We start from the raw sequence: 144,179 nt of genomic DNA, 5'->3' as shown, positions 1-144,179 counted from the left end.
CCTGCTTTCCCTTGTATTAAATCTCTAGACAAAAGAGTAAAGTGTCCGTCCTGCAAGTTGCTGCTAGTGCAGGCAGGTCAGGGAATCTGCTGCCGCTGGTAGGGAAGACAAGCTTGCAGCTTTCCACACCCATTCCTGAATTGTGAGAAAGGATACTTACCTAGAAGCTGGAAGGAATCCAGAAAACATGAGCAAACCCACAGCTTCTTCCTTGATAGAAAGGCGTGTCCACTCATTTCTTAGGTCTACTGAAGCCTTGAGAAGATTAATTGAGGGTTTGCCTGCCTCGGAGGCATTTCACCTGGGCAGGCTGTGTCCTGATCAGCAATGTTCTAGGCTGTCAGGACAGACGCACACTTAGGCGCTCTGTGTGTGAAATCCCAAAACCACAGCTGCTGACCCAGGATTTTGTAGACCCTCTCCCCTCTTTAGGGCCAGAGAGCCCCAGCAGTGAAAAGCCCAAGGAAGGTCTTGTTTTCCTTGTCATGTCTTTCAAATAAATTAGGGAGAATGAGCACAGCTAAATTTGAGAAATTATTGGCACAGCCGTCAATTAAATCCTCCAAATAGAAACACATTTTTCTTTCTTTCTTTCTTTCTTTTTGCTGTGTTTATTTTCCATACAATTTTATTGAAATGTGCCAAGAGTACATGGGCAGCACAAATGTATGAACAGGAAAAAAAGAATCACATATACAATAATTTTTTTTTTTGGGACAGAGTCTTGCTCTGTCGCCCAGGCTGGAGTGCAGTGGCACGATCTCGGCTCACTGCAACCTCTGTCTCCCGGGTTCAAGTGATTCTCCTGTCTCAGCCTCCCAAGTAGCTGGGATTACAGGCGCCCGCCACCACGTCCGGCTAATTTTTGTACTTTTAGTAGAGACGGGGTTTCGCCATGGCTGGTCTCGAACTCCTGGCCTCAGGTGATCCGCCCACCTTGGCCTCCCAAAATGCTGGGCTTACAGGCGTGAGCCACCGCTCCTGGCCTTGCGCAATAATTTTTTAAAAGTGAAGAAGTGAAGGTTAATCTTGGGAGATATCAGGTCCCCTCTGGCTCCCCTTGCAGACTTCCAGTGTTCCAGTGTTTCCATTAAGGTTAAGCCTCTACAAACCTAGCATTCCAAAAAAAAAAAAAAAAAAAAAAAAGCATAAAGGAAAGAGAAACGTCTTCCCGCTCAGATGGGACTCTTCCTAGGCACCTAATTAGGAGGCAAGCTGAGCGGTGGAGAAACACAGCTTCAGAGTGTGAGGGTATGGACCATCTGGGTTTTTCATCTGGCAGTGGTGCCCGGAGTCGCCAGGGCATCGCTCTGGGATTCCCGTTCCGGCAGCCCAGAGCCGCTGCGCTCACTTTTGCCTGAGAATACTTTCCCAGAGGATGGCCGCTTCACGCCCAGCACATCGCACATCTCAGCCACCTCCCGCGGGGCGTTGAAGAACTGCAGCACGTTGCTGGGGTGCTGGATGCGGTTCTTGTGTCCGCTCCGGGGTGGGGAACCGATTGTTCGGGATTCACTGAAGTCTCTGTAACTGCAAGACCTGACTTCCAACCCGCATGACTGACCGGGCATGATGCCTGGCTGCTTGGAGACAGACATTCAGCTTCTGTCCAAACATGAAATTGTTGTTGAGGTAGGTAGTGGCCCGGTCCACAGCGTAGCCATCTCCACGACGGCGGCCCCCGGCTTGCTTTTCATGAATTTCACCTTCTCCGCATTGCTATACAAGCAGAAAACACTGAACATTTGGTCACAGTTCATCTTAGATTGATCCAAGCCATAGGCCATGAGCACAGGGCTGTCGGCGTGAGGGCCATGCTCGGGTGGTGGGGGAAGGGTGGGGGTGCCCATACTGGGGGCCGTAGCGACTTGGGCCCCGACGGTGACTCCCCCCACTGGTGGACCCATCCCTCTCCCTTCTTAGTGAGGTGGGGGGCTGGGGGGCCGTAGCCCTCATCATGGTAATGACTGTGATACTCACCGTAGGGACCTCCATATTCTGTGGGGTGATCTCCCAGGAGAGGGGGCTGCCTCTGGCGTTTGTTTGAGTTGCTGCCAGGGTCACCTTGCCACTGAGATTGCGGTTTGTGTAGTCCCAAGTATCCTGATCATTCTTGAACACATTCAAGCGTGTAGGCTTCGCGTATTCGATCTTGGCAGAGTGCAGCTGTCAGCATAGATTTCAGCCGCATGGAGCGAGGCCTTGGCCCACCGGGCACTTTGAACACAGTCAGATTCCACCATGGCCTGAACTCCATTCTTCCGGAAAATGACAATTCTCTGGACAGGGCCACAAGGATTAGAGATAGTGTAAAGAACATCCGTGGTGATCTGGGGTTCAGGATGGTAAAGAGAAAGAAGCACACGGTTCACGCTCCGGGAGTTACCGAGTTCGGGGCGGGGGGAGATCTTCTGGCGGGTAGAGTAGTTGACAAAAGCTGGGTGACCGGCAATGTATATTTGGTTGTCGGCTGTGTAGTTCCCTGTGTTGCAAGCCCCTAGCACATCTTCAAATTCCACCAGTGCTTGTCTCTTTTTAGGCATTACCATCACATAGCTGATGGGTCCAAATTCCTGCAAGGCCTCCACAAGGTCAGCTTCCACTACACCGCCAATTAGGCCCCTGATGTGGACAACTGGGGAGGCAGGGGTTTTGTGTGGGTCATAACAGTTCTCCTTAGCGATTAAGCTTCCATCGGATGGAATTCCCCACTCTAGAGGACAAGGCCGCTGCCCATCCGTTCCGCTCCCTCAACCTCCCACGAGGCAGGGCGGGAGACACATTTTTCTTTTATAAAATAAAATCTGAGTTGAGAGCCCATCTGAGATTTTTCAGTACCTTTTGGAGTCAATTTAAAAATGCCAGGGCAGGCCAGGCGCGGTGGCTCATGCCTGTAATCCCAGCACTTTGGGGGACAAGGCGGGCAGATCACCTGAGGCCAGGAGTTCAAGACCAGCCTGGCCAATAGGCCTTGACCAGCTATGGCAAACCCTGTCTCTGCTGAAAAATACAAAAAATTAGCCAGACGCAGTGGTGCGTGCCTGTAATCCCAGTTTCTAGGGAGGCTGAGGCAGGAGAATTGCTTGAACCCGGGAGATGCAGGTTGCGGTGAGCTGAGATCGTGCCACTACACTCCAGCGTGGGCAACAGAGCATGACTTCAACTCAAAAAAAAAAAAAGTCCGACTGCAGGTGTCTATCAGGGTAATATAGTGGAGTTTCTTCCAAGCGACTCAGAGCTTGACAAATCCGGTCACAGTGAGAAAAACATTGGTAAAGTTGTCCAAAAGAGCAGACAAGGTCATTCAAGGTATTTGACCCACTTTTAGGAGTTAAAGCAAAGAGCTAATTATTCAGGATTAAAAAAAAAAGATTTTTAGCATTATTGTACATACCCTTTTGTGTAAAGTGTAAGGTAAGGACCACACTTTTTTTTTTTTTTGGCATGGTGTCTTTGTTGAGTATCGATTGATCATCAATGGAAGGGCTTATTTCTGGATGTTCTATTCTATTCCACTGGTCCATAAGTCTATGCTTAGGCCAATACAAAATTGTCTTGATTACAGTAGCTTTACTCATATAGTAAGTTTTAAAATCAGGTAGTTTAAGGCCAACATTATTTTTCAAAATTGTTTGACTTAAGTTTTTTTGCATTTCTATATAACTTTTAGGGTCACCTTGTCAAATTCTATTTTTTTTTTTTTTTTTTTGAGGCGGAGTCTCGCTCTGTCGCCCAGGCTGGAGTGCAGTGGCGCGATCTCGGCTCACTGCAACCTCCGCCTCCCGGGTTCCCGCCATTCTCCTGCCTCAGCCTCCCGAGTAGCTGGGACTACAGGCGCCGCCACCACGCCCGGCTAATTTTTTTGTATTTTTAGTGGAGACGGGGTTTCATTGTGTTAGCCAGGAAGGTCTCGATCTCCTGACCTCGTGATCTGCCCGTCTCGGCCTCCCAAAGTGCTGGGATTACAGGCTTGAGCCACCGCGCCCGGCCTCAAATTCTATTTTTAAAGCCTGATGAGATTTGATAGGGATACATAGAATCTATAGATCAATTTAGGAAAAATTGCCCTCTATAATATTGAGTCTTCTGATCAATGTACATGGTATGTCTCTCCATTTACTCAGCTCTTCAGATAAATATCTTAGCAATGTTTTGTGTTTTTTAGTGTATAACTATTGTACTTTCTTTGCTAAATTTATTCTCAAGTATTTATTCTCTTTGATACTGTTGTGAATAAAATTATTTTTTAATTTCATCTTACTATATTGAAATACAATTAATTTGCGTGTACTGAGCTTGAGTCCTGTGACCTTGCTGATCTCATTGATTAATGCCAGTAATTTTATTTTTGTAGATTCCTTGGGGTTGTCTACATACAGAATCATGTTGCCTTTGAATAAATATACCAACCTTTATACCTCCTTCCCAATCTATATATATTTTATTTGTTTTTCTTGCATTATTTCATTGGCCAGAGCCCTAAGAACAATAAGTCCTCCCTTAAGACCATTGATAGGTTCTTAGAAACTGTGACTTTAAGCAAAAAGACATTTTGTTCAATCAAAGTCTTTTTTTTTTTTTTGTAGCTGGGACTATATGTGCATGCCACCATGACTGGCTATTTTTATTTTTTGTAGTGACAGGGTCTTGCTATGTTGCCCAGTCTGGTCTTGAACTTCTAGGCTCAAGTGATCCTCCCGCCCACTACTTCTCAAAGTGCCTGGATTACAGGCATGAGCCACTGTGCCCGGCCTCAATGTAATTTATTTATAACATTGACGAGAAAAAAAAATGGTTATGTTGTAAGTCATTTTGCTTAAAGTCACAGTTTTCAAAAACCTGTTGGCATTACATGAGGACTTACCGTACAATGTTGAATAAAAGGGCTGAGAGCAGATTCCCTTGCCTCGTTCCTAATCTTAGAGGAAAACCATTTGATCTTTTGCTATCTTATTATTTAAAAAATTGTAGTAAAATATACATAACAAAATGTACTCTTTCAACTATTTTGAAGTGTACAGTTCTCGGCATTATGCCCATTTACATTGTGTAATCATCATCAGCATCCATTTCTAGAACTTTTTCATCTCCCCAAACTGAAACTCCGTACCTATTAAACATGAACTCCCCATTCCCCCAGCTCCCCGCAAACACCATTCTACTTTCTGTCTCTATGGATTCCATTATCCCAGGTACTTCATATTAGTGGAATGACAATATTTATCCTTTTGTGTCTGTCTGGTTTCACTTAGCACAGTGTCTTCAAGGTTCATTCATGTTGTAGCACGTCTTGGAATTTTCTTTCTTCTTAAGGCTGAATGATATTTCATTATATATTTATTCTTTTAAGTATAATGTTAGCTGTGGGGTTTTCATAAATGTCTTTCATCAAATTGAGGAACTTTTCTTTTATTCCTAGTTTATTGAGAGATTATATCCTGAATGTAAATGGGATTTTGAGAAATGGTTTTTCAGCAGCTATTGAGATGACCACGTGGTTTTTGTCTTTTATGGTAACTATAGAGTATAATTACATTAATCAAATATTAACTGTTAAACCAATCTTGCATTCCTGGCGTGAGTCCCACTCAGTCATGGTGCATAATCCTATGCTTTTTTCTCAGAGTTATATAGCTTTATAATAGCTCTTACATTTAGATTTATGATTGATTTTGAGTTATCTTTTGTATATTATGTAAAGAAGCGGTCTAAAATCATTCCTTTGCATACGGATACCCAGTTATCCCATTTGTTGAAAAGCCTATTCTTTCCCCACTGAATGATCTTGGCACTCTTGTGAAAATCAATTGACTATAAACGTAAGGGCTTATTTCTGGAACTTCAGTTCTGTTCCATTGATCTTTGTATCTTCCTTATGCTGTACCACACTGTCTTGTTTACTGTAATAACTGTAGTAAATTTTGAAATCAGGAAGTATGAGTCCTTCAACTTTGTTCTTTTTCGAGACTATTTCGATGAATTTGGGTCTCGTATTTCTTAGAGTCCTTTTTAACTTTACCTCATCTGGGAAGAATTGCCTTCACTGAGTTGTGGTTTAAGATTATACACTACAGCAACGCTTCTTAATTTGGCAGTACATAAGAATTACCTGGGGGGATTTCTATCTTTTATTTTTATTTTTGGAGACCAAGTCTGACTCTGTCGCCCGGGCTGACAATGGCATGACAAGTGCAATGGCATGAGCTCAGCTCACTGCAACCTCTGCCTCCCAGGTTCAAGCGATTCTCCTGCCTCAGCCTCCCGAGTAGTTGGGACTACAGGCATGTGCCACCATGCTTGACTAATTTTTGTATTTTTAGTAGAGGCGGGGTTTTACCATGTTGACCAGGCTGGTCTTGAACTCCTGACCTCAAGTGATCTGCCTGCCTCAGCCTCCCAAAGCACTGAGACTACAGGGATAAGCCACTGTGCCTGGCCTATATAAATTCTTATAGCCTACACGTTTATTGTATTTTTCCCCTCTTCTATTATTAGCTTTTATTTTACTTTAACTGCTTATGTTTATGGCATCCATGGTGCTATTATTCTCTTTTTTTTGAGACAGAGTCTCACTCTGTTGCCCAGGCTGGAGTGCAGAGGTATGATCTTGGCTCACTGCAACCTCTGGCTCCTGGGTTCAAGCGATTCTTCTGTCTTGGAATTACAGGCACACACCACCACACCTGGCTCATTTTTGTATTTTTAATAGAGATGGGGTTTCACCATGTTGGACCAGGCTGGTTTTGAACTCCTGACCTCAGGTGATCCGCCTGCCTTGGCCTCCCAAAGTGCTGGGATTACAGGCGTGAGCCACCGCACCTGGCCTGTTTTATTCTTTTTTATATTTAATCTTTTTTTTTTTTCTTTTTTTTTAATGGAGTCTCACTTTGTTGCCCAGGCTGGAGTGCAGTGGTGCGACCTTTGCTCACTGCAACCTCCACTTCCTGAGTTCAAGCACTTCTTTTGCCTCAGCCTCCTGAATAGCTGGGACTACAGGCACACGCCACCATGCCCAGCTAATTTTTGTATTCGTTTTTACTTTTAGTAGAGACAGGGTTTCACCACGTTGGCCAGGCTGCTCTTGGACTCTTGACCTCAAGTGATCCACTTGTGTCAGCCTCCCAAAGTGCAGGTATTACAGGCGTGAGCCACTACGCGGAGCCTAGTCATGTTATTATAGGTGTCTTTGTGATAAATCACTCCAAATCCCTTGCAGGAGAAAGTGGGGTGTAAATAAAAACTTTTAAGGCTTGACTTTCCCTTTCAAGAGCCTAATGTTGTGCACGGAACTTCCTGCTCTCCATAAAATATGTTTTGAGTGCTAAAAAGGAATAACTGGCTGAGGGCGGGAGGTCAGAAAAAACTAGGTAAACCATTATCAAATTGATTAGGACAAGGATCCAGCCAACCCCATTCATCATTTATCAAATACCTGCAGTGCTACATGTTTGCCCAGACGATTGTGCTCAAATTGGGCAGGGCAAGGATGTCTGCTGGAGATCTCAGTGCCATGGACTTGGTGATGATATCCGCATCTGTAAAATGGGTTAACAGTACCTACCTCACAGGCCTGTTGAGGGAATGAGGTGAGATGATATATTCAGAGCACTCACCCCAGAGTCTAGCACTTGGTGAGTTTGTCAATATTATCTTTCCTCCTCGTCTCCTTCCTCAATTAGATGCTAATACATCTAATTACAATACATCTAATTAGCAATTAGATGCTAAATACAATTTAGACTACGTACTAAAATTGTATTTACTTTACACAAAGACATAATTTGTCAAATGTGCAAATGAACTTTGTCATGTTTTGATCCAAGGGAGTTTCTAATCTTTTTGGGGGAGGTGGGAAGGGGGAGTAAGAAATGAGAGGCTGAGCTCCCCATGCGGCCCATGATAAACACCAGGCAGCTTTGTGTGGAATCGTCACTTGAGGGCTTGAGTAGCAGAAACACGATGCTGGAAGACATTAGAAGAGAACGATCCATGGGCCACAGGTGTGGAATGAGAATTGCCGGCAGCAGCCATCCTTAGAGAAGAGGTGAACTCTCCCCTCTGCAGGGGGCCTGACTCTATGGCCTCAAAAACTGTCAGCTCTCCAGACAACTTCTTCCTTGTGCATCATATCCAACCGCTGTAGCCCTTCCTCTGCCTCTGCGCTTTTCAGTCTGGACCCAGGACACCAACAGCAAGGCCCTGGTGACACCCAAAGCCCATCAGGGAATGGTCCCTATAGTATCTACTTTTTTTTTTTCCTTTGAGACAGAGTCTTGCTCTGTCACCCAGGCTGGAATGCAGTGGTGTGATCTTGGCTCACTGCGACCTGGTTCATTCCTGGGTTCAAGCGATTCTCCTGCCTCAGCCTCCAGAGTAGCTGGGACTACAGCGCCCACTACCATGCCCATCTAATTTTTGTATTTTTAGTAGAGACAGGGTTTCACCATGTTGGACAGGCTGGTCTCAGACTCCTGACCTCAGGTGATCCAGTCGCCTTGGTCTCCCAAAGTGCTGGGATTACAGGCGTGAGCCACCGTGTCTGGCAAAATGACAATTTTTTAAAAAATGAGAACCTGGCACAGTGGCTTATTCCTGTAATCTCAGCAGTTTGGAAGGCCGAGGCAGGCGGATCACGAGGTCAGGAGTTCAAGACTAGCCTTGCCCACATGTTGAAATCCCATCTCTACTCAAAAAATGCAAAATTAGCTGGGTGTGGTGGTACACACCTATAATCCCAGGTACTCAGGAGGCTGAGGCAGGAGAAGCACTTGAACCCAGGAGGTGGAGGTTGCAGTGAGCCGAGATCGTGCCATTGCACTCCAGCCTGGGCAATAGAGTGAGACTTCATCTCAAAAAAAAAAAAAAATTGAGGATGGCTGGTGGCAAAGGAGACTCTCGGGCTACTGATTTTCTGGAGTCTAGAGTTGAACTTTAAGAGTCTTGGTTCAGGGATGGGCCTGGTGGCTCATGCCTGTAATCCCAGCACTTTGGGAGGCCGAGATGGGGAGAGTCACTTGAGGTCAGGAGTTCAAGACCAGCCTGGGCAACATGGTGAAACCCTATCTCTACCAAAATTACCAAAAAATTAACTGGGCTGCACACCTGTAGTCCCAGCTACTTGGGAGGCTGAGGAGGAAGAATAGTTTGAGCCCAGAAGGTTGAGGTTGCAGTGAGCTGAGATGGCACCACTACACTCCAGCCTGGGTGACAGAGTGAGACTCTGTCTCAAAAAAAAAAAAAAATATTATTGGTTTGGTGTTCCTAGGACCACTCCTTCTCCTTCTATCTCAGTCCTATTTTATAATTCGATAACGCAATTTAGGTTGTGCATTTTAAGGTGAAGATTAATGAACTGTGCAATGGTTTCCTTTATTAACATTAAATTTTTTTGAGAGACAGGGTCTTGCTCTGTCACCCAGGCTAGAATGCAGGATCATGATCATAGCTCACTGCAACTGTGACATCCTAGGCTCAAGTAATCCTCCTGTCTCAGCCTCCTGAGTAGCTGGGACTACAGGTGTGTGCCAGCACGTTTGGCTATTTTTTTTTTTTTAGATACAGAGTCTTGCTATGTTGTCCAGGCTGGTCTCGGACTCCTAGCCTCAAGCCATCCCCCCATATCAGCCTTCCAAAGCACTGGGATTACAGGTGTGAGCCACTGTTCCTGGTTCCTTTATTATTTACTGAGGAAGATAAATATAGAGATTTCATGCCTTATTCCATGTTCAGCTCCTACATTTTCAGTGTCACTTCCTACTAACTTACTCTCCAGTCACAGTGATATAGATATATAAGGCGTTGTCCCAAATCCACCATGCTGTACCTTTGCACATGCTGTTCACTCTTCTTCGAATGTCTTCCCAACTTTTGTATGCCTTGAAAATGTCTATTCATTCTTCAATATCTACCTTAGACTTTAGCTTTCTCCATGAAGTCTTCCTGGGGGAGGTCTTCCACCCTCAAACCCCTACTCATTTTTTTTTTTGTGCCTTTTTTAGACTCTATTTTCATTTTTACATATCAGTCTCCCTTACTACACTGTGAGTTCCTTCAATACAAAATCTCCATATTCTTTATATTTGTATTTCCAACACTATGACTATCCCTTTTATGTGTGGCTATAATGAATGTTTCTGCAATTTTACATAAAAGAAAAAAATTCATGAAGGGAATTCCTGAACTTATTGTATGCCAACAGGTTGGCAATCTACTTGTAGAATTATCCCCATCTTAGTTATTGGTTAGAATGAAAATTACACCCTTATGGGGACACTCCCAGAAAAGCTTGTAAATTTTCTCAAGTCTTTGTTTATCTATAAGATGGCATTAAGCCATAAAATAAGTAATTATACATGTGAAGTATATAATATACTGTGTAATTACAGATGTGATGCTAATTGAACCCACTTCTCTGCAAGGGCTGTCTCTAAAAAAATTAGTATTTAGGGCCAGCTCTGTGGTATGTTTGATTAACACAATTTAAACAGAATAAAGCAACCAGAGTAAAACCAAGCAAACTAGCTGTTATATCAAATCCATCCAGTACACATCTATTTTAAGGTCTTCTTTCACATTTTAACCAGTATGATGTATTAGTTATGCCTTTTGGTTTGTGCTTCTCAGGAGGCCCATTTCATGTAGGACGCTAAAGGATTTGAGGACACATTTGATTTGGAGGCAGCTCACCCTTCAGTTTAATAGTGGATATCCCTGAAAATCAATTCCTGATCAAACTGAAGGTTTAACATCACCCAAATGAAATTGCAGGCTGGGCACCGTGGCTCTTGCCTCTAATCCCAACACTTTGGGAGGCAAAGGTGGGAGGATCACTTGAGCCCAGGAGTTTGAGACCAGCCGGGCCAACATAGTGAGACCTCATCTCTACTAAAAATAGAAAGGGGGCCGGGCGCGGTGGCTCACACCTGTAATCCCAGCACTTTGGGAGGCTGAGGCGGGCAGATCACAAGGTCAGGAGTTCGAGACCATCCTGCCGAATATGGTGAAGCCCCATCTCTACTAAAAATACAAAAAAATTAGCCAGGCATGGTGGTGGGCGCCTGTAGTCCTAGCTACTCGGGAGGCTGAGGCAGAAGAATGGCGTGAGCTCAGGAGGCGGAACTTGCAGTGAGCCGAGATCACGCCACCGCACTCCAGCCTGGGCGACAGAGCAAGACTCCGTCTCAAAAAATAAATAAATAAAATAAAATAAAATAAAATAAAATAAAAAGGATCAGCTGGGCGTGATGGTGCGTGCCTGTAGTCCCAGCTATTCAGGAAGCTCACAGGGGCAGGATCGCTTAAGCTCGGAAGGCTGAGGTTGCAGTGAGCCATGATCGTGCCACTGCACTCCAGCCAGGACGACAGAGTGAGACCCTCTCTAAATAAATATAAGAAAAAGAACAACAAAGTTGCAGAGGTACTTGAAGAGGCTGGAAATAAATAAGGACCATATGCTCTCTCTTTTAAACATGCACCTGTCTAAAGCTTCAACTTAAGCTTCATTAGTATTCCATGGATGTGATTTTTTTCCTCCTTAAGTTACCTGCTTATGCTCCTTTATCCATCTCATAGAGAAGTGAGATTTTCTATAGTTCAACAAGCATAGTTTGAATATCTACTATGTGCCAAGCACTAAGAGGCATAGGATCTCAATGCTCATGCCATTCTGGGTCCTAAATCCTGTAGCACTCTGGAGCCAGTGCCCTGGGGGTGCAAAGGCTGCAGGATTCTGGTACAGCTATAAATGCCTGAACATTCCAGGAGGAGAGTTTTAGGTTGAATCTCTGTGTGCAGATAACATGACTGTCTGGAGCCTTCTCTTAAGATAACATAATTCATAATGCCACAAACTAGGAAACAGACATATTTTATCCAGAAAAGTAAATTAAAAGGGCTATCTATGCAAGGCATAATGTCTTCCCCCTACCCGCCTTTTTTTTCTGCAGAAGAGAGGCTGGAAGATTGACAATTTTCTAGCCAAGCAAGCTTCAGACATTTGTCAGCTGAGATCATTCTTTATATTCCCATATTTGATATAAGACTTCAACATGGCAAAGTAAGTGCCACCAGGATTTTAAAACTTTGGCATAGAAAGTGACATTGGAGAGCATTAGCTCGGCATCTTGAGGTGGCCCAGAGAGCCTCGGGGTTAGCTTCCTCATTCCACGGGTGAATCTTGCGACTCCTGTATTCACTGGAGCGAATCTCTCCCACCTTTGATTTTTGTGTATTTACATATATTTTGATGTCTAACACAAAACATCCTCTGAATAAAAGGCTTGTCATTACCATTCACTTTCTGAATAAGTATCCCATTCCAAAGAGTACCATAACCATGTTGCACCTTGCAGTCATCTCTTCCTCATATCTGTCAACTCTCCTTTTATTTTATCTTTTGGAATTTTTTTATTGTAGTAAAATACATATATACAATAAAAATTTCCATTTTAACCAAAGCATACAATTAAGTGCTACTAAGTACATTCACAATGTTGTACAACTATCAACACTATTTCTAAAAGTTTTTCACTACCCAAAACAGAAACTCTGTAAGCATTAAGCAATAACTCCCCATTCTCCCCTTTCCCCAGCCCCTGATAATCTATATTACACTTTCTGTGTCTATAAACTTTCCTATTATAGGTATTTCATATAAATGGAACCACACAATATTTGTCTTTTTGTGTTGAGCTTATTTTAGTTGGTATAATGTTTTTAAGTTTCATCCACATTGTAGCATGGATCAGAACTTCGTTCTTTTGTATGGCTGAATAATATTTCGTTGTATGGATATACCACATTTTGTTAATTCATTCATGTGCTGATAGACATCGGTTGTTTCCAGCTTTTGGCTATTGTGATTAATGCCATAATGAACATTGACATAGACATATCTGTTTCAGTCCCTGTTTTCAATTCTTTAGGAGGGGAATTGCTGGGTCATATGGTAATTCAGTGTTAGATGTTTGGAAAAATGTCAAACTGTTTTCCACAGTGGTTGCATCATTTTACGTTCCCACTAGCAATGTACCACATTCCAATTTCTCCATATCATCACCAACACTTGTAATTCTCTGTGTGTTTGTATATATATATGATAAACATCCTAATAGATGTGAAGTGGTATCTCATTGTGATTTTGGTTTGCATTTGCTTAATGGCTACTGATGTTGAACATCTTTTTATGTGCTTGGTGCCATTTGTCTATCTTCTCTGGGGAAATGTCTACTCCATTCTTTTGCCAATTTCTTAAATTGGGTTGTTTGTCTTATTGTTGTTAGGAGTTCTTTATACATTCTGGATATTAAACCTTTATCACATATATGGTCTGCAAATATTTTCTATTCCATTGGTTGTCTTTTCACTTTGACAATGTCCTTTGGTGCACGAAAGTTTTTAATTTTTTAAGTGCAATTTATGTTTTCTTTTGTTGCTTATGGTTTGGTGTCATATCTAAGAATTCATTGCTAATAAATCCAAGGTAATGATTGATTAGTGTTTTCTTCTAAGAGTTTTATGGATTTAGCTCTTATTTTTAGGTCATTGATCCATCTGAATTAATTTTTGCTTATGGTGTAAGATAGGGATTCAACTTCATTCTTTTGCATATGAAAGTCCAATTTTCCTGGCACCATTTGTTGAAAAGACTTTTCTTTCCCCATTGAATGGACTTGGCACCCTCACTGAAAATCATTTGACCAGAGACACACAGGTTTATTTCTATGCTCTCAATTCTATTCCATTGGTCCATAAGTTTATCCTTAGGCCAGTGCCACACTGTTTTGATTATTATATCTTTGTAGCAAGTTTTGGAATTGGGATGTGTGAGTCTCCCAACTTTGTTCTTCTGTCTCAAGATTCTTCTGGCCCTTTGGGTACTCTTGCAATTCCATATGAATTTGAGGACCACCATTTACATTTCTGCAAAAAATACCTCCAGTTGTTCTTTGTCCTCTTCCCATAAAGAGCATTCAAACAACTGCCTACTTCCCCAAAGGCCACTCTGGCGCCAGCTCCTCGGGCTGTCTGTGTGATTCTTATCACTGGTGTTGGTCCTATCTGCCTCCCAGGACAGAGTAATCATCTCCTTGGCTGCAGACTTCCAAAAGCCTGACCTGCTCAACTCCTTTATCAACAAGCTCCTTTTGGAGGCCTAAGAACACTTTCTGATACGGGGCTAATAGTTTTTTGAGCTGCATTAAGAGAATAAGGGGAGAGGTAGTTGGGTTGGGACTTAAGGACTATTTCTATGGAGAGGAATAAATATGATTGCATTCTATCTCTGACCTTTTTGCCAACCTACCCCATTCCCTGAGCCAAGGGAAGAATCCTACATGGAGTTATGGGGTGTTAGCTATCATCTTAGCATGAATTTGTTGAGCCTCTAATATGTACTTGGTTGGGCAGTGTAACCATCAGTACACAAGAAACCCTAAATTCATAACCTCAAGGAGTTTACCATCTCCTGGGGGATTTTTCTAGACATATGAGTGTTCCAAATATCTAAAGCATGTGCGTGATGCATTATTCAATATCATGATGCATTTTCTGGCATAGACAATGCATGTGATTGAGGTTCAACTAAGGGAGAGTGCCATGTGAGCCGCAGTCATCAGAGGGCTGCATGGAGAAGGCAGTATACAAACAGGGATGGATTTCCAGAGGTAAGGAACAGAGGACATTCTAATAGGTGCAAGAAGTGTGATGAGAGGAGATGACAACAAAATCCAAGACGTAGTGGAGATTTAATGCCTCTGTGAACCAGTAAGAATCTCAGTTTGAGTGTAACCTACTCATATGGGAGAAGAGAAAGGACCCACTTGCAGAGCCAGGGTGGAGCTAAATTGAGAAGTCCTTGAGTCAAGAGGAGTTGTCTGGAATTGTGGTGTTCTGGGACTTAGGAGCTCATCCTATGCAGCTCTGGCAGCCACTGCCTTTCCAGTTTCTATAGGACTCATTGTTCTCAAGGTGAACGTGAAATGTGGCTCTCACGGACACATCAGCAGGTGCAGGAGTTTGGAACAACTGCCAGGCACACCCATCTGTATCCAGCTTTTATCCAGGCCACCACCCTGGTCAAGGCCCTTGTCACTTCATAACCTGGAATGACTGACTAGTCTCTCATCTGATCTCCCTGCCCTCAGGCTCAACTGTCTCCAAACCCTGGGACAAATGAACACCAGTTAAATGTGCCTGCAACAATGTCAATGCCATGTTATTCCTTTGCTCAAGAGCATCCTACAGCTAGGATCTGGACTTCTCTCTCTGGAGCTCAAGGCTCTCCATGATCTTATCTGCTTTTAGTGTCCCACCAACCTCCCACTGTACCTGCAAACAAAGTAATCCCATTTACTTCATTCATTCAGCTTTTCAACTATTTCCTGGCTATCTACTGCGTCTCAGGCATAGGAACTGTTGTGGGCTGAACGGTGTCTCCCTTTAATTCGTATGTTGAAGTCGTAACCCCTAGTATCTCAGAATGTGACTATATTTGCAGAGAGAGTCTTTAAAGAGGTTATTAAGTTAAAAATGAGGTCACATGGGTGGGCCCTAATCCAATATGACTGGTGTCCTTCTAAGAGGAGGAGATGAGGACACAGACACAGACACACAGAGAAGACTACATGAAGACAGAGGGAGGAAACAATGTCTACAAGCCAAGGACAGAGGCCTCAAGAGAAACTAACCCTTCTGACACCTTGCTCTTGGACTTCCAGCCTCCAGAACTATAAGGAAATAACCTCTGTTGTTTAAGCCCCCCACGCTCTGGTACTTTGCTATGGCAGCTCTGGCTGACGGAGACAGATCACTTTGCCAGGCCACCTCAATAGCAGCATCTATGTGCAGTGCACACGCCATTTCCTTACAGAAAAAAATGAGATGATACTGTACATATTCTGCAACTAAATTTTTCAGTGTAGCAATATTCATAAGCATCTTCCATGTCAGTACTTATAAATCTGCATTCTTTTTAGTATGTGCACAGTATTCCGTGTTCTTCCCTCGGTCTTTTTTTTTTTTTTTTTTTTTTGAGACAGAGTCTTCCTCTGTCACCTAGGCTGGACTCTGTCACCTAGGCTGGAGTGCAATGGCATGATCCTGGCTCACTGCAGCCTCCACCTCCCAGGTTCAAACGATTCTCCTGCCTCAGCCTCCTGAGTAGCTGGGATTACAGGCACACACCACCATGCCCGGCTAGTTTTTGTATTTTTAGTAAAGACAGTGTTTTACCATGTTAGCCAGGCTGGTCTCGAACTCCTGACCTCAAGTGATCCACCTGCCTCAGCCTCCCAAGGTGCTGGGATTATAGGCATGAGCCACCATGCCTGGCCCCCTATGTCTTTTTAATAGCAAAATTCCCATGACATCAATTTTATTAAAACTCCTAGAACCTATATAGCATGAGTGAATCTTTTTGATTCAAAGCTCTATGTTGCCTTCAGAATGTGAAGCTGGATTAGAATGCCAACTTTCTATGAAAAGGATCATAGACGCCCCCTTCTAGAACTCCCGTATTTTAGAGATGCAAAGACAAAGGGCCAAATAATTTCATTACTTTCTCAAGGTCATTTCAATGGTAAATACTGAATCCAGGGGAAGAGGTCACACCTCCAGGGTTATTTCCACTGTATCACAGTGCCACTGAGATGGAGAGACCATGAGTACCTTTCCTGGGATTGCTATGCCAGGTTCTATTCCTTAGCCCATTTAACCATTGTTTTTTATTAACATGGAACAAAAAAACCCAGAGAATTACACGTGACCCTAGAGTCAGCTGGTCTACCCTCATCTTATAAATAAGAACACTGAGGACTGGAGTTCCCTAGGGAGGGTTCAGAGGTTGATCAATATTTCCTATAACTGAAATCATACAATACGAGTCTGGCTTTTAAAATAACTTAAATCTGATTTTGTTCATTTTAGATTTCAGTCCCTCCAAGAGTTGCCTGTTAAACTTACAATGAAGCACATAGTCCTCCAGGCTCCAGGCCTGATCTGGGCCCCGAAGCTCAGCCTGTTGTCTCCTCTGCCTACCACACTTTTTCATACTGTCCTCCTTGCTGTTCTTTAAACCACAAAATATTTATTGAGAAGCTATTTCATGTAAGACCCACTGGCAGATATTAGAGGAAATACGAGTCAGATTTAACCCTGGTCTTTTTAAATATTTTTATTTAAAAAAATGCTTAATTAAAAAAAATTGTAGTAGAGACGGGGTCTCACTTTGTTGTCCAGGCTGGTCTCAAACTCCTGGGCTCAAGTGATCCTCCTTCCTTGGCCTCCCAAAGTGCTGGGATTACAGGTGTGAGAGCCACTATGCCCAGCAAACCCTGGTCTTAAATTAGCTTTATATGTATTTCTCTAGGTGGATAGACAGATAGAAAGATAGAATGGGCTGGGGTTCACTCTTTCCTTCAATTCCTTAATACAAAATTATTATCTGTCTATACGTTCTAAGTCCAGAGCTAAGCACAGTGGACACAAAACCCAGCAAGGCAAGAGCCCGGAGTCCAGCAGGGAGGACAGCCTGGCACATCACTCATAAGAACAGCATGCACTGAGTGCTGGGAATGATTGGAACAGTGAAGAGGGCTCTCTCCTCAGCCTAGGAGGGTCGGGGGACCTCTCAGAGGAGGTGATAGTTGAGTTGTGTCTTGGAATGACAGGGAGTTAGTAAATGTGGGAAGTAGGGAGTAAGGTGGAGGTGGGCCGGGGAGGAGGGGAGGCAGTGAGAACTGCCTGTGTGAGACTCGAGTGCGTGGAAGGACATGTGGAAGGGCGTGCTGCACGGGAGAACTGTTCATACTTCTGTCTTGGTAAAGGGGGCACGTCAGAGTAGTGGGCAGAGCAACCGGGGCAGCTGGGCTGCTGCGTGAACAGCCTTACAGGCTAAGCTAAAAAACCATCCCCACTGCACTTTTATTCTAAACACATTCTATTTTATTTGATTAGCATTAAAAGAAAAGTTATGTATAGAATTTTATGTCTTTTATAGAGTTCATTGGTAGTGTAGTGGGCACGGGATTTTATTTGTGTGTTGTGGCAGCCAGGGGCTAGTTAGGAAGTTATTTTATTAACTCAAGCAAAAAGAGTCATAAATTGATAATTTTATTAGTACTTATTATACATGGTAATTTCTCTCTCTCTCTCTCCCTCTCTGGATCAGGATATATATATATGTGTGTGTGTGTGTGTGTATATATAATAATCACTGATTATTATGTGTGTGTGTATATATATATATATAATAATCACATAATAATATATATATAAAATAATCACTGATCCAAAAATCTGAAACCTTAAATGCTCCAAAATTCAAAACGTATTGAGCACCCAAGACATCACAGGTAGAAAATTCCACAACAAACTTATGAAACAGGTCATACTCAAAACTTTGTTTCATGCACAAAATTAAAAATATTGTACAAAGTTGCCTTCAGGCTATGTATATAAGGTGTGTATGAAACATAAATGAATTTCCTGTTTTGGCTTGGGTCTGATTCCCAACATTATCTTATTATATGCAGGCATACCTCGAAGACATTGTGGGTTTAGTTCCAGACCACCCCACAATAAAGTAAATGTAGCAATTAAAGTGAGGTACAAATGTTTTGGTTTCCCAGTTCATATAGAAGTTATGTCTATACTATATTGTCATCTATTAAGTGTGCAATAGCATTATGCCTAAAAAAGGTATATACCTTAATTTTAAAATTGTTTATTGCTAAAAATGCTAAAAATCATCTGAGCCTTCAGGGAGTCATAATCTTTTGGCTGGTGCAGGGTCTTTTGTGAATGTTGGTGGCTGCGGTAGGTTGCGGTGACTGTGGCAATTTCTTAAAATGAGACAACAATGAAATTTGCCACACCAATGGACTCTTCTTTTTAACCTCTCCTGACTTCAAACTTATCTTTTGCAGCTTCCTCATCTTTCTCAGCCTTCACAGAATTGAAGAGAGTTGGAGCCTTGCTCTGGAAAAACAAAAGATTTCTGTAGCAGGTGATGCTGTTCGATAGCATTTTACCCACAGTAGAACTCCTTTCAAAATTGGAGTCGAGCCTCTTAAACCCTGCCACTGCTTTATCAACTAAGTTTATGTAATGGTCTAAATCCTGTGTTCTCATCTCTACAGCGTTCATGGTATCTTCACCAGAAGCAGATTCCATCTCAAGAAACCACTTTCTTTGCTCATCTTTAAAAAGCAGCTCCTCATCTGTTCAAGTTTTCCCATGAAATTGCAGCAATTCAATCACACCTTCAGGTTTCACTTCTATTCTAGCTCTCTTGCTATTTCCACTACATCTGCAGTGACTTCCTCCACTGAAGTCTTGAACCCCTCAAAGTCATCCATGACGGTTGGAATCAATTTCTTCCAAACTGCTGTTAATGTTATATTTTGACCTCCTCCCATGAATTACAAATGTTCTTAATGGCATCTAGAACAGTGAATCCTTTTCAGAAGGTTTTTAATTTGCTATGCCCTCATCTAACCAAGGAATCATTGTCTATGGAAACTATAGCTTTATGAAATGTATTTCTTAAATATTAAGACTTGAAAGTTGAAATTACTCCTTGATCCATGAGCTGCAGAATGAATGTTGTGTTAGCAGGCATAAAAACTACATTCATCTCCTTGTACATCTCCGTCAGGGTTGTTGGGTGACTAGGTGCATTGTCACTGAGCAGTCATATTTTGAAAAGAATCTTTTGTTCTGAACAATGGGTCTCAAGAGTGGGCTTAATATATTTAGTAAACCATGCTATGCTGTAAATGGATGTGCTGTCACCTAGGCTTTGTTGTTCCATTTATAGAGTACAGGCAAAGTAGATTTAGCATCATTCTTAACAGCCCTAGGATTATTGAAATGGTAAGTCAGCATTGGCTTCAACTTAAAGTCACCAGGTGCGTTAGTCCCTAACAAGAGAGGCAGGCTGTTCTTTGACGCTTTGAAACCAGGCATTGACTTCCTCTCTTCTAGGATGAAAGTCCTAGATGGCGTCTTCTTCCCCAGAAGCCTGTTTTGTCTAAATTGAAAATCCATTATTTAGTGCAACCACCTTCATCAATGCTTTTATAGCTGGATCTTCTGGATAACTTGCTGCAGCTTCTCCATCAGCACTTGCTGCTTCACCTTGCATTTCTATGTTATGGAAATGACTGTGCTCCTTAAGCCTCATGAACCAACCTCTCCTAACTTCAAACTTATCTTCTGCAGCTTCCTTATCTTTCTCAGCCTTCACAGAATTGAAGCAAGTTAGAGCCTTCTCTGGATTAGTTTTGGCTTAAGGGAATGTTGTGGCTGGTTTGATCTTCTATCCACACCACTCAGACCTTCTCCGTATCAGCAAAAGGCTGTTCTGCTTTCTTATCATTCATGTGCTCACTGGAGTAGCACTTTTAATTTTCTTCAAGAACTTTTCCTTTGCATTCACAACTTGGCTAACTCTCTGGTGCAAGAGCCCACCTTAGCTTTTGACATGCCTTCCTCACCAAGCTGTACCATTCCCAGCCTCTGCTTTAAGGTGACAGACTTGCAACACTTCCTTTCCCTTGAACACTTAGAGGCCATTGTAGGTTATTAACTGGCCTAATTTCAATATTGTTGTATCTCAGGGAATAGGGAGGCCTGAGGAGAGGGAGAAAGATGTGGGAAAGGCCAAGTGGTGGAGCACAGAACCCATGCAACATTTATCAATGAAGTTCACTGTCTTATATGGGCGTGGCTTGTGTTACCTCAAAACAATCACAATAGTGACATCAAAGATCACTGGTCTCAGCTCACCATAGCAGATATAATAATAATGAAAAACTTTGAAATATTGCAAAAACTACTAACATGTGACACAGGAATGAAGTGAGCACATGCTGTTGGAAAAATGGCGCTGAGAGACTTGCTTGACACAGAGTTGGCCACAAACCTTCAATTTGTAAGACATGCAATATCTGCAAAGCATAATGAAGCAAATTGCAATAAAATGAGGTATGCCTGTATATATACAAATATTCCAAAATCTGAAAAAATCCAAAGTTCAAAATATATCAAGTCCCAGGCATTTCAGATAAGGGATACTCAATCTGTGTGTGTATGAATTTTGAGGGTGTTGTTTATTTTTATTTTGTAAAGACAAGGTCTTGCTCTGTCACCCAGGCTGGAGATCAGTAACACGATCATAGTTCACTGCTGCCTTGAACTCCGACTCAAGGAATCCTCCCTCCTACCTCAGCGTCCCAAGTAGGTAGGACTCCCAAGTAGGTGGCGTATACCACCATGCCTGGCTAATTTATTTTATTTTTTCTAAAGACTAGGACTCTCTGTGTTGCCAAGGTTGATCTCGAACTTCTGGCGTCAAGTGATCCTCCCTTCTCAGCTCCCCAAGTGTGTGTGGTTTTTTAAAATCCCCTTTTGCAGGTGAGGCAACTGAGGAAAGGCTGAGGACACACAGGTCGTGAGTGAGCAGGGAGGAGGTGGGGGGCTGCCTACCTCAGGGACACATAGAAAGTCCTGCCCCAGCTCCCTAGATGAGTGTGGCCTGAGCCAAGGGAGGGAAAGGAAGGCTGAACAGAAGGGGGTAAAAGGAGGGAGGTTTCAGGGGCAGACTTGGGAGCACTGAAGTACGGGGGGGGAGAGGAAGGAATCTAGAACAATTTCTAAGTTTCTGGTGTGGACAACTGAGAGATCATGGCATTCCCGGAGGTGGGCGGGGGGAAAGGAAGAAGGCGCAGGTGAAAGAAAACAAGCCCAGGCATTGCTGTGGGACACGGCAGAAGAGGACGCATGCCCCAGACCAGGAGCATGGTGCCATGAGCGGGTACCAGGAAAGGCCCCGAGGGTGCCGTGTGTTTTAAAATGGGCCTTGCAGTCGGGCGCAGTGGCTTACACCTGTAATCCCAGCACTTTGGGAGGCCGAGGCATGTGGATCACCTGAGGTCAGGAGTTCGAGACCAGCCTGGCCAACATGGTGAAACCCTGTCTCTACTGAAATACAAAATTTAGCCGGGCTTGGTGGTGTGCACCTGTCATGCCAGCTATTCGGGGGGGCGGGGATGCAGGAGGAGGGCTGTGGCAGGGGTCTGAGGCAGGGATCTGAGGCAGGAGAATCGCTTGAACTCAGGAGGCAGAGGTTGCAGTGAGCCGAGATTGCACCACTGTACTCCAGCCTAGGCAACAGAGCCAGACTCCATCTCAAAAAAAAAAAAAAGAAAAAGAAAAAGAAAAAAAACGAAACAAGGGGCCTTGGATTAGGTTCAAAGGTCTTTCCGCAGGTGAGGTTGCAATGGAGAGTGTTCTGTAGAGAAGAAACAGTAGGGAAACATGAGATTGTGTGTAGGGAGTAGTGACTGTATATTTTGGTCAAGGCACTCCATCTGTGGCTGGAAAGGTGTTTCAGGTGGCGGCATAGAAATCCTGGGCTGGGCTTCCTGATGGAAGGCTGTCAGGGTGGATCTAGGTTGATTTAGAATGGGGAGATATTGCAAGTGGGGAGACCAGTTTGCAGGGTTTTGCAATGATGCAGGGAAGTGGTAAGGCACCCTTGGATTGGGTGGTGATGCCGGTATTGGAAAGAGGAGGGTGTAAAGGGACCAGGGACATAGAGTCAACAGGCTTTGATAACTAGAAATAGGGCTAAGTGGGTAGGGAGATAGTCCAAGGCCATCCTGAAATTGTTGAGCTTGGGGTGAAAGAAATAAATTCCTTTTGGGGAATACTGTGGTAAGACGACCATTGCCTATCCAGGCAGTGCAGCCCAGAAGGTTGACAATGTGTCTGGAGAAAGTCAGTGCTAGATTTGGGATTGTCCTCCCAAGGTTACAACTGAAGTCTTGAACAGCAGATGATACTGTGGAGAAAAGAGTGAAGAGACAGGAAGGCAGCAGAGGACGCAGCCTCGCCAAACAGCCCGTTTACGGGGCAGGAGAAGAAGGAGGCATCAAAGGTGACTGAGGCGATGTAGGAGGAGAATGAGGGCAGTGCCGAGATTCAGAAGTCTGGAGAGGGATTACAAAGAGGAGGTGGCATAAATCAAAAATCACCTCAAAACCCAGGACCCGGCAGGGCGCGGTGGCTCAAGCCTGTAATCCCAGCACTTTGGGAGGCTGAGGTGGGTGGATCACCTGAGGTCAGGAGTTCAAGACCACGCTGGCCAACATGGTGAAACCCCATCTCTACTAAAAATACAAAAATTAGCTGGGTGTGGTGGCACGTTCCTGTAATTCCAGCTACTCAGGAGGCTGAGGCAGGAGAATTGCTTGAACCTGGGAGGCGGAGGTTGCAGTGAGCTGAGATCGCGCCACTGCACTCCAGCCTGGGTGACACAGTGAAACTCCAACTCAAAAAGACAAAACAGCCAGGCGCAGTGGCTCACACTTGTAATCCCAGCACTTCGGGAGGCCGAGGCAGGCAGATCACCTGAAGTTAGGAGTTCGAGACCAGCCTGACCAACATGGAGAAACCCTGTTTCTACTAAAAATACAAAATTAGCTGGGCATGGTGGCACATGCCTGTAATCCCAACTACTCAGGAGGCTGAGGCAGGAAAATCACTTGAACCTGGGAGGCGAAGGTTGCAGTGAACCAAGATCATACCATTTCACACTCCAGCCTGGGCAAAAAGAGTGAAACTCCGTCTCAAAAAAAAAAAAAAAAAAAAAAAAAGCAACAACCACCACCACCAAAACCCGTAACTAGCAAGCTACTGCTGCTTTAGTATTTTGGCCAAGAGTAGATACAACCCTTTCCTTCTTTTTCCCCTCTTACTGTTAGATGCTGGGACTTTCAAAGACTTTTCTAAGTATTGCCAACAGAGAGCGGAAGAGAATGGAGTAAGTAAACATCAGATCTGCAGGGTATACGGTTCTCATGCCAGCACAGCCCTGGTGCCCTATGGGGCTCGTGGGTCTCCCTCCAAAAAGGAGCGGAGTTCCTCACACCCCAGCCCGAAGTTGGTAAGGCCCCTTGGAGTTCTTGGCTGGGCCCCCTGCTTCAGTGGGTGGTTGCCACCCGCTGGCCTTTTCCTGCTCCCCCCACATAGGGGCCCCTGCTCTGACAACTGGCATTTGCATCTGGGCAAGATGGCAGCCTGTCCAGGCCTGACCTCCCTCTTCCTTTGCCCAGCATGAGTGACCCCTTGTCCTGGTCAGGGACACCAGGAATCCTGTCACCCTTCCCCAGAGACAGTGACTATAAGCAGGGCCAAGAGCACAGTGATAGGCTAAGAGCTACCAGCACCGCAGTGTGTAAAGTACAGGGACATGGGGTGCAGCTGGGGCGGCTGGGAAAGGAGGCAGTGCTCTCCCTCGGAACCAGGTGTAGCAAACACTGCTGTGGCGGAGGAGGCTGGGACTGAGATGAGCCTCTAGGAAAGGACAAGAAGGATGCTGGTGGCTTTTGGCAGAGCTCACTCATCGTGGGACAGGTCGGACCAGACAAACTGCAGACGGCTACAGCGTGAGTGTGGAGGCTGTGGTGTGGACAGCCCTGCTGGAGGGATCTGGCCAATTCCTCCCTTCTCCTGCATCCCGTGCAACCTAGCCGCTCCAGTTCCTGTTCAGGTCTCACTGGTCCGGGTGGTTCAACCACACAGAAGCAAGGGCCCCATCATTCCCCGCAGGCTCACTGCCCTCTGTGGGGTGGGGTTGTCCCTTTACCTCTCTGAGAGTCAGCTCTTGAGGCTGCACCCTCTAACTTAGGTTTGGGGCGTATCCTGGCAATTTAAAGAATCACCCAGTGTTGCAGTCATAGAATTGTGGCATTTTAGGGCTGAAACGGATTTCACATATACAATGTCATAGAACTTCAGAATTTAAGTAACATGTGGTATTGATCCTGTCTGTTGTTGTCCCGTAACTGGTTCATCCTGGCTCCCCAGAGTCACCCTAAGAAGGTGGAATGCACCCTCTAACTACAGTTTCCATCTCTTCCATCCATCCTTTCCTTGCCTTGCCTGTCTTATACTTTATTATTATTATTTTTTCTTTTGGTGACAGTCTTGCTCTGTTGCCCAGGCTGGAGTGCTATGGCTCAATCAGGGCTCCAGTGATCCTCCAACCTCAGCCTCCCGAGTAGCTGAGACTACAGGCTTGAGCCACCACACCTGGCTAGCTTTCAAGATTTTTGTAGAGATGGGGTCTTACTATGGTGCCCAGGCTGGCCCTCAAACTCCTGACCTTAAGTGATTCTCCTGCCTTGGCCTCCCAAAGTGCTGGGATTCCAGGCGTGAGCCGCCATGCCTGCTGCTCTGGTTTATAAGTGTCCATGCTTTCTTGACTTTTATCCTCCTGTAAAAGTCCTAACCAGAACTTTGAGCTCAGCTGTGCAAGTACAGAAAAATCACACTGTGGGGAAAAAATGCAAACCTCAAAGTTAATTTGCTTTTGTGTTGGAGTCACATTTATCACAAAGACAATAAAGCAAGTCCAAGAAACCATCCTAAATGACATATTGCCAGTCTAGTTTGTTTCTTCTTACTTGTGGTCATGCTGTTGACCCCAGCCTACAGGGCATGCCACTTTCCCCCTCAAGGGCAACGAAGCCTCTCATTGTTGAGGATATTACAAATACACGATTGTGTCTGCATCTCCCTGTTGCATTCTATGTAAGTATAATAAGAACATTGCCCCATATTCAGCTTAAACTATGACAGGGAATTCCAGAAGGGTTTAATAGTAGTCAGTCTCTTTCCCCTGAGAACCTATTTTCAGAGGAATTATTTATCCCTCACTCCCTATTGATAGTGCAGTAACATCCTCCTGCTTCTATTTTTTTGGCAGGATTCTAGGCTGGGGTGACAGGACTATGCTTTCGGTATCCACTCATTGAAATAAAATGCAAAAGGCCAGGCACGGTGGCTCACGTCTAGGACTTTAGGAGGCCGAGGCAGGTGGATCACTTGAGGTCAGGAGTTCAAGACTGGCCAACATGGTGAAACCCTGTCTTTACAAAAAATACAAAAATTAGCCGGGTGTGGTGGCGAGTGCCTGTAATCTCAGCTACTCAGGAGGCTGAGGCAGGAGAATCACTTGAACCCAAGAGGTAGAGGTTGCAGTGAGCTGAGATTGTGCCACTGCACTCCAGCCTGGGCAACAGAGTGAGACTGTGCCTCAAAAAAAAAAAAAAAAATAGAACACAAAAGATTTGGATTCTAAATTCTGCTGCTAATTAATAGCGTGATCCTGGGTAAGTCGTTTCCTGTCTCTAGGCCGAGGTTTTCTCATCTATAAGTGAAGGATTTGCACAAGGTCAATGATGGGCTAGTACATTTTTTTTAGCAATCAGCTCTTAGTGGAGTGGGAGGAGACAGAAGCCTGATTTGTAGTGTTTGTCAGTTTCTGTGGTGTAAATAATCCCACTAAAGGCCCATTTCAAACTACCAATTTGAAGTAAACCGGCTTGAAAGTATCCTGAAAATTAAGCCATTGGCTCTGGTGAGCCAGTTATTTAAATTCTGAAGTTCTATGACATTGTATATGTAAAATCCGTTTCAGCCCTAAAATGCCACAATTCTATGATTGCAACACTGGGTGATTCTTTAAATTGCCAGGATACACCCCAGACCTAATTAACAGCACTCGCTTGCTGCGTCAGTGCACCGGCATCCTGATGAAAGCTGGCTCTGGTCCAGATCCGGAGCCAGACGCCGTGGAAGCAGAAGCTGCTCTGATGCTGTCGTGGCTGTGAGTTGGGGAACTCAGGCCTTGAAACTCAGTCAATCAAGAGCTGCTCCTGCCTTCCCTTCTTTTGGTCAGATGGGATGATTCATCCCTGTGTTATTTCAGCCACTGTTTCCCAGGGTGCCTGGAAGCAGGGAAGGTCTGAGAGCTTGAAGCAGACAGAGGAAAACAGGGAGGAGGAGGAGAAAGGGATCCGCCTTGGGTAGGGCCCCTGCTGAGTCGTGAGCAGGTGTGAGTCATTCCTCTCTGCTTCAGCAGCCACACCTTTTGTCAAGTTCTGAATGCCAGGTGGAGAATCTGCCTAGACCAAGCGCCCTTGATCAAGTCAGAACAGGTTTCCTGAAAGCTCATTCCCATTAAAATTAATGGAATCAGAATAGGCTGATCTTTTCTGTAACGCAACGTGTTTCTTTTCAACGTGTTTCCTAAATGCTTAGAGAGACCCCAAAAAGTATAGAAGTGGGAGAAAAGAGGAAGAAATGTGCTTTCACATCGCCAGGACTTGGGACTAGACAGAGAAGGTGGTTTTATATTATCCATTCCGGCCCTCCCAACCAGCCACCTAACCAACTTGCCAAAGAACTGACCAGTGAGGGCAGTGAGGAGTGTAATGAGCATGAATTCTCATGGGCTGCCGTGTTATGATCAAGATCTTTCCACTGAGTGTGTGTGTTGCTATTGAATTAGGAAGAAAAGGTCTAGAAGGGAAAGACTTGGCATATAACTAATTTCAAAGTCTTAGGGACACACTTCACAACCATAAGGACGGCTACTATTGAAAACAGAAACAGCTCCTCTCTCCGGTCCATGTCTTCAGGGTGACAAAGAAAAGAAGGACCAATAGTCGCGCCAAAAAGGGCCGCAGCCACGTACAGCCTATTCGCTGTAACTGTGCCCTGTGCCCGATGTGCGCCCAGCAACAAACCCATTAGGAAATTCACCTTTTGAAACGTAGTGGAGACCGCAGCAGTCAGGGACGTTTCTGAAGCGAGCATCTATGTGGTTCCCAAGCTGTATGTGAAGCTACAATACTGCATGAGTTGTGCATTTCACAGCAAAGTAGTCAGAAATCAATCTCATGAAGCCCGCAAGGACCAAACACCCCCACCCCGTTTAGACCTGTGGGTGCTGCCCCGCAACCACCAGCAAAGCCCGTGTAAAGAGCTGAGTCCTTAAAGACTGAAGACGAACTATTATCTGGAAAAAAATTAAATGGAAATTGTACTAAAAAAAAAAAAAAAGAAAACAGAAACAAACAGAAAATAACAATGGTGGGTGAGGGTGTAGAGAAATTGGAGCCCTTGTGCATTGTTGGTGGAATGTAAAATGGTGCCGCCAGTGTGGAAAGCAGTATGGCAGTCCCTCAAAAAACCTACAGACAATTACCATATGATCCAGCAATCTCACCACTGGGTATACCTCCAGGAGAATTGAAAACAGAGTCTTGGCTGGGCACAATGGCTCACGCTTGTAACTCTAGCACTTTGGGAGGCCGAGGCAGGCAGATCACTTGAGGTCAGGGGTTCAAGACCAGCCTGGCTAACATGGTGAAACCCCGTCTATACTAAAAATGCAAAAATGAGCCGGGCGGCCAGGTGAAGTGGCTCATGCCTGTAATCCCAGCACTTTGGGAGGCCGAGGTGAGTGAATCACTTGAGGTCAGGAGTTTGAGACTAGCCTGGCCAACATGGTGAAACCCCATCTTTACTAAAAATACAAAATTAGCTGGATGTGGTGGCGCATGCCCGTAATCCCAGCTACCAGGGAGGCTGAGGCAGAAGAATCGCTTGAACCCGGGAGGTGGAGGTTGCGGTGAGCCCAGATCATGCCATTGCACTCCAGCCTGGGCAACAAGAGTGAAACTCTGTCTCAAAAATAAATTAGCCAGATGTGGTGCCACGCGCCTATAATCCCAGCACTTTGGGAGGCTGAGGCTGAGGCAGGTGGATCACCTGAGGTCAGGAGTTCAAGACCAGCCTGGCTAAATGGTGAAACCCAATCTTTACTAAAAATACAAAAATTAGCCAGGCGTGGTGGCGGGCGCTTGTAATCCTAGCTACTCAGGAGGCTGAGGTAGGAGAATCACTTGAACCCAGGAGGGGGAGTTTGCAGTGAGCTGAGATCACGCCACTGTACTCAAGCCTGGGTGACAGAGCAAGACTCTGTCGAAAGGAAAAGAAAAGAAAAGAAAAGAAAACAGGGTCTTGAAGGTATATTTGTACACCAGTGTTCATGGCAATATTATTCGTGGTAACCAAAAGGTGGAAGCAAGCGAGTAACCACTGATGATGGATGAATGGATAAACACAATGTGGCCTATCCATACAATGGAATATTATTCAGCCTTATATAGGCAAGAAATGCTGGCACATGGGACAACAAGGATGAACCTCGAGGACATCACGCTTAGTAAAAGTAAGCCAGACACCGAAAAACAAATACTGGATAGTTCCATTTATTTGAGATACCTAGAGGACTCAGATTCATAGAGTGAGAGGGGATGGGAGTTATTGTTTAATGGGTACAGAGCTTCAGTTTGGAAAGATGAAAATGTTCTGGAAATGGGTGGTGGTGACGGTGCACAGCGTGTGAATGTGCTTAACGTCAGTGAACTGTACACTTAAAAACAGTTCAGATTTCTGTAACGTGTATTTTACCACAATCTGGAAAAGATTCTACACATACACATAAGGATGACAATAACCAAAAACATTGGAGACAAACTCCCTGGGAAAAAAAACTATCTTTTTTATTTATTTATTTATTTTTTTGAGACAAGGTCTCACTGTGTCACCCAGGCTGTTGTGCACTGGCATGATCAGGGCTCACTGTGGCCTCAACCTCCTGGGCTCAAGGGATCCTCCCACCTCAGCCTCCCAAGTCGCTAGGAGTATAGGCACATGCCACCGCACCCAGCTAATTTTTAAAATTTTTTTTATAGAGACAGAGTTTCGTTATGTTGCCCAGGCTGGTCTCGAACTCCTGGCCTCAGGCAATTCTCCTGCCTCAGCCTCCGAAAATGCTGGAATTACAGGCGTGAGCCACCGTGCTGGGCCTTGAATCTCTATTTTGTGTCTTTATAAGAAATACGAGCTCGAGCCGGGCTCGTGTGGTTATAGATGTGGTTACAGATGTAGTGGCTCACATCTATAATCCCAGCACTTTGGAAGGCCAAGGCAGGTGGATTGCTTGAGGCCGGGAATTCAAGACCAGCCTGGCCAACATGGTGAAACCCCCTCTTTATTAAAAATACAAAAATTAGTTGGGCATGGTGGTACATGCCTGTGATCCCAGCTACTCGGGAGGCTGAGACACAAGAATTGTTTGAACCTGGGAGGCAGAGGTTGCAGTGAGCCAAGATCGTGCTATTGTACTCCAGCCTGGGCAATAAAGCAAGATTCTGTCTCAAAAAAAAAAAAAGGAAAGAAAGAAAGAAAAAGAGAAAGAAAAAAACAGAAATATAAGCTCAGACAAGTAACTTGATCAATATGAGTGTGTTTGGTTATCTGTAAAATGGAGATGATAATGACATGTACTTCTTAAACCTGCCGTCAGGTTAAAGCGAGACAGTCAAGTAAAGCCCTTGGTACAGTTTTGGCACATAGTATGTGTTCAATAAGTGTTAGTGGCTGGGCGTGGTGGCTTATACCTATAATCCCAGTACTTTGGGAGGCTGAGGAGGGAGGATCGCTTGAGCCCAGGAGTTCAACACCAGCCTGGACAATATAGCAAGATCTCATCTCTTAAAAACAAAAAGGTGTTAGCCATTGCTGTTATTGAATCATCGGACATCATGGTTGAAAGTCAATTAGAAGCTGTCCACGGGCAGTCTTATCTAATTTATCGTTTTAAACTGGATCCAAAAAATGCAAACAATTTTCTGCCACATATTCACATCCATCAATACATGCATCATTGAGACCTACATGTAAGTGGAGCAAAAGCAAGCTACCCTCTCTAGTCAGCACTCTTAACCCCTCTTCGTTGCTTATTCTGTGTATCAAAGTCCTGCCTTTGTCCTTAGGCAAACTGCACTTAGAGCACAGGTGTCTTATGTTTATCAACACCATCAAAGAGGAGACATTTGTTTTCTATAAGAAACTACCAGAATAATGTCTGTGGTGCTATGGTGTCCACATAAACTTAAGAGGAAGGCCCGCAGGAGCAAGCCAGCTCTGCAGATGAGGCAGTGGTGATGGTAGAGCATGCCTGCATCCCCCAGGGTCCCACCCTGGGATACATGGATCCTCCAAAGCCGTCTCCGTGCTCCCAGCTGCAGCAGCCAGCGTGTCACCTTCAGGATATTTCCTGGAGAGTTCATCCAATGAGGGCTCAAAAGGCAAGGACAGGGAGAAAAACAGAGAAACAATACTAGGAACACCTAATACGTCACCTTGAAATCTTTGAGACAATAGTTAAGGATGCAATATGGCAAAATGTGAACGTGTGGGGTTGCAATGCCACTGAATATTTCCAAAACAGTGGTTCTCAACCTGGGGTGATTTGCCCCTCCCTCTCTACTCCACAGGGGACATGAGGCAAGACATTTTTGGTTGTCACACTGAAATGAGGTGCTGCTGTGTCTACTGGGTAGAGGTCAGGGATCCTGCAGAAAATCCTACAATTTACAGGACAGCCCTCCATAACAAAGAATTATCCCATCCAAAATGTCAGTAGCGCTCAGGTAGAGAAGTTCTGCTCTAGAACAACCAGAAGGGATGAAAGGAAATTATTTCCTCCTCAGTGAGAGAAGGATGAAAGAAAAGAGCTATTACTATGGATGATTACAGACGAGGCCTAAAGAAAAAGAATCTAAAGAAAAAGACTGCCCTGCCAGGTGTGGTGGTTCACACCTGTAATCCCAGCACTTTGGGAGGCCGAGGTGCATGGATCACCTGAGGTCAGGAGTTCAAGACCAGCCTGGCCAAAATGGTGAAAAGCCGTCTCTACTAAAAATACAAAAATCAATCGAGTGTGGTGGCACATGCCTGTAATCTCAGCTACTTGGGAGGCTGAGGCAGGAGGATCACTCGGGAGGCAGAGGTTGCAGTGAGCTGAGATTGCACCACTGCATTCCAGCCTGGGCAACAGAGCGAGGCTCCGTCTCAAAAAAAAAAACAAGCAATAATTTTAAAAATGCCCTTTGCCTTTTTTAGTTTATTTCTTTCATTTCTTTTTTTTTTTTAAGAGATAGGGTCTTGCTATTTTGCCCAGGGCTGGCCTTGAACTCCTGGGCCCAAGGAATCCTCCCACCTTAGCCTCTCAAAGTGCTGGGATTACAGGTGTGAGCCACCACGCCCAGCCCAAGAATGCCCTTTGTATACTATTGGACATTTCTTAACTTTCTTACCTTTATATTCACACCCATACATCCACTACTGAGCAAAGGATACATTATTTATCATCTTTTTGCAACAGAGATATCAACATTTAAAACTGGATCTGGCGAGGAGGGGAAAATTCCTTTAAAAAAATAAGACTTCTTCATTCAGACCTTCATCTGTATTAGTCAGAACTTGTTTCCTATGTAGCTTAACATTCAGTAGGAATGTGTCCAAACATGAAATCATTGTAAACTTCACAGTGGGTTATACCTGTGGGAATGGTTTTACGGACCACAGATTAAAGTGGGGAAAAGGTTTAGAAAACTGTACTCAATGATCTGTTGAGAACTAAGAAAGAAGCAGCAGCTCCCCCAGGTCCTGGAATCCTAATCCGCATCTCTGTGTTCCTGGAGCACCGTCCCCCATAGAACAAGTGGCCCAATAGTGACCAGCATGTTCTATGACTGCCTGGGTTTGGATCCCATCTTCAGGAAGACAAGTTGTGTGGGCTTAGGCCAGTTACTGAACTTCTTTGTGCTGCTGTTTTTTCATCCAAAAACTAGAGATAACAATAGAATGTACCTCATAGCAATGTCGGGTCGATCAAGTGAGATAATAGAGGTAAAACACTTAGCACCTGTCAGGGCATTGCAAGCCCTCTGGAAGTCTTAGCTGTTACAGTTTGGATGAGAAACTGAAACATAATATATTGATCAAAGTTAAAGAACTAGGTCTGTTTGCTTTTAAATATAATCAACTTTTGTATCTCTGTGGCTTAAAATAATCTGTAGGTTGTTTTAAAACTAGACAAAATAAATTTAATTTTCTGGAACTGACAAGCCAAAATTATACCGGTACCAAAGAATGCTTATAAAATTAGAAAACAGCGTTAGTGGAGAAAGAGCCCAAGAAAGGTAATTTAGATAATTTACTGTGAAAGGAAGCTTAAGAATGGGTTTTGTGTTTGTGCAAATCCTAGGTGCTCAATGAATGTCTACTGAGAAATAAAACTGAGTGATATTTTTATGGAAGATGAGAAGTAATACAATCTTAAGGAAAAGTTGCGTGGGGAAAAAAAAAGGAAATCACTATAGAGGCGACACACTGGACTCACAAAATATTGTAGGAGATGTGGGGAGTTCCCATGAAGACACTCACAGTGGTTCTCTTCCCTGGCAGCTCACTGGGGCTCTAAGAATCCTATTGTTGGCCAGGGTGTGGTGGCTCACACCTGTAATCTCAGTAGTTTGGGAGACTGAGGTGGGCGGATCGCTTGAGCCCAGGAGTTCAAGACCAGCCTGGGCAACAAAAAATATAAAAATTAGCTGGGCGTGGTGGTGTGTATCTGTAGTCCCAGCTACTTGGGAGGATGAGGTAGGAGGATGGCCTGAGCCTGGGGAGACCGAGGCTGCAACGCCACTGCACGCCAGCCTGGGCAACAGAGCGAGACCCTGTCCCCAAAAAAGAAGAATCCTATTGCTCAGGGGGGATTGCTTAAATCAGGATGGGCAGAAGAGGGCTGGAGCTCAGGCATCTGTATTTTTAGAGTTTTTTATATTATTCCAATGCGCAGCCAAGGTTGAGAGCCAAGGCTCTAGTCTACACCAATGGTTCTCAACCTTGAATGCCAAAGGAATGGCCTGGGATTTTATTAAAACTCAGATTCCAGTTCCGTCGGTGTGTATAAGGGAAGTGGGGAGCAGAAGGGAGCAGGAGGCCAAGATATCTGTTTCCTAAGTAACTCCAAGAAGATATTAATTTTGCAGTTCTATGGATTCCATTTGCAGCTGCAAGGCTCATATGCTTTGAAAATGGCTCTATATAAACAAATGTATGATATCATTATAAAGTGCTACTACTGTTCTTTCAGAGGAAACTCATTTGTTCTACAAATTTATAGGAGCCTACGTGCTTTTGGAGGGATACAAAGATTGATAAATAGATGACTTCCCTCAAGTTATTTACAATTCAATTTATAATAGATGACATTTAAGTTAAGCAGAAAATAAAACTTCCTGATTGTAAGGCTTTCTGATGGTGGTGAGATGGGATGGGTGTTCGAGGACACTGGAGGGGTATTGATGGGTATTGAGGTTGAGGATATTAAGGGAAACTTTTGCTTCAGGAAAGTAATGAAGGAAGAATATCTGTATCACGCAACAGAGGAAAAGTGGAAAATTCAGGAAAGAGGTGGAAGAAGTTCATAGGAAAAAGAGATTGAGCATCAGGGTTTGGGTTTGTTTTTTTGAGACAGGGTCTCACCCTGTTGCCCAGGCTAAGTGTAGTGCTGCAATCATAGCTCACTGCATCCTTGACCTCCCAGGCTCAAGCAATCCTCCCATCTCAGCCTCCTGAGTAGCTGGGACTGCAGGCATTCACCAGCACACCTGGCTAATTTTTGTATTTTTTGTAGAGACAGGGTTTGGCTAATGCCACCCAGGCTAGTCTTGAACTCCTGGATGCAAGCAATCCTCCCACCTCGGCCTCCCAAAATGCTGGGATCACAGGCATGAGCCACTGCACCAGACCATGAAAGTTTGAAAGAAGTAGTCTTATAGATGGTTATGAAGAGTTGGAAGTTTCTGAGGAAAGAGAGCCTTGTTTCTGAAGGTAAGAGGACATTGCTACTGGATTTGAGGTTTTATCTGGGAGCTCCTACTGGTCTATGATACTCACTGGGCTTCTCACGTAAGCCAAGCACCTAAGTTCAGCTAAATTTTCTCTAAAAGATTCGTCCATATGCCATTTGCATCTGACTTCCAAACCAAATAGATTTATAAACATTGAGAGCAGCTTTAGTCAAGTATTGGAACCTGGTGGTTTATACCATGAATCTTTCTGAATAGTTTCTCCTGGTGTCTTCTCCATGTATTTAACATTATCAATCAACAGCAGTCTGACATCAAGAGTGTTCAAATCCATTCATTTGCATCAGGCTGGGCACCAAGTGGACAGAGGTTGCTGGAACTTCATCTTTACTGGTCACCTGGCTGATACCAACTTTGCTGAGGCTGGCAAGCTCCACACCAGGCTTGCAAAATCTCCACCTGCTGACGAAAGCGCTAATGGATCTGCTGAGCTTTCAAGCTGTCGGACAAACCTGCTCCTCCTTGTCTAAGTGCCAGCAGATTTAGAAATGCCTCTGAGAGTCATTCCCCAGACTCGAGCACCTTAAATTTTTTTTAACCCACCTTCTGTACACACACACATACACACACATCCACAATTTTTAAAGGGTAGTGGTTTTTTTCTTATTAAAGGTAATATCTGTACGAGGCAAAACATTCGGAAAACAGAAAAGTGTAAAGGAAAACATAAAAATCACCATAATCTCTCTATCCAAAGATAAACATGAGCTCTGTTCATATTTCGGTAAATTTCTTCCAGGTCACGTTTATTACAAATGTGGGATTATGCAGCAGACGTGCTTTGCTATTCTACTTTGTCAGTTAACATTCTTGTTAAATAAGTTGAAAGGGGGAATCATTTTTCTTTTCCTAGTCTGCTCATATCCGTGAAGGCAAATAGCTCTTCCACAGTGTCAATTCCCACTGGTGGGTCATGGCCTTCATTTATATACTGGAAACAGCGTTTGGTAAGAGAATTATCTGGTGTTCCAGATGCCATGTGCTGAGACTGCTGTTGGATTCAGTAAAGAATGGCTCTGTCCGAGGTAGGGATTAGTTAAGGTAGGTAGAATTTGCTGATTCTCTCTCTCACAATATTCTTGGGGATAAGGTGTTGTGCCAAACTCCTATTAATCTCAATAGGGAAGGTACCAGGTTCAAGAGGCCAAAGAAGAGACCAAGAGCTGGCAAATGAGACACGGGGTTTTATTAGGGGGTTACATACAGGGGAGAGAGTCCGGCAGTGGCAGGCTGGACAACACAACCACGTAGCCCAGTGGCAGTGGGTTGGGCAGGAAAACTGCAGCTGCCTGCAAACAGCATGAAGTTTTTATAGCATTTCCACTTAACACCCTCCCTGTGACGACCTCCACCTGGCAACCTTCGTTTAACCCAAAACTCAGGTCCTCGATGTACAGCCTGTGTTCCATGGAACGTGCCAGGGGTTCAGATGTTTATCATAGAAAAGGAACGAACTTCCGGGTTAGCTACTTGGGTTCCCTAGATTGGAACACACATTTAGATGCATCTGCCATCCAGGGTCATTCTCAGAGTATGCTTAAATAATTGCTACCAGGTGTGTTTACCCTACATAAGACTATCCCAGGTTTCGGATAGCAGCCTCAACTACTTAAGAAGGCCACCTTTGTGTTCGTAAGATAATCTGCATATTGTCATAATATTTGCTTAACTAACTACATAATCCCCCCTCAGGACATTTTCATATTAAATGCTCATTATTTCTTAAATTTGCCCTTTTCTTCTCACCTGTCAATAGACATTGATTCTCATGAGGCAATTCTTTCAACAAGCACTTACTGAACACTGACGGCGCTAGACTTTTCAGAATGCCGATGGTCAGGCCCTTCCCTGAGAGATGATTGTAGACTAAGGATGCATGGTTTGGGGAGCCTGTGAGCAATGGTTCTCATACCTGCCACACATTAGCATCACCTGGAAAGCTTTTGCAAAGGCCGGGGCCCAGGATACACCCAGACCAGGTGATTGACTGTTTCTGAGGATGGGTCTTAGGCCTGTAGTTTTCAAAGCTCCCCAAGTGATTTTAATGTGCAGCACGGGTTGAGAACCAGTGCCAGAAAACAATGATTCTCATCAAATTGGCTGCATATGAGAATCATCCAGGGACATTTTTTAAATAAATTAAACTACCTGGGCCGCACCCCAGAACAAATGAGTCAGAATCTTTGGAAGAGGGATCTGGGCAACTGTATGTTTTCCACAACTCCTTCATATAATCCGGTACATGGCAAGCATTGAGAATCATTGCCACAGGCAATCGAGCGAATGAGAAAATCTGGAGTTGAACCTGTTTCTGGCTCTTTGGCTTTGCAAGCCACGCATAGCTGTAGGATGAAGAGTTACCTCTGAGTGGCCGTGTTGGGTAATGGTAACAGCAGGGCTGAGAACCTGAAGGTGTGGGTCAAGTCTTGGCTTTGCCATGTAACATTTGCTCTGCAATGTCGCACAAATCACAGAACTTCTCTGGGTTAGGAGTCCTGTCTACCTGCCTAAAAATCCAGTGCTCTTTCTACCATACCTGTTTTTAGACTTTTTTTCTATCTTAATTGATATTTTACTGTTTTTTTGTTTGTTTGTTTGTTTGTCTTAGTGATCAGTACATAGACCTAATGATTCATATACATATACAACTATATACATATAATGTATATAGTTGTTTTATTTTTTTCCCACACCTCCAGGTAGTATTTATCCCAGATTCCAAACTCTCCTGTGGCCTGAAAAATACTTAGTCTATTGGAAACATTCAGCAAGCTCTTTACAAAAACGACTGCAGTATCTTCAACACATTTTAATTGTATTCATAGTTTGTTCCAGTCATGTGCAAGTTTAATGTACAGCTCTACGTCACGTAATGGGACATCTTTAACAACAAAACCTCCCCGTGCCCAAGGTCATGGACAGGAGGAGAAGGGTGTAAATTTCTACTTTATGCATATTCTAGGGAACAATACTGTGGCTATCATTGACCCTTTTGAGCACTCTTGATTTTGGTCATTTATAATAGAACATGAGAAACAGTGACAGTGAATACAAATGAGTACTAACCAAATTCCTAGGCTGCTACCAGAAAATAAAATGTAAAGTCCCTTGCCACATTCACAAAGGTGGCAATAACTATATATAAGAAAAAGACTATAAACTTATAGAAAAGATAAACTCTGGCTTCTAAACAAATTACAAAATAGATTTTGCCTTTAGCCTTGAGTGTGACACAGAAAAATGTAAACCTGTAGACCTAGTTGCCAAAAGATACTTCTCCTCCTCAGCCCAGGTATGAATTTCAAGTTTGGCCTGAGCCAGTTTGATCTTCAAGTTTTCTCCAAGTTTGTCCATGAACTCAAACATATTCAAGTAGTCAGAACATTGCACACTGGGTAAACCTTTAATGCTAGCAGCCAAGTCCTCGGTCATGAAACCAGCCTCAGTTGTCTCAATACAGACTTCTTCCAAAGCATTTGCAAAGAAGCCAAGCTCTTTATCGTTATCAATCTTTGCTCTGAGGGCCAACCCTCTGGTACAGGCAAAAATAGAAGCAATGGGATTGATGGACGTCTCCTGGCCTTTCTGGGACATGCGGTAGTGACAGGTTACAGTCCAGTGGGCAGCCACTGCTTCTACTGTCTTACCTTGCGGACACACCAGCACACTGGTCATCATGCCAAGAGAGACATACCCTTGAGCCACAGAGTCTGACTGCACGTCACCAGTATACTTTTTAGAGGCCCAGATGAAGCCTCCTTCTGATTTCATAGCTTGGACCACCATGTCATCGATGAGCCTATGCTCATACAAGATCTTTTGGGCTTCAAATTGGGACTTGTACTGCTTGTCATGTATCTCCTCAAAGATGTCTTTAAAACGTTCATCATATTTCTTCAAAATAGTGTTTTAGTGCTCAGATACAAAGGCCAACCCTTAGAGCCATTTGGAAGGAACTGTGTGCAAAATCTTTAATTGACTTATCTTGGTTATACATCCCCATGGCAACACTATCATCCTCTTCCAAGTTATGTACCAGGTATGTCACCTTTTGGGTGCTGTCACTTAGTGTGTAGGTTAGCTCTACTTTTCCAGGCCCAGGAACAATAAAATAAGTTGCTCTGTATTGATCCCCATAAGCATGACGACCTACGATGGTGGGTTTTACCCATCCACTCATAAGCTGGCGGATATTTTTGCAGATAATGGCTTTTCTGAAGACTGTGCCACCCAGAATAATATTTTGGATGGTGCCATTTAGTGATTTCCACATTTGTTTCAACTTGAACTCCTCAACCCTTTTCTCATCAGGGATGACGGTGGCACACTTGACACCAATGTTATACTTTTTTATAGCTTCTGCAGCATCCGTGGTGACCTGGTGGTTGGTGGTATCACGATTCTCTATGCCTAAATCATAGCTATGTAGATCCAGTTCCACATAGGGAAAAATGAGTTTCTCTTGAATCAATTCCCAAATGATTTGTGTCATTTCATCTCCTTGAATCTCTACCACAGAACTGCCACTGATTTTTAAATATATTTTGACTTTAATAAACCTTGAAAGTGAATCAATTTTTTAAAATTATTTTTTATTTTTTTTTGAGACGGAGTTTTGCTCTTGTTGCCCAGGCTGGAGTGCAATGGCATGATCTCGGCTCACTGCAAACCTCCACCTCCAGGGGTTCAAGTGATTCTCCTGCCTCAGCCTCCCAAGTAGCTGGGATTACAGGCATGCGCCACCACGCCTGGCTAATTTTGTGTTTTTAGTAGAGACGGGGTTTCTCCATGTTGGTCAGGCTGGTCTCAAACTCCTGACCTCAGGTGGTCTGCCCGCCTCAGCCTTCCAAAGTGCTGGGATTACAGGTGAGAGCCACCATGTCCCGCCAACAGTGAATCAATTTCTTATCACCCCAATTCCTTCCAGTCTTGCAGACTTAACTGAATGTAGTTTATCTCCTGCCGGGATGATATGCTGACGAGGACCTGGGGCGCCACAGCTGCTCACGTACTCAGACTCACACACGCAGGCTGGCAATCCCAAACGGGACTCCCGCTGCCTTGGTTTCTGTCACAGCCTCTGCAGAAACCCTGTATATAGTTCTTAACAGCGAGTACTGAAAATTTAAAAAGCTATGCAACTGTAATTCTTTTCCAGTTATTCTATTGACTTTTTAGCTTACAATTTGGAGACAAATTTTTTTTTTTTAGAAAGAGGTTTTCAAATGCCATTATCTTAAAACATTGAAAATTTGTTTGGTCTAAAATTTGACTAATTCACGATTTAATATAGATACTACATGCTCAAACCTGTCCAATCTTTCACAACACATTGATAAAATTATTAGGAAAAATTGGATTACCAGGAACAAAGGTGTCATGGAGGACACCCAAGGCCGTCAGGGAATCCAGATCAGGGAATAGTTTTATAAATAATTTTAGTAAAAGACAAGGGAACAAAGCTAAGCAGTATAAAATGCTTACAAGTTAATTGCATGATCACGACTTTAAATTGCCATTTGATTGTGCTACTTTTTTTTTTTTTTTTTTTTTTTTTTTTGAGACAGGGTTTCCCTCTGTGGCCCAGGCTGGAATGCAGCGACCTGGTGCATCTCAGCTCACTGCAACCTCTGCATCCTGGGCTTGGGTGATTCTCTCAAGTAGCTGGGACTATAGGCGTGCACCACCACGCCTGGTTAATTTTTCTATTTTTAGTAGAGACAGGGTTTCTCTTTGCTGCCCAGGCTGGTCCCAAACCCCTGGGCTCAAGTGATCCACCAGCCTCGGCCTCCCAAAGGTCTGGGATTAGAGACATGCACCACCACACCCGGCCTGATTGTGCTTCTGGTTATGGGATGTTGGAAACTGCCAGCTCAGCTTCCACCACCTCCCCTCCCCCATCCACAGACTATAGTCAATATCTCCCTTAATTTGATTTCCACTTATTCTATGAATAGCTAAATTGAAAAATGTATGATGTATATAGAAAAGTATACAACCAGGGTGGGGAAGGGGCATTAAATAAAAGAAAAAGAAATCTAACGCCAGGCCATGAGCTTATTTCTTTAAAAAAGTATTTACACTTATCAAAAACAATTTTTTTTTAAGGGATGGGGTAGGTTTCCTGCTTCTTACAAGTGTGTTTCTGGAACTACTAAAAACTTGCATTTACAAAATAGTTGGTAAAATGGCTCTTCTGGTGTCTGCAAGAAGGCAATGCTGAGATAATCGAGGGTACTCGGTTGAGGATACTCACCAGATTTGGCTGCTTTCTCTCCTGCTTCACCAGAGTCTGGCCTCTTCTGGTTTAGCATCTTCATTTTCTGCAGGTGAGTCTGATTTCATAGTTTTGCTCCTCCTTTCCCTTTTGTTTACAGTTTCTCACTTTCACTGTTTGCATATTTTAAAATCAGTTTCAGCATCTGCAGGAGCAGGTTTGGATACCATCCTGCTGATCTCTCCATGACTGTCTCTTGAACTGAACTGCTCCTTTTCCCCGGCTTCCTGGCAGAGGCCGTGTTCCAGGATGGCACTGCGAGGGCCTCTGCAGAGCTGCACTAGCTGCAATTCTTACCACCCCTAAGCTGCTGGGACCCTTAAAACTTCTTAAAAGCATCAAAACTCCTTTTTACTTGTGCAATCTTGCACAGAATCCTGATATTTCATAGGGATAGAGCTGTAACTGTCCCTGTTGAAGTGGGAGTAAGTACATTTCTGTGGAATGCTCATACCCTCGACCTAAAAATTCCACCCGTCATCATGATGCTGACAGATTTTTTACCTCTGAATATGAAAAATGATTAAGAATACTTTGGGGGATTTTCTTTTCATAAAGATAAATTACCAGTCACTTCTCCCAATTCTTTTTATTTTTTATTTTTATTAATTTTACAGAGATGGAGTCTCACTGCGTTGCCCAGGCTGGCCTCAAACTCCTGAGCTTGAGGAATCCTCCCACCTTGACCTCCCAAAGTGCTGAGATTACAGAAATGAGCCATCATGCCTGAGCTCCCAATTCTCAAAGTTGGAGAAAACAGGGGAAAAAGGCGACGTTGATGGTGAGGAGCTTGGGAATCAGTAGCCCTCATGTTCCTGCCTGCTCATGTCAATGAGGGAGAGGATCCTTGGTGGAATACCTCACATGAGAGGCAGGAGTCAAAATCTGACGGGGTAAGAATACAGGACCCCGGCAGGCCCACGTTGTATTGGCCTCCTTTATCCATAAAGGGTGAGGTGGAAAGTGAAAGGAATTCTAACAGCATATATCTCTCATTTCCTCCTGAGAGAATAGGGTTGTGACACAGCCATATTGGACCTGGTCATCCCTGGTGGTCCATTAGGTACTACATAAGACCAACAGAAACTACTCACTGAGCCATCCCTATTAGGTGACCCGTGACCTTGATTAATGACCACTAATCTGTGTTCATTGTTTACCAGCAGGTTAATAAGCCTTTAGTAATACCGGAGAAGAAAACAATTAGGAAAGTACAGGCTAGATGACTGTATGACCTGCAGAGAGCCTAGACTTTTATCTGGCCCATCAGTTTGGGCTCTGTGCTAAGTGGAGCCCAGTATTTCCTTTAATAATTACGTAGGACTAACGTCTCATCTCCCTTGGTAGCTCCAAACACTTGACTTATGAATAGGCTGTCTTTCTCTTCATTGCTAGAATTCTATCCATCACCACCCTTGTTAAAGAAAATATATATATATATATATATATAAGTTTTGCAATTGCTTATGTTTTTATAGAGATTCAATTGCCAATGAAATAATCTTGAAATTTCTAGATAGCACTGGGCGTGGTGGCTCATGCCTGTAATCCAAGCGCTTTGGGAGGCTGAGGTGGGAGGATCACTTGAGTCCAGGAGTCTGAGACCAGCCTGGGCAATATGGCAAAAGCCTATCTCTACAAACAATACAAAAATTAGCCAGATGTGCTGGCAGGCCCCTGTAGTCCCAGCTCCTTGGGAGGCTGAGGTAGGAGGGATCACCTGAGCCCAGAGAGGTTAAGGCTGCAGTGAGCTGTGATTGTGCCACTGCACTCCTTTGGGTGACAGAGTGAGACCCTATCTCAAAACAAAACAAAACAAAACAAATGTCTATGTAGGCATTTTGAGTGAACTAAAGTGCGATATTCATATAGAAATATATACAGATCATTAAGTACAGAGTGGGATGAATTTTCTCACTCATCAACACACCACGTCCCCGGGTCAAGAAACAAAACATTACTGGCATCCCAGAAGTCCCCTCTTTGGACCCTTTCGGTCACTCCCCACCCAATGTAACCATTATCCTAATTCTTCTTCTTCTTTTTTTTTTTTTTTTTTTTGAGGCAGAGTCTCACTCTGTCACCAGACTGGAGTGCAGTGGTTCGATCTTGGCTCACTGCAACCTCCGCCTCCCAGGTTCGAGTGATTCTTGTGCCTCAGTCTCTTGAGTAGCTGGAATTACGGGTGCATACCACCACACCTGGCTAATTTTTGTATTTTTAGTAGAGATGGGGTTTCACCATGTTGGGCAGGCTGGTCTCAAACTCCTGGCCTCAAGTAATCCGCCTGCCTCGGCCTCCCAAAATGCTGGGATTACAGGTGTCAGCCATTGTGCCTGGCCACCACTACCCTAATTCTAACACCATATATTAATATTATCTATTTTTGAATGTTTCCTTTTCAAGTTAACCAGTTTAACTTTGTTCCTGTGGACAGAAAACCTTCCTGTTAGTATTTTTATCTCATCAATTATAAGGATAAGGAATGCTATTTTTTTCATCTTTTCCCTTAGTGCCTTAGAGTGGTTGGACCAGCTTGATATAAAGCTGTAGAGCTCAAAGGCTAAAGCATCTTTCCCACAGATGCTGTCAGTCTATTTGTTTAATCGTTTGACTGAGAGGCGCTGTGAACATCTCTTTGGTAGCTGGTGCATTTTAGTGCTTATTTGTGGATCCGATTCAAGCCATATATATTTGCATATTTTACTTTTATGCACGTGTGAAATGTGCACATACACACACACAGAGCTCCTGTTTTTCCTGCATTGATTTCTCCTTTCCTATTTCTACCCTCAGTAGACGTCCTTCTCTACCCCATGCTATCCTTGCCTTGGGCTCCTCGTACAAACCTTCCTCAACAAATCCCATTCTCCAGAATCAGTCACCCCTGTACACACTGCCTTAAAACGATTGACTATTTATCATTCAAAAGGCGCACACAACCATGGAGAATCCCCTTTCACTTCTACTTTTGATGTAAAGACCATAAGAAATCCAGGTTTGGAAGGGGAAACCGTGTAGTTAAAGCAACTGGTAGAATGTGTGGCTTTTCATTATCTGCCTGAAGTTCCATTCTGAGTTTTTCCTGAATGAGGATGGAATGTCTGTGTTTATACATTTTTTTCTTTTTCAAATATATCTCAGGCTGGAGTGCAGTGGCTATTCACAAGTGCAATCATAGTGCACTATAGCCTCAAACTACTGGGCTCAGGCAATCCTCCCACTTCAGCCTCCCGAGTAGCTGGGCCTACAGGCAGACACCACTGCTTGTGGTTCTGTGTTGAGACATGTGTTTGCTGAAGTGACAGGCACCCTGTTTATGAGCTCATTCATTCATTCTTTCACTCACTCATTCATTCATTCATTCATTCAACACGTCTTTCCTGAGTCCTATAATGTGCCTGACATTGTTTGAGAGGCTGAACTTCTCGAGGGAGAGTTCTGTTCTTCAGACCAGAGGGAAATTGGGAAGCCCAAATAGAGAACAGTATTTATAGATCTGACCTTTAGACTACAAGAGGCACCTAATTCCTTAAAATAGAATATTGTTGCTTTTCATTATGCCATGCACATGATAAGAGCTCTGTATATATTTTGGGATGAGGGCAATAGTATTGTACATGTTTCTCTGAAATAAACTGGTAAAACTCTGGATTGTTTAGATTGAAATGAATACAGATCATTATTACTTTTTAAATTAAGTCTAATTTCTTAGTTAAGTCACCACAACGTATTTGCAGTTGTTTGTGTATGGGCCTGTTTCTTTCTTGGAATAATACTCACTCCTTTTTAAGCTGCCACCTTTCCTGTTAGTTCTACTATGATGGTGAGCATCATATTCTACCTTTGTATATTGCCTTTCATTTTAAAGGCTTATGGTAGAAGGATCTGAGGCATCCTTAAGGAAGCATTAGGTAGATGTATGAACAAAATACTACATATCCATTTTGTGTTATGCAATAAATCATATAGTGCTTGCTTCAGATGATTTCTTCCAGGTTCACTCAGCAACATTCTCTACCCAGACTATATAGCCTTGACTTTCAATAAAAAACAAATATGAGGCCAGGTGTGGTGGCTCACGTCTATAATCCCAGCACTTTGGGAGGCCGAGGTGGGAGAATCACCTGAGGCCAGGAGTTTGAGACCGGCCTGGCCAACACGGTGAAACCCCGTCTCTACTAAAAATACAAAAATTAGCTGGGTGTGGTGGCACATGCCTGTAATCTCAGCCACTTGGGTGGGTGAGGCACAAGAATCACTTGGACCCAGGAAGCAGAGGTTGCAGTGAGCCGAGACCACTCCAGGGTGGTGTGTGGGTGACAAAGTGAGACCCTGTTTAAAAAAAAAACCAAAGATGAGTTACCACAAAAGTTTTAACAAAGGGCACAGCGAGGAGAAAGTCCTCCTTTTCATGGCCAGCATTCTGTTTCCGGTTGATAGTTCGCACATAGCCAGGTTTGACTGAACTCACCCCTGTCAGTGCAAATTTCTCTGAGATCTGAACTGGGAAGAGGAAAGAGACATTAAAAATGAGCTCTCTGAGTTGTGTTTAAATTTGTCACACTGAACCCATGACTGTTAAGCCCATTCACAGCTGTAGTAATTATATTGCATAATCAGTGAGGGGAAACCCTCCCCCTTTTGTATTCTTATTAAATAGAGAAGACAGATAAATGTCAGAGCTCTGCCCTAAACTAAGATTACTTCCTACAAAAGAATTCTGGACTCAGAAGGGAAGCATGATCCTTTACAAGTGAGCTCACCTTGTCCACTCTCAGCTCAGGGATCGCAAACTCATAGATCAGTGATTCCTAGTCTGTAGGACATGGATGCCTGATGAGGCATTTAAAATCGTGGGATTGCATTGCAAGCATTATCTATAGACTGCATACACAATATTTTACACCTACATGTACTATTCAAAAACATGGGGATGTGTAATTCCAATTAATAAAATACAAATTTGCTCAAAGGCATCGCTAAATTCATGACAGTTTTAAAAATAATACTAATACATAGTGTTTCCTTCATTGGTTATTGTCAGAAGACTTTCTTTGCTTAGAAGAAAATTAGCAGTTTTGGGTAACAAGATGGTCCTCGTAATTTAGAAGTTTGGGGGTCACTGTTTGAGAGTGCTGGTGATTTATGTTTAACTCATGGATGACTTCCTCCTAGCTCTATAAAATATTGAGGTGTTGACATCCCAAACTTGTTAAAACTGGAACATACATATGAATCCTACTCTGCACAAGGCACAATATTCTTGATTTCATATTTTCCTAACTCCCTTTGTCTCATGGCATTTACAAATCTTTTTTCTTTTTCTTGTTTGAGATGGAGTCTTACTCTTATCACCAGGCTGGAGTGCAGTGGTGTGATCTCGGCTCACTGCACCCTCTGCTTCCTGGGTTCCAACGATTCTCCTCCCTCAGCCTCCCAAGTAGCTGGGACTACAGGTGCACACCACCATGCCCAGCTAAGTTTTTTGTATTTTTAGTAGAGATGGGGTTTCACCATGTTGGCCAGGATGGTCTTGATCTCTTGACCTTGTGATCTGCCCGCCTTGGCCTCCCAAAGTGCTGGGATTATAGGTGTGAGCCACCACGCCCGGCCCAGCATTTACAAATCTAACTGAAGAAACATGAAATAAGTGCACACAAAAGTTACATAACGAGTTAAGAAATGCAAGGAGAAAACATACAGTACACGGACAATTGCCGAATGCTGTGAACTCAGAGACAGCAGAGAGGGAAAGGTAGAGAGAGAGGGAGAGGAAGGTGAGTGGTATGGTGAGAGGAAGTGTGTTCCCAGGGCGCACATCAGAGCAGGTTTTTATAGACTCTCATTCCTGACTCTGCTGATTGCCACCCAAGTAACCATGGATAGACAACCTGACCCCACTAAGCCTCTGTTTTATCATCAATAAAATCAAGATTATAATAATAATACCTCTCATATTGTGTTATTGTGAAGATAATTTGTGACAAAATATATTAAATGCTTCGTACTATAGCTAGTGTATAATATGTGCAAACTAAATGGCAGCTGGTATTTATTCTATTAGACTGTAAATCCCTCCAGGATGGGAAGTATGACTAACTTATTTTTGCTTCCATAGAATCTAGCACAATGCTTGACTCATAAGTACTCAATTAAAGGAAAACATTTGCTAAATGTTTTGAATGTAATGAAGGGAAGGATAAATGGATAGATGGTGGGATGAAATTTTTTTTAAATGAACTATGGGCTTTGGTGACATGAAAGGGTGTCATGGAGAGCAAAAGGTGAATCTAACCATGCATGGAGAAGAGAGGAGGGCACTGCAGTGGGAGAGGGCAGGAACCAAAGCACAGAGGCAGGAAGGCACCTGGGATTGGGTACTGGGATTCGGCTGTGGAGGGAGTGGCCTGCCAGGCTGGGGAGTATGTATCTTACCTGTGAACAGTGGGAGCCCATGAAGATTTGTGAGGGGGAGAATGGCATGAGGAGGGAACTTTCCAGAGGGTTAGCCTGGTGCTGGTGTGGAAAGGAAAGGGGCAATCCATGCTAAGCAAGAGGTGTTTAAGTCCCTAACCAGACTGACAACTATGGAAATAGAGACAAAGGACTGATTGAGGAGAGGACAGAGGTCCCACATCTCAATTCTTTCGGAATTGGTAAGGTGGTCACTTAAGCCATCTACCAACACGCAGGCTGACTCTTGAAAGGGCACATTTTTCGCTGGGTGTGGTGGCTTAGGCCTGTAATCCCAGCACTTTGGGAGGCCAAGGCAGGCAGATCACCTGAGCTCAGGAGTTCGAGACCAGCCCGGCCAACATGGTGAAAACTTGTCTCTACTAAAAATACAAAAATTAGCTGGGCATGGTGGCACATGCCTGTAATCCCAGGAGGGATGTAGTTGGGAGGCTGAGTCAGGAGAATCGCTTGAACCTGGGAGTCGGAGGTTGCCGTGAGCCAAGATCATGTCATTGCACTCCAGCCTGGGCAACAAGAGCAAAACTCTGTTTCAGAAAGAAAGAAAGAAAGAACGAAAGCAAGCAAGCAAGAAAAGAAAGAAAGAAAGAAAGAAAGAAAGAAAGAAAGAAAGAAAGAAAGAAAGAAAGAAAGAAAGAAAGAAAGAAAGAAAGAAGAAAGAAAGGAAGGAGGGAGGGAGGGAAGGAGGGAGGGAAGGGAGGGAGGGAGGAAGGAAGGAAGGAAGGAGAAAGAAAGAGAGAAGGAAGGAAGGACCACATTTTTGAAAATCACTATGGGTGAGTACTGAGTTAGAGAAGAGACAATGGAGGGATGGATTGACAAGGAGTGCGGAGCCTGAGTCAAGGAAAGGTGATTTGAGTGGTAGGGTTTTTTTTTTTTTTTTTTTTTTTTTAAGAGAGATGGGAAGATCAACAGTGGTGAGTATTAGAATGGGCAGTGGAGAGGGAATAATCTATAAATGTGGAATTGAACTCGGGGCTAAACTGCCAATGACAGAGACTCACTTGCCTGAACAAAAGTGAACTGGAAGTCTAGCAACACGGGCAGAGCCCAACGGCTCTGCCTGTGGTGGGGCCGAGGGCACAGGTGAAGCCTGCTGGATGGAGCCAGACTGGGCCACTCCCCCTCCCCATGGAGGAAGCAGAGCTATGGTCACCTCCCTTCCCCCTCCACACTCCATGGAGATCTCCCCTCTCTCCTCCACGTCCCATGGATACTTCCCTTCCCCTCCACATCCCACGGAGACCTCCCCTGCCGCCTTCAATTTCACTTGGCTAGGAAGACACAGTGGAGCTAGCGCAGGTGGCCTGCTTCTTTTATGTTTTTGGGAAAGCAGTCTGTCTCTCTGGAAGAAGTTATTTTTTCTTAGATAAAGGGACTATCTCTGGGGGAAAAAATGATTCCAAAAAAAGAAATAAAGAATGAAGAAAAATAAGGACGCTCCTTTCTCCTACCCTTGGGGGGAATTCACTCATTCATTACCACATTTAATTGAATTGAAAAATAGCCACTTTCTTCTTCCAATAACTACTATTGCCGGTGACTACTTGATGTTGTCTTCTGTTAACCACATGACATCCTCTGTCTGTGAGTTTGTGGAGCACCAGGGAAGAGGTAAGAACACCCAACTCTACTGCTTTTCTGTGACACAGGAAGATGCTGTCAGGGCTAGGTATTCTCTGGGGTTCTTAAAAACTCTTTGGAGAATTAGATCAATCCAAGAAGACTGAGAAAAATCACATGTAGTGTTTCGCCAAAGAACTTTACAAAGGGTAAGATGCTCTAGCCTGAAACTAGAACTTTAGCATAAATCTGGTCTGAAACCTTGGTTAAGGATGTAACAGTTTATATTGGGGAATCTGTATGTGGATCTGAAAAGCAGGCAGCTTTCTAGATTTCTTATACACATCTGGTGCAGACATAAAGTGGTGCCACCATCTCAGATGACACTTTGACCTTTTTGTGTGTGAAAATTGACATACTCTACGTGAAAATTCATATATTCTATGGTCTAACCTTCCATCCTTGGGTATACCAACAAGAAAACCAGGAGACATATATAAAGATGTTCAGAGCAGACCTTTTTGTAATAGCAAAAATGTATAAATCAACCAACTGTCCATCAACAGCAGAAAAGATAAATCCAATGTAATACATTCATACAATGGAAAGTTATTAAATCATTAAACAGCAGATGGTCTTATAGCCATATGCAACAAAGTGGATGAATCTGAAAAATATAATAGTGAGAAAGTTAAAGCCGGGCACAGTGGCTCATGCCTGTAATCCACTTTGGGAGGCCGAGGCAGGCAGATCACTTGAGGTCAGGAGTTTGAGACCAGCCTGGCCAACGTAATTAAACCTGACTCTACTAAAAATACAGAAATTAGCTGAATGTGGTGGAGGGCACCTGTAATCCCAGCTACTCAGGAGGTTGAGGCATGAGAATCACTTGAACCCAGGAGGTAGAGGTTGCAGTGAGCTGAGATCGCACCACTGCACTCCAGCCTGGGTGACAGAGCAAGACCCTATTTCAAAAACAAACAAACAAACAAACAAAAAAGCAAGTTAAGTCCAAGAATTACACACATTAAACTCCGTTCACAATGTTAAAAACAACTAAAATGAAACCACAAAGTTTTCCAGAATAGGTATATTTATGATAAAACTAGAAAACACACATATACTTAACAGGAAGTGAATAGTAAGCCGAAAACTCAATATCCCGGAGAGTTCACTCAGCTGAGCAGATGGATGTAAATTACACTCATTTTGGGTGGTGAGCTGGTGGATGTTCTTTATCTTGTTTTACAAATAGGGTGATGGGGAATGCAGGGACAATGAGGAGTGTGTCATGAGCTGTGACGTATGATTAATCCAGTTCTGCACATCTGAGTGGAGTAGGGGTTGTGGGAAACCATCGCAGGTCTTGTGGGACACAGACAGATCTGATGACTTTTCAGATAGAATTGCAGGCTGAGTAGGCAGAGGAATGGAGTAGATATATTATTAGAGTTTGTCATCCAGGGCCTGGCAGGATAATCAGTGTCATGAAGGACAGCACTCCTGCCTGGAGGAATTTTCAGCTTATTCCAGACAAAACAACAATGGAGACATTGAGTCTGAGTTAAACATTACAGCCATGGAGTCTATTGTTTTTATTTTCTAATGATAAAGTTATTGTAACTCAAATGTCTTTATTTTTATTTTTTCTATCAAGAAAGTTATGGCAGAGATGAAAATTTGGAAAATAAAGAAAAGGATAAAAAAGAAAATATTATTCCAATACCCAGAGATCATCACTGTCAATCTTTTGGTGCGTTTGCCTCCTGCGGACTGGGATTAGATAAGAACCACTACTACCCACCCATTGTATATTTTCTGACCAAGGCAACCTAGCAAAACAGTTCAGAGCTTGGTTCTTTGGAGTGAGAAGAACTGAATTTGAATCCCAGCTTTGCACTAACCAGCTCATGGCAAGTCAATAGCCTTCCCTGAACCCCAGCTGGGTCATGGCACTAGTGGGGTTTGAGGATTAACCAAGATGAAACGTGGTGCAATTAGCATTTACAGCATCTGGCACACAGTCAACCTTCAATGAGAGTTGTGATTTATTATTAAGATGATGTGCCTGGCTTGGGGCAGTGAGGTTCATTTAGTTAAAAGATGGGGAACTCCAAAAAACACCCAAACAGCGGAAGGGATTCTAGGGTTGTGAAGGTAGAAAGATGTATGTTATGTTTGATTGGAAGACAACCTGATGGGTGACTTCCAATATGTGAAGAACGAAGGCTGTCTCAGAGGATTTGAGAGCTCAGAAGATAAGCTTAATCCTGCTCTTTCAGCATAATAGAAAGTTTATTTATCCTCCTCCAGTGAGAAAAAAAATACCTTCAACATGAGAAGAGGAAGGGGCAGTGGAGAAAATGATGGGGACAAGCAGTATCATCTTTTGAGCCTTTGTCTTGGCCACAGCAACTCTCTGAGAATAATAATATACTCTATTTCTCCTGCATTGGGCACTGAACAAGATGGGTATCTAGGTTGAACGCCTCCAAATTTACGTTCTAAAAGTGATGGATCATCCTCACGACTGAAGGTTTTATAAAAGGTACAAAGGACCAGAGTGGCTTTGGGCTTCTCAACAGCACCTCTGCAAACAGCAGATAATGGAGAAATGCTTCCAATAGTCTGAAGGGCCATTATTTCCAAACTTAAATTTGACATCTGGCCAGATGATCAGTGAAGTTTGTAATGGAATAAAGACACTTTCAAACACACAGGTTCTCAAAAACTTTACCTCCCATGTCAGTGGAAGTTGCGTGCCACCCCAGTGAAGGAGTAAACCAAGAAAGCAAGAGACACTGGACCCAGAAAAGAGAGGATCCAACCAACACGCAGCAGGCAGAGGGGATGATGGTGAAGGAGACCCCACCTCAGCAGCTGAGAAGCAGGTCAGGTCTGGAGAGCAACTGGTTCAGATTGGAGCCAGCCAGAAGGTGCCAGGAAAGATTGCTTCAAGCAATGAAATTAACAGAATAACTGATATGAATATATTGAGAAAATCTTTACTCAGCTAGGGGAGAGTGTAGGGATAAATTAATAATGGTAACAGACTACTAAGCAAAAGGGGAAAAAAAAGACAGTTCTTAACACTGGGTAATAGGGAAATTGTAATGAAAAGGAACATTAAGGCCGGGCACAGTCATTCACGCCTGTAATCCCAGCACTTTGGGAGGCCAAGGTGGGTGGATCACCTGAGGTTAGGAGTTCAAGACCAGCCTGGCCCACACAGTAAAACCCCGTCTCTACTAAAAATACCAAAAAAAAAAAAAAAAAATTAGCTTGGCATGTTGGCATGTGCCTGTAATCCCAGATACTCGGGAGGCTGAGGCAGAAGAGTCGCTTGAACCTGGGAGGTGGAGGTTGCAGTGAGCTGAGGTTGTGCCATTGCACTCCAGCCTGGGCAACAAGAGCGAGATTCTGTCTCAAAAAAAAGAAAAAAAAAAAAAAGGAAAAGTTTATAGTAATTTTACTACTTAAAAACAACACAGCAGTGTTATTTATAAAAGCTAAAAAGTGGAAGCAATCCAAATGTCCATCAACTGATGACTGGTAAACAAAATGTGGTGTATTCATACAGTGAAATGTTAGCCTTAAAAGAGGAGAAAAATTCTGACGCGTGATATAACAAGGATCAACCTTGAGGACGTTATGCTAAGTGAAACAAGCCAGACACAAAAGCACAAATACTATGTGATTCCACATTCATATGAGGTCCCTGGAGTAGTCAAATGTATTATAGAAACAGAAAGTAGAATGGCGGTTACCAGGGGCGGTTGGAGAATGGGGAGTTCGTGATTTTTGTTTCTGTTTTTTTGTTTTTGAGACACGGTCTCACTCTGTTACCCAGGCTGGAGTGTAGTCACGGCTCACTGCAACCGCCGCCTCCGGGGCTCAAGTGGTCCTCCCACCTCAGCCTCCCAAGTAGCTGGGACTACGGGTGCACACCTGTATTTCTGTAGAGACAGGGTTTTGCCGTGTCATCCAGGCTGGTCTCGAACTCCTGAGCTCAAGTGATCCACCCGCCTCAGCCTCCCAAAGTGCTGAGATTACAGGTGTGTGCCATCGCGTCTAGCTGGGAGTTAGTGTTTAATGGGGACAGCTTCTATTTGAGATGACAAAAAAGTTCTAGAAGTGGATAGTGGTGATGATTGCACAACAATGTGAATGTACTTAAGATCACTGAACTGTACACTTACAAATGATTAAAAAGATAAATTGTATGTTATTTATATTTTACTACAATAAAATATCTCTGAAGAAAAGCCCAAAACACCCTGTAAAGTGCTATTCAAATGAATTGAATTACTATTATTTTTCTCATAGTGATATCAGATTTTAAAGACCGAGATATTAGTGAGATCCCAATACCTCAATTTGGTAAGGAAAAAGAAATTACCTTTTCCCAACAAAATCACATGTCTTTATTTTTAAAATCTGTGATTAGAAAGGTATACCCTAACAAATAATCCTGTATATCCATCTTCCAGTGATAACCCCTATGCCTCAATGTCACTTTATCTGTCTCTTCTAACATATAATTTTCAGTGTAAAAAACGTCTGACCATACTACATATATGGTTTAAAAATTGCTTTTTAAATAACTTTACAATATATTTCGCCTTCTTTCCACATCTATGTTTATATAAACACATTCATTTTTGTAACATTTTTAATAATTCTGGGATCAAGATATATTTTATATTAATGTAAGTTCCTCTTCTAAGGACAAATCCCTCTGTAGTTAGAGGTTTTCAAAAGCCTCTTTTGTTATTTTCTATTGTCTCAGAGACATATGAAATATTGATTTTTGTTTTAAGAACACAGAAATTCCAATTTTAGATCATGAGATTATTTTTTCCTTATTCAGTAAAGCAAAATAAAAACTTGTTTAGAGATGACGGTGACGTTTCTTCTGTGTGCCTTGGTGGAAAAGGACTCGGAGTTGCTTTGTTCATTTCCACCTGAAGCCAAACTGCTAAGCAGTTAAAACTCAAGGAGCCGTCGGACAGGTTTAACGAGAGTGAAGTGTGCAGCTCCACACCCACCTTTGCAAGACAGAACTGCTTCACGGGTTTGTTGAAACTGCTGTGGAACTGTGCTATAACTTTTTTCCTATATCGGAAATGCTTCTGTCTCAAGCCAGCGTGGTTTAAATGTTTCAGATTAAAATTCTGCAAATTAGTAAAAAATGCACCAATTGAATCAGGTTAAATCTGCTGTCACGTATATTAACTTATTATTGGAGAAGAAACAATCTCTGGGGCTGTTCTGATTTGCGTGACTTTTTCCTGAATCCAGCTCTTGCTGAAGGGAAGCTTTCTCATTTGGAGGTCAATTTATTAAATTGCGAGGAGCTGGTTAAAGAAAGTAGAAGTATCCCAGTTTTCTTAGAGCTTCCTAAGTATGAATGGCTGTGAATTTCTCAAAGTTTCAGGGGGAAACTCTCCTGTTTCTGACATTTGCAGCCCGCCCTTCATTGAGGGCTAAGAAAGGATTGCTGAGAAGATTCTACAAGGAATTGTCTGCATCCCACAGGACTGGATTGTTTTCTTCCAACACCATTTGGTGGTGGTTGTAACTCCCGCCACTGAGTGATCGCCACTGCCTCACCCCTTCCTGTTTCCCATCTATAGTGAATGCTATTTGCCATTGATGTGAAAAGTTCTAGCACAAGGGTGGGTCACTCGCATGGAAAGCTCCAGGACTGGCTGGGTGTGGTGGCTCATGCCTGTAGTTCCAGCACGTAGGTGGCATCGCCTGAGCTCAGGAGTTTGAGACCAGTCAGGACAACATGGCAAAACCCTGTCTCAAAAAAGGAAAAAAAAAAAAAAAAGCTCCAGGATCTGTACCTTGTCACTTTCAGAGCCTTTTTAAAAAATCAAACGCCACCAGAAAATATTATGCACCTTTAAGAGCAATGCTAACAAGACATTTACACAAGGTTGGAAAATGCTCATGATATTATGTTCAATTAAGAAGGTGAGGCTGGGCGTGGTGGCTCACACCTGTAATCCTAGCACTTTGGGAGGCTGAGGCAGGTGGACCACCTGAGGTCAGGAGTTTGAGAGCAGCCTGGCCAACATAGTGAAACCCCGTCTCTACTAAAAATACAAAAATTAGCCGGGAGTGGTGGCGGGAGCCTATAGTCCCAGCCACCAGGGAGGCTGAGGCAGAAGAATCGCTGGAACCTGGGAGGCGGAGGTTGCAGTGAGCCGAGATCACACCACTGCACTCCAGCCATGGTGACAATGCGATACTCTGTCTAAAAAAAAAAAAAAAAAAAAGCTGAATAGAAACTTGTATACTTGTATATAACCTGACATTTGTTGGTTTGGTAAAAAGTTCATTAGGGGAAAAAACTGGAAGGAATCTTCCAAAAATATCTAGCACGATCACCTTGTCTGGTTGGTAATTTTCGTTGCTTCTCTCCATTCCCTTCTGCCTTTTCTGAGTATTTTACAGCAAATACATACACTTTTATAAGCAGGAGGAAAAAAAATCCTAACTCTGGGTACATCCTTCTAAACAAGCCTGTTAATTGATTTGCTGAGTGAGCTCTCAGCTCCAATCTGGGATTTCCCTTTACAGACTTGGGCCTTGGCAAGTAATGCAGGTTCTTTCTCATGGCCTGACTTTTCTTGGCCGGTGTAGGATAAGGTGAGGAGTTTGAATAGGGTTTCTTCCCTGTGATCTGTGATCTTACCAAGCTTCTGACAAAAAACAAAACAAAACAAAACAAAACTAACAAAAACAAAACAAACCAAAAAATCCCCAAACTTTTTTGGACCCTAGATAAGAGTCAGTTGAAACTAAAGATGATTTCCCTCAGCTCCTGCTCTATTTAAATTTCCACAAAGTTAAGTACCTTCCCCCAGCAAAAACAAAAAATCACTGCAAACAGAGAAACTCCCCCGTTCCTGAAGGACACTTAAACCAAGTAAACCAAAGATAGTTTGGGGTTGGTGTACATATTTTACAAACATTTTCCTATTTTTGAAATGGGCTTTGTCAAACAGCTTTCTTCAATGACAGCTTTAAATCATTTCAACAATTTTAATTAGGAGAGATTAATCTTATTTTTGTGATAATTCAGATCCTAGATTCATTATTTCTGGAGGATTCTAATTTATCCAGACAAATGGAAGAGAAAAGAAGGAGTAAAATATACATATACATTTTATTATTAAGATTTTGTCTGCCATTTTAATAGGCATTTTCTTTTCCTTCACATTATGGTTCCAATCCTAGCTTCTACCTGTAATTTTGATTTATTAATTATCTAGTTTTTATTAAAATACTACTCCTTGGCTGGACACTGTGGCTCATGCCTGTAATCCCAGCACTTTGGGAGGCCAAGGTTGGTGGATTGCTCGGCCCAGGAGTTCCAGACCAGCTTGGGCAACATGGTGAAACCCTGTATCTACAAAAAATACAAAAATTAGTCCAGTGTGGTGGTGTGCACCTATAGTCTCAGCTACTGGGGAGGCTGAGGCAGGAGGATCACTTGAGCTCAGAAGGCAGAGGTTGTAGCGAGCCAAGATCATGTCACTGCACTCCAGCCTGGGTGACAGAGTGAGACTGTCTCAAACAAAACAAAACAAAACAAAATAAAAACCCCAAAACTACTCCTCTGTAAGGCAGAACAGTTATTGTAACTCATGGGCTATAAATCTTCTTGTGCCAAAGAGATATCATTTACTAACACAAAGGTATAGAGAGTTCCCATGGGATTTTGAGCAAGTAAACGATTCTTCTTAATCTCACTGAAATCAAAGGGCCTGTTTTCTTTTAAAAATCTGCTCTGAATATGACTGATTCCTCTTTCCTAACTGCAAGGTCATTTCTAAGGTCAGCCGGAGAGAAAGTTGCCTGTCAGGGATCTGTTTCTATCAGCACAAGGGGAGCTATCTATGAGTGGCAGGCAAAAAATAGCTGACCTTAGGTCAGCCAGGGAAGACTCTGCCAGACTTTGAATTCTGATTTTTTAAACAAGTTGTAGGAAAACAAGCTACTTTTAAACCTCTTTGCTGTGCTTCCAAGAGTCTATAAATGTACCTTCATTACCGCATACTTAATGTTGTGTTGTAGTTATTTGTTTTACTACTGCAGACTTTGATATCCTGCAGAAAAGGAGTCATGCCTTATTCATCTTCACGTGTCTAGCATTGAATCTGTTGTGTAACGTCGTAGATGTTCAATAGCTGCTTTTTCAATGAATGCATGTTAAATGTCTCCAAGAGGGAGGTTTACTGATTTACACATGGGATAAAGACAGGAACATTAACAGTTAAAATTTCACATCCAGCAAAGAACTTTTGGCTTAACAGATAGTACCTTATGGAGCTTTATATGTTTCACAGTGTTCAAGAATGTGCAAGTATTTTATCTCATTTGACCTCACTGTGGATTTGGAAGGTTGGCAGAACAAGTGTTATTTCCATTATAACGCATGAAGAAATTGAGCTCTTGTCCAAGTAAATTGTAGCACTAAGATGATAACTATGGGCAAGTTACCCTAGCTCTTCATTGTGTGATGAGCCAGCCTATATAACTGATGTGTGTGCGTGCATGTGCATGTGTGTGTGTTGAGGTGGGGGGTTTCCATCTGTCGGGCATGTCAATCTATTTATTTTATCCTCTTATCTTTCTTTATCACCCTTAGAGAAAGATAAATGAGAGCAGGCAAGTTTGGTAGCTGGAAGCCATTCGTGTTCTTCGGGATGCCTGGAGAAGCCCAGGAAGCAGTAAGATGGGCGAGGAAGCAACGCAGCCAGAGGTGTGATTGGTGATGTGGGCTCTTCACCTCCTCCTCTGTTTTGCCTGCAAATTGAACAGTTTTATGAGTCTGGGTGGTGTTTGGGTCTGTGTGGATCCTGGTTCCTATGACCCAAAGGGGCCCCTTGGCTAAGAAGAGCTTTTGTTACCACGGGGGGGTGGTTTATAGATTTTTTTTTAAAGGATAATTCTACCATGCAATTGTGTGGCCTTTTTATTACACATTAGAGAAGAATAATCCCGGATTTTTTTTTTTTTTTACTTACATATATTTTATTGTTTCAAAGATAATTTACACTTTTAGCAAAACTATGCATATTGCTTGTCTCCCATAAACAAATGATATAAAGTTGTATGGCATTAATAATCAAGATCTGTACCAAGTAGTGCCAAAAAAAAGTGTACGCATTGAATAAAGCAAACGTATTTTTGTTGGAAGAAACAAAAACAAGTATTAAATTTTCAGGTTTTCAAGCAGTCATGAAACAAATAAAATAATTTTACAAAGTGTAGAAGTTATGAAATTATCCTTCCTTTTTTATTATTTTTTGCCTTGAGTATGTAATTGATACTTTATGACATATTAAACTACTTTTTTTTTTTTTTTTTTTTGAGATGGAGTCTTGATCTGTCACCCGGGCTGGAGTACAATGACACGATCTCTGCTGAATACAATCTCTACCTCCCGGATTCAAGCGATACTCGTGTCTCAGCCTCCCAAGTAGCTAGGATTGCAGGCGCCTGCCGCCACATCCAGCTAATTTTTGTATTTTTAGTAGAGATGGGGTTTCATCATGTTGGCCAGGCTGGTCTCGAACTCCTGACCTCAGGTGATCTGCCCGCCTTGGCCTCCCAAAGTGCTGGGATTACAGGTGTGAGCCACCGCATGGGCCCCTGAATTTCTTTTTTTTTTTTTTTGAGACGGAGTCTCACTCTGTCACCCAGGCTGGAGTGCAGTGGCGCGATCTCGGCTCACTGCAAGCTCCGCCTCCCGGGTTCCCGCCATTCTCCCGCCTCAGCCTCCGAGTAGCTGGGACTACAGGCGCCGCCACCGCGCCCGGCTAGTTTTTTGTATTTTTAGTAGAGACAGGGTTTCACCATGTTAGCCAGGATGGTCTCGATCTCCTGACCTCGTGATCCACCCGCCTCGGCCTCCCAAAGTGCTGGGATTACAGGCTTGAGCCACCGCGCCCGGCCCCCTGAATTTCTTAAATCAAAGTTTTACTATAACATGTTTAAGGGCAGTGACTGGACCCTATTTATCTTTGTATGTTGTAGAGTATTTCCATATCCTAGGTTATAATTATTTGCTGAACAAATGAGATGCACAGAGGGAAAGCATCCTAAATGAAATTTTGTACCTTATGCACTTCCCTCCATGCATGTACTTCTCTCCTCCACCAATGGATATCATGGGCTGTTTGTGCAGAGGCTGACTTCCAGCCATTGATTCTGTTTGAGAAAAACCACTGTCTTGTCTATACATCAGTGTTTGTACAGGTTGAGCATCCCTAATCTGAAAATCTGAAATCCAAAATGCTCCCAAATCCAAACTTTCTGAGCACTGACATGATGACCACAAGTGGTGAATTCCACACCTGACCTCATGTGATGCCTTGTAGTCAAAATGCAGACAAAACTTTGTTTCATGTACAAAATGATCTAAAATATTGTATAAAATTCCTTTCAGGCTATGTGTATAAGGTATATAGAAAACATTAATAACTTTCCTTTTTAGGCTTGAGTTCCATCCCCAAAGATCTTTCATTACGTCTATGCAAATATACCAAAAATCCGAGAAAATCCAGAATCCAAAATATTTCTGGTCCCAAGCATTTTGGATAAGGGGTACTCAATCTGCATAATCATTTAAACACTTGCCCACTTTGCTTTTATTAAAGATTCGAGGAAATTGAGACTACGATGCAAATTATTGGTTGTGCTAACAGTGATAAACTTTCATCTCATTATATGTGTTTACTCCTTGAATTTAAGACGTTCAGCTGTAAAAAGAAAAAGAACAAGACATTTTGTCAAAAATTATGCCTTAAAGGGTCAAGGTGTCATGAGAAATGGTATAATATGACACATTTTAGAAAGTCCCCCCCACTCTCTTTACAACATGAAAATGTAGTTTTTTATTTTTGTTTCCAGTTCATAAACATTTTGGAAACGCATTTTATCAGAAGGTAATTAGCGGCATTGTTTGGAAAGATGAAAAATTTATTAGAAAGATCTTTAAATGGCTTTTACTAAAGCGTCATTTAACAGTTTTCCATATTATAGAAACAGCTTTTCATGGATGGTGTGGCTGTGTCTGTATCCAAACCCGGTTCGGTTCGTGGAGCCTACGGTGTAGATAACACTCAGTCTCTTAACTGGGAGTGGCTCTGGAGCAAGTCCCTGGAATGTTCAAGCTCCGCGTCACTCATCGGTACCAAGCTGATCTCTGTCTAGGGTTCTTTGCCACCCTCAGGCTCAAGTCCCAGGAGGCCTCCGCCGCTGACTTGGGTGAACAGCTCTGAGTTCCGGAGAGGGTTGGGTCTGCGGAGAAGGGCGCGAGAGACAAGCATCCGCAAGGTTCTGGTACAAAATCTGGAAACTGGACCTGGAGTTGAAATCTTTACTCCTCGTTTAAAAAGAGCATCAAAAGGGAAAAGATAAAATAAATTGGAACCTATATTTTTATGTTATCCCATGAAAAGATAGCTGTAGTGTTTTCCTCTTTATGCCAAAGAGATTAATATTTACGGGGAAGACTTTTCCAGGAAGTCGTGGTTTTCTGTAAAAAAAGGTTTTACGCATCAGAAATCGGACTTCTGAGGCAATTTCCTGAATTCCTGGAATAAAACAAAACAGAACAAGCCCCCAAACAAAACTCTATCATCTAAAACGTTCCCTCCTCACTGTGGTTCTAGTCAATGCGTGGTAGGTAGCGTTTCCAGTGATGAACAAAAGTAAATATTTGACCAGTAACTCTCCAATCGAGAGGCCCCTCCATTCCAGCCATCTGCGCCCGGGGACCAAGGAAATCCTCAAAAGCCGAGCCAAGCATTCCCCGCCCGAGCGGCCCCAGCGCAGAGCGCAGCGGCCCCCGCAAGCGCAAGTCCTCCTCGCGGTGGCCGCGCCCAGGGCGCTCGGGTCGCGGGGACCCCGCCCCGCCCGGCGTTACTCAGGCCTCAGTGGCGCAGGGCGGAGCCGCGGGCGGCGGGCGCAGGTGGGGAGGGGCGGTCGGAGCGCGTCGGTGACACCCGCGGGGGGGCGGGGAAGGCGCGGCGGCCGCACCCCGCCCTGGGAAGAAACCGGCCAGGTGTGGCCTCGGCGCCCGGTGCCAGCGGGGAGGAGACTCGCGCCGCCGCCGACCAACACCAACACCCAGCCCCGACGCAGCTCCTCTGCGCCCTTGCAGCCCTTCGAGCCACAGCTCTTCCTCCCGCTCCTGCCCCCGGCCCGTCGCCGTCTCCGCGCTCGCAGCGGCCTCGGGAGGGCCCAGGTAGCGAGCGGCGACCTCGCGAGCCCCCCGCACTCCCGCCCGGTTCCCCGGCCGTCCGCCTGTCCTTTGCCCCCTCTGCCTTCTCCGCGCCGGCCCGCCTCGCTTATGCCTCGGCGCTGAGCCGCTCTCCCAATTGCCCGCCGACATGAGCTGCAACGGAGGCTCCCACCCGCGGATCAACACTCTGGGCCGCATGACCCGCGCCGAATCTGGCCCGGACCTGCGCTACGAGATGACCAGCGGCGGCGGGGGCACCAGCAGGATCTACTACTCGCGGCGCGGCGTGATCACCGACCAGAACTCGGACGGCTACTGGTGGGTACCTGCCCGGAGAGCGCGGGCTGCGGGGCGCGCGGGACGAGGAGGGAGCTTCCTCCTCTGGGCGACGGGGAGACTCGAGTCCCGAAGGTGGAAAGGTTTTTTGCCCCGGGTCCCGAAAGAGCTTCCCGGCCGCGCTGGGAGCAGGACCCGGGTGTCCTGACGCGTGCAGGGACAGGTTGGCCCTGTCCTGCGAGCGGGGACTCGGTCCTACCTTTCTCCCCTCCCGCGAGCCCGGGCGGGTGGTCAGAGGGGGCGTCGGGCCAGCGCGGGGCTGTCCTCTGCCTGCCGAACTCGGCTGCAGTCGCCTTTGTCCCAGCCCGCGAATGGGAGGTCAGGGGAGGTGGGCCTGCGACCACAAAACCCAACCTCTCCAACCGTAATCAATGTAAAAGAGGAAAGGAGCGGGGCCCCGGCACTATCTGGTGGCCGAGTGGTGCTCGGGGCTCCGCTCACCCCCAATCTCCGGTAACCCCGAGACCACAACTGCGGCGGTTCTTGGACTCCTCGGCCACCCGAGGACGTTTGTATGAAGGCTGCACGTCCGGGCGGCGCGGGATCCTGTCCCGAGGAGGCCCCGCTTCGGCTTCCCCTGTCCCGCAAACGAAACTTGCCCGCCGGGGTGGCTGCCGGGCCAGGCGCTCGAAGTTCGGCGGGGACTTGCCTGTTCCCCTCGGTCGTCCGCGCCGCAGCCCCGCGGGCGAGCGCACCTGTGGCCCTGCCTCTGAGCCTTTTGTTTCCTCCTTTTTAAAAACACCGGATGAAAGACCCCAGTGTGCCTTGGATCGCAGAGCGCCAGCCGCGCGTCTGCTTTGATCCAGAATGTGTGGGCAGGGGAGTGTGGGGGGGGAGGACGACGCTGGGGGCCCGCCCTGGCCCAGGTGCCCCGGGAAGACCCCCGGCTGAGAGGGTCAGCTTCTCCGGATCCTCGCGGAAACAGACCGAGGGCGTCGTTTGGGTGGGTGGGGAGAGACCCTGTCCCAGGTCTCGGGAGCTGGACTCTAGATGCCCACGTGAGCGGTGCGCGTTTTGCAGCTCCCCGCCCCCTGCTAGTTCTTCCCACATTGGGCTTTTGGGAAAGAGGCTGAGCGTCGGACGTTATTTACCAGGCGTTGTGGCCCTAGGCCTGGGAGGAGCAACCTGAATGCGCTCCAGGGCAGTTTTGTTTTGCAAGCGGTTTTGAAGGCAGGGACTACTCGAGTTGCAACCTGTTTGCTGCTTGGATTCATTTATTTCTGGAGCATCCTGAAAATCTATTTCACCTGTTTTTTTTTTTTTTTTTTTTTTTTGAGTTAGCAAAGAATTGTCTCAATCTTGGGAGTTCTTTGTTTCCTGAACAAAATGTGTCTGGGGATTTCCAGGGAAAATGTGCCAAGCAATAGCAGGAATGAAAAGTTGGGTTTTCATTACATTTGTTTTTAAATTTTGCCAGCCATTTAAATCTGAAATTTAAATTTTCTCTCGCAGTCCTCCAGGATTTGAGACGCACTTCTACCTTTAAATGTGCGGGTTACACATAGTTTAAATCCAAGTCAGAATGGAATGTGAAGGATTCTTTAGCAGCTCTTTTTGGCATTTTTATGAACCAAGTATTTATTTTGATTATTATTTGTAACTATGCTTTTGCTAGCCTGGATTTCTTATCTTTTAAATAGACAATAATCAGTATTATTAATCGAATATTTCACTCCCTTGGTTTCTTATACCTTTTGTAGAGAAGTAAAACTTTAATAAATTAATTGGTTAATGAACTGCATCAAGATACATGTTTTGTTAGGATTCCTCACTGAAACATTTAATTTTGGGCAGGCTCCATGTATTTTCATCGTGTAGTATCATTTCTTGTGTTCTGTTTTTCCAACTTAAAGCCTACTTATAAAACTTACCAAGTCTCCCATCTCTGGGAAGGGGAAAGAGACCCAAGTGAAAAATTACCTGACTTTGAGGAAGGATGTTTTCTCTCCTCATTAATGTTGCTCTGCCTGGCAGCAGGGCGTCAGGCTCAGGGCTTGAGTTGGGAGGCGGTCATTCTTTCTGGGGATCCTGGCAATGGAGTTTCCTCCCTAGCCTGTCCCAGCCTGCAATGGTGCTACTGACTACAAAATCGCCCACAAATGCTGACTGCTGCGTTTTCAAATAATAGCGACTGGCTGAAGACAGGGCATGTCGCAGTTTTTCTGGTGGCATTCTGGTTTTGTGTGGAGGGATATGTTTGGCCGTGCCATGCACTTTGTAGAAGCAGGGTGCCCTCTATGCCCAAGGGAGCCACTGCCCTCTGCTAAGTGAATGATGATTAAGAATTTCATAAGTATTTTTCTGACCCGAAGATTTTCTAAATAAAGGTTTTTGTGGTTTTCTTCTTTTCTTTCTTCCTTTTTTTTTAAGCTCCAAAACTAGTATAAAAACTATTGGTTGACTTTAAACTCATTTATTTCAAAAACTGCTATTTATGGCTGAATTATTAATAGATTGGTGATTTTCGAGCTGAGTGTTTTGTATTTAGCCCTTCCCTAAATAAAGTAATTTGAATGTGTAGAGGGCCCAACTATTAGTTTTCCTTTGAAAATGACTTTAAAACAGCTCTCTCCCTCTCTCTGTCCTTTCCACGAACAGCACTTACCCATTTTTAGGACAGTATTAGATCTCACTGTATCATAATCCCCTTTTTTTCCCCTACCACCTGCCTGTTCTTTGTGTCTTTATTTTAGATTGAATTGAATCTGCAGCTACTTAATTTTGTTAACATTTGGTAAATGTTACAACCTTGATAATGAAATAATAGACATGTACATGTCTTGAAATGTAAATTTTGGATTCTTCTTGGATAGGATGTTATATTAATATTGTTTTCAATTACAGCAGAATTACTCTAGTCTTATTCCTGTCATTAAAACAAATTACAAATCTGTAGTGAAATTTGTTATCAAAGTAACAAAGCCTCACAGTTAGATCTTTCACCCATCAAAGGGTGGATTTGTGGGAGGATTAAAAGCAGAAAATAGTCATTAAGCTTCAGAAATATGTGGTTATAATATTAATGCTTATTTTTCTTCAGATCTCATGATTTCAAAACTGAGATACATGTGATCATTATTTCATAAACATTTTAAAGTTAGTCTTAAATTAGGTTTTAAGAGAAGCTTATTTCTTACCATGAGACAAACAGGTCCATTTGCCTGAATTTTAGAGCAGGGGGCCCCTAAGGATCACTTAGCCTAGGCAGAAACCCCACATGCACACTTTAGAGACAGGAAGCTGAGGATGTGCCCAAGATCCCAGAATCCACTTATGGCTGGGTTGGCCTGAGGACCCAAGGATCCTCACCTTGGTTTTCCCTGTGCCTTCACAGCCTGACTTTTAGAATGGACAGGCCTGTAATTACACCATGAAAGTATCTCACATTCCATTAAGTCTTTCATTCAGCAAGTGTTTACTGAGCATCGGCTGCATTCTGTGTTGTGTCAGGGGAGATCGAGGTGGAAATCTATAGTCTTGAAAGGAGCGTAGGCCCTTCCAAGGATAAGTACACGAAGACTAGCACACAAAAGCGGAATGCCCAGGAGCGGTGTACATGACTTCAGAGACGTCACAAGGAGGTGAGAGAACATCTGTCGTGGGGGCACTGGGAAGACTTTATAAGGGAAGTGATGTCGAACTGGACTTTGGAGGATTTCAGCTGTGTCAAGATGGGTGGGCAGAGAGCCTTCCGGGGGAGAGAAGAGCTTGAGAAAAGTCTGCAAAGCCTGTGGAGTGATCTCTTTTTGAGCATTCGCTCTGAGCAGGGAGGCAGTCAGGTGAAAGGAGGAAGCATCCTCTTTGACCAAGGCATTCCAGACCTTGAATGCCCTGGAGAGGGATTTGGATAGGCAGAGGGAAGCTGGTGCAGGTTTTCACTGAAGCCATTGAAAGTCTCTTCCATGGGAGGAGCAGGGAAGTTAGACGATCATAACTGAGCTTCTGGACTGCTTAGGCATTGGCTTAAGGAAGCCATTGCACCAGTGAAGGAGGGAGGGAATGAAAGTCTGAACCAGGGTGAGGGCGGTGGATGGGAAAGTAGGTATTGCCGAGGTGGAGTGACAGCTTCAGCTAAGAATTGGATGCGACAGGCAAGGGAGAGTCTGAGAAAACAGGCGCAGAGCTCGAGTGACTCAGAGCGTAGATAGTCTAAACACTTTTCTGGGAAACGATTGCAAAGCAAGATCTAGTTTAGCTGAGTATATGGCAGGTAACATTTACATGATTATGAAATTTAACTTGTATATTTTATAAAAATATCAGGTCTGTGGTTAATAATAGTTACCGTTACCCAGCAAACACACGGTGATGTGCCTGGTATAGTACGTTTGTTATCTCAAGCCTCATAACAAACTTCCCAGTTTACAGATGGGAAACTGAGGTTAAAATATTTAAATGACTTGCCTACGGTCACACAGCTGGTTAAGTGGTTAAGCTAGATTTGAATCCAGTATACCGCAAGGACCCAAGAGAAGATTAAACCTGCAGTGTGAGAATTCACCTTTTCTACTTGTAAACCCTTTTCGATCTGAGTTATTGCTTATTTTGAATCTGTTGAATTCCTCAGCCTGCATTCCTGTGAAATATTTCATAATCATTGTATTCTTTCATTAATACTCCTGTAGAGTTTCTATCGGCTTAGGAAAAGAGAAACTCAAGTTGATTCTGCATTAAGCCAACTAATTGTTAGTCAGATCTATTTAATGGAACAATACAGCTTTCAACAGTCATTTTTTTCTCTAAATATGGGCATAATTTCATTGTTCAGGTAATGGAAATGTCTTGGAAAGGGGAAAACTGCTGATGCCCCTGATGCCTCATGCTGACTTCTCAGGGTGGAGCAAAGGAGGGCTTGGGTGTGAGACTTGGGGAGTGTGTCTTCACTCTCAGCTAACCAGTCTTTCCAGACCAGGAGGTTCTAGAAGGAGTGGTTTCAGTCTGGAGGCCTTGTTGCTGCAGCTGGGAGCAGTGCCACACCCCTTGGTTTTCTCCATCTCCCTCCTGCTGGGCTGGTCCCAGTGGCCCTGCCACTTGAAAACGTTCAGGTGTGGTTCTGAATTTGAAGCCATGGCCCCACAGATCCCAAGACTCAGACATGAGCTGCTCATTTGAGGTGACATCTTGTAAAATACTAGTGCAGTCCAATAATGTATGCCTCGCCACCGACACCTTGGGCTGGAAGGGCTCATGAATGTGAAATCTACATTTCATGAAAATGAAGACAGTTTAGTGAGAAGCTGCAGCAACCAGATCTAAGGTTCTGCTTGGAATTACATTTTGTTTGTTTGTTTTGAGATGGGGTCTTGCTCTGTGGCTCAGGCTGGAGTGCAGTGGCATGATCATAGCTCACTGCAGTCTTGACCACTCAGGTTCAAGTGACTCTCCCACCTCAGCCTCTCGAGTAGCTAGGACCACAGGCATGCGCCACCATACCCAACTAATTAAAAAAATTTTTTTTTGTAGAGACAAGATCTCACTATCTTGCCCAGGCTGGTCTTAAACTCCTGGGCTCAAGCAATCCTCCCACCTTGGCCTCCTAAAGTACTGGAATTACAGGCAAGAGCCAGTGCACCTGGCCTTTGAATTTTCTTACCCTCAATAAGTTTCTTTCGTGCTGTTAAAGTGTATCACTCTCTATGAATTGTCTCAGTTATATTTGAGTCTTGTAAGGAACCTTAGGAACTCCTGAAAATACCTCACACTTAATACCCAATCCATTACTTCCTTCTCCTCTTTCTCTTTTTTTTCTTTTCACCCCACCCCCATTTTGCTGTGGGACATCCTTAAAGTTGTGGACTGGGGCAAAGACAAAACACAAAAATGAAATTTCAGCTGGGTGTGGTGGCTCATGCCTGTAATCCAGCCCTTTGGGAGGCCGAGGCAGGTGGATCACAAGGTCAGGAGTTCCAGACCAGCCTGGCCAATATGGTGAAACCCCGTCTCTACTAAAAATACAAAAATTAGCCGGGCATGGTGGTGTGCTCCTGTAGTCCCAACTGCTCAGGGGGCTGAGGCAGGAGAATCGCTTGAACCCGGGAGGCGGAGGTTGCAGTGAGCTGAGATCGTGCCACTGCACTCCAGCCTGGGTGACAGAGTGAGACTCCATGAAAAAAAAAAAAAAGAAAGAAATTTCAGAACCATAACAACAGCAGCAGCCTCCGCAAGTAAAAGCTATCTCCGCCTCTGCAGTGCCCCTCTGAGCCTCACCTCAGCCCCAGGATGGGGGTGTTCTACCTGTCCTAGAGGCAGAAGCTCCAGGCACCGCCAGTGGATGTCACTTTAAGTTGCTCAAGGTCACAGGCTGTATAACTGGAAGTGGCTGAGCTGGGCGGGGACTCCAACTGTGCCCTACTTCAAAGCCCTTCTGAAGTTAATGATATGTGATCAGTTTTCCACTACCCCGCAAACACAATCTGCCAAGCACTCAGTGTGAAAATCAAGAAAACCGCTTGGAAAAGAAGCAGAACTTTTATTAGAGAACTGTTTCTGTAGCTCCTGGGCGAAGACAAAATGCAGGATCAAAGGAGGCTGCCTTTCTAAAATCTATAGAGAAAAACATCCACCATGTTTGTTCACTGCTGGAGTGGGAGTGGGGAGGGGACAGCTGTGCTCTCTGGTTGAGCTTTGAAATCAGGGTAATGCGATGAGCCAAAATATCTTCAGATCGGTCTTTTGTTTGCCTTGTTTTTTTTCCACTTTACTAAGCCAAACAAACATGCATTAAGTACCTTTTGTGTGCAGAACCTTATGTTGTTAGGTTAAGTGTTTGTAGGAGTCCAAGATGACTAAGATGTGGGACTTTGCTCTCCAGGAGTACGTAGCCAGGTGTGTATAAACTAATGCAAGAGAGGAGAGGATGCATAGGTGTGATATGGAAAGCTCCATGCAGAAGGCTGTAACTTTTGAAGTTTTGAACTTTTGAAGGATGGCTAACACGGCATTTCAGCTGATGTATATATAGGGTGTTTAATGAATTTTTTTTTCTTGAGACGGAGTTTCGCTCTTGTTGCCCAGGCTGGAGTGTAGTGGTGCAGTCTTGGCTCACTGCAACCTTTGTCTCCCAGGTAAAACCATCTCATCTCAACCTCCCATCTCAGCCTCCCAAGTAGCTGGGACTTACAGGCGTGCGTCATCACGTCCAGCTAAGTTTTATATTTTTTTTTTGTAGAGATGGGGTTTTGCCATGTTGCCCAGGCTGATCTTAAACTCCTGGGTTCAAGCAATCAGGCGGCCTCGGCCTCCCAAAGTGCTGGGATTACAGGCATGAGCCACGGCGCCCAACCTTGTCTTGTATTTTTAAAAATAATATTTTTGGGAACACATGTAAAGCTAATGCCTTAGGACAGCTAGTTTTGGAGTCCTATTTTTAAAGAAAATTTTTTTCGAAGGTAGTAAAATAAAACCTTGAAATCTTGGTAATACTGTTCACACATTCATGTGGCCCATCTTTGGATTAGAATGCAGAACTTGTTTTCTTTTAACCACCGGTGAAGGGCTCTCTATGCAAATATTTGGAACCCTTTCTTGTTTAAACAAGTTTTAGCATGAACTTTAAAAAAAATATGTGCAGGTAGGTTCTTTGTAGTATGACTCATTTATCTCTCAGAAGAGTTAAAAACTTTTAAGGATGAGTTTTTTTTTAAAGGGCACCTATTACTTTGGTTTAGAAGTCAATATTCTTTTGATAAATTTGACCCAAATGAGTTATTTTCTTTTTCTTTCTTTTTTTTCTTTTTTTAAAGGAAAGCACATGACATCTGCCATCTTCTGTGCCACCAAAATGGGATTTAAAAATTGAACTTCATGGCTTGTTACTTTAATTCGTAACATGATTTGAAAATCTCTTAACCCCTAACACCCATATGTAGCAGTATTAAAAATTTCTTTGAGGCTAGGGGTTAAAAAAAATTTTTATACACTTGTTAGTAAGTACATCATTTTAAAATTATTTATTTATACATAATAGAATTTTGCATTTTTCCAAACTGAACTATATGAATTAAATTTAATTCAATTACCATGAATATATTTATTTACCATGAACTTAACATAGACATTTGTATTATTTTCAGTAAGGAAGAATGACTTTGGTGGTTTCCTAAAATTGAGTTACAGAATGAATGAGGTAAAGAAATCTTACATACCATTTAGCCCAACAGATGGAGATAGAAATTTCTGAGATTAAAAAAAAATCTAAAATTATGTGGTCAATAAAAAAATACATATATATATATATAATCTGACTTAGAAGGGTTTGAATTACAGCTTTTAAAAACATGCTTTTCCTGGCCAGGTGCGGTGGCTCACATCTGTAATCCCAGCACTTTGGGAGGCCAAGGTGGGCAGATCACTTGAGGTCAGGAGTTTGAGACCAGTCTGGCCAAAATTTGGTGAAACCTTGTCTCTACTAAAACTACAAAAATTAGCTTTGCGCGGTGGCAGTGTGCCTGTAATCCTAGATATGTGGGACACTGAGGCAGAAGAATCACTTGAACCCAGGAGGTGGAGGTTGCAATGAACCGAGATTGTCCCACTGCACTCCAACCTGGGCGACAGAGTGAGACTCCTCAAAAAAAAAAAAAAAAAAAAAAAAATAGGCATGTTTCCTGAAGCAAGCTCTCCTGGCTCTTGTGCTGAAGAATCCATTGCTACACATACAGCTGGTGTCTGTCTGACATCAGCCTGACTCGATGGGTCGGAATCCTTTCCCCAGACTTCTTCCCTGATTAAGTACAGCGAGTTCTGTGTGGATTCTTCACTGGGCTAAAACAAGCAAACTGACCTGTCAAGGTGGATTCCCTATACCTTAGTTGGCCTGAGTCTCCCTCTGTCTTGTTTTGATGGGCTGAGTCATTCACGAGGTGTATACCTAGTTCCCTTTCTCGCCTCAGTCTGTTTCCTAAGGGAATTCTTGGCCACACCTAAGACTGAAGTTGGATTCTTACAGATGAAAGATAGAAATAGACCTTGTTTTAAGGATCAGATGCAGTCTTGAAAAGTTGTGTATATGATGAAATTTGGTTAAGCAGATCACACTTCCCAGTGGACAAATAGTGATATCAAAGATTCTTTATTTCATTGTTCCAACACTTTAGCTTTTTATTTTTTCAACCCTTTAAAGGATTAGATTTTTGTGCATTCCCCATTCCTATGCAGTTGTTAATTTATTTACTAACATGCCATGCAAAACATTTAAATGTTTTAGTGGATATCAGGAACATATGAGACAGGGTGCAGTGTCTCACGCCTGTAATCCTAACACTTTGGGAGGCCGAGGCGGGCAGATCATTTGAGGTCAGGAGTTTGAGACCAGCCTGACCAACATGGTGAAACCCTATCTCTACTAAAAATACAAAAAAAATAGCTGGGTGTGGTGGTGCATGCTTGTAGTCCCAGCTACTCGGGAGGCTGAGGCAGGATAATCACTTGAACCTGGGAAGTGGAGGTTGAAGTGAGCCGAGATCGCACCACTGCACTCCAGCCTGGGTGAGAGAGCAAGACTCCATCTCGAGGGGGAGGGGAAAAGAAGAACATATGGAAATCCTTTAGAAAAGCACGAAGAATTTATTTGGTATTATTAGCAGCATATGAAGTTACCTGTTTTTTTTGTTTGTTTTTTTTTAAGTTCAAATATGGGTAGGCAAGGGGAGGCAGGTAAGGTGTCTTCTCTTTATAGGATGCCAACTGATCTCTAGAGAAATAGGAATGTCTTCTAAAACTAGGGGGAGGGAATTAAAACATAGAGAAAACCCACCAATGTTTTAAGCCAATGTTTGGTTGCCTTACCTCCTTTATCCTGGATGTAATTCATTTCTAACTGTTGTATAACTAACTAGTCTAAGTTCTTGGGTAAAAAGAAGCTGGTGAGTTTTGTATTTTGTGGTCAAATGAATTTGGTCTCATAAATTCACTTTTAAAAAGGTGTATGTACACTTCGGTGCATTCATTCACAATTGTGTGAATAAAAACATTCACACAATTCGGTGCGTTCATTCACAATTGTGAATGAACAATTGTGTTTGTCCTCCCTGTCTCTGTTTTTTAATACATTTTAATTCTACAATAGTTTTAGATTTGCAGAAAAGTTACAGAATAGTACAAAGTTTGTGTGTACCCTCACCCAGTTTCCCCTGCCTCCATCATTTTGTTTTCTTAACAGCTGGGGTTTATGCTGTGTTGCCCAGGCTAGTCTTGAACTGCTGAGCTCAAGCGATCCGTTTACCTTGGCCTCCCAAAGTGCTGGGATTACAGGCGTGCCCCACCCTCATCCTATAGCTCAGTTTGTGATCCTTTTTACAGCAGCACACATTAAATCATTTAGGAAACTCTGACTTTCCATTGTGCTAAGAGACAGCTCTTTCATTTATCTGCTTGGAACTGGCATTCTTTGTGGGAATCACCCTTGGAGCCAAATTGCTGAACAGAATTTCTTAATGTTTCAGAATAAAGGTATTCCTATGTCCCTTCAATAAAGAAAATAAAAATAATTACACAGGACCTTCCTAATTTTTTAATTCATCCTAGGGTTCTAAGTGAGGTTGCCGGGTTTCTTAATGTTTTCCTTTGTCTCTCGAATTTCTTTCCTCTGTTTTATAACAGATATGTTTTGGAAGGTGATCTAAGTCAGTTGGAATTCTGTACAAGTTAGGACAACACATGTGATCTTGCTTATATCTCAGCAGTATGAGAAATGGACCTCATTTCCTGTATAATCTGGAGTGGAAGACAGAGACTGGTTGCGTTGGTGATGGGTGGGGGCAGTCCTGGTTTTGAGAGGTGGCTGACTCTGGCACCACCTCACCTTTACCTGCCTGGAGGAGCCTGTGTCTTCTCTGGGGAGTAGTTCCCAGGGAGGTCTGGGCTCCTCACCCACATTCATCTAGTCCTGGCTTGTTGGGGAGTCTTGCCTGCAGGGAGGAACCCCAAATGGGTGGCCAAAAAAGAAAGTGCTTTCCTATGGTGAGACAGTGCAGGCAGGTGCTGCGAAGAACTCCCACATTACTGTGGGCTTATCCCATCTATGCATAATGCAGCCATTGTTTGTCAAACTTTTTTTTTTAAACGGTGAAATTCTTTCTTTAAAACACACACACGCGCACACACACACACACACACACACACACACACACACAATATCCAGTTGGTTAGACAGGCATCAGATAAAAGCAGGCTCAGGCTGGCCCTGACTGAAGGACTGGGTAGGAAGAGCCAATTTCTTGTAGCACATCCGTGAGGACTTTTCACAGATGTTAAATAATCACTTGGTCTGCTTTAAACTTCTCTGAAACCAAACTACAGTGGGCTGTGCTGTGGCATAGTACATCTTGGTAGATTTAAAAGCCAGATTTCGGTTATGCCTTGCTTGAAGAGCAAATGAAACTCTGTCATCTCTTTCTTTAAGATACAGACCGTCTGCAACATTTTTCGTCAACACCACTGTTGTTTTAAGGTTTCTTCTAGGAGTCTTCCAGAAAAGTGCCTCATTTGGAATGTACATTGAATGAGCTTCATTGTAGAGAAAAATAGGTATTCTAGGAACATCTTGAAAGGAGAATGGGTTTGTTTTGCAATAAAGATAATGTATTTAAATTTTCCATCACTTTCTTCACACCATGATTTTTAAAAAACCATTATTGTCTTTTACAGGAATTACAGAATATATATATATGTGTGTGTGTGTGTGTGTGTATATATATATATATTTTTTTTTTTTTACAGACAGGGTCTCACTCTGTCACCTAGGCAAGAGTACAGTGGTGTGATCATAACTCATCGCAGCCTCCAACTTGTGGGCTCAAGTGATCCTCCCACCTCAGCTTCCTGAGTAGCTAGAGCTACAGGCACGCATCACCATGTTTGGCTAATTTAAAAATAATCTTTTTTTTTTTTTTTTTTTTTTTTTGTAAGACATGGTCTTGCTATGTTGCTCAGGCTGGTCTCCAACTTCTGGACTTAATCAGTCCTCCTGCCTTGGCCTCCCAAAGCACTGGGATTACAGGCGTGAACCACTGTGTCTGGTCAATACTTTTGTAGTGTAAGCTTTTTTCTCCTCTCCTGCCTTTCCTTCAGCCAGACTTGCCAGTGAAATCTTCATGCTCTGTGTCTGACACCGTGAGGTCTTCCTGCAGAGGGACTTGTGGTGTTGGGGACTGTCATTAGGGACCGCTGTGGAATGAAGCAGGAGTGAAGCTGAAATAGCTCTGTGTCATTGTCATTGCCGGAAGTGTGTTTTTATAACTCAAAGAGATAATGTCTGGATTGGATCCTGGACCTGGGAGGGGAAAACTTGCTATGAAGGACATTATTGGGCTAATTGGTGAAATCTGAACAAGTTCTATTAATTGGAAAATTGTTCGTGTCAATCGTAAATTTTCTGATTTTGATCATTGTTTTGTGGTTATATATAAGTGAATGTTTTTATCCTTAGGAATGATATGCTGAGATATTTGGAGGTTAAAAAGGCATGTTTATTCTCAAATGATTCAGAAAAAAATAATATGTATACAGAGATACATACATGCTGAAATATTTGGCGGTAGAAGGGCATGGTTATTCTCAAATGGTTCAGAAAAAAATAATATATACACATAGATAAATACACACACATCTATGGAGAGTGGAGAAGGGGGATGAAGGAAACATAAGAAAATGTTAACAATTGGGATTCCAGGTAAAGGGTCTCACAGGAGTGGTTTTGTCCCGTTTTTGCAACTTTTGCAAGTTTGAAATTATTTCAGAATTGAAGTAAGTTATTTTATGTCTGGTTTATTTGTGTTTGCCTCCTTAGTCAAACCGGCACGATGTCCAGGCACCAGAACCAGAACACCATCCAGGAGCTGCTGCAGAACTGCTCCGACTGCTTGATGCGAGCAGAGCTCATCGTGCAGCCTGTAAGCTTTCTCTGTTCCCATCGCTTCTCCCAAAGCCTTGGCCACACCCAACTGTGCTCCGGTTAGCTTCTGCTGCCCAGGGCCACCCTATTCACTGACCTCTGTCACGGAGTGTTTAGAGATGCTGTTTTTCAGACCAGACTACAGAGAGATGTGTGTCTTCTTAACCTATTTGTAATGTTGGTTTAACAATGGGAACCAGCTTTCAAACACTTCTCCGTCGTCCCCCAACAAATGTTTACATTACAGATTGCCACCTTTTTGGAAATAAAGCAATTTATGATTTACGTGACATTTTGATATTTGCCATTCTGAGAAATGCAGCCTGGCATGTTTCTGTGCCTGGGCTGGGATGGATCTTCATGTGCACCATCAATTTAGTATGATTTTTTTTTTTCAGGGAAAATGACTATATTGAGATAACAGTTCTATCCAGGAAACAGAAAAATGTGGAAAAATAGGCAGTTGAAAATTGAGGAGAAATGGTAACATTTGCGAGAACCTTGAGATGTTTCTTGAGATAACTGAGACATCCTAGGATCTCATCTAATCCAGATTAGAAATCATAGAGTTCGTGGTATTTGCTGTGTAAAGTCTTCATTTTAAAACATTAGCATTCACCTTTGCTCCGAGTGTGCTAAAAACAGAATAGAGAATGGTGGGGCCGTAGCCATCTTTTCTATCCCTTTCCTGAGTTACTGAATCTTTTCAGAGAAGTTTCCCTAATGCTGACATCGGTATCAAGGTTACATCTGGAATCTGCCTCATTACAAAGTACCCCTTTTAAATAACCTACATTTGAAACAGATTTTAACCAAATGAACTTTTTGTATTTTAATGTTCTAATTTCTTAATTTAGATACTGTGTGGGTTCTAGTTCTGAGTTTCTTTATCCAATTAAAAAAATAATGTCACTTTAGTCCATGTTTAGAGATATTTGGGGCTCAGCAAACTAGCTTGGCTCTAGTTCTAGTTGTTTCGAGTGTCTGATTTGAAACATACTCCTTGAAATGTTCCTCACAGTGGCCCAATTCCTTTACACAAAACAAAATAGTAGAACCAGTGACTTAATAATGAACACACACACACCAGTCGTGTGTAGTGACTATGGATACGTTTTACATGTAGCTCTGAAAATTTGCATGGCCTCATGTTCTCAGTTTATTTTTACTTATATGCATCAACGTGCAATAAAAACAGGTTAGGGAAATAGTGTCACATTTGCTAACATTTCTGTTTAGAGAAATGAGGTTCATTTGGCTAAAGCCAAGTAAAGGCAGCAGATAGGAAATTCCAGAGAATTTTGCTTCAGGTGGCACTGAAGCAGAGGAGGAAGCTTTCTGTTTTTGTTTTTATTTTTCTAAATACAAAACCCTTTCTAAATTTTGAAATAGTTATAGACTCATAAGAAGTTGCAAAAATAGTACAGAGGGGTCTCTACTCAGTACCCAGCTTCTCCCAGTGGTGACATCTTATATGATTATAGTCATCATCAAAACCAGGACATTGATTGGCCCAATACAGTTAACCAGGCAGAAGCCTTCTTTTTAAGAACTAAAACATTGGTCGGGCATGGTGGCTTATGCTTATAATCCCAGCACTTTGGGAGGCCGAGGCAGGTGGATCACTTGAGGTCAGGAGTTCGAGACCAGCCTGGCCAACATGGTGAAAACCCGTCTCTACTAAAAATACAAAAATTAGCCTGGCGTGGTGGCACATGCCTGTAGTCCCAGCTACTCAGGAGCCTGAGGCAGAAGAATCGCTTGAACCCTGGAGGCAGAGGTTGCAGTGAGCTGAGATCGCGCCACTGCATTCCAGCCTAGGCAACAGCAAGGCTTTGTCTCAAAAAAAAAAAAAAAAAAGAACTCAAATGTTATGTTCCCATAAGGTATAGGAAAAACCCAGTTTGTGCGTAAGAGGCCCCATCTGGCATAACCGTACGGTGTCCCTATCACAGTGAAATTCCCATTAGATGAGAGTTGTGTGTAAATATGAAAGATCAGCATGTAACATGTTGAAGCAAGGGGAAGGTTAGCATTCGGTAAATGTGCCTTTAAAAGCCAAGCAAATTTAAAAGATAGTCCACAAACTTTGGTTCATGAATCTCCCTCTGTTTACCTTCTTAACTCAATAAGATCATTTTCAGTGAGGAAACTTACAGTTTTTGTCAGGCTTACAGTGGAAGCTCTTGCTTCCATTAATGCACAGGAAGCTTTTCCTTGATGTGAATGCTTTCTTTCAGGAATTGAAGTATGGAGATGGAATGCAGCTGACTCGGAGTCGAGACTTGGATGAGTGTTTTGCCCAGGCCAATGACCAGATGGAAATCCTCGACGGCTTGATCAGAGAGATGCGGCAGATGGGCCAGCCCTGTGATGCTTACCAGAAAAGGTATTGTCCACAGAGCATGGATCGGGCAGTCCCCATGAAAAAGAACACCACATATCCAGTTACACTCAATTCCATGACCTAGGTCGTCCTTTGAAGGCAGCACAAATGTTCTCAAGGAAAGGCTTGCTTAGTTGGTATTTTGCAGCTTTATTATGTATCTCTAATACAATAAAGTGATTGGTTCATTATAGATGTTAACTGTACCTCCCTTCAGAGGACAGAAAGGCCTTTTTTTTTTTTTTTTTTTTTTTTTTGAGACAGGGTCTCTTTGTCACCCAAGTGGGACTGCAGTGGCACAAATGTGGCTCACCGCAGCCTCGACCTCCTGGGCTCAAGCAATCCTCCCACTTCAGCCTCTCAAGTAGCTGGGCTATAGGCATGTGCCACACCTGGCAAATTAAAAAATTTTTTTTGTGGAGACAGGATTTTGCCATGTTGCTCAAGCTGATCTGGAACTCCTAGGCTCAAGCAATCCTCCGTCTTGGGCTCCCCAAAGTGCTGGGATTACAGGTGTGAGTCACTTAAGGGTCTAAAATATCAAGTCAAGCTTAGTTGAATAAATACAAAAATGAGACCCTTAGAATTGGAAGCAGAGACTATAAGGCAGAAAAATGTAGTCTAAATTTGTTCTACTACTGCCTGGGGCTCAGGGTACTAGGAAAACTCCCAGGACAAAACTCATGAGAAAATGAAAGTTGCAGCTGGGCGCAGTGGCTCAGGCCTGTAATCCCAGCACTTTGGGAGGCTGAGGCAGATGGATCAGGAGGTCAGGAGATCGAGACTATCCTGGCTAACACGGTGAAACCCCATCTCTACTAAAAATACAAAAAAGTAGCCAGGCGTGGTGGCGGGCACCTGTAGTCCCTGCTACTTGGGAGGCTGAGGCAGGAGAATGGCATGAACCCGGGAGGCGGAGCTTGCAGTGAGCCGAGATCGCGCCACTGCACTCCAGCCTGGGTGACAGAGCCAGGCTCCGTCTCAAAAAAAAAAGAAAGTTACTCTCAGATTAGGCAAAGGCAGTGATGCTTTCTATGCTATTTCACGCTCTGAACCTCTTCCTAAGATTTAACTTGTATGCGATTAAGACCTAAGTCCTGGGGTAAAGAAAAAAAAATCTTCAAATACCATAAAACGTTTATAGCTTCTCTATTGACACGAAAGACTCAGAAAAGGGGAAATTGGCCCAGAATGGGTTTTCATAGGCTGTTTTCCTGCAGTGGTTTAAAGGTTTTTTTTTTTTCTTTTCAGACTTCTTCAGCTCCAAGAGCAAATGCGAGCCCTTTATAAAGCCATCAGTGTCCCTCGAGTCCGCAGGGCCAGCTCCAAGGGTGGTGGAGGCTACACTTGTCAGAGCGGCTCTGGCTGGGATGAGTTCACCAAGCACGTCACCAGTGAATGTTTGGGGTGGATGAGGCAGCAAAGGGTAAGTAGCTTCCTGAACAGCCCAAACCCGTGCAGGCCAGGCCCTCCAGCACGATGGGGTCAGCCCATGTGTTGGTGTGACGAAGAGTCTTCTAGACCTCAGGTGGCAGCAGCAGCTTGCTGTTGCAGGATTTTCCTCCTACACAATTTGAAAAGTGGTCTTCTATTTTGGAATGAATGAGATTTCAGTGTGGCTTGGGGACTCAACCTCATTGCTTTATAGTCATCCTTTATCACACAGGTCATATTTAACATGTGTAATTTAGTTAGTAGACTTTGAATATCCAGTTCTTATATTGACCCCCGGAAACATCTGTTGTGGGAGTTTATGTGCTAAATAACTTCATTGTTCTATGTGAGTGGCAACTGACCTCATCTGTTTTACTCATAGGTACTTGAAAACCAGCCCATTGTGGTGGTTCATTTAAAATGTTCACAGATTGCAGGAGCTGGAAACAGTGAAACTAGCCGTTCTGGTTTGGGCTCATTGGTTGCTTACCTTATACTTTTGAAGTCTCAGTTGTCTCATTGTGCAACCATCACGTCACCGGTGTGGGAGTGAAGTAAAATAATGTTGGAAGGATCTGCTGATCCTTTCCCTAGAACTGGAGTTTCTGCAAAGTATTTGTCAAGACTAATGATTGTTGTGTTGTTTCATGTAATCATTATGTCCCATAATGAACAGGTGGTGGTAGAAATATGCCACAATCATGTAGATGGGAATTTTATAATGAAAACCTACTCCTAACCCTTCCCTTGAGAATGTGGATGTGTTAGAGTGATAAGTTGTGGAGAGACTGTTACGCAATGTAGATGTGGTCGTAAGAAAGCTGGTTTGTTTAGTTGTTAGACTAATTCAGCAGTGGTTCTAAAACGTCTCAACTTTAAAATTTTTGTGTATTCTTTCCTAAGTAGTGAGGACTTCAGTGACTAAACATTCATTCATTCATTCATTCATTCAGTTAACTTTTTCTCCCATTTATTATAAAGAATATAAGCTATTACAGAAGGTAGGGCTTAGAGAGAACAAAAGTCAGTTAAAATATCAGAAACCTAAATACAAACCTATTTGTATTTTTTCAAATTTCCTTCTAATCTTTGAGCACGTTTCTTGAGGATTTTATATGTCTTGGCACCCGAGGGTTCAAAGATGATGGTCCCTAGTCCTGAAAATGAATATTATTGAAGAAAACAAGATGCATACCAAATGCCAAATTTCTGTCTAGATCAGTTATAATACATTCTTGCTTAGTTGGGAGTAGAGGGGAGGGTGGCCTGCTCCTGTGGAGTGGAGCAGTCAAAGGAAGACATGGCGGAGGTGATGGGGCTTAACTACGTCTTAAGGATCTGCAATGATGGGCAAAACAGCCTTCCAATCAAATTAGTTAATGAAACATTGTATCCCCTAAAGTTGTCTTAGTATGACAGTTATAAGAAGATGACAGCCTGTAATTTGTCATTTTTTTTTTGTATTTATGTTAAGTGTAGCTTTTTAAGAATATAGTAAATACTCAATGGTTTTAAATTTTGGAAAAGTATTACCACATGAATTCAGTTTTATGTCATTTTCTTTTTTTTTTTTGAGACAGAGTCTCACTCTGTTGCCTAGGCTGGAGTACAGTGGCATGATCTTGGCTCACTGCAACCTCCGCCTCCCGGGTTGAAGCGATTCTCCTGCCTCAGCCTCCCGAGTAGCTGGGACTACAGGCGCCTGCCACCATGCCTGGCTAATTTTTTGTATTTTTAGTAGAGACGGGGTTTCGCCATGTTGGTCAGGCTGATCTCGAACTCCTGACCTTGTGATCGGCCCACCTTGGCCTCCTAAAGTATTGGGATTACAGGTGTGAGCCACCGTGCCTGGCCAGTTTTATGTCATTTTCTAACAGAAGCAATTGATAAGCGATGCTTTCCAGATTAGGCAGGCAGCCCTCATGGTTGCAAACAAACTAAAAGTTGTTTGATTGCTTACTGCAGGTTTGCTCTGGGATTTGCTCTGCCTCCTTTTCCCTTATCCCTTGTTCCCCTGCATTCTTTACCTTGTTCCCAGGAGACTGAGCTGCAGAGCCCAGCTGATAAGGGAACTGTTGCCCCAGCAGCCAATCAGGAGGCAGGCACTCCTGAGCCTTTGTTTTGTTTCCCCGATTTGTGTTTGCCGATGGACAGGTCAGATACTATACACCTGGCTGGTAATGAGAGGCGTGAGCCGGAGCCTGGTCTCGTTGCTAATGTCCCACTGCACGCACCTGGCTGTCTCTGGTTTAAAGCCGAGACAGCTGTGGGAGAGAAGGGTCAAAGTCCTGGGTAACCTTCTGTTGTCTGACTCTGAAATGGCTCCCTTTTCTGAAGCCTTGCCAAGTGTATTAGAACATGGATGTGGCTTAGAACAATGTGTTTTATGTTCTTACTGCAATCCCCGATTGGAATGTTTGCCCTTGGCATGTCCAAGAGATGACACAGGTGATTTGGAAATTTATATGTACTCATGCAAAAGAAGGGTGAGATAATGGATCTGCCCTAGTGTGAAACTGGTGGAACAATGTGTGTGATTCTTATTGTGAAATATTTTTAAATTTGAGGCTCAAATAATAAATTTAGTCAGATTTAATTTTTTTAAAAAGGTAACTTAAGCCCACAATCCTAATATTGCCAACACTTATGGAAAGTGAATCTTTGAGTAGATATAGTAACTTCCCTTTAAAATGGGCCACAGGGAGTTTTACATCCTGAAAGGGAATGGTGTATGCTGGATTTTAAAAAGCCAATAATTACATCCATCAAGACAATATAAAGAAATAAACAATGAAAGATACTTTTAGGTCAACTATTTAGTTTGGGGAACAGTGTATGATTGCATTTACTCAGTGATTTTTGATGCACATTTAAGAATGATTAAATGAGTATTTTATAACATAGCGTACATACATATGCACACATATGTTCTGTGCACATGCTTGCTTGCCTGTGCACAGGTAGATTTGTTTTTCTTCAGAAGACATGATCTTGGTTTTAAGGTTCCCATTTCCAAATGTCCTCCTCTGCCCATCTTGAGCTGGGGTCAAACAAGTTGAGGGAAGTATTTGGCAACCCTGCATTAGCCATTTGGGAACCTTGAATCTTTAAAAAATATTCTGGCTTCAAAAATATTCCATATTTATAGGCCAGGCGTGGTGGCTCACGCCTGTGATCCCAGCACTCTGGGATGCCGGGGCGGGCGGATCAGGAGATGGAGAGCATCCTGGCTAACACAGTGAAACCCTGTGTCTACTAAAAATACAAAAAAATTAGCCGGGCGTGGTGACGGGCGCCTGTAGTCCCAGCTACTCAGGAGGCTGAGGCAGGAGAATGGCGTGAACCCGGGAGGTGGAGCTTGCAGTGAGCCTAGATCGCGCCACTGCACCCCAGCCTGGGCAACACAGCGAGACTCCGTATCAGAAAAAAAAAAATACTCCATATTTACATCTTTGGTTCTACCCGAAGTAAAGCCGTGATGCTGTACGTAAATGAATCAGGTGCAAAGGTGCGAAAACAAAGGGTGCCTCTGTTTGTCTTTCCTTCCCAGGCGGAGATGGACTTGGTGGCCTGGGGCGTGGACCTGGCCTCAGTGGAGCAGCACATCAACAGCCACCGGAGCATCCACAATGCCATCGGCGACTATCGCTGGCAGCTGGACAAAATTAAAGCCGACCTGGTACTTTTCAGTGTTTCATTTTAGAGTCTTAATTCAAATTATCTACTGAAGGATCATGTAATTACTCAATCCCAGGGAGTTTCTTCTGAAACACTGCTATTATTTCTTTCCCAAAAGACTGGAAAGGTTTAGAAATCCCATTTCTTAAATGGGGAAGTGGAATTAGTAGCCCGGTTAGAGATTATGTTAACACTCGAAGAGGAGTTAAACGAGAGGCTGAGGGTGTGCAAACACTCATTTGCAGTGTGTGAATAAGTATCTCTGGAGGTGGCAGGTTGTTTCTGCAGTAAGCAGAACATCTTTTTGAACGGGAAATGCAACAGTCATATGCAGTAGTTTGTGTCATTGGTGAATCCTTTCCTAGGTGGTAATTAAAACATTATTTCTACTGAGCAAAGCCCTATCTCATCCTGACACCGGCTCCCGTGCTGAAAAAGTCAGACTTGAAACTGGGTTGAGAATTACAGCATAAAATCATAACTGATCTTAAGTGCTTCGTTTCCCCCAGGTCTCTACACTTGTAAATCACTAAACTTTTTTTTTTTTTTCAATCTTAGACCAAAGCTTCTCATCCTCACTTCTTCTGGCTTTTTGGGGGGCTTACTTTTGTCCACCTGAGCACCTGACCAACTTTCTCCTTCATTTCTGTAAGACCTAGGGAATCCTAAATCGTGTCTTTAAACTTTGAGACAATTTTCTAACAAGTGAGCCTGTAAGTGACCCTGATCTGGGCTTTCCTTTGTGGAGACGGTGCTGCCAGGCCAGCAAGGGTTTGCTTTCCAACCGCCTAGGAAAAAGTCCCCATGGGTGAAATATTTCATAGAGCAAGTACTTCTTTCTTTGTACGGAGGGATCTGAGGCCAGTATCTGATGAAAAGGAGGTTGAGAAGGACCAATCTTTTCTATACAGTCCACAAGGGGATTTATATCTGCCTGCTTTTTGTTGTGTTCTAGCGTGAGAAATCTGCCATCTACCAGTTGGAGGAGGAGTATGAAAACCTGCTGGTAAGCTGATTTATTTCTCAAGTGCACAGACTTTCTGTTGTTTCCAATTCAATTCAGTTCGAGAACTACCAAGCACATCCTGGCGGGGAGGCGCCTGTTCATCGATGCTAATGTTGTTGCTGCTGCTGAGTTTCCTTTAGAAGTGAATTTTAAAAGTTGTTTTTTCTTTTTTTCTTTTAAGTAGAGACAGGGTTTCACCAGGTTCACCGTGTTAGCCTAGGTGGTCTCAAACTCCTGACCTCAAGTGAGATGCCCGCCTTGGCCTCCCAAAGTGCTGGGATTACAGGCGTGAGCCACCGCACCTGGCCTAAAAGTTGTTTTCAGGAGACAGTCCCTACTGCTGTTCTGTTTTCAAGTTGTGTCACATAAATGGCACTTGTTAAATACTTGCAGTTGAAGCAAGAAAACGTTGCCACTTGTGAATTGCAGTCTTTTTTATGAAGTCTAAGCAAAAATAAAAGTTATTTTTCTCAAGATAGAGGTCTACCAGATCATCACCACAATTTTATGACAGACTCTGTCATAGCAGTTACTTGATTCATAAGAGGAGAGATTTCCATTCTTCTGCCTATTTGTGTCACTGAATCTTTACTTTTTAATGTTTCCTTGTTGGCAATGATAATTTTAAATAACATCACTGGTGGTGACACAGTGATTTTCCTATTGGGCTGGGGTGTGAGTTATAGCACTTTGAATTTTTGGGGAGAAGGTAGGAAAAGCTTGATTTCTCTGAGTCCATTTTCCCCCTTATAGTCCAAAACTAATTATTGGTGGGTACAAAAATACAGTTAGATAGAAGGAATAAGTTCTAATAGTTGATAGTACAATAGGGATATTATAGTTAATGATAATTTATTGTATATTTCAAAGTAGCTGGAAGAAAATATTTGTAATGTTCCCAACACACAGAAAAGATAAATGTTCGAGGTGGTGGATATCCCAGTTATCCTGATTTGATCATTATACATTGTATGCATGTGTCCAGGTATCATGTGTACCCCAAAATATGTACAACTATATCAGTAAAAAATACCAAAAAAAGACCTTATGTAGAAGAATAAAAAAATTTAAGGCCAGACTTGGTGGCTGACGCCCATAATTCCAGCACTTTGGGAGGCCGAGGCAGGAGGATCATCTGAGGTTGGGAGCTCGAGACCAGCCTGGCCAACTGGTGAGACCCCGTCTCTACTAAAAATACAAAAATTAGCGGGACGTGGTGGTGCATGTCTGTAATCCCAGCTACTCAGGAAGCTGAGGCAGGAGAATCGCTTAAACCTGGGAGGCGGAGGTTGCAGTGAGCCGAGATCGCGCCACTGCACTCCAGCCTGGGCGACAGAGTGACACTCTGTCTCAAACAAAAAAAAAAGAGTTGCTGCCTTCTTATTCACTGCAAGTTTGGATAGGTCTTTTCCCATACCAGGTGGTCAGTGAATGCACAAGGTTAACATTTTTTCCTATCCGTGTGATTTTTTTTTTTTTTTGTAAAAGGGACTACAGGGTTAATCTATAAACCTGTAGAGAACAGCAGTCATCCACATATTGTTATTTTAATGCTGCCTTTGAACTTCCTGTGTAGAAAGCGTCCTTTGAGAGGATGGATCACCTGCGACAGCTGCAGAACATCATCCAGGCCACGTCCCGGGAGATCATGTGGATCAATGACTGCGAGGAGGAGGAGCTGCTGTACGACTGGAGCGACAAGAACACCAACATCGCTCAGAAACAGGAGGCCTTCTCCGTAAGTTCGCCCCACGTGGCTGTAGACGCTTGCCTTGAGCCTGTTGCCTTGAAGAGCTGGGAGCTCGGGGAATGAATGGCCTATGAATAGTTTAATCAGCCCCTTGCAATTCAACTTTCTTTGAAATGGTCATGAAAAACGCTTCCTTCCTGAAAACTTCTCCATGTGGAGGCCATTATCCTTAGCAAACTTATGCAGGAACAGAAAACCAAGTTCCACATGTTCTCACTTAAGAGTGGGAACTAAATGATGAGAACACATGGATACATCGAGGGGAACAACACACACTGGGGCCTTTCGGAGGGCAGAGGGTGGAGGTGGAAGGAGGGAGAGGATCAGGAGAGATCACTAATGGGTACTAGGCTTAATCCGTGGGTGATGAAATAAACTGTACAACAAATCCCTATGATACAAGTTTACCTGTGTAACAAGCCTGCACATGTATCCCTGAACTTAAAATAATGTTAAAAAGAAAAAGAGGGGCAATACATTGTTTAATATTCCGGAAGAACATAGTTTGTTTAGAGAGGGTAAGAACTGGTACATTCAGATAACCCAGGGTGTGTGTGGCACTGCAGGAGGGTGGGTGGAAGCCTGGGATTAGAAAACCTCAGGATGGTTGTAGCTCTTCTTTCCTCCTGTGTCATTTTGAGTAAGCCTCAGCCACATCCTCACCTGGAGCAAACATCCTTTTCAGCCTTAAAAATGCTGTGATTCTTGGGGAAAACAGCATGATTCTTTGGCATTGTTCCTTTCCAAAATGCAGTTTTGTATTTCACTTTTAAAAAGGGCTATGGGAGTGATGGAAGTTTAATGATGACTTGCTCCAAAGGATTTATTTCTTCATTCACAGATACGCATGAGTCAACTGGAAGTTAAAGAAAAAGAGCTCAATAAGCTGAAACAAGAAAGTGACCAACTTGTCCTCAATCAGCATCCAGCTTCAGACAAAATTGAGGTAGGCTTCATGAGGTTTATATTTTTGTTAGGAAACAAAAAGGAAACTTTTCATAAAGTAAGACTATCCAAATGAGTAATTCTTATAAGACTTAAAGCCATGCCAACTTTATTTTTTATTCTGGGATCAATTCCCTACGCCAGGAGTTGGCAAACTCTTTCAGGAAAGGACCAGACAATCAGTATTTTAGCCTTTCAGGCCATTTGATCTCTGTTACAATTACTTAACTCTGCTATTAAATTGCAGAAGGAGACATAGACACTGTGTAAATGAATGTGGTTGTATTCCAATAAAACTTTATTTAAAAACACAGGAAGTGGGCCAGATGTGGCCCTTGAGCTATAGTTTGCTGAGCACTGCCCTAGACTGCCATCTGTGGGCCATGCTCAAGGCTGATATTAGCTGGTAGCACTGGTATGGCCTTACTGCTTGTTAAAAAAACCAGAAACTTCCTGGCTGGGCACGGTGGCTCACGCCTGTAATCCCAGCACTTTGGGAGGCCGAGGCGGGCGGATCACGAGGTCAGGAGATCAAGACCATCCTCGCTAACACGATGAAACCCCGTCTCTACTAAAAATACAAAAAACTAGCTGGGCGTGGTGGCGGGCGCCTGTAGTCCCAGCTACTCTGGAGGCTGAGGCAGGAGAATGGTGTGAACCCGGGAGGTGGAGCTTGCAGTGAAGTGAGCCGAGATCGCGCCACTGCACTCCAGCCTGGGTGACAGAGTGAGACTCTGTCTCAAAAATAAATAAATAAATAAATAAATAAACGAGAAACTTTCATATCAGTTGGTAAGAATCACTGTCTTGAGCCCCCTAAGCCCTTTGCTTGGATGTCTTGAACCTCCCCATGATTCAGCAACCCTCCAGGAACAGGGCTTGGTGTGGCAAAGGGACACCACTCTGGTGCTAGCCCCAGTGATGGTTCTGATTGGTCAGTATCTCTGCTATTCGGGTGATACATATTTTGACTAAGACTCCTCATGGTGTCTATTTGTGAAAGCTGATTGTAAAATCCAGTTTTGACCTTACCAAGAGTTATATGGTGAGAAATTCTCTTTCCAACTTTTAGAAAAATATCTGCTCGACTTAGAATGGGATAAAAACGGCTTACTAGCTTTCATGCAAGCTCACCTATCTCTTGGTGCGTACGCATCTGTACAACTGAGCTAGGCTAAGACAGCTGACATTTTCTTGTTTCAGGCCTATATGGACACTCTGCAGACGCAGTGGAGCTGGATTCTTCAGATCACCAAGTGCATTGATGTTCATCTGAAAGAAAATGCTGCCTACTTTCAGGTTTTTATATTTAGGAATAATTTCATTACTATTTAGGTCTTAATACCTAATCTTTTGAGTGTGTTTTATAAAGCACTGAAAATAATCTTGAAAATGTGCATAAATCCTCTTCATTGGTTTTGAGTGCAGAGGAGCATAGATTGGTAACCCTGCCATCAGTCCCACAGATAGTTTCCCGCTGTCACATACCTAAATACTTTCTGCACGAATTTTTTCCTTTAGCCACCTGTCAAAGAGAGGCTTAGGGATAACAGTCCTTGAAACAGAACTACTAGATGAAATTGCTCTTTGAGTTGCTGTTCATTCACTGATCACTCTGATCCTTCACAGTTTTTTGAAGAGGCCCAGTCGACGGAAGCATACCTGAAGGGGCTTCAGGACTCCATCAGGAAGAAGTACCCCTGCGACAAGAACATGCCCCTGCAGCACCTGCTGGAACAGATCAAGGAGCTGGAGGTATCGTCTCAGACCCAGAACCTCTGCAGCTGCGCCTGGTCAGGGAGATAAAACACATGCCTTGGATGCAGCTGGCTCTGATTAGTATTATTGTACAACTCACGCCCAGAGCCAAGCCAGCGCCTTCTTCAGCTTCCGGTGGCTTTTCTCAAAATGAACTTCTTTACATGCCCAACTACTCTTGACAGTTACTTTTGCTTCAGTCTGGGCAATTTGTTGAAAATAAGAACAGAGAGAACATTACTTCACATGACAATTCCTTTGGGAAAGCATACTTCAAATTTTATCAACATAGCCGTTTCACACAAGGATGTTCTTCCCTGCCCACTTAATTCCTGCCTGTGTAGCTTCTGGAGAGTGTTGTCGTGAAAGGTTCTCCTGTTTCCTGCTGACGAATTTGTGACTTTTTACAGTTAATGCAACTGCAGTGATAGTGTGTCGTGTAGCTACATTAATGCAGTTTGAAAATCTCCTCTTAAACTCACAGGGTTCCTATGTTAAAGTATGATCTTTTTCACAATTGCAGAAAGAACGAGAGAAAATCCTTGAATACAAGCGTCAGGTGCAGAACTTGGTAAACAAGTCTAAGAAGATTGTACAGCTGAAGCCTCGTAACCCAGACTACAGAAGCAATAAACCCATTATTCTCAGGGCTCTCTGTGACTACAAACAAGACCAGGTATGTACTCATTTAGAATGATACAAAAGTTTTCCCTGTCTTTACATGCAAATTTTTGTCCATCAAGAAAGCAACACTTAATCTAGAGTTCAAAAATCACCATAGTCAATGTCTTTGATCTATGAAAGCAGCAACTATGGAACAAAAGCAGCAGCTCTGTTGTGAATCATATGGTAGTTGTCAATAATAAGGACAATAGTTAATTTTAGAACTTTTAAAAATTCATAAGGCTTAATACTTTTCTTCTAGTATGTAAAACTTGTCTGTGATCACTCTCATCTTTAAATTTCTGATAAAAGAAATGAGAAATGATACTTTTATGTTGCATATAAAGTAAATGTCACTCACTATGGGTGACATAGTGAGACCAAGTAAATAAAATGTAGCTTACTTCATGTATACCTTTTAGGCTCACATATATCATTTAAAGCGTCAGTATTGTTGAGTTGTATGATGATCAGTTTCATTTGAGGGGAACAAGTAAGGTAAAAGCTTTAATAATTTACATGTGTTCATCTCTGTTTCTATCTTTGAGAAAAACAATAAAAACACATACTTATTAATAAAGACAAACCCCGGGGCTGCTTGCCTTACAGAAAATCGTGCATAAGGGGGATGAGTGTATCCTGAAGGACAACAATGAGCGCAGCAAGTGGTACGTGACGGGCCCGGGAGGCGTTGACATGCTCGTTCCCTCCGTGGGGCTGATCATCCCTCCTCCGAACCCACTGGCCGTGGACCTCTCTGGCAAGTAAGTCATCCAGGTTCCCAAAGCCACGCATGCGTGCATGAACGTGAGGGTGGAGGAAGAGGGCAGGTGCTTACATCTGAAGCTTGGACACACGGTGCCTTGTTATAATAACCATCTTTTAAAAAAAAAAGGAACCTTGTGAAGGTCACCTTCACTTTGTCTTGCAAATTGTTGAAGAGACAATAGTTATTGAAGGATAAAAGGGAATGTCTGGCTGGGCGTGGTGGCTCATGCTTGTCATCCCAGCACTTTGGGAGACCATGGCAGGTGGATCACCTGAGGTCAGGAGTTTGCGACCAGTCTGACCAACATGGAGAAACCCCGTCTCTACTAAAAATACAATATTAGCTGGGTGTGGTGGCACATGCCTGTAATCCCAGCTACTCGGGAGGTTGAGGCAGGAGAATCACTTGAACCCGGGAGTTGGAGGTTGTGGTGAGCTAAGATCGTGCCATTGCACTCCAGCCCGGGCAACAAGAGCAAAACTCCGTCTCCAAAAAACAAAAAAAAAAGGAATGTCTGACTGCAGGGGGTTCAGAGTGAATAATACTTGTCATGTACTTCAAAGACATCATTTTAAGGTTCTCCTTTTCTTCTTAGAAAATCAATTGTTTTACATGTAGTCACAAATATAATATGCCTTTAATATCAACATTCACTCACTGTAGGAAGAACATTCATTTAACAGATTGTCCATGGCAGATTCCTTTAAACCATTTAGTATGGAAATCTTCAACCACACACAGAATAGGGAGAGTAGTGTAGTAAGCTGCTGTGCGCTCATGACCAAGCTTTGGGTCATTGGCATCTAATGCACCTACCATCCTGCCTTAGACCTCTGTCAATCACAAAGTTGCCGAAAAACAAGACAACAACAAAAAGTTGTAGTATATATGTCAGCCAATAATGTAGATAATTCAGAATGTACTTTTGGGGAGTAGATGAATCCAAATCCATGAACTGTTTTCAAAGTTATACCTCCACCTGTTACTTTATGAGTGACTGTCGCAGGTTTTTGTGCAGTGGTGTGAGCATGTCCAAGTTTCCCATTTGGGATGAAGTGTGAAAGCCTGGCTCTAGCATGTTTTCCCTTTGTGCCTGTTAGGATTGAGCAGTACTACGAAGCCATCTTGGCTCTGTGGAACCAACTCTACATCAACATGAAGAGCCTGGTGTCCTGGCACTACTGCATGATTGACATAGAGAAGATCAGGGCCATGACGATCGCCAAGGTATGTCCTCAGGGCCACTTAAGCTGCCTGGAGGTAGGGCCGCGCTGCCCTCCGCAGTGCCTGTGTCCAACAGTTCGACCTTCTTGCTGTGTAGCAGTGCTTTTGTGTCTCATCAAGCAAGTCAGCTCAGCCCTCCTTAGAGGTTCTAGTCTGTCCAATAGAGAACGGGAGGGATTAGCATATGGCTGATTATGAGAGAAAGAGGTAATACTAATTCAGGTGGCCTGACAAGCAAGCCCGAAGTGCCTGTGGAAAAGCCATGCACTCCTGTAAGATTCTGGACCCTATGCTCCTTCGATGTAATGGAAAGTTAGGTCATAAAGGATTAACTGGGTATCACAGAAGTAAAAGGTGGGATGGAATTCTTGGAAGAGCACCCTAAGTGTTAGTTACTCTAAATCAGTTGTTTTCAGATTGTGGTCTGAAGAGTCCTAGCAGGGGAGGGAGATCCTTTAGGAGTGACAAGGATGGAAGTGAGGAGAGGGGCACAGAAAATACCTTTTGGGGTCCCCTGAGCCCTTTTTCTCATTTTAGTTGGAGCAGCTTTGCTGGGCTCTGCTTTACATTTAGGGCTTCTGCATAATATTTCGCAAAAAGAAAAAAAAAATTAGCAGCCCATTCCTGTGGTTCTTGGGAGCAATGTCTAAGCCCTAAAAGACCTTTTATATCTTCATGAGCCTGTGATGAGTGTTGCTTTGAGTCCTATCTAGCAGGTGGCATTTTTTGGCCAACTCTTCTTGATTGCACTGTGGGGCAGCCATAAATCCCAGATCACTTCTGCCTGTTTCCTTTCAGCTGAAAACAATGCGGCAGGAAGATTACACGAAGACGATAGCTGACCTTGAGTTACATTACCAAGAGTTCATCAGAAATAGCCAAGGCTCGGAGATGTTTGGAGATGATGACAAACGGAAAATACAGTCTCAGTTCACCGATGCCCAGAAGCATTACCAGACCCTGGTCATTCAGCTCCCTGGCCACCCCCAGCACCAGACAGGTCAGCTTGGGACATCTTTCTCTTTGTATCAACCATCCATACCATTTTAAAAAGAAAGGAGTTTGCATAAAACTAGTTTCAGAACCATTTCTCTGAATGCTATATAGCCAGTGTTCTTCATGCACTAAATGTTCAGAATTGATTCTGAAATTCAAAGGAAGAAAGTATACTTTTAGGTAGTGTGGATGTTTTTTGAGGCCTAGCACCTTGATAGTTAGGTATTCTCTGATTTTTGTGGCCCTAACTTCTTTTTACAGTGACCAAAACTGAAATCACTCATCATGGAACCTGCCAAGATGTCAATCATAATAAAGTAATTGAAACCAACAGAGAAAATGACAAGCAAGAAACATGGATGCTGATGGAGCTGCAGAAGATTCGCAGGCAGATAGAGCACTGCGAGGGCAGGATGACTCTCAAAAACCTCCCTCTAGCAGACCAGGGGTCTTCACACCACATCACAGTGAAAATTAATGAGCTTAAGGTAGGTGTCTGCTAGTATTTGCCTGATTTCCCTGTATATTTTTATTTACCTGCAAATGAATAAAAAAAAATCCTAGTTTAAATGTTTTTAGGCAAAAATATTAATTTTCAAGAAAACAGGCTTCTGGCAGGATTTCCTTATGTCTTATGTTTCCAAATTTGTAGACGGTTATCAGGCGGGGGGTTAAACTGTTCGTTTGTGTGTTGCTGATCAGGCTACAGTTCATCTCAAAAGTTTTCACAAGCATTTCACGGCCCATCTCAAAAGTTTTCACAGTTTTTGGGTTGTTGAATCAGGCTACAGTCCATCTCAAAAGTTTTCACAAGCATTAAATTGGCTTCTTGCAGAGAACAACCTATGATATGGGTTAGACAGGGGGAATGATCTTTATCTATAGACATGACACTGACATGAACAACCTATAATATGGGTTAGACAGGGGGAATGATCTTTATTTGTAGACATGACACTGACATGAAGAGATTTGGTTGGTGAGATACAATCTCAAAGCCATAGACAGAGTGTGACTACGGCCCACGTGTGTCAGCTCCTAACTCAGTGAGTTTTCTCCTCAACCAAGCCTGGGCACACGGCACTGGAAGGCCAAAATACAGATATTCTAAGTAAGAGGACCACATTTACAGTGCTAATGAGGCCATACTCAAGAAAGAAATAGAAGGTCAACTCCTCTCTCTTTCTTGAATCCTTTACTTTTAGTGGACTTTTTAAGGGCAAAAACGGTCATCAGAATCACACAGCTCCAATGCAGAGTACTAACCTCTGTGGGATCAGTATGCCGACACTGCGGTATGCAGTTGTGTTGCTTAGTGACAGGGGTACATTCTAAGCAATGCATGGTTAGGCGATTTGGTCATGCAGGCATCGTAGAGCATACTTACACAAACCTAGAAGGTATAGCCCACTATACACCTATGCTACAAACCTGTAGGGCATGTTACTGTACTAAATACTGTAGGCAATTGTGACACAATGGTAAGTATTTGTGTATCTAAATATATCTAAATGTCAAAAAGATACAATAAAAATATAGTATTGTAATCTTATGGGGGCTGGATGCAGTGGCACATGCCTATAATCCCAGCTACTTGCTTGAGCTCAGGAGTTAGAGGCTGTAGGGAGCTGTGATTGTACCACTATACTCCAGTCTGGGCAACAGAGCAAGACCCTTCTGTTTTAAAAAAATGTGTGTGTGTGCGTGTATGTGTTTATATGTATGTGTGTATGTATATATGTGTGTATGTATATATGTGTGTGTGTGTATCTTATGGGACCACCATTGTATATGCAGTTCATCATTGACCAAAACATCATTATTGGACACATGACTCTACACACACAGTGGAGTACTATTTACCTTTAAAAAAGAAAGAGATCCTGGGGCCAGGTGTGGTGGCTCACACCTGTAATCCCAGCACTTTGGGAGGCCCAGGTGGGTGGATCACGAGGTCAGAAGTTCAAGACCAGCATGACTAACATGGTGAAACCCCATCTCTACTAAAACGTACAAAAATTAGCCGGGTGTGGTGGCGTGCACCTGTAATCACAGCTACTCAGGAGGCTGAGGCAGGAGAATTGCTTGAACCCAGGAGGCAGAGGTTGCAGTGAGCCAAGATCGCACCATTGCATTCCAGCCTGGGAGACAGAGCGAGACCCTGTCTCAAAACAAACAAACAAACAAACAAACAAACAAAATAGAGATCCTGCCATTTTCAAAAGCATGGATGAACGTGGAGGACATTATGTATGCTAAGTGAAATACACCAGACACAAATACTGCATGATTTAACTTATGTGTAAATTCTAAGAAAAAAGTTGAATGCATAGAAACAGAGAGTAGGATGGTGGTTACCAGGGGTGGGGAGGGAGGAGGAAATGGGCAGATGTAAAGGATACAAACTTGCATTTGTGTGGAATAAATAAATCTAGAGATCTAAATTCAGCAGGAAGACTACAGGTAGTAATCTTGTAGTGTGTTGTATATTGAAATTTTTCTAAGAGAGTAGATATTAGGTGCTCTTACCACACATACAAAAAAAGATAACCATGGAAAGTGACTGATATGTTAACTTACTTACCTGATGTAATCATTTCACGGTGTCTATGTGTATTAAAACAGCATATTGTACACCTTAAATATATACAGTAATAAAAAGAATCAGACAGCTAAATCAAAAGAGCTTTCCTTCATTTTTGACAGAGTGTGCAGAATGATTCACAAGCAATTGCTGAGGTTCTCAACCAGCTTAAAGATATGCTTGCCAACTTCAGAGGTTCTGAAAAGTACTGCTATTTACAGAATGAAGTATTTGGACTATTTCAGAAACTGGAAAATATCAATGGTGTTACAGATGGCTACTTAAATAGGTAAACTCAGCTATTACTAATCTCATATTTTCCTTTTCTCAAGCTTTCTTTTTGTCAGACTTCATTTGCTTTAGATGCTTGCCTTACAGTTTCTCTGTTACTAGAGATTTACTTACATCCTTCGGTGGTTTGGAGAGCATGTTAATTCCGCTAGCCTCACATGTTAATTCCACTATTCTGAACTATAATGTTATCTTAGAACTAAGTTATGCTCTAAGGAGAACTTGAGAATTCTTCAGTGAATACAAAACGTTGGTCTGAATCACAATAGATACAAAAAAAAGACAAAATAAATTTTTATCTGCTTTGACATTGTTCTCTTTCATTACTAGCTGTGAGAGCCAAATCTTCACAGACTAATTCTGTCACTGGCAACTTTATCTGCTTCTTTTGTCCTTTCCAGCTTATGCACAGTAAGGGCACTGCTCCAGGCTATTCTCCAAACAGAAGACATGTTAAAGGTTTATGAAGCCAGGCTCACTGAGGAGGAAACTGTCTGTCTGGACCTGGATAAAGTGGAAGCTTACCGCTGTGGACTGAAGGTAACTTGAAAGCTTATAACCGTGGCCCAATTTACAGGAACTAATTCAGAACTGAGCTCCCAATTATAAAGCTTCACTAGGTTTTCATGAGTTTTGAGGATTATTGGGTTCCTGTGGCCACACAGGTTGACATCAGTTGTCATCTGTATAACTCTGTTTTCCAGACTGTGTTAGCAGGAACTATATGAGAAAGTAAGTCGTGATGGGATTATTTTGGGGAATGCTGAGTTAAACTGGTTTCTTTTCTGTGGGACTTCTTAGAAACTTCATATACATTATAATTGTAACAGGATAGCACAAGGAACTAGATTATTGGAACAAATACTGGGAAATGCAATTCAGTAAATATATTTTCCTGGATTGACTGTTAACACTTTAAATTATGAATATTCTAAAGTGTTTTGCAAACTTTTCCCCCCGATTTGGTGACTGGTGGTGTAGCATACAATGGGAGAAGGGATTAATTTGCAATCTTTTTTTTTTCATCTTGCAGAAAATAAAAAATGACTTGAACTTGAAGAAGTCGTTGTTGGCCACCATGAAGACAGAACTACAGAAAGCCCAGCAGATCCACTCTCAGACTTCACAGCAGTATCCGCTTTATGACCTGGACCTGGGCAAGTTCAGTGAAAAAGTAACACAGCTGACAGACCGCTGGCAAAGGATAGATAAACAGATCGACTTCAGGTGTGCCAGCCTCCTTCCCGTCCTTCCCCATCTTCTCCTCTTTTGGTTGTTCACAAGATAATGTCACTTGAGGGGAGCCATTGTAGAAAACAGGTTTTGTTTTTTGTGTAAGTTAGGCATAACAGATGCTGTTTTCATGGACTGCCTGTATGCAGCTTTGTTAGAAATGGAAGGAGAATGCATCGCAATAGCCAACCCTGTACAGGCCAGGTGCCATCCAGGGTCTTAGAGAAACAGCAGAAGCCCTTTAGCCAGCTCTTTTGTGCCCTATAAACTCTTGTTATGACTCTTGGAAGGAGTAGCTGCTTTGAGTTAGCATTCTTCAAAAGTTTATGAAAATGAAATCTTAGACCAAAAAAAAAGGCCTTTCTGCAAATAAGAGTTTAAAAAAATCTCTGGAGTATGAATTTGCCTATTCTGGAAATGTTATATAACTGGAATCATACAATATGTAGTCCATTGTGACTGGCTTCTTTCACTTAGTATCATGCTTTCAAAGTTCATCTGTGTTGTAGCATGTTTCAGTACGTCATTTTCTATTTTTTTCATGTGTTTTTACGATTGAATAATACTCCATTGTTTGGCAGTACCACATTTTGTGGATCCTTTCATCAGTTGATACCTGAGTTTTTTCCAGTTTTTGGCTGGGATAAAAAGTGCTGCTATGAACATTCATGTATAAGTTTTTGTGTGGGAATATGATCAGTTTTCTTGGGTCTATACCAAGTGAATTTCTGGGTGACTCTCTGTTACATATTTTAGGAACTAATAAGATAATCATTTTATTGTATCTATTTCCCCCCAGATTATGGGACTTGGAGAAACAAATCAAGCAATTGAGGAATTATCGTGATAACTATCAGGCCTTCTGCAAGTGGCTCTATGATGCTAAACGCCGTCAGGATTCCTTAGAATCCATGAAATTTGGAGATTCCAACACAGTCATGCGGTTTTTGAATGAGCAGAAGGTATAAGCCAACTTTTTGTTCCATAGCTGTTTTGAGATTAATTGGGTGTAATTCGTCTTCTCCTGTGGCTTTTGCATCAGAGCCTAGGTTTGAAATGATGAATATTTAATATTATTAATCCGTTTTGTGAAGGCTTAAAGAATGCCCAGAGGAAAAGCAACTGAGATGTCTATAAGGAAATGCAATTATGAACATAGAAATAATGTAATATTGTTCTCTTCATGTTATCATAAATTATCTTTATAAATTGAGGGGATAGGCCCAGAAAACAGGCTGAACAGAAAATAAACTCTTACAGATAGTAAGTTAAAGAGCTTGCTTCTCTTTTTGGAATGGAAAAAATGCTCATCTCCTAAGCTCTAACTATAAGAATATGAGACAAGTATATGTAGTAATAAGCTGAAAAAAAAGGTACACATAACAGTGGTAAAAGAGTGAAATCACATTTATTTAAAAATACTTGTATGCATTAACACTGGTAAATATTTTACTTTTTGTATAGAACTTGCACAATGAAATATCTGGCAAACGAGACAAATCAGAGGAAGTACAAAAAATTGCTGAACTTTGTGCAAATTCAATTAAGGTATGTTGGTTTCATAAAGAATGTTGGTGTTTCACCAAGATTATTATTAACTGCATAACTTGCTGATTTGTTGTGAAGAGTATACACTTCTTGAGGATAGTAATTATGGTCTGTATATATTCTTTTCTGAACAAACCATAAAAATTAAAAATCTGTTAGCTTCAATTCATTCTACATTGGTAGTATCCATTTGAATGGCTGGTTTCTATTCTTCGACTGGTGGTAGGTGCTGCATTCTTCATTTAGCATACAAAGATCTACTGCTTGGTTTAGTAATGGTTTTTTGTTTGTTTGTTTGTTTTGATGGAGTTTCGCTCTTATTGCCCAGGCTGGAGTGCAGTGGTGTGATCTCAACTGACTGCAACTTCTGCCTCCTGGGTTCAAGTGATTCTCCTGCCTCAGCTTCCTGAGTAATTGGGATTACAGGCACGCACCACCATGCCCAGCTAATTTTGTATTTTTAGTAGAGACAGGGTTTCTCCGTGTTGGTCAGGCTGGTCTTGAACTCCCGATCTCAGGGGATCTGCCTGCCTCGGTCTCCCAAAGTGCTGGGATTACAGGTGTGAGCCACCACTCCCGGCCGGTTTTGTAATGTAGTATTAGCTGCTTGGCCACTAGTGGTGCATTGTCTTTGGGGTTGGCAGTTAGACATGCAGTCCAATGATTTGAAACTGTGGAACTGTAGCTGTTAGTGATGCTTTTTAAGTCCATGAAGAACACTTTTCTTAAACTTCATTATGCTGCAGGATTATGAGCTGCAGCTGGCCTCATATACCTCCGGACTGGAAACTCTGCTGAACATACCTATCAAGAGGACCATGATACAGTCCCCTTCTGGGGTGATTCTGCAAGAGGTATATATGTCATCGCGTATCTCTTAAAACCTGCCCCTCCTTCTTCTTCCCTTTTCCCGGTCTCCTGCCTGTCTTCCTTACCATCGCTGATTTCATCCCGTTATAGGGTATCCACTTTAAGAGGTTTAATAGCAGGTTATGCGCCCTCCGGTGTGAGTCATTGATGTATGACACATTTTCAGAAATGATCAGTTATTTAGAGTCTTTGTAGAAACTGGGCTTAAATTTGTGGGTTTGATGAGAGAGACTTCTAAAAAGTGGAAAATATAGAAATTTCTAAAAGACAGCCTCTTCTCAAACATGTCAGAGACTATCGCCTGTCAGATGGTTTAGGGGAAACAGCCTGGAGAGATGAGAATGGGATGCATTTTTGGCCCTTTGTTTTGCTGTACTTTCTTTTGCTGATTTTGGAATGAACACACTAAAAAAGAGAATTCACTCTTCATAATCTCACTATTTTAGAAAACAAAATTGGTCAAATTACACAGGACTTTTTTTTTTTTAATGCAATATCTTTTTCTTTCTTTCCTTCCTTTTCTCCAAGGCTGCAGATGTTCATGCTCGGTACATTGAACTACTTACAAGATCTGGAGACTATTACAGGTTCTTAAGTGAGATGCTGAAGAGTCTGGAAGATCTGAAGGTAATTTACTACTATCTTTCCTTGGAGCATCAACAAAGAAAATAGAATAGAACCTTATTATTACTTCCACATTATAACGTGGATTTGGACACATCCTGGTAAAACTGTATTTCCTCTAAAGGTTTAATATAATACTGCTTGTTTGTAAGTCTGGGGTTATTTCCATGCTCCAATACACTGCTTTAAATGAACTTAAGTAATATTCATAATATTGCAACAACTTTGCTAAACAAGTCATTTTATTTAATGTTTGGTCAAGGAATTTGCTTTATTTCTTTGTATTAAGGATAACATCTTGGACTAGGTATATTTGAATTTTTTATATTGAGTGATCTCTTTATTCCTCATTTATGATACTTAAATTGAGTTTATATGTAAACTTACTTTAGTGTAAACTGGAAATAAAGGGAACATAATTTATGAAATCATAAGCTTTTGATCTTGAAAGAAATTACCTCATTTTACAGATGAGGTAGCTCAGACTCAAAGGTAATATATCATTTGCTAAGATCATATGAGCAGCTGGTGGAAGAATTATGATGAGAATCCAGATTTCTTGAATTTTTGCCTAGTCACTCTTTACATGTGTGTCCACGTGTGTAAAGAGAAATGAGAATGCACATTGGTCTGGGAGGGGAAAAGTACTGCTTCTTTCTTGGAATGTGAGGTGTTTTTCTTTTGACATAATTTCTGATTTCACTTCCACAGCTGAAAAATACCAAGATCGAAGTTTTGGAAGAAGAGCTCAGACTGGCCCGAGATGCCAACTCGGAAAACTGTAATAAGAACAAATTCCTGGACCAGAACCTGCAGAAATACCAGGCAGAGTGTTCCCAGTTCAAAACGAAGCTTGCGAGCCTGGAGGAGCTGAAGAGACAGGCCGAGCTGGACGGGAAGTCGGCTAAGCAAAATCTAGACAAGTGCTACGGCCAAATAAAAGAACTCAATGAGAAGATCACCCGACTGACTTATGAGATTGAAGATGAAAAGAGAAGAAGAAAATCTGTGGAAGACAGATTTGACCAACAGAAGAATGACTATGACCAACTGCAGAAAGCAAGGCAATGTGAAAAGGAGAACCTTGGTTGGCAGAAGTTAGAGTCTGAGAAAGCCATCAAGGAGAAGGAGTACGAGATCGAAAGGCTGAGGGTTCTTCTGCAGGACGAAGGCGCCCGGAAGAGAGAATATGAAAATGAGCTGGCAAAGGTAAGAAACCACTATAATGAGGAGATGAGTAATTTAAGGAACAAGTATGAAACAGAGATTAACATTACGAAGACCACCATCAAGGAGATATCCATGCAAAAAGAGGATGATTCCAAAAATCTTAGAAACCAGCTTGATAGACTCTCAAGGGAAAATCGAGATCTGAAGGATGAAATTGTCAGGCTCAATGACAGCATCTTGCAGGCCACTGAGCAGCGAAGGCGAGCTGAAGAAAATGCCCTTCAGCAAAAGGCCTGTGGCTCTGAGATAATGCAGAAGAAGCAGCATCTGGAGATAGAGCTGAAGCAGGTCATGCAGCAGCGCTCTGAGGACAATGCCCGGCACAAGCAGTCCCTGGAGGAGGCTGCCAAGACCATTCAGGACAAAAATAAGGAGATCGAGAGACTCAAAGCTGAGTTTCAGGAGGAGGCCAAGCGCCGCTGGGAATATGAAAATGAACTGAGTAAGGTAAGAAACAATTACGATGAGGAGATCATTAGCTTAAAAAATCAGTTCGAGACCGAGATCAACATCACCAAGACCACCATCCACCAGCTCACCATGCAGAAGGAAGAGGACACCAGTGGCTACCGGGCTCAGATAGACAATCTCACCCGCGAAAACAGGAGCTTATCTGAAGAAATAAAGAGGCTGAAGAACACTCTAACCCAGACCACAGAGAATCTCAGGAGGGTGGAAGAAGATGTCCAACAGCAAAAGGCCACTGGCTCTGAGGCGTCTCAGAGGAAACAGCAGCTGGAGGTTGAGCTGAGACAAGTCACTCAGATGCGAACAGAGGAGAGCGTAAGATATAAGCAATCTCTTGATGATGCTGCCAAAACCATCCAGGATAAAAACAAGGAGATAGAAAGGTTAAAACAACTGATCGACAAAGAAACAAATGAGCGGAAATGCCTGGAAGATGAAAACGCGAGATTACAAAGGGTCCAGTATGACCTGCAGAAAGCAAACAGTAGTGCAACAGAGTCAATAAACAAACTGAAGGTTCAGGAGCAAGAACTGACACGCCTGAGAATCGACTATGAAAGGGTTTCCCAGGAGAGGACTGTGAAGGACCAGGACATCACGCGGTTCCAGAGCTCTGTGAAAGACCTGCAGTTGCAGAAGCAGAAGGTGGAAGAGGAGCTGAATCGGCTGAAGAGGACGGCGTCAGAAGACTCCTGCAAGAGGAAGAAGCTGGAGGAAGAGCTGGAAGGCATGAGGAGGTCGCTGAAGGAGCAAGCCATCAAAATCACCAACCTGACCCAGCAGCTGGAGCAGGCGTCCATTGTTAAGAAGAGGAGCGAGGATGACCTCCGGCAGCAGAGGGACGTGCTGGATGGCCACCTGAGGGAAAAGCAGAGGACCCAGGAAGAGCTGAGGAGGCTCTCCTGTGAGGTCGAGGCCCTGAGGCGGCAGTTACTCCAGGAACAGGACAGTGTCAAACAAGCTCACTTGAGGAATGAGCATTTCCAGAAGGCGATAGAAGATAAAAGCAGAAGCTTAAATGAAAGCAAAATAGAAATTGAGAGGCTGCAGTCTCTCACAGAGAACCTGACCAAGGAGCACTTGATGTTGGAAGAAGAACTGCGGAACCTGAGGCTGGAGTACGATGACCTGAGGAGGGGACGAAGCGAAGCGGACAGTGATAAAAATGCAACCATCTCGGAACTAAGGAACCAGCTGCAGATCAGCAACAACCGGACCCTGGAACTGCAGGGGCTGATTAATGATTTACAGAGAGAGAGGGAAAATTTGAGACAGGAAATTGAGAAATTCCAAAAGCAGGCTTTAGAGGTATTCACAAATATTTGATCACAGCTTCACTGTTTCTCCAATTATTCATCACATTATTATCTAATCTGAACTGTGCTCTTGCTGCTTAAATAGATGCTTATAGAAAATCTAATTTTTCTTTTCATTTCTCTACTACTTCCTGTCATAATCCAGATAACTGCTTTAAAATAATTTCAATGCTGTGTGCCCTGCTGTTCTTTCATTGCATCAAATGCTGATCTCTGGGTAGCCTGTGTTTGGCCCTGCTTTTAAGAACACTAATACATGTATAACTTCCTCCAAATGTTCCATTCTGCTTCTTAGAAGTTAGCTCTTATTTAGTGAGCTATGGCACACATTTGTAATGAAAATTTTCTTAAATAGAAGTCATACTAAAGTGTTTCCCTATGCAATTTTTAAAACACTTTTTCTTTTGCCTGCTTAGATGATTTTTTTGCATGGATTATTTGGTGTTCGCTTTTGATCATGGCCTTAGTGTGTTTCCTTTTGTTTGGCTTTTCTTCTCCTAACCCTTAATTTAAAAATAACTTCTTTAACTTCTAATACATTTAACTTCTACAGACAAATATTGTGTATGGCTGGGTTGGTGTGTGTATGCGTGTGTGTATATATGTATGTATTATATATTATATATAACATTATAAAATTATATAATATATATTTATATATTTATCTATAATAGATACCTTCATATATTTGTATTGCTTCATTAAGTATGTTCGTCTAGCTGTAACAGGTGAGATGTAGGTATAGCGGTATGATAACCTGGAACAAAACTCCCCACATTTTTCAAGCATAATTATTGTTAAGAGTAAGACAGGTCTACAACTTATAGTTCCTTCTATAGAAAAAAATAGTAACTATGAGGCCATTTATCAAAGTGGCAACATATATCTGCAGAATTTTTCCCACAAATTTGTAAAATAGCAAGCTTACAGTGTACCCAGGGAAAATGTAGAAAGAAAAAATAAGCAAGGCTTTTTTTTTTTTTTTTAAGATAGATACAAGAATAGAAGTTGTGATAGTAATATGATATGATTCGAAACATTATTTTTTTCCCATTTCTTTTTCAATTCTAGGCATCTAATAGGATTCAGGAATCAAAGAATCAGTGCACTCAGGTGGTGCAGGAAAGAGAGAGCCTTCTGGTGAAAATCAAAGTCCTGGAGCAAGACAAGGCAAGGCTGCAGAGGCTGGAGGATGAGCTGAATCGTGCAAAAGCAACTCTAGAGGCAGAAACCAGGGTGAAACAGCGCCTGGAGTGTGAGAAACAGCAAATTCAGAATGACCTGAATCAGTGGAAGACTCAATATTCCCGCAAGGAGGAGGCTATTAGGAAGATAGAATCAGAAAGAGAAAAGAGTGAGAGAGAGAAGAACAGTCTTAGGAGTGAGATCGAAAGACTCCAAGCAGAGATCAAGAGAATTGAAGAGAGGTGCAGGCGTAAGCTGGAGGATTCTACCAGGGAGACACAGTCACAGTTAGAAACAGAACGCTCCCGATATCAGAGGGAGATCGATAAACTCAGACAGCGCCCATATGGGTCCCATCGGGAGACCCAGACTGAGTGTGAGTGGACCGTTGACACCTCCAAGCTGGTGTTTGATGGGCTGAGGAAGAAGGTGACAGCAATGCAGCTCTATGAGTGTCAGCTCATCGACAAAACAACCTTGGACAAACTACTGAAGGGGAAGAAGTCAGTGGAAGAAGTTGCTTCTGAAATCCAGCCATTCCTTCGGGGTGCAGGATCTATCGCTGGAGCATCTGCTTCTCCTAAGGAAAAGTACTCTTTGGTAGAGGCCAAGAGAAAGAAATTAATCAGCCCAGAATCCACAGTCATGCTTCTGGAGGCCCAGGCAGCTACAGGTGGTATAATTGATCCCCATCGGAATGAGAAGCTGACTGTCGACAGTGCCATAGCTCGGGACCTCATTGACTTCGATGACCGCCAGCAGATATATACAGCAGAGAAAGCTATCACTGGTTTTGACGATCCATTTTCAGGCAAGACAGTATCTGTTTCGGAAGCCATCAAGAAAAATTTGATTGATAGAGAAACTGGAATGCGCCTGCTGGAAGCCCAGATTGCTTCAGGGGGTGTAGTAGACCCTGTGAACAGTGTCTTTTTGCCAAAAGATGTCGCCTTGGCCCGGGGGCTGATTGATAGAGATTTGTATCGATCCCTGAATGATCCCCGAGATAGTCAGAAAAACTTTGTGGATCCAATCACCAAAAAGAAGGTCAGTTATGTGCAGCTGAAGGAACGGTGTAGAATCGAACCACATACTGGTCTGCTCTTGCTTTCAGTACAGAAGAGAAGCATGTCCTTCCAAGGAATCAGACAACCTGTGACCGTCACTGAGCTAGTAGATTCTGGTATATTGAGACCGTCCACTGTCAATGAACTGGAGTCTGGTCAGATTTCTTATGACGAGGTTGGTGAGAGAATTAAGGACTTCCTCCAGGGTTCAAGCTGCATAGCAGGCATATACAATGAGACCACAAAACAGAAGCTTGGCATTTATGAGGCCATGAAAATTGGCTTAGTCCGACCCGGTACTGCTCTGGAGTTACTGGAAGCCCAAGCAGCTACTGGCTTTATAGTGGATCCTGTTAGCAACTTGAGGTTACCAGTGGAGGAAGCCTACAAGAGAGGTCTGGTGGGCATTGAGTTCAAAGAGAAGCTCCTGTCTGCGGAACGAGCTGTCACTGGGTATAATGATCCTGAAACAGGAAACATCATCTCTTTGTTCCAAGCCATGAATAAGGAACTCATCGAAAAGGGCCATGGTATTCGCTTATTAGAAGCACAGATTGCAACCGGGGGTATCATTGACCCAAAGGAGAGCCATCGTTTACCAGTTGACATAGCATATAAGAGGGGCTATTTCAATGAGGAACTCAGTGAGATTCTCTCAGATCCAAGTGATGATACCAAAGGATTTTTTGACCCCAACACTGAAGAAAATCTTACCTATCTGCAACTAAAAGAAAGATGCATTAAGGATGAGGATACAGGGCTCTGTCTTCTGCCTCTGAAAGAAAAGAAGAAACAGGTGCAGACATCACAAAAGAATACCCTCAGGAAGCGTAGAGTGGTCATAGTTGACCCAGAAACCAATAAAGAAATGTCTGTTCAGGAGGCCTACAAGAAGGGCCTAATTGATTATGAAACCTTCAAAGAACTGTGTGAGCAGGAATGTGAATGGGAAGAAATAACCATCACGGGATCAGATGGCTCCACCAGGGTGGTCCTGGTAGACAGAAAGACAGGCAGTCAGTATGATATTCAAGATGCTATTGACAAGGGCCTTGTTGACAGGAAGTTCTTTGATCAGTACCGATCCGGCAGCCTCAGCCTCACTCAATTTGCTGACATGATCTCCTTGAAAAATGGTGTTGGCACCAGCAGCAGCATGGGCAGTGGTGTCAGCGATGATGTTTTTAGCAGCACCCGCCATGATTCAGTAAGTAAGATTTCCACCATATCCAGCGTCAGGAATTTAACCATAAGGAGCAGCTCTTTTTCCGACACCCTGGAAGAATCGAGCCCCATTGCAGCCATCTTTGACACAGAAAACCTGGAGAAAATCTCCATTACAGAAGGTATAGAGCGGGGCATCGTCGACAGCATCACCGGTCAGAGGCTTCTGGAGGCTCAGGCCTGCACAGGCGGCATCATCCATCCAACCACGGGCCAGAAGCTGTCACTTCAGGATGCAGTCTCCCAGGGTGTGATTGACCAAGACATGGCCACCAGGCTGAAGCCTGCTCAGAAAGCCTTCATAGGCTTCGAGGGTGTAAAGGGAAAGAAGAAGATGTCGGCGGCAGAGGCAGTGAAAGAAAAATGGCTCCCGTACGAGGCTGGCCAGCGCTTCCTGGAGTTCCAGTACCTCACGGGAGGTCTTGTTGACCCGGAAGTGCATGGGAGGATAAGCACAGAAGAAGCCATCCGGAAGGGTTTCATTGATGGCCGCGCCGCACAGAGGCTGCAAGACACCAGCAGCTATGCCAAAATCCTGACATGCCCCAAAACCAAATTAAAAATATCCTATAAGGATGCCATAAATCGCTCCATGGTAGAAGATATCACTGGGCTGCGCCTTCTGGAAGCCGCCTCCGTGTCGTCCAAGGGCTTACCCAGCCCTTACAACATGTCTTCGGCTCCGGGCTCCCGCTCCGGCTCCCGCTCTGGATCCCGCTCCGGATCTCGCTCCGGGTCCCGCAGTGGGTCCCGGAGAGGAAGCTTTGACGCCACAGGGAATTCTTCCTACTCTTACTCCTACTCATTTAGCAGTAGTTCTATTGGGCACTAGTAGTCAGTTGGGAGTGGTTGCTATACCTTGGCTTCATTTATATGAATTGTCAATTTATTAAATAATAAAAAAGAAAATCCCAGTTATTGCAGTAGAGTGATAGGACGTTCTATGCTTACAGAAAATATAGCCATGATTGAAATCAAATAGTAAAGGCTGTTCTGGCTTTTCTCTTCTTAGCTCATCTTAAATAAGTAGTACACTTGGATGCAGTGCGTCTGAAGTGCCAATCAGTTGTAACACAAATTGAACTTAGGATTTGTTTCTTCTCTTCTGTGTTTGGATTTTTGATCAATTCTTTAATTTTGGAAGCCTATAATACAGTTTTCTATGCTTGGAGAAAAAAATTAAATGGATCACTGATATTTTAGTCATTCTGCTTCTCATCTAAATATTTCCATATTCTGTATTAGGAGAAAATTACCCTCCCAGTACCAGCTCCCCTCTCAAACCCCCAACCCAAAACCAAGCATTTTGGAATAAGTCTCCTTAGTTTTAGAGTGTGGATTGTATAACCGATATAGTCTTTGACGTACTTATTTGGTTTGGTGTTAATTTGACTATATGTGCATGACAGCAGCAATCTTTGCTTTTCTTTGGTCAAAGTTTTCTGTTTATTTTGCTTGTCATTTTCGATGTACTTTAAAAAGGTGTCTTTATGAAGTTTGCTATTCTGGCAATAAACTTTTAGACTTTTGAAGTTTTTGTGTTTTAATTTAATATGTTTATAAGCATATGTAAACATTTAGGAGCATATTTTTATCATAGGTCTAAAAACATTTATTAAATACCTGTGAAGAAATACCATTAAAAAAACTATTTGGTTCTGAATTTTTATTAGAAGATGGTCTTTTGAAGTTAGTCCTTTCAGTACTTCTCAGATGCCTGTCATGTACCCAATGGAGTCCTTGGAAAGAAGGCCTATGTAAAGAGGCCAGCCTGGAGGTCAATACCGTGTTCTAGTTTATTCTGGACATTGAGTACCAAGTAGCATTGGCAAAAGTCACCATCATAGCATTGAAAAAACATGAAGTTGCTAAGATGCTTTTTGAGTATCCTCAAAATAGATAGTGTTTCAGTTTGTCCCATAAGAGGAAAGACTTGTCCTGGAACCCATGAAAATGATTTCTGAAGAGTTCTTGGCTCTCTGTTGAAAGACAAGAAAATATAAGCCTGTTCCTTTGGATCAAAGAGAAACTACTGAAATTCACACATTTGTCATTAGATTAACATGACTTCACCGAACACTACCATGTCTAGTATTGGCTTAGTTACTATGAAGATTGAGTAGAATTTACTTTTTTTTGAGACAGAGTCTTGCTCTGTCACCCAGGCTGCAGTGCAGTGGCGCTATCTCAGCTCACTCAAGCTCTGCCTCCCGGGTTCACGCCATTCTGCCTCAGTCTCCCGAGTAGCTGGGACTACAGGCACCCACTACCATGCCTGGCTAATTTTTTATATTTTTAGTAGAGACAGGGTCTCACCCTGTTAGCCAGGATGATCTTGATCTCCTGACCTCGTAATTCGCCCACCTCAGCCTCCCAGAGTGCTGGGATTACAGGCATGAGCACCGCGCCTGGCCTGAGTAGAATTTACAAGCCCCTTGACAAAGCATTTGCAATGTGGGTAGGGACAGAAACAGATAAAGCAATCAGTGGGACAACTTTCAAATGTCAGCAGTATATATTAATACAAATTTTATAGTACAGATAGGAAAACATGCTAATTGTATGGAACAAAAAAGATCATTAAGATTATATAAATTATTGGGGGCTTTTGGTACTTAGAGTGAAAGTTAGCTCCATTCTCATTGCATGGGCCATTTTTCCTCCACAGCACTCTTCCTTATCTCACCTCTTCTTCCTCTTACTCCCTTTCCCCATTTGCAGGAGTTGAAACTAATTTTATGCATTAAATACTGAGTTCGTGTGCCATGCATTGTGCCAGAAGCCATGGAGTCTGTGCTAGAAATACATGGTGCAAAAATAGCCCTCATAACCCAAAAGGAAGAAGAAAAATGTGGTAAATGTTGTATTGAGAAAAATGAAGGAAATCCTTTATGCTAGAGCTGGGAGACTGTATTAGTCACCTCACCCTACCATAACAAGATGCCACAGACTGAGTGGCTTAAACGGAAGTTTATTTTCTCACAGTTCTGGAAGCTAAAAGTACATGATCAAGGTGCAGGCAGGGTTGGTTTCTAGTGAGACTTGGCTCATGGGTGGCTATCAGTCTTATCTGGTTAGAGTACCCCGTCCTCTATGACCTCATTTAATCTTAATTACCTCTTAGGGCCCTATCTCCTTATATAGTCACACTGTGGGTTAGTACTTAAACATATGGATTTTTGAGGGACCCAATCCAATCCATAACAGAGGCCAGGAGTCTGGACACCACTCCAGGAAAGTGATAATCAAAACAGGTCAGCAGCGTCAGTGTAGAGCAGTTCCTCGGGCTGAAACAGTAACTAGAGAGTAGAGTCAACTGACAAATCTTTCCTACTCCCTCCAGGCTTCTGCCAAAGTTGTCATGAAGCGCTGAGATGACATGGGGCTGTATCCTGAAGACAGGACATGTTTGATGTGGGCTAAGTTTTAATTTGGTTCACGTATACAAACAGGGAAATATACACTAGAACTTTTTTTTTTTTTTTTTTTTTTGTTGAGACAGAGTCTCGCTCTGCCGCTGGGGCTGGAGTGCAGTGGCCGGATCTCAGCTCACTGCAAGCTCTGCCTCCCGGGTTTACGCCATTCTCCTGCCTCAGCCTCCCGAGTAGCTGGGACTACAGGCGCCCGCCACCTCGCCCGGCTAGTTTTTTGTGTTTTTAGTAGAGACAGGGTTTCACTGTGTTAGCCAGGATGGTCTGGATCTCCTGACCTTGTGATCCGCCCGTCTCAGCCTCCCAAAGTGCTGGGATTACAGGCTTGAGCCACCGCGCCCGGCCTACACTAGAACTTTTTATCAGGAGTCATGTCACATCAGAAATAGTCTCACATTTTTCCAGACCAACTGGTTAACTATGGAAATGCAAATAAAAAGTAAGGATACCGGGCTGGGCGCAGTGGCTCAGGTCTGTAATCCCAGCACTTTGGCAGGCCGAGGCGGGCGGATCACAAGGTCAGGAGTTCAAGACCAGCCTGGCCAATATGATGAAACCCCGTCTCTACTAAAAATACAAAAATTAGCCAGGCGTGGTGGCATGTGTCTGTAGTCCCAGCTACTCATGAGGCTATGGCAGAAGAATTGCTTGAACCTGGGAAGTGGAGGTTGCAGTGAGCTGAGAGTGTGCCACTGCATTCCATCCTGGGTGACAGAGCCAGACTCCATCTCAAAAAAAAAAAAAAAAAAAAAAAGGTAAGGATACCATAGGCAGAGTATGAATACATTAACTTCATACTCCCCTCTCTTACCAGCTTCTAGACACTTCTGTATTTTATGGTGCTGCCTATTTACAGTGTTATGACCATTTTTTTAAAGTGAGAACTGTGCTGTTTACCTTTAGAAATAATTGTTCACCAAAAAATTCCTCCACAGTTCCTTCACAGGTGTAAACAAACTGCAAAAGGAAACCGAGGTTTGACACTCGGACTTGAAAAAATTTTAAAAAGTAATATAAAATTGGTTAGATTTTGGGAGTTAAAACCATTTGGGGAAACTACAAGGGCTAATTCCAGGTCTTGGGTAGGAAATATACAAAGTTAAGCTTGTGTTATCGAAGCAAGAAAGCATTCAAGGACTAATAGGGATATGTCAAAGACACAGATGGCTTAATGTGGCTTCCACTGGCCACATTTGGGACAATTTGAGCATCAACAAGAATTACGATGTTAAAGGAGTATATTATATTGAATTAAAAAAAACCCTTTAAATCAATAACTTTAAAAACACCTTGATTCCCATAGTGATGAAAACACTAAAATGGAGGTGTGGAAAGAAAGCCAGTTAACAAACACAGAAGGCATGATACTATTACAGAATCATTTATAACTCCTGTTGTAACAACAGAGTCAGTGAAGGACTGTATAAAGCAGTTGGGGAACAGGGTATTCATATGGCCTCAAGGTATAATCTACAGATTGCTTACCAGTTCCTAAGGGGAAAATGGGGGAAAATGTACTATTAGAATGAAGAGATGTAGCCACCATCTTTACCAAGTGATCAAAGTTAGCATTACTAATATAATTGAGTTGTGTGTCCCTGTGAGTTGGCAACACCTCTTAGGTAGTATTCTTGCTAAAGTGCTCGATCTGAATCTAATCATGAGGGAAACAAAATCTGACAAATCCAGAATGAGGGATATTCTACAAGACAACTGGCCTAGGCTCATCACAACATTTAATGATTTAATTTTAAAAAGAGGGTGAAGGAGGCTGATCTGGATTAAAAGAGACAATAACTAATAACAGCTTATGGGTTGAAAAAATAAAACTGCTATGGAAATAATTTTGGGGACAATGGGGAAATTTGAATATGAACTGTATAATAAATGATTTTATGGAATTACTAATTTTCTTAGGTTTGATCATGTATTGCGGTTACACAGGAAAATGTTCGTATTCTTGGAAGAAGCATGTTAACATATTTGGGGGTGAAGAATCTGCAACTTACTTTCAAAGAATTTAGTAAAAATCATTGGGTGGGGCTGTGAATGTGGAGAGAACAGATGGAGAGAAATCAAACGTGGCAAAATGCTAACAACGAGCTGAAGGACAGCTAAACGAAAGCTCACTGTACTATTTTTAAAACTTTTCTGTAGCTATAAACCGTTTTTTCTGAGAAAGTCGAGGAGCGTGAACGTCTTTCAAGAAAGGCCAGCGCAACTGCACCCAAAAGCTGAGAGGAGATTGGAAAACGCCTCTCAAAATAACAGTCCCGCCCTTCCCGAGGCGCTTCCCTACAGGCTGTTCCAGTCACGTGGTGGCTGTGGCCCCGCCCACAGCTCCCAGAGGCCCGCGCGCGCCGTCTGCAGTTCGGCCGCTTCCTCTTGGCGGGTGGGCTGCAGCCATGGAAGGCGAGCCTCCACCTGTGGAGGAGCGGCGGCGGCTGCAGGAGGAGCTGAGCGAGTTCGTGGAGAGCTGCTGCCGGACGCTGGAGGAGGTGACGGCGTCCCTGGGCTGGGACCTGGATAGTCTGGATCCCGGGGAAGAGGAGGCGGCGGAGGTGAGGGGCGCGGCCGCGGGGCCCTTTCGGGGACTATCGGCCCGCGGTCTTCTCTGGAAGAAGGGAGATCCGCACTGGCAGCCGCGGAGGAAGGGCGAGGAATCGTCGTCCGTGTGCAGAGCCGCGATGGGCGCCCGGGACCCGAGGGGAGCCGCGGGCCCTGGAGCAACCCTGACCTCCCTGAGTCCTGGGCTCGGGCGCGCGAGGGCCTCCCGAAGGCTCCACGCCGACCTCCGGTGCGGCGCTCCTCCCGCGGAACTTCGAGCTTAAAGAAAACGGGGGGCCGGGCGCGGTGGCTTACACCTGTAATCCCAGCACTTTGAGAGGCCAAGGCGGGAGGATCCCTTGAGCCCAGGAGTTCGAGACTAGCCTGGGCAATATGGGGAAACCTCTTCCTACCAAAAATACAAAAGTTAGCCGAGTGTGATGGTGTGAGCCTGTGGCCCCAGCTGTTTGGGAGGCTGGAGTGGGAGGATCGCTTGAGCCCAGGAGGTCGAGGTTGCGGTGAGCCGAGATCGCTCCGCTGCATTCCAGCGTGGGCGATAGAGCAAGACCCTGTCTCAAAACACAAACAAACAAAATTCCGGAAGATGTGTTGAGTGAGGAGGGAATGGCAGATTTGGTATTTATTTAGAAAGTAAGTGAATGGGTCTCAGAGTGCTGCAGAGGGATTGGCGGTTTGCATTGTCATCTGTCATATGGATTCCGCAGTTGCACCAGATTCGGTGTCAGGAGAGCTGGGAGTTTGCCAGTTCGCCTTTCTATGCCTTAAAATTGGACACTTCTTACTGGGACAGCCCCGATTCTAGGATTATTAAAGGATGTCACCAAGAAATGGTAACTGGCAACTCCCGTGGACATTAGCATTGCTTTTTTTAAAATGTAGGCAAGTGTATTTAGAGTGAACAATGGTGATTTTTGTTTTTTGTGGGGTGTTTTTTGGTGGAGTGAGAGGAAGGGAAGTGCTCCAATGTGGGGTAATTCATTATCTTTAATATTACTTCTGGGTTTACCACGCTGTAATAATTTCTCCTGGGTTTAAGTTACTGATTCCTGAGACATTTAAAATATATTTGATTTCTGCATATACCATTCATTATTTATTGTATTAAAAGCACAGAAGAAATTAAAGGATCTTTATTGTTCATTTAGAGGGGTATTTGAAGCTGGGAATTCCATTGAGTGGGACTTACCAGACCTTTCCATACATTGTTTACTCAGCATTGGAGTAACATTGGATTCCTTGTATTAACATTTAAATAGCACTTTGTTTGTGCCACTTAAAATACATTGCTTCATTTAATACTCAGAATAACCCTGTGAGGTAGGTATTGTTGACCACATTTCATAGACAAGGAAAGGGACACAGAGGTAATAATTTGTCCAAGGATACACTGCTAGTAAATGGCAATTAGGATTTCCACCGGTGTTTTAGTACTAAAATTTAGTGAACAACAGTTACAGTTCCTGGTCCTCACAGAGCTTATTGTCTGGTGGTGGTGAGGGGGAATACGGAGAACTCAACTGTTATATTATCATGGGTCTATGATGGGTGGGGTTGGAATTGCTATAGTACAGTTTATTATAGGCTGTGGTGGACAAAGTGGTGGTCAACAAAGGCTTCCTGGACAAAGTGAATTCTAAGCTGGTAAATAAAAGTGATCTGAATTAACTAGGGGATTGGGGAGTGAGAAGAAGCATCAACAGCATGTGTAGAAGTTCAGAGACAGGGAGTAACCATATCAGGAAGCAAGTAGTTAAGGATAGCTAGAGCATAGGGTGTAGAGTTACCGCAGAACGATGCTGGGGGGTAGAGGTCAGATCTTAAATGTCCTTGTTAGCCATATTAGAAAGTCTAGATTTTTTTTTTTTTTTAAATGAAGGCAGTGGGGAGGCATGGAAGTATTTTAAGCTGGGGCATATCATAATCATATTTACCTTTTAGTAAAATAATAACATACATTTATTGAATGCTTGCTATGTACCAGGCCCTATTTGAATTCCTTTATGTGTATAAACTTTGGTATACTTTTTTAAATCTTCACAATCACTTTTTGAGAGAGGTCCTGCTATTATTTTCATTTTATATAATAGATAAGGAAAATGAGACAAAGAGAGATTAAGTACCTCACCCAAATTCATGCAGCCAGTAAGTGGCAGAGCTGGAATTCAGACCAGCTACAGGATGGAAAATGAAGGGGAGGGCAGCAAGACTGGAAACAGAGAGAGAAAGCGAGCGTAGTCAGGAGATGGCTGTTGTATTCCAGCAGAGAGTTGATGATCCCTGATTTGGGGAAGTGGCAGTGGGGATGGAGGATGTTGAGGGATTTTCAGAAATATTCAGGAGTTAAATTGGCAGGGCTAGGTGATTGATTGGATATGGGTGATGAGGGAGAAGACGTGGTTTCTTGCTTGAGCAAGTGGGACCTTTCACTGAAATGGAAAGTACAAGAGAAGTAGGTTTGAGGGTTAGGAGACGATGAGTAGAATGAATTTATTTTTGTTTGTGTTGAACTTTTAGTGTCTTTAGTATATGGTACTGGACAGAAACAAGGTTTAAAGATATAAATTTTGGGAGTCCTCACTGTATAGTGAGAGTTGCAGCCTTGAGATCTTTCTTTCAGTAAGCAGATACTAAATAGCAAAAGGTCAGTGGTTATATTAATTTATGAAAACCAACATCTAAAGGGGGACAAATAGAGCAAGGTAGACAGATATTTAGAGGAGACCAAATAGAAGAAGCCAGAGAGGTAGAAAGAACATGAGGGGTGTGTCTGAATGACAAATGAACAATTGGAGTGCGACCTTCCAAGAGTTCAGATATGACAAGACAGTGACATGTTCTTTGGCTTTAGTAGCAAGGTTGTTAGTGACCTATTGACTGGTTTCAGTGGGGTGATGGTGGCAGTGAGTGAGGAATGGTTATAGATGAGGTTGTTTAGACAGTGAGTGTAAATACACATTTCAAAGAGTTAGGCTTTGAAGGAGTGGACAGAGGACAGGGGCATTAGAGAGTTAGGGGTTGAAGGAGTTTTGTTTTTCTTTAATACACACCCACATGGGGGTTGAGAGAGGCCTGTAAAAGAGGATGCACTAGACAGTACTGGTACATAATTAAATGGTAAACATTTAATGGTAATAATTATTTATTTTAATATTATGTACCGATTTTCTTTGTTTCTGTTTGATTTTTATAGGATGAAGTTGTGTTATGTCCTTACGATTCCAATCATCACATGCCTAAATCGTCTTTAGCAAAGCACATGGCATCTTGTAGATTGAGGAAAATGGGCTATACCAAAGAAGAAGAGGTACCATATATTTATTATTTTATAGTAAAATATATATGTATATGTCATGCATTTCATGCCTTAATTCACAATTTTTGGAAGTTATATTGTGAGGCTCACCAACATGAAATAATAGCCCTTACTTGAAGGGTAGGATGGTACTTGCCTAATTTCACAAATTATTATGAGAAATAATTAAGTGATACTAATCTATTGTTTATGTCAAGTCTTAAAATAGTCAATTATCTGATACTTAAGAACACTAAGATTTTTTTTTTCAGGATGAAATGTATAATCCTGAGTTTTTCTATGAGAATGTGAAGATACCTTCAATTACTTTGAGTAAGTATTAAGTTATTATAATTTTAAAATATCTTAGTGTAGATACTGATTTTTCATTTTTGCATTATCGAAAGAATGGATTTTATAAGCATGCTTACGATTAAGAAGGACATTTAGTATCTTAAAAGCATGTAGAATTAATTAATGTACAAGGCAACTAATTCACATAATCTGAAGTTTAGAGACCAGGCTTGTATTAATAGGCAGTGAAAACCTTACAAAGCTTTGTGTAGTAGAGCAGACACCTTCCTTCTCAGTTACAACAAAAATTTGAGCCTGTGACATAGATTGAAGGATGAGACTGAAGATGGACATGTGTTCCAGGGATTCACAGCATATATAGAGGTTAAAGTCTTGGGCTCTTGAAAGAGAATGTCCTGATTCAACTCCTGTTTTTATCATGAACAGATGTGACTTTCAGCGAGGTAATTAACCTGTTTGTTGCCTAAATTTCTTTATAAAATGGAGATGGTTATAATAGCACTTTGCGAGGATTAAGTGATATATATATAATATTCTTAGAATAATGTCAGGCACTTAGCTGGAGTCAGCTAAAGGGTCACAGAGTTGTGACCATTACAGCACAGGCTTCGAGAATGTTAGCTGTTACTGGTCAGTAAAATTTGTCGCTGCTACTGCTGCATGCCTAATTATAGGCATGAACTGCTTGAAGTCTGATTACTTACTGGGCTGTAGATAAATCTGAAAGGATTCTGTGTTCAGATTTCATAGACAGGGATGTGGATATTTCTTAAGATTCTGGAAGGTTTGTCCACGTGCCCAAAGGGCTTGGATCAGAAACCAGTTAATCATTTAATTATGGTCACTGATGATTCATATTGTATTTATGGATTTTTTTTTTTTTTGACAGATAAGGACTCACAATTCCAGATAATTAAACAAGCTAGAACTGCAGTTGGGAAAGACAGTGATTGTTATAATCAAAGTAAGTGGCATTACAGTTTAAGTGAATTAATGAATCAAATTATTATTTTTCTCATAAACATGTTACTAATTTCAAGAAAAACCTGTGAAAACTGTTACGTGGGAAAGGTTAAGTTTTACATTTAGCATTAGGCTAATTTGCTTCATTTCACCATCATTTGTTAGATGTTTCCTGTTGAGATACACTAGAGTCTCACTAGGACACTGTCTTAGCTAGGGGTTCATCCTTTGGAATAACCTGGTGATTTATAGGTGAGATTGTCTTGTGGCTAATACAAAAAACTGTTATTTAGTAAATACAGATGGTCCCAACTTAATGATGATTTGATTTAGGATTTTTTCAATTTTATGATGGTATGAAAACAATGCACAATCACAAGGTTTTAGACTTTAAGTACTAGTGATTCTTTTATCAGACTCTGGGCTGCATTTTCAACTTAACCGTATAAAGTTTATGATGGGTTTATCGGGATGTAACCCCATGTAAGTCAAGGAACATCTATAAATGCCACTGAGTGAGACTCTTTTACCCTGAGATTTCCTCTCTTTAGAGTATTGAAATGCAATGTAAAGAAAAGGCTTAGGCTGAAAGAGATTAGTCTCCACAGGTACCCTCAGATTGCTACACAGTAAGTGAGATGGTTTGAAGTGATGAATGCTTGGGATCCCTTTCTCAGAAAAAAAGTACAAACACAAAAGTTTTACATATAATTTCAGAGGATTCATATTAATAGATCCTTTCATGCCCACCTTTAGAGCTGGGTTAAAGAGTTCTCCCTGGGAACTTCAGCAGAGAATAGGTTAGAAGTTTTAAGCATAAGCTTTTAGGAAATTGAAAGAAAACTTAATCCATCAAAAACAGAGACATAGGCCAGACACGGTGGCTCACGCCTGTCATCCCAGCACTTTGGGAGGCTGAGGCGGGTGGATCACCTGAGGTCAGGAGTTGAAGACCACCCTGGCCAACATGGCGAAACACTAAAAAATACAAAAATTAGCTGGGCATGGTGGCAAGTGCCTGTAATCCCAGCTACCTGAGAGACCGAGGCAGGAATTATTGCTGGAACCCAGGAGGCGGAGGTTTCAGTGAGTCCAGATCGCACCATTGCACTCCAGCGTGGGCAACAGAGCGAAACTCCATCTCAAAAACAAACCAACAAACAAACACATAGACAAATGAGTTAATAAAAGTTTAAATTTCTCATGAATGTAGATATGATATGACATCTAGCCAAAACCTGAGTGGCTTCTCTTATAAGGATTTCTATTTCTGCATTGTCTTCTTTGAACCTTCTGTAGGTAGCTTTCTCTGCACAACTTACCTTTTTTTCCTCATTCTTTTTTCTAGCTGAATTATATTTACCAGGCTGTAGTCATGGTTGGTTTTCTCCCTCATTGAAGTTGAGGATCTTTACCAAATATTGTTTTAAGTCAGTATCTGGACTTGATTTCTCAGAGTTGCACTGTGGCTACAGAAGGAAGACCATCCTTAGCTGTCTATATTACATGGGTTCTCTACAACAGCCAGAAGCACATTTCTTGTATTTTTTGTTTTGAGGTTCCCACTTTTGTCCCTGTCAGCGAAATTCCAGATTTTTTTCTTTGAGGGAGACAGTTGACTCTCATTTTATTTATTCGGACAGATTACTGAGCTGTGACTAGACTGGTCAAGCCTTTTTTGGCCTCTGCTATTGGTTCTACTCATATCCCCTGGTAGTGTACCCATAAAAAAGTTGGAGGTTTTTGGTTTTTGAAGAGGTTAATAATACTTAAAGGACTTTGTTTGACTCTTAAGTGGTTAGATTTACTGAATTTATTTTAGAGTTGAAAGAGAACTTGGAGATCATCTAATACAGTGTCTGCATTTTACAGATAAGAAAAACTATCTGATGGAGACATGATAAAGTTCTAGTGTGTTGGTTCTAAAAGTCCTCCATATTTTTATTTTTTAAAAGGTTATTTTTTTAAAGCTCTTTTATGAATTACATTTCTCTTTCACAACAAACTTGTGATAAACTGAATGATATTTTCCCCTCCATGATAGGTGAAGAAACAGACACAAAAAAGTGAAGTAACTCGCCTTTGCTAGATAATAGCAAAGTGGATCCAGAACTAAGTTCTGAATTTTGACACAAACTCTGAACTGAGTTGATTTTCTGTTAGATACCCTACATTTAGTAAAATTTGTGGACTAGGATTCTAGATATTGCTCAAATTTATTTATCATGTCTTTCATGATTAAGTGGAAGAATATCACAAACTTCGTATCTCTACATACTAATTGTGACTATTGGTGCTGTTAATTGTTAATTCTGCTTTGCGTAAACCTGTTTTAGAGAAATAAAAGTAGCTGCTTGGCCATGTATTAATGATGACAACTCTGAGTTTTTGTTTCTTTATCTGTAATATAAAACTCTATTTATAGAGTTGTTGAGAGGAACAGAGATAATGGATGCTAAACAAGCCCTAGCTCCAAAAATTGGTAGCTTCTATGGTCTAAGTGGAAATTAATGTACAGAAAGTAATATTAACATAATGAAATGGATGAGTTTTATATATATAAGTAATTTAGAAAATGTTCTGCTTTTTAATTTTTATAACGGTAATAAGGGAGATTTGGACATGGAGCTTAGTTCTTTTCAAAAGCAAATAATTACTTCGAATGAATAGTTCTTTTGCTAGGTAAGAGGAACTTTGATTTTGAATTCTTACACTATCTTAAATTAAGATATAATTGTTACCAGTAACTTTTTTTTCTTTTTTTTTGAGGCTGTCTTGCTCTGCCATCCAGGCTGGAGTTTAATGGCACAATCTCGGCTCACTGCTAGCTCGGCCTCCTGGGTTCACGCCATTCTCCTGCCTCAGGCTACCGAGTAGCAGGGACTGCAGGCACCTGCCACCATACCGGGCTAATTTTTTTGTATTTTTTTAGTAGAGATGGAGTTTCACCATGTTAGCCAGGATGGTCTCGATTTCCTGACCTCGTGATCCACCCACCTTGGCCTCCCAAAGTGTTGGGATTACAGGCGTGAGCTACTGTGCCTGGCCAACAGTAACTTTTTATATGATCTTTAACCTTGTTTAAAAATTTTTTTTTGGCTGTGCATGGTGGCACATGCCTGTAATCCCAGCACTTTGGGAGGCCGAAGTAGGCAGATCACCTGAGGTCAGGAGTTTGAGACCAGCCTGGCCAACATGGTGAAACCCTGTCTCTACTAAAAATACAAAAATTAGCCAGACGCTATGGTGCATGCCTGTAATCCAGCTACTCAGGAGGCTGAGGCAGGAGAATCGCTTGAACCTGGGAGGCGGAGGTTGCAGTGAGCCAAGATGGCGCCACTGTAGTCTAGTCTGGGCGACAGAGTGAGACTCTGTCTCAAAAAAAAAAAAAAATTTTGTTTTATGTTCTCTGTAGAGAGTTATGCAATTTCTGAACAGATTATTTTTGTGGCTCATTTATGTCTTAGACATTTTAAGATCTTTTCCCTCAGGACAAGACTTTCTTTAAATATCTTATTGATGTATTTACTTCGAAGGGAGAATGACTCACATGAAAAATTTTACATTTCTCCATCTAATTCATATTTTGTTTGTTACACACTGAAATGTAAGTTTTTTGACAAGGTTTTATATGCATGTTTTCATTTCATCTGTCATGTCAGGCCTAAACTCAGTGTACAGAATTCTCAATCTTAAACTTTATGAAAGCTCGAACAGCTATTAGATGTACATACTTATTTTCAGATATAGTTACTTCGGCTAATTTTTTAACCAAGATATTTCAATCATAAACAATCAGTTTATGTTTAGTGGTTTATCTTTTTCCTTCAATATTAAATATTCAAGTTGTATATTTCAGTATCGTGAAGTGTGTTTGAGTCATGGCCATGATCAGTGTGCTATCAAAGATACTTTAAAAGACAGGATAGAATGGCTTTAGATCCAGTCTGTTCCTATCACTTGTGAGACTTTGGGCAAGTCAATGTTACTTCTATGACCCTTAATTTCTTTATCTGTAATGTTAGGGAATTGACTCTGAATGAATTCTCCCTAAAATTCTGAATTTGTATCTTTGTGACAACACCTGCTACTACTATTTAATGTTGTATGTTATATGTTTAAGATCCCCTTTGATAACAAAAGTAACTAACAAGAATTAGAATTGGCATTATTAAAACAATAGATTAGAGTTTCAGTTTGGGGTGATGAAAAAATTCTAGAGATGGATAGAGGTTGCACAACAATGTGAATGCACTTCATGTCTCTGAACAGTACGCTGAAAATATAGTTAGAATGTTAAATTTTATGTTATATATTTTGCCACAAAAAACCTGCAAAAACAGGCAGCCAAAGGGTCTTAGAGTTATTATAATTACAGCGCATTCATATGTACCTTTAAATCATTTAGAAACATGCATTTTGAAAATTTACATTTTATGTAAATGTAAGTTTATTTAAGTATGTTTATCCTTTTTGTTGTCAGAAATATCTATGTTCCGAATGAATTGAATGCAGTTTGTTGCTTAACCTTTCCTGTACTTTTTCTTTTTCAGTAATTGGGGTGAGTATAAAGAGGAATTAGGAACCTGAATGTACTCCTTATTTAAAGATATGCAGTATCCTTTTTGCAAATGATATCCTTTTAAAAGTATCACTCAAATTTCTAAACTTTATCTTAATACCTGTCACATATTATAGTCTTGAATTGGAATTTTGGTTGAATTACAAGGAATTTAAGTGTCAGTCTTCATCATAAACTTAAGATGAATAAATTGAAGAAAATGCTAAAATAATTTAAGAAGGAAATTATATTTCTTTGTTTAAAAATAACAGGCAAAGGTTTATATGGAGCTTGTTTGTAATACATCATTACTTTCTAATCTTTGTTTTTCTCCCAAATTTTTATAGCCTATATTCAAAGGAATTAGGCTTATCAAAGCTGTTTTTATAATTTTGTATTATAAAATGCTTACTATAATTAGAATAAAATTGATTGACTTGAAAGGGAACCCTTTTTTTTCCATTAATTCAAAACCCTTTGACTAGTAAAAATGGCCATGTATTGTTATGTAAAGCCGTGTTAAATCATGGCCTCAGATTCACTGCAGCTCTCCTCTTAATATGTAGACAAGTAGTACCTCTTTTTGTTGTAATGCTTAGTTCATAGTATGCTCTCATTTGAATTCTTTTTGCCTCTACCTAGGAACTTAATGAGGTTAGACTTTATCAAATATAAGTATCTGGAAAGAGCTACTGATTTTATGTTGTTCTATGAACCAGTTACTACTTTAGAATAAGTTAGCAAACAATAAAAGGATTCCTTTAGTAGCTCATGTTCTTTGTTTGCATTAGTGAATAATGAAGTCTAGAAAGAATTGTTTTAAATTGCTTTTTTTACAGTTCCAATCATTTTTTTATTTGAGAAAATTTGAATCTCAAAACAAAAATTTTCTTCAATGTTTAATACATCACATCAAGGTATTGTATTTACTTTTTTTCACTAATGAGCAGATTTTAGAAAATTCTGTAATTACTGGGGGGCACTGCTATTAACTTTTTTCATTTAATTTGGTTAAGCCACTATGCTTCCTCCTCAGGAAATTAAAATGAATTTAGTTTCAATTTAATCTGTTCTTTTCTGGCCTGACGAGGTGTGGGATTTCTGCTACTTAATTATTTTTTGGCCCCTAGCTCTAAGTCCTTGCACAAGTGGGATATATTTTGAATATTGACCATCTAGCTTGATGTCTCATACAAAAGATATTTTTTACACAGTTTTTAATATTTCCATAGTTTATTTTCAAAGGGACTATAATGCATATTACTTATTAAAAGCATTTTCTTCCCAACTTTGATGGGGAAAAGTCTATCAACAGATACCTACTTTTGTAGATGGCTATAAAAATTGCTACCCAAAAGGTTTTCTTAGAGCAAATTGTCTTTTATGATTATTCCTGCCTGCCTTCTTGGGATCTGTCTTTATATTGTTGGAGAGAATAGCAAACATCCATAATACATTGTATTTTTTTTGTGGATATAACATTCAGGATAGAATTGTTGTTTGTCATTTATTGCTTAGATTGATATTTTGTATATTTAGAGATTATGAAAAAGAGTTTGTGTTAATATTGCATTATTAAAGCACATGTTTGAAGATAATTAGTAGATTTTAAGTTCACAGTGCTTCATGTATTGTTTATTCTTGTGATTTTATTTTCACTTTAGGGATTTATTCTTCTTTGCCTGTTGAAGTTCCTCTGAATCACAAACGGTTTGTTTGTGATCTAACTCAAGCTGATCGTCTTGCCCTCTATGATTTCGTAGTTGAGGAGACAAAGAAAAAGCGCTCTGATTCTCAGATTATTGAAAATGACAGCGATCTCTTTGTAGACTTGGCTGCCAAAATCAATCAAGGTTTGAGATGCACATCATAGCTTTACTTTTTTTCATTATCATTTTATTCTGTGAGTGTTATTAAGATGATTTAATTGTCGGGCCACTTTGAGTTAGAGTAAAATGGTTTTATATCATTTAATATTGAAGTGAAGTTGGCCCTCTGTAACTGTGGGTTCCACATCCATCAATTTGACCAACTGTGGATTGAAAATATTTGGAAAAAATAAAAATGGGTGGTTGCCCCTGTACTATACATGTAGAGACTTTTTATTGTCATAATTCCATAAACAATATATTAACAACTATTCATACAGCATTTACTTCGTATCAGGTTTTTGGTGTTTTTTTTGTTTTTGTTTTTTTGTTTGTTTGTTTGTTTGAGACAGAGTCTTACTCTGTCGCCCAGGCTGGAGTGCCGTAGCGCTATCTCTGTTTGTTGCAATCTCTGCCTCCCAAGCTCAAGCGATTCTTGTGCCTCAGCCTCCTGAGTAGCTGAGATTACAGACGTGTGCCACCATGCCTGGCTAATTTTTGTATTTTTAGTAGAGATGAGGTTTTGCTACGTTGGTCAGGCTAGTCTCAAACCCCTGGCCTCAAGTGATCCTCCTGTCTTGGCCTCCCAAAGTGCTGGGATTACAGGCTTGAGCCACTGTACCTGGCCTGTATTAGGTATTGAAAGTAGTTTAGAGATGACTTCAAGTGTACAGGAGGGTGTGTGTAGGTTATATATAAATACTGCACCATTTTATATCAGAGACTTGAGCATCCATGGATTTTGGTATCCTTGGGGGTTCCTGAACAAATCCTCCACGGATACTGAGGGATATTTACTCAGTACCTGAGGTTTTACTCTGACTTTTACATTAAATGTACCTTCTTTCTGTAAGAATATTACAACTGTGCTGTTACTTTAATCCATGTACCTAAGCACTCTTATGTTCAACTAATGGCTGGAGAAAAGGAATGATATAAAACTTAGCCCGTGTATATAAATAATATACAATTTTTAGAATGTTTTTATGTGCTACTTTGAAACGAGTTAAAAATATAGGATTGTGATGTGTTTATTTGATAATTCATAGAATTTAAAAGGTTTGAAGGATATAATAATTTTATTTTATCCTTTCATTAGATAATAGTCGAAAAAGTCCAAAATCCTACCTTGAAATCCTAGCAGAAGTAAGAGATTATAAAAGAAGACGCCAGTCCTATAGAGCTAAGAATGTTCACATAACCAAGAAATCATATACTGAGGTAAGTTTTACATAATCTTTGTTGATAACAAAAATTTTCTTTTGGTAATTTTCTAAATCTGTTCTATGAATTTCCACAATTTTTTGGAAATTTTCTGAAAGTGTCTTCAGGGTGGCCACACCTGATTTGTATCTGTTCCATCAGTTCTAGACCCACCCTTTAGCAAGCAAAGGCTTTCATAGTACAAGAACCTTATATAAAACAATTGTACAATCTTAAAAGGTATCTCCTTGTGAGAAAATAGTAGTGTATCATGGTAAGAGCATGAGTTGGGCTTTAGGTAGACCTCACATTGAGTTTTGATTCTGCTATTTCTCATTGGCTCTTTGACTTGAGCAAGTTGTTGAGATTTTTAGATTGAATGTTTTCTTTTCGTAATAAGAATATAATCTTTGCAGGGTTGTTATGAGAATTGACTGACAATGCATGCAAACACAAATTTCTTCATGGATATTAGCTATTATCTTTTTTGGCAGAAAGCATGTTTTTATGTACTCTAGTAAATATTTGGGCTTAAGAAATGTGTTGATATACATTATTTATACATTAGTCTCTTAGTGTATATCTAGACTTATTTTCAGATGCCATTTAATGGCTCATTAGCGTTGATGAATTTTTTTGGTGTATGAATTACCTTGCCCAGACTCTACAAATAATTTCCTCATCAATTCCCTAATTGTTCCCATATTTTTTCTTACTTCTCTCTGATGTAAAATACCTTCCATAATTTGGCCTCCTTTTCCCAAGCATTTTCTTTTGCTTTAGTCAAGCATGTCTCTTAAACTGTATCTGATTGCATATAATTACTCTTACCTCCATGCCCTATTACCTGATATTTTCTTACCTGAAATGCTCTGTTTTTGCCATTTTAAATGTTGTTGAGTTTAAAGGCCACCATTTCCATGAGGTGCTAGTTGACTAATCTATCACTAGTTTATTGTACTTATACTTTGTACCACACAGCTTAACTCTAAATTTTATGCTGTTCTTTTTTACAATTAAAGTCTGTGTTTTAGACTTACCTTCCCAAGTAGAGGCCTGGGTCCCTGTCATACTACCTTGGTGATTCTTACAGTCCCTAAGATACTTGGCTCATCAGTTGTTTATTCTCTGGCCTCATAACCCTTGTAATCAAGCTTAAATTGTTGCTGCTAGCATTCTTCATGATTTTATAGTTTATATTTTATTGTGGAAATATTCAAACATACTAAAGTGGATAGCATCGTCTAAGGAACCCTTATGTACCCATCACCCAGCTTCAAAAATTGAAATATAAGATCGGCAAGGGCTTCATAGAGAATGTAGCATTTGAGCAAAAGGGAGAAGCAAGGAGGAGTAAAGGAATGTCTGCTTATTGACTCTTTCGTATGTGGTGGACCTGAGCTGGGTGGGTTCTGTGCAAATAGCAGACTTCAAGGCACTTATGTAGAGCTGCTGACAGGGAGGCTTGTAGGCCTGCTAGGGAAGTGCAAGAGCTGGAACTGGAGATAGGTGTGTGTGACTCATGTCACTCCGCTAGGTTTGACCTTGGTGTATCTTAGGTTTTCCATGGGAGAATATAGTGGAGGAGGAGAAGTGGTGGATAAGGATTTTCTGGGTAGAAAAACTAGCATTCTGAAAAGCAGATAAAAGTTTAGGAGTTTTTCAGAAACTCATTAGTAACCCAGGCTAGAGCTTAGGGCTTCATTGAGAGATGAGGCTAGGTTGTATCTGATGTAGTAAAATCCTGGAGGGCTTTGAAGGCTTCATTAAGGAGTTTGGATATTGTTCCATTTTACTTTGAGAGCCATTGAAAGTTTCTTTAAGGTAAGGAGAAATGCAGTCAGGCCTGAATGATAGTGTTTCTGAGATTGCCTCTTGTCCCCTATACCTTTTTTCTGGAAACATTTTCTGTTTAATCATGAGGGAAGTGTAAGCTCCTATTTTAGTTTTGTCTTTGCTTCTGCAGTGACTAACCCTGTGCTTGGTGGCATGGGTGAATAGGAAAGTTTCCTTGTAGAGTCATTCAGAAAGTATCTGTGAAGTGGCTGTATGTTTCATATTTTGTCTTAAGTCATATGATTAAGTCCAGATGACTTAATTATAAGGTTTTTAGAAAATCATTTGTAAATAATCTCTAACAGAGAGATAAATTGCAAAACTAAAAATAGTACCAAGAACTCCCATATTGCCTTTACCCAGGTTACCCATTGTTAGCATTTTGCCACGTAGCTTATCATTGGCACTCTCTCTTTCTCTGTCTCGATCTGTACATATTGTTTTCCCCTGAATTCTTTAAGGGTTAAATTACATACATCATAACCCTTTATCCCCGGTGTGTATTTCGTAAGAACAGAGATATTTTCTCACATAAAGGTAGTACAGTTTTAGCAACTTCAAATTTAATATTGCTATAAAACTTTTATCTGCTATTCATATTCCAGTTTGACCATTGCCTTTTCTGTGTTCTCTAAACTACACAAGTCCCACAGTCTATTATGTCATAGCGCTTAGTAAATATTTGATTGTTAGCACTGATTTTTCTAGCGCTGTAGTCTTAATTTTTTGAGCAGTTTCCTTACCTGAAGTTCGGTGCTTACCTCTCCCAAGGTGATTCGAGATGTGATAAATGTGCACATGGAAGAACTCAGCAATCACTGGCAAGAAGAACAAGAGAAGGCAGAGGATGATGCTGAAAAGTACGTCGTTATCTTTATTGGTGAAAATACTCTCTTTGATAACAGATAACAATTAACTTATAATTGTTAAATTTTAGCATCTCCAAAACCCTCGATAGCACATAATATCCTCATGAAAATGCTTTTTGTTTTTTGTTATCGGTGCCCAGAGTTATTATACCAGAGTTGTTCTGACATTACCCTTTGACAGTTTTCAGGGGACAACCATATTAGTGAAATATTTAAATAGCAAAACATACTAATATTTATGCCTAGTGTTCCATTATTGGAACGCCAAACCTGTGGGAATTATTTATATCCTACTGCCCACCAAGGTCTCATTGCAAAAATTTTAAAAATTGCAACCTCAGGCATAAAAGGGTTACGAGCTCTGTTTATTTGTTGTCTTATATGGGTTATAAGATTGTGCGTATTGAGACCATATCTACCATTGGTTTGATATAGAATATTACACTTTAGACTGGTGTGTCTGTGTATGTATACTGGAGACCAGTGGTAAAACAAACTGATTAACATTCTTTTCTATGTTTTAGGAATGAAGAAAGGCGATCAGCTTCAGTAGATTCACGGCAGTCTGGTGGAAGCTATTTGGATGCTGAGTGTTCACGACATAGAAGGGACCGGAGTAGAAGCCCACATAAAAGAAAAAGAAATAAAGATAAGGATAAAAACTGTGAGTCGAGAAGAAGGAAAGAGAGGTGGGTCTAACCCTGCATCATCCAACATTGAATTCTCTACTTTTTAAAAGTAGAACAGGTTCTTCTGTTGTAAACCATGCTGAGAAAATAGATTTTAAGAATAAGCTAAAGTAAGGAGAGTAAACAATTGATTATGATTCTTAACATTCATTATAGTTCAGTTCAAATAGCCACCACTCTAGTGACATGGTTCTCTACATGTGTGATTGGATATTTTTTTCCCTTTTTTATCTCTTGCTTGCTTGCTTCCTAAACAGGACATATGAAAGTATTGTCTAGGCAGGATGTTAACTGTATTAAACACGTGCTTTCCTAGATCCCTTTCTTTTGCTCCTTCCTTCCTTTCTCTTTCTCTTATTCTTTCTTTCTTTTTCCTGCTAATTCCTCAAATAAGGGTATATTGACATTGTCAAAATTGACAGTCAATTTTGCCCTTGTTAGTAAAATTTTTATAGCTCGAGAGATATGAATTAACACCGAATTAATAAATGTAAATCATTTGCGGTCTATTTCTGTATTCCAGCTGCTTACAATGTACCTGGATCTCAAGTTCATCAGGTCTAGAACTAAACTTACCTTTTTCTCAGTCTGCTCCTTTTTCCCCAGCATTACTATCCTGGTTAAAGAGATGACTCTCATCTATTAACTTAAGTCAGAAATCAAGGAGTCATTTTAGATACTTACTTCCACTCCTTACCATCTGGTCAGTTCCTAATGAAATGATGGTCATTTTCCTGATTTTTCTAGTTTTCTCTAAACTTACTGCATATAATTGCATCCCTTGTGTACTGCTTAGAGTGAATAGTCACCTCATAGAACTCTTCAGTGGTGGCCTGGCATGGTGGCTCATGCCTGTAACCCCTAAATTTTGGGAGGCTGAGGCAGGTGGATCACTTGAGCTCAGGAGTTCAAGGCCATCCCGGGCAACCTGGCAAAACCTCGTCTCTACAAAGAATACAAAGATTAGCCGGTCCCAGTCTCTTGTGGGGCTGAGGCAGGAAGAGTGCTTGAGCCTGGGAGGTTGAGGCTGCAGTGAGCCATATTCTCACTCCTGCACTCCAGCCTGGGCAACAAAGTGAGACCCTGTCTCAAAAAAAGTGGGAACTCTTCAGTGGCAAAATTCACATTCTTTTGAATGGCTCTCAAGACTTCTGGGATCCTGGCTCCTACCTACTTCTTGTATTTTGCTACTACCCCATGAAATGCATAACTTGTGCTCTAGCCAGCCTGAGTTAATTAGAGTTCCTCATCCACACCGTGCCACATCTGTGCCTTTCCACTTTGTGTTCTGCTGCCTACCTGGTTTTCAAAGCCTCCTTACTCCTCCTTATCCTTTAAGACCCATCTCAGCCATTTCCTGAAGCCTTTTTCTCACTGGTTCAAGCAGAGCAGATCATCTTTTCCATTTTGTCGCCACCTTACCTAGCTCATATTTGTTCTTGAGCTTAATAGTTATTATTATCGCTGCTAGACTGTGAGCTCCATAAAGGCAAGGTCTGTATCTTATTTAGTTTTATATACAAAGTGCTTTCAAATATTAGGCTCTCAAATAATATCCTGTCTCTCCAGGGCCACTGGTAATCGGGAATTAAAGCTTATTGTATTGGTTTGGTAATTTTGTTCATCTTACTATCATTCAGTTAATTAGGTTTAAAGCCAACTATGACTTAGTCCTTTTTTTTTACTTAGTCCTTTTCTTGTACAAATGAAATATTTGCTTAGTAATCCTTTTTGATTCATATGCTGTTTTGTAATAACTATAGTGCTGCTTCTACTTAAGTAATTTTTGACATCTCTAATCAATCCCTGTTGACTTAAATACATTAGAAGTCCTCAAAATCCAAACATTAAATAATTTTTATTTAAAGAAGATAAACTGGATATAAGCAAGAAATACTTCTCAACAGGCTAATCTTTGATATCCACCCCTGGGGTGGACTGAATTATAGGGACTTGGTTTATCTGACATAAACCAGAACAAGTAAAACATTCATTTAGAAGTAAAGGTTTTTTTTTTTTTTTTTAAGAGTATGTATGAAAAATGCATTATTAAAACTAAGAGACAGGCCGGGCGCGGTGGCTCATGCCTGTAATCCCAGCACTTTGGGAGGCTGAGGCGGGCAGATCACCTAAGGTCAGGAGTTAAGGACCAGCCTGATCAACATGGCGAAACCCTGTCTCTACTAAAAATACAAAAAATAGCCGGGCGTGTTGGTGCACACCTGAAATCCCAGCTACTAGGGAGGCTGAGACAGGAGAATCACTTGAATCTGGGAGACGGAGGTTGCAGTGAGCCGAGACTGTGCCATTGCGCTCCAGCCTGGGCAACAAGAGTGAAACTCCATCTCAAGAAAACAAAAACAAACAAAAAAACGAAGAGACAAAACTGAAATAGGAATAATCAAAATGATTTTTTTAAATTACACTTTGAAGTTCTGCTTTAAAATTAACTTTGAGTATATGTAAATGATAGATACTCAGAAAATTCATTTCAATAGAATATTAAAGTAGTATATTACTGTTGAATTATTTTAAAGCTCTGATATTAAAATGTCCATCATTTATAACCATTTTTTTAATACCTCGTTTATTTCAGGGATGGAGAAAGACACCATAGTCATAAAAGAAGAAAGCAAAAAATATAAATGAAGTACTTGTACATGTATTAATTATGCTTATGCCATGGTAACCAATATGCTGATATATTAATTGGAATTGCTTTGCATAGGAGAATGTTTTTATGATCTGTTTAGTGCTTATTATTTTCCAATAAATATGCTTCAAACCATGAGTACACTATTAGGCCCTACAACTTTGTTTTCCTTATATTTTATTAGATGATTTGCTTCCTATAACTGATCTTGTTTTGTTCTTTTTGCTAATATTTGTATCTCAAAATTCTTTAATTAAAAAAGTCAATATTTATCATATGTAAATTAAATGTGAATACATTCTCATTGCAAAAAAACTACATCTTATAAATAAGGCTAACCCTTAGAACACTATCTGCAGTCCTGTCCTCACCCCAGCAGCGACTGCTGTTTACCACTACGCTGGTGAATTGTAGTAGGGACAAACAATGTAAATATTGAAGAGAAATGGCCTGACTAATTAAAATATGATGTAGTCATGGAGGATAGATTATTGTATTGGAGTTAAAGAATCTAGATCCATATTAACCTGGATTGGTCTCAAAAACATAATGCTCAGTGAAAATAGCAAGTTGTGGAAAGTTATATACAAATTATATATATGTACAAAACAATACTATGCATTTTCTATGGCTATATAATGTATGTAAGTCTATTTTTAAAGGTTCATAAGAATCCATACCAGAGTTCTAACAGCGAGTAGGGGGTATAGATGAGAGATTAGAGGTGCAAATCAGGATTGGGAGGGTGGTCAAAGGGAACTTTAGCTTTATCCATAACACATTTTAAAAAAAAAAAAAAAAAAAGGTATTCATGTTTCATTTAATTTAAAATATACTGTCATGTTGTGTTTTATAAATCAACTCAATTGAGGTACTATTTACATACATTTAATTGCACCCTTTTTAAGTGTGTATTTTATTGGGTTTTGACAGATTCATAGCTCTGTGCAACCACCATCACAATCAAGATACAAATATTTTCATTACCCCCAAAATTCTCATACCCCTTTTCCCAATCAATTCCTCTACCCCTAGCCCTAGGCAGCCACAGATCTGCTTTTGGTTACCATTGATTAGATTTGTCCTTTGTAGAATTCGTGTAAATGGAATACTGCAGTATGTACTCTGCCTTCTTCCACACTACAGATTTTTGAGATTGATCCCTGTGCGTCAGTTGTCCTATTTTTTTTTTTTGTTACTGAGTAGTATGTTCTATTGTATGTCAGATCATTCAGGTGAGACTTTGGCGTGAAATGTTAAGCATCTGACATCTAAATAGCAATATTTTGAATATTGGAAACTCAGGTTAAAGATTTTGTTTCCAAGTAGAAATGAAATCTTATTGTTTCAATAAGTAGCTGACAGTGACAGAAAGATTGACTGATTTGGATCAGATTGGCTGTTAGGCTTCAGGTATGGGAAACAGCTCTCAGATTTATAAATTGGAAATCACCAGGTTACTTGCCAATATATAGTCATATTGCTGCCATTCTACTTAATTTCTAAATATATAAAATCCACTTTTAAAAATTGTAAAAGCAAGGACTCGGGAGTGACTGATGAATCATGAAATTGCTGCTTTTATAGATCAAAACTACTTGAATCATCAGGAATTGTTTCATATTGTGTGAAAATTTATAATTTTGTTTTAAATTATGATTTCATTTTACTAACTGGAAGAAACAGAAGAGTAAAATTGGCATATTTAGGTTTTTTGTAGAAGAAAGACGTGAAAATTAGGAGTGGATTGGAGAAATTGGGGGAAAATAGAACAGTACGGAGAAAGGAAGAGATTGAAAACGTAACCGAAGTTCTTTAAAGCTCACATTTTATGGTATCACTGCTGCAAACTAATAAAATGTGGCATTGAATGAAAAGAGGCATTTGTTTGATCCTTGAACGAATTAATCTTACATACTTCCCTGTTTGTGTTTTGAACCTTTCGCTAGATATGAGCCACTTGAGGGCAGGGTTTGTACCTTCATCAGTGTGACCCCTGTGCCTGCAACCTCATAGTTGTTAATATGTAATTTCAAATTTTGACAAAAGCATTTTCACTGCCCTGTCACATAAAATCTAGTTTTTATTTCCAGAGTGCTGCTATGAATAATTACTATAGCTGCTGGCCGTCTTGCCCATCCATTAAGGTACCTTCTCACAAACATTTCTAATCTACTGGCTGGAGTACATTGGTGCAGTCCATAGTTCACTGCAGCCTCAAACTCATAGGCTCAGGTGATCCTCTTGCCCTGGCCCACCGTGTAGCTGGAACTATAGGTGTGCACCACTACACCTGGCTGATTTTTTGGTTTTTTTAGAGATGGAGTCTTGCTATGTTGCCTAGGCTGGTCTTGAACTCCTGGGCTCAGATGATCCTCCTGTCCTCAGCTTCCCAAAATGCTGGGAGCCACCAGGCATCAGGCGCGAGCTACCACACCTGTCTAAAAAGTATATGTTTTTAAATTTTTTTGTAGAGACAGGATCTCACTATGTTCCCCAGCCGGTCTCAAGCTCCTGGCCTCAGTCAGCCTCCTAAAGTGCTGGGATTACAAGTGTGAGCCACTGTGCCTGGTCACTTTAATTGCAATACTGACAAGTCAACTGCCATGCAGAGCCCAGGGCACTGGTTATATTCAATAAGAAACTGAACTCAGCACTTAGAATTTTAAATTATATCAATGATCTTAAAGTATTTGCCACTTTTGAGTACAGCTAACTGGATAATCTCAAATCAAACCCTTCAGTGAAAATTCATTGTCAAGTGGTAAATTTGAGATAAAATATTTTAAATGCATTGAGAAATATTTTCTAATTACCTGTGTATGCTATAGTACAGATATTAATTCTATAAACCTGTTCATAGGTCTTCCTCCCGGTCTTCTGAGGACATTTTCTGTTTCTTTTCAGTGAGCTCATGAATGTCTAAGGGTTCTTGTGCAAAGCTTTGTTGCATTCTAAGTATAAAAAAATAAAACCCACTTATATTGCTTGAGTTTGTTCACAAGACACTTATGTAGCTTGCTTTTTCATTTGCTGTAATTGATCCTGCAGGTGTGTTAATTATAAACTAATGCTCTTTTAAACCACACTTATTATATTAGTGATTGTGCTTCCTGCTGTGGTCACAAATTTGGGAGGTTTTGGTGTTACAGAAAGTGCTCATAGCTTTTGTATATTTGGACTGGGACCAGTAATTTCTAGAGCTCCCTTCAGGAAAGAAAAAATAAGATTTGCTAGATGTAAGGAACGCTGGGCTAGATTCATCTTTATTGAATAAGCCAAGTCACTTCCCCATTCTAAAAACAAGTAAGTCCACCTAAGAAAAAACAGGCTGCCTTAAAATAGAATATAAATTCCTAAACTAGTTTTTAGTCCTTTATTTGAGTATTATAAAGCAGGGGGCACTTCCAGTTTACAATGTTGCTACATACTCCATTGGGAGAATGGTAAATGAAGAAAGGCTGCAGGCTCCAGGGAGTCCTGCCTTAGGAGTTTCACATCTTGTGGCACCAATGAAGGGATCTGGGTTTGAGTGACTTGAGTACTCTTTATGAGGCTAATTTCCCGTGAGAGTGGAGCTTTAGTAACCTGTGTACCTCCAGCTGCAAGCCGTGACTCCTAGTCTAGAATGAGGAAGGTCATTAAGGGAGCGTCAGGAATACAGAGATGAAGCAGGAGCCTGGGCTTTGTTTGGTAATGCCAACACAATTAAAATAATGTAATAAATTCTTCTCATACTGACAGAATATCTGATCAAAGAGGGCAGTATGATGAGTCAGGTACAATACAGGCTGTGTAACCCTGGGCCGACTCGTAGTCTCTCCATGCCTTCTCCATACTGTACACCCTCAGAGGATTGTCAGGCTTAATGTGATCTGGCCCATGCGGTGTCTGACATATGGCAGGTACTGAATGCCCACTGTTGCTGTGCTTTGTAACACAGGTGTGAGCTCTTTCTACTCTGGCTCCTGTGTCTGGTTTTGCTTATGGACCAACCTGGATATCTTACTGTGCCCTCAAGAGAATTCTCTCACACAATAGTATTAGCAAATCAGTGAAGACTTCAAAAAGAAGTCTGTATAGGAGATGCTTCATGTTACCTACCTCTAGGGCATATATATATATAGCTGGTACACACATGAATCAACCAGTATTAAAATACTGAAATACTTCTAAACTTGCTGGTAAATAACTTGTTCAAAGCCCCACCTTCCCTTTCGTGCTTTGTCCTGGAAATTCTTGACCATCTCCTAGACACCACCATGATCCAACAACAAAAAAATAAAATAAAAAAAAGAAAAGCCAGTGCCTGGAGCAGCTGGGGGCCTTGGAGCACCCTGTTCCAGGAATAAGGCTAATTGGTGGCTGTTCTGATTGATGACAGTGCAGTCAGCATCTCTCCTAAATAATGATGCATATGAATGACATGGGACATACTCTTTCTCACTTTGCCCTATATACGGTGGGCCGTGTGTGCAAGGTGCTGTATTGTGTGGATACTAAGCATGGACATAGTTACACACACTTGAATCAGCCAAGGCTGTCTGTCGACAATGTAGCACAGATTTTGGAAGGGGGAAGTGGAATCATGTTGTAAGGTTCTCATGCTGTACATGAAATGGTGTGTAACATTATTTGTAGATAGATTACGATAAGTTGAGTGTATATTGTAAATTGAGTGTATATTGAAATAAAGCAGAGAGGTATGGCTAATAAGTTACAATGGAGAGGAAATGAGATTATTAGAAACAATCCAAAAGAAAACAGGAAAGAAGGAAAAGGGGAACAAAAGAACAGATAAGACAAATAGAAAACAAATGGCAAGATAGATTTAAACCCACCCATCTTAACAACATTGAATGTTAAATACAGATATTCTAAACACTCCAATGTAAAGGCAGACCCAGTTATATGATGTCTACAAGGAACCCACTTTAAGTATAAGGACACAATTAGGTTAAAAGTAAAAGGATAGGAAAAGGTATACTACGCTAATACTAATTGAAAGAAAGCTATATTACTATCAGACAAAGTAGACTTCAGAACAATGAATATTATCAGGGATAAAGAGGAACATTTTGAAATGACAAATAATTCATCAAGAAGACAAAATTCTAAATTTTTATGCACCTAAGAAGAGAGATTCAAAATATATGAAACAAATATTGGTAAGACTGAAGGGAAAAATAAGCAAATGTACAGTTATAGGTGAAGATTTCAACACTCTTCCCTCAGTCATTCATAGTATAAGTAGACAGGGAAACCAGTAAATAAATAGAGGCCTTGAACAACACTATCAACCAAGTTGACCTCACTGGCATTTATGAATACTTCACCCAATAACTAGCAGAATACATTTTTTCTAAATGCACTTGTCTGTGCATACCCCCTTTGCACTTCAGCTGAGGGACCCTGGAAAGCAGCCTACTCAGGACTTTATACCCCAGGCATCACATAGCATGCTGGGCTAAAGTGTTGAAGGACGCCCTGTTTCTAGGGAGGGCAATGGAACAGAGCCTGGGCTGTTCTGGCCATCCCCATCTTATCTTAGGATGTTGCATTTCTGGCACATTCCACAGGTACTTTTGAGAACTGGAAGCACAAAAGGTGGGAGAATTATCCACACATATATTGAGAAGACTGAAATCATACAAAGTATATACTCTGACCATAATAAAAGTAAACTGAAAGTCTTCAAATGTTTGGAAATTAAACAGTATGCATCTAAATAACGCATGGGTCAAAAATAAATCATATGGTCAAGCAGGAAATATTTTTATGGAAAACATCAAAAATTGGTGGGATACAGCTAAAGCAGTGCTTAGAGAGAAATTTATGGCATGAAATGCTTTTTGTTAGACAGAAAGTTCTCAAATTAATAATTTACATTTCCACTCTAAGACATTAGAAAAAGAAGACTGAATTAAGACCAAATCAAGTAGAGGGAAGTCTTATTAGAAGTCTCCAGAGAAACAGAACCAATAGGATAGGGTCATGCAATTATGGAAGCTGGCAACTCCCAAGATCTGCAGGACAAATTGCCAAGCTGGAGACCCAGAAGGGCTAATAGCATAGTTCCAGTCTGAGTCAGACGGCCTGAGCCCCTGGAGAGCTCATGGGGTAGCTGCAGTCCAAAGGCTGGCAGCCTCAAGACCCAGGAAGAGCCGATGTTTCAGTTGGTGTCCAAAGGCAAGAAAAAGCTGACACCCTAGTTCGAAGGCCATCAGGGAGAAATCATTCTCTTACTTGGGAGAGTGGTCAGCGTTTTTGTTCTATTCAGACCTTCAACTGATTGGAGGGGCCCACCCACATTAGAGAGGGCAATCTGCTTTACTCAGTCTGTGGATTCAAATGTTAATTTTATCCAAAAATACAGACTCAGCCAGAATAGTGATTGACCAAATATCTGGACACCCCAATGCCCAGTCAAGTTGACACATAAAATTAACCATCACAGAAAGAAACAATAACAAATAACAAAAGAAACAATAATAAAATGACAGGAACAATAACAAAAGAAACATAAATAAGTGAAATCGAAAACTGAGAAACAGAGAAAATAAGTGAAACCAAAAATTGGTTCTTTGAAAAGACCAATAAAATGGATAAGCCTCTAAGTAGATGGATCTAGCCAGACCATAGCCAGAAAAAAGAAAAAAAAAAAAAAAAAAAAAAAGGAGACAGAAATTACTGATATCAAGGATGAACATGGGAACATTGTTATATATTCTATGGACTTTAAAATGATTAAAAATATTATGAATGACATTATACTAATATATTCAACAACTTAGATAAAATAAATTCCTTGAAAGACACAAATTACCTAAACTTACTCAAGATGAAACAGATAACTTGAAATAGTTCTATATGTATTAAATACATTGAATTCATAGTTATAAACTTCCCCACAAAGAAAACTCCAGTCCCAGATGGCTTCACTGGTCAATACTACTAGACATTTAAGAAGAATGGTATCAATTCTCAATCCTTTCTAGATAATGGAAGTAGAGGGAAAGTTTCCCAGCCAGCGTTATCCTGAATCTAAAACCAGACAAAGACATTTTAAATAACTACAAAACCAATATCTTTCGTGAACATAGATACCGTAATAAAAATTTGGCAAATATTTTGTGAACAAATGAATACAGCAATATAGTTTTTAGAAAAATACATTATAATCACGTGAGTTTTACTCCAGGAATGCAAGTTTGGTATAACGTTGAAACTCAATCAATGTAATTCCTCATATTAGCCAATTAAAGAAGAAAAATCATATGATCATCCATAGATGCAGAAAAAGCATATGATAAAATTCAACACACATTCATGTGTTGAATATGAATTCAACAGAAATCGAAAATGTTTAATTTTGTTTAAATTTTAAATTTTTGTTTAAAAAATAGAAAACGAAAAATAGACCTACAACAAACTAGAAATGGAAGGAAACCTCCTCATCCCAATAAAGGGCAGCCACAAAAAATGTAGAGCTAACATTGTCCTTAATGATGAAAGACAATAATTTCCTCCTATAATGGGAGCAAAGGAAGTATGTCTGCTTGTACCACTTGCATTCAATGTTGTGCTTGAGGTCCTAGTTGGGGAAATAATGCAATAAAAAGAAATAAAATACATGCAGATTGGAAAGGATGAAATAATGTCTTTATTCACAGATGGCAGAACTACGTAGAAAATCCTAAGGAATTTATAAGAAATAAAAATGAGTAGAACTAACAAATGAATTTATTGAGGCCATAAGATATGTGGTCATTATTTTAAAATCTATCATGTTTTTATATGCTATGAATGAATATTAGAAATAGCATACAAGGCTGGGTGCGGTGGCTCACACCTGTAATCCCAGCATTTTGGGAGGCCGAGGTGGGCGGATAACAAGTTCAGGAGATTGAGACCATCCTGGCTAACACGGTGAAACCCCGTCTCTACTAAAAACACAAAAATTAGCCAGGCATGGTGGTGGGCACCTGTAGTCCCAGCTACTTGGGAGGCTGAGGCAGGAGAATGGTGTGAACCTGGGAGGTAGAGCTTACAGTGAGCCGAGATCACGCCACTGCACTCCAGCATGGGTGACAGAGTGAGACTCCATTTCAAAAAAAAGAAAAGAAAAGAAAAGAAAAAGAAATAGCATACAAAAGCATAAATCACCTAGAGATAAATTTAACAAAATATGTGTAATACCTGTACACTGAAAACTACAAATTTTGCTGAGAGAAATTAAGGAAGACCTAAATAAATAAAAGATATACCATGTTCACGAATTAGACCTTGATATTGTTAAGTTATGAGTTATCTGTAGGTGAACCATAGATACAATGCAATTGCAACACAGTCCCAGTAGGCTCTTTTAAAAAAATACATTTTTTTAATCATGGAAAATATACATAACATTTACCATTTTAACAATTTAAAAGTGTACAATTCAGTGGCATTGAGTATACGTTGACATTATTGTGCAACCATCACCACCATCTATCTTCCAAACTTTTTCAGTATCTTAAACTGAAACTCTGTACCCGGTGAACAATAACTCCCCATTCCCTCATGCCCCCAGCCTGGACAATCCCCATTCTACATGCTGTTGCTATGAATTTGACTATTCTAGGGACTTATGTTCGTCCCTTTTTGTCTGAGTTATTTCTCTTAGCATAATGCCTTTAAGATTCATCCATGTCTGTCTTCTTTTTTAAGGCTGAATAATATTATATTATATGGATATACCACACTTTGTTTATCCATTTATCTGTCCTTTGAAGCAGGATCACCTACTTTAAAAACACATTTTCAAGAAATCTCCAGGAGAGTCTGCTGTCCCACCAAGAAAGGTGTAACAAATGTGGCTGATAAAGCAGTCATTAAATCAAACATGAATGTAATCTAGGCATGGTGGCTTGTGCCTGTAATCCCAGCTACTCAGGACACTGAGGCAGGAGGATGGCTTGAGGCCAGGAATTCGAGACCAGCTTAGGGCAACACAATGAGACCTCATCTCTTTAAAAAAATATGATCGTTGGCAATTTTTGGAATACTGAGAGATCAGCTAGTCTTTGGGCATCATTTAAGAGCAGGCAAGTGAGTGCAAAGCCTCAGGAGCTTGGACCCTTTGGAGCATGCTGCCTTCCCATCTCCCTCAGCTCAGTGCTTTCATTGTTGCTGCCCCGAAAATGTGCATGTGACCCAAACAAAATGCAACAGAAAGACAGCTGAATTTCACCTGCGGGGAGACAAACCTTCAGACATTTTTAGTTTGATAAAAGATTTTTCCAATGTAAAAGGTGGTCTTGGAGACACAGTAAATGCTCGGATTTCATCCTAGAGATATTAAAATCAAGGTAGAAAATAAATGAGCTTCCAGTTCAGCAAAGGTGATAACATTGATTTCATGACTAGAGAAATTGAATTATCAGGTTGTAAATCCACGGTTTCTTTTGTGTTTTTCAAAAAGACTGTCTCAGAGGAGAAGTTTTTATTGTATTTTATGAACATTTAACATAAAAGGAGCTAAAATGGAACTCCACCATTGGAACACGATGTAACCAGATGGAACAAGTCAGTTCTCACGGTGTTTTGCTCCCTCATTGCGAGACTCATTCTAGGATGGGCTGTGCTATGCTGACGGCACACACTGTTCAGGGAACTCCTTTATTCAGGGCACTTTCAGTCCCATGGTCCATTGTACTGTGCTCATTTGGGGGGAATAACCAGTTCATGTGCCAGGGTGAAAGAGGAGACCAGAATGTGGCAGGCAAAAAGAGGCAATGGGTAAGAGCAACATTTGTAATAATAATATATATTTTCACATCAGATGGGTCATATGCCAATGTGGTAACAAGATTGGAGGGAGGCACATCTCACAAATGCATGTGAAAACCCAATCATCATGCTTATGAACTACAAAAGAATCATTTATTATTTATCCAGCTCCAAGGACATCATTTTAAATAACAACAACTGCCCCCGCTACCAAAGCATGGTTCTCATGGAAGGGAACCTCCACCTTCCTTTGAGCACTCCTGGCTCAGTGTTTTCCTTTTGGCTCATAGCCACATCCATATGTGCAGGGTGAATGTTTTCCATCCTCCTGGAACACTTGGGATGCTTGAGCTCATCACATGGTTAAGCACATATTGGAATTGACAATATAATGTGGAATTGGCTTTTTTAAAATGGGAAAATGCTGTGATTCAGAAGCAGCAAATGTAATTTGAGTGGCTCTGTTCTGCCTGGCAAATCTCTTTAGAAGTGAACAGTCACAGGATATATAGTAGGTGTCGTGCTCAGGTTGACATGGAAACTGTGGTCCATGCAGTCAGGGGGATTCAAAATCAAGGTCAGAATTTGAGACTGCTGTTCAGAGACGGTGCCTGTATAAGTCCATTTTCACACTGCTGATAAAGACATACCCGAGACTGGGCAATTCACATAAGAAACAGGTTTAATGGACTTACAGTTCCACATGGCTGAGGAGGTCTCACCAACATGGTGAAAGGCAAGGAGGAGCAAGTCATGTCTTACATGCATAGCAGCAGGCAAAGAGAGAGCTTGTGCAGGGAAACTCCTCTGTATAAAACCATCAGATCTCATGAGACTTATTCGCTATCACGAGAACAGCACAGGAAAGACTTGCCTCCATAATTCAGTCACCTCCTACTGGGTCCCTTCCACAACAAGTGGGAATTCAAGATGAGATTTGGGTGGGGACACAACCAAATCATATCAGTGCCCAAGCCTGCTGAAGAAGAGCTTCCAAACGCCTTTATACAGGAGAAACACTTTGAGAAATGCATTTTTCTTCTCTTGTTAGTTTTACCAATTGTGTTATTAAATTCATGAAAACGACCCCTCCCTCCCATATGATCTCAGTTAATACACTATACTAGATTAAAAATGTATGTTATCTCAGTAGCTGGCATCAGAATCCTCTCAGAAGTTTCCTCTGAGCTCCCATAGCATTTGGCCTATACTTTATTTTTAAGTTTAAAAAATTTGGTAAAATATACATAACATAAACCATTTTAGGCATACAGTTCAGTGGCATTAAATACATCATACTGTTGTGCAACTATCACTACCATCCATCCACCAGGACCTTTTTCATCTTCCCAAACTGAAACCCAATACCCATTCAATATTAACTCCCTGTTTACTCCTCCTGCTTGCTCCCCCACCCCTGGCAACCTGCAATCTATTTCCCTTTGTCTGAATTTGACTACTCTGGGTACTTCGTATTGGTGGAATCATACAGTATTTGTCCTTTTGTGCCTGACTTATTTGACTGAGCATAATGTCCTTAAGGTGAATCCATGTAGTAGTGTGGGTCAGAATTTCTTGCCTTTTTAAGGCTGAATCATATTCCATCCTATGGATAGACCACATTTTGGCCTATACTTTTGATATGGCACTCACCAGCTACTGTTTCTTCAGGCCTTCAAGCTATCTGGGGACAAAGGCATATAAAGGATTCATACTTTGAATCCAATCACCTTGATTTGTAGCAGAGTGTCTGGCATATCACAAGTACATTTTACTCAAATAGCATTGGCTGTTAATGCTAACCACACACACACACACACACACACACACACACACACACACACAGAGCCCAATGTAGTGGGGGCATGACTATGATACTATGAATGAGAGGGAATAACCTGGTCCTAGAAGTAGATTAACTACTTGATTGACTGGCTGACTGATAAACTCATTCATTATTCACCCCAAGAAATACTTTATATACATCTATCATGTGTCAGGCATTTTGCAAATGACTGAGGCCACAATGCAGATATGGTCTTTGCCTTCATGGAATTTTCAACAAATGGGAGAAAATTAAAATGTTATTCCCCAAATAAATATATAATCACAAGTGACGATAAGATCCAGGAAGGAAATTTATGTTTTTATGAGTTACTGTAGAAATCCCTTCTAAAATTTTATTTTATTTTTTTCTTCCTTTCTTTTTCTCTCTCTTTCTTTGTCTCTCCTTCCTTCCTTCCTTCCTCTTTCTTTCTTTCCTTCTTCTTTCTTTCTTCTTTCCTTTCTTTCTTTTCTTTTTCTTTCTTGCTTTCTTCTTTCTTCTTTCGTTTCTTCTTTCTTTTCTTTCTTCTTTCTCTTTCTTTCTCTTTCTTTTCTTTTCTTTCTTTCTTTCTTTCTTTCTTTCTTTCTTTCTTTCTTTCTTTCTTTCTTTCTTTCTTTCTTTCTTTCTTTCTTTCTTTCTTTCTTTCTGTCTCTCTCTCTCTCTCTCTCTTCCTTTTTCTTTTTTTTCTTCCTTCCTTCCTTCAGTGAGACAGAGTCTCACTCTGTCACCCAGGCTGGAGTGCAGTGGAGCCATCCTAGCTCACTGCAGCCTCAAACTTTCAGGCTGAAGTGATCCTCCCATCCCAGCCTCCTGAGTAGATGGGACCACAAGCGCACCCCACTATGCCAGGCTAACTTTTTAATTTTTTGTAGTGCTGAGGGTATTACAGTGTTCCTCAGGCTGGTCTTGAATTCCTGCCCTTAAGCCACCCTCCCACGCTGGCCTCCTGAAGTGCTGGGATTACGGGAGTGAGCCACCTCGCCTGGCCGTGTACTTGTTTTAATAAAGATTTTTTAATATAAAGAAAACATATTCATTGGGTCCCTGACTTTTGATTAAAATTGACAAAGGGAAGTCCAATCTCATAACCTTCCTCCCTGCAAAACCTAACAGTGTGAACAAAGAGGAAGAGTTAGCAAATACCCATCAGCAGCAATAAGGTGAAGGAAAGGGATGGTTTACAATTACAGGCAAGAAAGGAAAATCCAACAGATGGCTCAGCAGCATCTAGTCTCCAGCAACTCCTAACTTCACCCTCCACGGAAACACTACCTTGGAGAAATAAGTCAATGAAATCCCAGCAAATTGCACAAGTGACTTCCAAACTGCAGAAGGCAGAAGAGGGAGGGGCTGCTGAGGAAGGAGGTATACCTAAAACAGGCATCCGTGGAGGCTGCCACACACAGCCGTGGAGGAGAGGGCTGAGCTGCACGGGATGCTACCGTTTAGAGGTTAAGTGTGGAATTAGGGCCAGCAAAGAGGAGGGGCCAGGGACAAATGAGAAAAGCCAGGTGATGTCCCAGAGCCAGGAGAAGAGGGTGCGCCACGAAGAAGAATCCATCAGCTGTGACTAGAATTGCCGACTGATTCCATGCCATGAGGATCAATACTGTCACTGGATCTGGCAAAATGGAGGTGAGGAGCTCTGGGCCATGAGCATTTGAATGGAGTCAGATAGGACAGCTCATGGCCCACAGGCCTCTTGAAAGCCACCTTGACCAGTGAGGTTCCATTGCTATCAATCCACAAATGCTCGGTGGAGGTAACTCGTGACTGTCCATTGAGTCATTGTGGCAAGCACAGTTGATGGTCATCGCCCTGGATGTGCGGACGATTAGCCACCTGTAATACATCATGCACCCACATCATATGTACCACTGCAGTTTCTTCTTTCAAAGCTTTCTCAACGTCTCTACCCAAGTCTACCTTCTAGTCTCTCTGTTGCATGAAAAATCTGAAAATCTAAGCTCGAAAGTGCATGTCTATAGAGGAGAAAAGTCCAAAGCCCACCCCAGGTCGCTGTTTCTGCCAGAGATGACTCTCCTTTCTAGGAGTGGCTTCATTTGGTCTTCACATTCTCCTGTCAGCTTCAACCAGGCCCAGGCTGTGAGCTTTGTTATTCTGGGGGAGTAATTTGAAGGCCACTCAGGGGACTAATGGGTCTTCTGAAAGGTATGGTCATATTGGCAGGCAGAATATGAATTGACAGTTAATTATCTTCCATTTGGTATCAATATTTCTAGTAGTTGTATGTGTTCATTTTGTCAACTTTCAAAAACATTAATATTTTTAGCCATGTCACAGACATATTGGCAGGATATTTTGTGTAGTGTTCTTTTATATTTCCAGGTTACTTGGCTGGAAAAGGGGAGTTATCTCCAAGGCCTCCTTTCCCCTGTTTTGTTTTGTTTGACACAGAGTCTAGCTCTGTCACACTGGCTGGAGTGCAGTGCAGCGGCATGATCTCGGCTCAGTGTAGCTTCTGCCTCCCTGGTTCAAGCGATTCTCATGCCTCAGTCTCCCGAGTAGCTGGGATTACAGGCATGAGCCACAATGCCTAGCTAATTTTTGTATTAGATGGGGTCTTGCCATGTTGGCCAAGTTGGTCTGGAACTCCTGACCTCAGGTGATCCACCCGCCTCTGCTTCCCAAAGTGCTGGGATTACAGGCATGAGCCACTGCGCCCGGCCTCCCTGGTTTTTATTTACACACCTCTTTGGGAACTGTATCCCGCGCTCAGGGTGGCACACAAAGCCTCAGAGGGGAACTGGTTGCAGGTCCCCAGCCTTGCCTAGCATTCCTGTACCCCAGGAATCTCATAGGAATATCAGGGGTGCTGGACATTTGCAACTATAGAGAACAACAGGAGCCCATTGTCATCAGTCCCTTAAGATAGGCAGAACCACCTTAGCACAGATGAGTGACCTAAGGACTGGATGACTGATAGCCCAGATGTGCCAGTGACTGTCGACTGCAGGACCCCTTTCTTTTGTTTTGGTCCCTGGCTCCATTCCACTTCTCTGGAGATAAGAAGAAACCCTAAAAATGGCTGAGATTGAGTTTCCCTCCAGCCCGGGGAAGGTGGGCACCTAGCCAAAATTAATTTGACCTAAACAATGTTTTTAAAATGCATGATTTTCTGGTGTGCTTGAATAGGAGGTCAGAGAATAGTCATACCTGTCCCACATTATGTTAATTTGAAGAAGTTAAAGTACGATCAACTCTTAAATTAAAATAAAAATTGGTGGCCCATAGAAAAGAACAGCACATAGACATGGAAGCCATTTCTAATCCCAAACTGCTTTTCCCCCTTTAAGCACTTTTCCTGTAGATTTTAAACAACTGCAAATTTTTGGCTCCTTTCCCTACTTTCTCCTGTTGTAAGTTAAAAATCATACATAGCTGCTTTGGAAAACAGTTTGGCAGGTTCTTATAATGTTAAATATACACTTACCATGTGATCCAGCAGTCTCATTCCTGGTTATTTACCCAAAAGAAATGAAAACATATGTCCACGCAGAGGCCAGTACTTGAATGTTCACAGCAACTTTATTCATGATAGACAAAAACTGGAAAAAAACCCCCAAAAGTCCAATTGGTAAATGGAACCCAAATCTGGTTTATCCATAC

General features: G+C 41.9%; 2 protein-coding genes, 1 long non-coding RNA gene, 1 other non-coding gene and 2 pseudogenes across 5 annotated transcripts; 2 read left to right on the top strand and 4 right to left on the bottom strand.

Annotated features, from left to right (window-relative positions):
- Positions 1-1,203: 1,203 nt before the first annotated feature.
- Positions 1,204-2,654, bottom strand: LOC696807 (heterogeneous nuclear ribonucleoprotein L pseudogene; annotated as a pseudogene).
- Positions 2,655-35,478: 32,824 nt separating this feature from the next.
- On the bottom strand, positions 35,479-40,963 carry LOC144340632 (isocitrate dehydrogenase [NADP] cytoplasmic pseudogene; annotated as a pseudogene).
- Positions 40,964-59,852: 18,889 nt separating this feature from the next.
- LOC114677713 (uncharacterized) lies at positions 59,853-62,599 on the bottom strand. Its single transcript, XR_013416828.1, has 2 exons — positions 61,764-62,599; positions 59,853-60,520 (listed from the first exon to the last, which is right to left on the bottom strand). It is a non-coding gene; the product is annotated as an uncharacterized LOC114677713 (long non-coding RNA).
- On the top strand, positions 60,287-106,237 carry DSP (desmoplakin). Of its 2 annotated transcripts, none has more exons than XM_001084900.4 (24): positions 60,287-61,546; positions 74,352-74,454; positions 76,697-76,845; positions 78,094-78,268; positions 81,827-81,955; positions 82,910-82,960; positions 84,537-84,698; positions 85,552-85,656; positions 86,859-86,954; positions 87,285-87,410; positions 87,937-88,089; positions 88,686-88,840; positions 89,946-90,072; positions 90,868-91,069; positions 91,327-91,553; positions 93,772-93,938; positions 94,342-94,480; positions 94,974-95,167; positions 95,973-96,135; positions 96,638-96,721; positions 97,468-97,575; positions 98,120-98,218; positions 98,927-99,424; positions 102,301-106,237. In XM_001084900.4, exons 1-24 carry the CDS (start codon positions 61,377-61,379, stop codon positions 105,535-105,537), a joined length of 6,819 nt encoding a protein of 2,272 aa, XP_001084900.3. In that variant the 5' UTR covers positions 60,287-61,376; the 3' UTR covers positions 105,538-106,237. The 2 variants fall into 2 exon arrangements, with proteins under 2 accessions (XP_001084900.3, XP_001085012.3); XM_001085012.4 differs by having other exon boundaries at positions 98,927-101,221.
- A 4,288-nt stretch (positions 106,238-110,525) lies between these two features.
- On the top strand, positions 110,526-129,230 carry SNRNP48 (small nuclear ribonucleoprotein U11/U12 subunit 48). The gene is made up of 9 exons (NM_001266192.1): positions 110,526-110,697; positions 113,895-114,008; positions 114,269-114,329; positions 115,201-115,275; positions 121,500-121,688; positions 122,803-122,924; positions 125,514-125,602; positions 126,136-126,300; positions 128,897-129,230. The coding sequence occupies exons 1-9, from the start codon at positions 110,542-110,544 to the stop codon at positions 128,943-128,945; spliced, it is 1,020 nt and encodes a 339-aa protein (NP_001253121.1). The 5' UTR covers positions 110,526-110,541; the 3' UTR covers positions 128,946-129,230.
- Positions 129,231-138,770: 9,540 nt separating this feature from the next.
- Positions 138,771-138,874, bottom strand: LOC114677898 (small nucleolar RNA U13). Its single transcript, XR_003729324.1, has one exon. It is a non-coding gene; the product is annotated as a small nucleolar RNA U13 (small nucleolar RNA).
- Positions 138,875-144,179: the final 5,305 nt, after the last annotated feature.

The sequence above is a fragment of the Macaca mulatta genome, chromosome 4 (assembly GCF_049350105.2).
Source record: "Macaca mulatta isolate MMU2019108-1 chromosome 4, T2T-MMU8v2.0, whole genome shotgun sequence".
In the NCBI taxonomy this organism is placed as follows: Eukaryota; Metazoa; Chordata; class Mammalia; order Primates; family Cercopithecidae; genus Macaca; species Macaca mulatta.
This window is presented reverse-complemented; position numbering and strand designations above follow the sequence as displayed.

Excerpts from the sequence above, each read along its gene's own strand:
- DSP (XM_001085012.4), top strand. The coding sequence starts at position 61,377 with ATGAGCTGCAACGGAGGCTCCCACCCGCGGATCAACACTCTGGGCCGC. Across the intron at positions 84,699-85,551 it reads AGAAACAGGAGGCCTTCTCC|ATACGCATGAGTCAACTGGA; the intron begins GTAAGTTCGCCC and ends CTTCATTCACAG. Across the intron at positions 94,481-94,973 it reads CTTACCGCTGTGGACTGAAG|AAAATAAAAAATGACTTGAA; the intron begins GTAACTTGAAAG and ends TTCATCTTGCAG.
- SNRNP48 (NM_001266192.1), top strand. The coding sequence starts at position 110,542 with ATGGAAGGCGAGCCTCCACCTGTGGAGGAGCGGCGGCGGCTGCAGGAG. Across the intron at positions 114,330-115,200 it reads GATACCTTCAATTACTTTGA|ATAAGGACTCACAATTCCAG; the intron begins GTAAGTATTAAG and ends TTTTTTTGACAG. Across the intron at positions 115,276-121,499 it reads CAGTGATTGTTATAATCAAA|GGATTTATTCTTCTTTGCCT; the intron begins GTAAGTGGCATT and ends TTTTCACTTTAG.